This window comes from Drosophila kikkawai, chromosome 3L (assembly GCF_030179895.1).
Source record: "Drosophila kikkawai strain 14028-0561.14 chromosome 3L, DkikHiC1v2, whole genome shotgun sequence".
NCBI classification, from domain to species: Eukaryota; Metazoa; Arthropoda; class Insecta; order Diptera; family Drosophilidae; genus Drosophila; species Drosophila kikkawai.
Genome location: NC_091730.1, coordinates 30,559,221 through 30,703,399, shown reverse-complemented (window position 1 = coordinate 30,703,399; position 144,179 = coordinate 30,559,221). Strand labels below are relative to the sequence as shown.

At 38.2% G+C, this 144,179-nt stretch overlaps 4 protein-coding genes across 8 annotated transcripts in view; 1 reads left to right on the top strand and 3 right to left on the bottom strand.

The window, feature by feature from the left end:
• LOC121502751 (uncharacterized) overlaps nt 1-356 on the top strand; it is a 3,026-nt gene extending 2,670 nt beyond the window's left edge. The window contains exon 6 of the mRNA XM_041776460.1: nt 1-356. This exon is cut by the window's left edge and continues 4 nt beyond it. Within this exon, the coding sequence (XP_041632394.1) occupies nt 1-356 (356 nt within the window).
• A 33,669-nt stretch (nt 357-34,025) lies between these two features.
• scro (scarecrow) lies at nt 34,026-130,215 on the bottom strand. 5 transcript variants are annotated; one of them, XM_041776434.2, is made up of 7 exons: nt 130,005-130,215; nt 118,599-119,067; nt 111,922-112,133; nt 101,368-101,519; nt 96,767-96,862; nt 39,654-39,740; nt 34,026-34,726 (listed from the first exon to the last, which is right to left on the bottom strand). In XM_041776434.2, exons 2-7 carry the CDS (start codon nt 119,018-119,020, stop codon nt 34,298-34,300), a joined length of 1,398 nt encoding a protein of 465 aa, XP_041632368.1. In that variant the 5' UTR covers nt 119,021-119,067; nt 130,005-130,215; the 3' UTR covers nt 34,026-34,297. The 5 variants fall into 5 exon arrangements, with proteins under 5 accessions (XP_041632368.1, XP_041632369.1, XP_041632370.1 ...); XM_041776435.2 differs by lacking the exon at nt 130,005-130,215 and having other exon boundaries at nt 118,599-118,676; nt 118,820-118,899; XM_041776436.2 differs by lacking the exon at nt 118,599-119,067.
• Nucleotides 130,216-138,925: 8,710 nt separating this feature from the next.
• LOC121502752 (uncharacterized) lies at nt 138,926-140,718 on the bottom strand. The gene is made up of 2 exons (XM_041776461.1): nt 139,424-140,718; nt 138,926-139,316 (listed from the first exon to the last, which is right to left on the bottom strand). The coding sequence occupies exons 1-2, from the start codon at nt 140,716-140,718 to the stop codon at nt 138,926-138,928; spliced, it is 1,686 nt and encodes a 561-aa protein (XP_041632395.1).
• A 2,272-nt stretch (nt 140,719-142,990) lies between these two features.
• LOC138928429 (uncharacterized) overlaps nt 142,991-144,179 on the bottom strand; it is a 1,296-nt gene continuing 107 nt past the window's right edge. Inside the window, exon 1 of the mRNA XM_070285501.1 lies at nt 142,991-144,179. This exon is cut by the window's right edge and continues 107 nt beyond it. Coding sequence (XP_070141602.1) covers nt 142,991-144,179 — 1,189 coding nt within the window.

The window sequence follows — 144,179 nt, the reverse complement described above, 5'->3', positions numbered from 1 at the left end:
ACTGCTGGCTGAGGAGGAAGCACGGTCTGGTAAACTTCCACCTGACCCAGATTCTCAGCGGCCACGGCTGTTTCCCGAGCTATTTGCGGAGATTCGGCCACGAGGAAGAGGACACTTGCACGCACTGCCAAGGTCAGCCGCAGAAGACGGCAGAACACACGGTTTTTAACTGTGCGAGACTTGCCGGCGAGCGAGCAACACTGGAGGCCAGGCTGAGCTACACCATCGCAGTGGAAAACTTAGTTCCGCTGATGTTGATATCCGAAGCGAACTGGCAGGCCGTGTCGGACTTCGCAGCGAGGGCAATGACGATGCTCCGAGCAGAGGAGCGATGCAGGAACCTGGAGGCATCATAGGTCGGGATCAGCGCCCGAGCGAAGCATTGCTTCGCGGCCGTACCGCACGAGCAAACCATCCCGATATCTGTGTGACCCAACCCTTCTATCCCCCCGCAATTTTGTATCTATTTCACTTCAATAAACGAATTAAAAAAAAAAAAAAAGCTGACCAGCCCGCACGCTCTTCGCGGAGTCGCATCACCCACACAGGGTACCACCAAGCCGACTAACATTCGCACACATCGCGCAGTCGCATCGCTCACGACAAGGGATCATTAATTACACACCTATATCCAGGGTATCAGCAAAGAGTATAGAACTATATAGAGAGCGCATCTGGCATGCTTTGCTTGCTTTACGCTTGTCGGCGAGGGGAAACGGGGAATGATTTGCTGGTTCTATTTTTAGATTTCGTTTATTACGCACACAATGCATAAGTGTAAGTGAGTTTTGTGTGTATGTGTGCGTGAACGCGGCAACACATTTCGAGACGAAATTTCATTTTGGATTTGCTAGGGCGAGAATCAAAAGGCTTTAAAATTCATATTTGTTTTTGTGCATCATACTTTTAATCGGTCCTATGGTCGTGCCGGTTCACGCGTTAGTCGGAAATTTAGATGAGTGGATCAATCCCTGACAATGACGGTTTTATAGTATCGTGTTTTCTATTATTAATAATTCTTTTTTTTTATATTATTTTATTTATTACAATATTTAAAAGAGTTTTGAAACCTAAGAACTTTTTTAAACAAAAATATTTCGTTGCAATGGGCTTATAAAATCAAAACATTTAATATATATGTAATTATATTTTATTATCAGTTTATTCGACTGTTTTTAATTTAAAACATTAATCTAACACAATAATTAAAAACATAAAACGAAAACAAATGCATACAACATGTAATATTTTAACAACACACATACCCACAAATCGTGTTGTAGATTTGTTTTTATTTGTCAAACATATCCTGGTAACACTAAAATGGAATACAAAAGTTTCTTCTAAAGAAAAAAAAAAAACAAAAAAAGACAAAAAATCTTAAGTCTAACCAGGATTTGAACCCATGCACTTCAGGGTGGCAGTCGGATACCTTAGCCACTAGACCAACTGGCAAGCAGGCCTCGGGGTGCCCAGATTCGAAATGCGGGTTCTACCGCTGGAACCCGCCATACGACACTTTTTTTTGTATGAGATGTCCGCTCTATATAATTCTATACTCTTTGGTATCAGCGAGACGCCCCAACAATGCCGAACAAAACTTTCCTTTTTATAGGGTTTCACTGAAAAAATACGCATAAACCAAGATCTAACTGAATTATTCTCTGCCTTTCACTGGTTATAGTTGGGACACGAGGGGCCGGATTTATACATTTCTCAACGAACCCCGACACCGGCGAGCTAGGCCGAGCAACCCCAATAATCCTAATTCACATATTTCTTTCGATTTTTTATTTCATATCACCACGGACCAAAGAAAAACAACAACAAAGTTACTTCATCAAAAATACTTAACAACGATGAAGAACAAAGAAGTTGACTACAAGGACATGAGCACTTTGCACGGGTATAAGAAATTATATATAATATAAATATATGTCGACTGTTTAAGGTTCTAAGGCTGGGTGAAGCTCAGTCACGCCAGGATCTCTTTACAGAAAATTTATAAAGATTGGGACAAGGGCCTTCGACGAATGGTGGGCTGACGTGAGATGGAGAGTGTCAGCCACCGGGATACTGATTAAGAAACGAATTTCTTTCAGTATTTGCAAAAGAGCGAAATTGGATCTGGCTTACGGCACTCACCACAATGAGACGGAGAGAGGGATCGATTATGGGGACACTTATCTAGGGGGCAAAATCCTCTATCTAGAGCCTAGGTAAGATCGCAACCGACACTCACCGAAATGGTCGCCACCACGGATCGGATGTGCCTCCGTCAGCACTCGCTGCCATTCTAAATTATGTGGCCGGCTGAGCCTAGGCAAGGACAAGTATCGGATTTCCAAATACATATATTTTCCGCGTAGACCAGCTTTTGGGTTCATGTGTGTATGTAAAATGAAAGAGAAGTATTTATTTTAGCATTTTTTTTCGTGACTGGGTTTTATTTATTTCTCTCAGTGCAGTGTTTTGTTGGTTCGTGGCTTCAATATTTGTGTGACTTAGATTTTCCCATAAAAATATTAAGGCTTTTCTTTGACTTAGAGTTAACCGGTTAAATGAGGTTATGTTTTTGGGGTTAGGTTCGCTAGCCTACTCTGAGGTGATACCGCATCGAGGCCCGTCGAGATTTTCTGTGCACGTGGCCATTTTGGCCGGTTACAACTCGCTGGCCACTCGTTACAGTTTCCCGAATCCTCCTGGTTTCCTTTTCTCCGACGCCACTCGCCACTCTCTGTTTTCTCCAGGGTCACTCGACGGCTGAGTCTCCTGTGGGTAGCCTGTTGGCCCTCGTCCGGTGCTTAGAACCTCTCCTTGGTAACTCCTCGTGGTAGCTGCCCGGAGGGGCAAACGCCCTCTCCGCTTGCAAAATAGTCTCCTTCCGTGTGCTCGTCCTCGTCTTAGAAACTCTCCTCGGAAACTCTCGGGACGCGGGAGGAAGCGACCGCGATGGCCCCGATTCCTGACGACCAGCCTGAGCTCGAGGACACCGACGACATGGCCACCGTCGCCCCGGGAAATACTTACCCGGGCAAGGAGGAGGAGACGCCAGCACTGGCCGCAGCCGCCACACCCGCAACCGTCGCCACAGCCGACCTTCCGCCTCCGTTTGCGAGTTGGGCCGCGGAGATTGCGGAGATGGAGGGGATCACGGAGGAGGAGAAGCAAGGCAGAGAGCAACCGAGACCACGACCCGCTTCCAACGCACCGCAACCTACGTTTAACGAGGGCAGCGACAGCGCGCCATACCCACCGCCGGAAGAGGACTGGGTCCTTCCACTACGGCATTGGCGAGTCCAAGTGAAGGGGGGGACGCATCCCCAGTTCGCTCGTCGAGCACGTGCGCCCACAGGAGGGTACGCACCGCCGGATGGACCGAAAGTTCCTCTTCCTCGCTGGAGAGGAGGAATTCCGAGTGCATATCACAAGGAAGGACGAGATAATCATATCTCTGTAAAAGGAAAAAGGGGAGATGTGAGATGTGAGGAGTCAATCGACTCCCCACAAATAGCCCCTACACCAAGCGACTCAAACAAAATTATGTAAATAACAAATTAAAAATATAAGTTTAGGTAGGTATATTTAGGATAAAGATTTCCAGTCACCCACCCTTACTTCCATCATAATTGGTAGGCGTACGGATTGCCATCGCAATCGAATTCGCACGGACACACACGCACCAGCACAACCACCACGAAAAGTGGTCACATGACAAAGCGTTGCATAAGGGCGAGAAAGAGAGCACACGATCGTGCAGACAAGCAACCCCCGAAAATTGGCATGCGCCCAAGAAAAAGAGCGAAAGGAAGCGATGAGAGAAGCTTCCAGAAGCCAAAACCTGAGAAACCTTGAGAAACTTCGCAAAGAGAAGTTTAAATCAGTCTCGAAGTAGAATTTCGAAGACGAGGTCGAGTGACACGGAAGAAGATTTTCGGCAAATGGAGAAGGTCACTCCGAGGAGTGGCCACGCGGCAAGCCATCGAAGGACACACACGGCAAGTGACAGAAGGAGCACTGGATTTTGGCCAAGAGACGCCACATATGAGACCTGCCCCACCTTAAGGTGAAGAGTGGGACCCTGCCGTCGAGTGACGCTTGAGAAAAACGGAGAGCCGGCCGTCGAGTAACGCCGCAGACAAGGAGACCAGGAGGATTTGGGAAGCGGTCATGCCGGACACGAACCAGCAGCGTAGTACCCCCCTTTTTTTTTCGCGCACAATACATCTTAGGAAAATATAGAATATAATAGGAACAATTAGCGACATAGGAAATGGATCGACGACAGAATGGAAAATATTTTAATTGAATGCACTCGCGCCACTGATCGCGAGCGGAGGGTCACACTGGACCGAACGGAGGCTGACTTTCGAGCCCGATCTCTGCTGACTTTCGAGTCCAAACTCTGCTGACTTTCGAGTCCAAATCTATTCCGCTAACTTTGGAGTTCGAACCTCTGCTGACTTTCGAGTCCGAACTCTGCTGACCTTCGAGTCAGAATGTTTGCTGACTTTCGAGTCCGAACCTCTGCTGACGTTCGAGTCCGAACTCTACTAACTTTCGAGTCCGATCTTTGCTGACTTTCGAGTCCGAATCTTTGCTGACTTTCGAGTCCGAGCTTCTCCGAGTTGACTTTCGAGTCCAGCAAACTTCTCTGAGCTGACTTTCGAGTCCGACAACAAACTTCTCTGATCGGACTTTCGAGTCCGACAACAAACTTTTCTGAGCTGACTTTCGAGTCCGACAATAACGTCTCTGAGCAGACTTTTGAGTCCGACAACAACCTTGTTTTGTTGACGCATTCTCTCGTGGATGACATTCGAGTTCAGACACATCCCCTCGTGGATGACTTTCGCGTCCGAACGCATACGCTCGTGGATGACTTTCGAGTCCAAATAACTTATCTTCTGGCGGGACTATCGGTATCATCCCTACCGGACAGCCGCTCATAGGAAAAGGAGGACGAATCGGAACCAAGACGTACCCCAGGATCGAGACCCGGCATGAAATTATTGAGAATTGTACCTTAAGTCAATAACCATTAAGATACATTTTACGGCATAATCCTCTAGCGTTCTACTCTGGGACTGGATCGGAATCTTTTACAGCAACCACACCTGAACCAAAATTAATTCCTGAAACCGACCTTGGACGTCCCGCGTCCAACATGGCTTCCTCCCATATCGGCGCGGCATATAGTATGGTCGACGTCTGCTGTTCTGCCTAGAGCCGCGTGTGTTGGCCATCATCCTCGAGATGGCGCCGGTAGCCTTGGAGGCCTTGGCCGCTGCGTATTCCAGGTGGCTTTTTTAGTTGAGCTTGTGGTCGATCATGACCCCAAGGTACTTGACCGCCGGGCAGGACTCGATATCAGTTGACCAGACACGGAAGTTAACCTTCTCTACGGCCTTCCTGCTACTAATGAGCTCTGTCTCAGTCTTGTATTCGGCAAGCCAGAGCCCGTTGCCCGCTAGCCAGGACATTAGCATGTCGATCGCAAGGCTGCATTTTCTGGAAACATCAGCCAGGTGCTTCCCTACAGTGACCAAATCGATGTCGTCTACGAAGCCACTACAGAGCAGCTTTCGGGCAGAGTCAGCCTCAGTATACCGTCGTACATGACATTCCATGGGATTGGCCCAAGGACTGAGCCTTGGGGTACACCTCCTGTTACTTGGTGCTCCTGATTTCCGGCGTCTGATTTGTACAGAAGAACGCGGTCTTTAAAGTAATCGGCTATCAGCTATACTAGGTATCCCGGATATGCCGCCTCTATGAAGTCCTTGGAGGCCTAGGCTCCAGTTTGCAAAATTAAAGGTATTTTTGACGTCCAGGGTGCACACAAGGCAGTATTTCTTGGTGCCTCCCTGCCATCTTTCGCCTTCAATCACATTTGCTGCCAGCTGCGTTTCTTCCGAAACCTATACTGGTGGCTGGATAGGGCTCCGCGCTCTTTGATTTCAGTTTCCAGCTTGCTGCATATAATCCACTCGAATATTTTTCCAAGGGTGTTCAGCATGCAGAGCGGCCGTTATGAAGATGGATCGTCGTTAAATTTTTCCGGCTTCGGAATTAGTAGAAGCCTTTGCTGCTTCCAGGCTGTTGGAAAAGTTCGTTCGACGATGTAATTGTTGTACACCTCCGCGAACAACTTTGGGTGAGTCTTCACTATGGCATGCAGAGCCGCGTTTGAAGCACCATCTGGTCCAGGGCCTTGGAGGCTTTGCAGCTCGCTAGCGCGCTTAGGACCTCCTGTTCACCAATGGGGATTGGTTCCCCCGCAGTCACGTTGGGTAGCACTAAGGGCGGCTGAGCTGGGAACAGCGTGGCGACTATTGCCCCCAATTATTCCTGGGTGGTTGGTGTCGGCTGTCGGGTTAGCTTACCCATTACCATCTTGTATGCTGACCCAACTTCTCCTGATCTGCCGCGTCGCAGAGGTCCTGGAAGCACCTGTTTTTGCTCGTCCTGATGGTCACCTTGAGGGCCTTCTTTCTATCCCTGTAGCGGGACTCGTACATTTCTTGCATTGGGCGTAGAAGAGCACTTCTACGTTTAACCCAGTTTGCAGTTTGCCGGTCAGAAGGGCGCTGCTGGCTGTGCATCGTCTTGAAGACTATCGCTGCATGGTCGCTGTATGTGGGCAGGTCCGTGACTTCCCATTGGCTGTTCCGGGTGAGTTCCGGGCTGGCGAAGGTCAAGTCGATGAGTGACTCTCCGCCTGCCTAGCTGTAGATGGACAATGCATTGAAGTCCCTAGCGATTAATACCGGCGATCTTCCACGAGCGTTCTGGGCGATCTCCTGCACAATGTCTCTGAAGGCATCTATATGCAAGCTCGGGGCTAGGTAGCAGCTGTATATAGTGGTTGCTCTTGGCCCTGGTATAGCCAGCTCTCGACGCCCTCTGCGATAGGTGTCCGGGGGACTGCCCCAGCTCCATATAGCTGCACCGCCGTCCGCACTCTGTTGTTTACAAATTCAAATCACTGGCAGCAGTGAAATGATTTGCATATATTTATGCATTCGAATGAATAAAAATCCATTTACTGAGATATATATATATATAAATGTATATATAAATAAATAAAATAAATGAAAATAAATAAATAAAAAATGAAGATTTGTATATTGTTCCATTTACCTTTACAAAAAAAAAAAAAAGAAATATATACCCAGCAAGCATTTTATGAAAATTCTGATCGAATTCGAGTCATTTTCGACTCCTCTTGCTGATTAAAATAAGCATATATGCGCTCATTTTCTGATCATAAATGACGCTGTCTTCGGGAGAAGACCCCTAGGGGAGGACCCCTAGCCGCGACTCTTGTGGAAGAGTCGTTTCTTACTCCTCTTTCTGCCAAGAGCGGACTCTTTTTCGAGTCATATTTTAATCGAAATTTGCATGTTTGAAACATTTATAGTAATGAAGGACTCTTTTTTGAGTCATATTAGAATAGAGAATAATTAAAATATTACACAATATTTTGTTGTTTTATTTTTTAAAGGTATATATGTATGTATATTTACATATGATATAACAATATTCAAATTTACAAATAATATCAATAAATACAAAAGTATTCCACTCGCTTTCTATTTGTTGCACGATCTTTGGCACACATTAACTATTCTCACTGAGCTCACCAAGTTACTAAAACTGAGTTTTAAAATTCAGAACATTAGAGCAAACGATTGAATTTTTGTGAAAAGTACCGTTTAAAAAAGATTAACAACAAAAGGCAGACACCAGAATGCACGTAAAAGGGAGAGTGCGCGATTAGGCTCTCCAAGTTCTCTGACCGAATGTAAATACAAAGCAAATAATCTCATTTCAAAAATCTGGATGATCAATTTTCGATTGCTTTACAATTTTGCTTTGCTATTTTATAAATCGTATTTAAAGGTCACTGTTCAGGTCAGGAGCTTATGTTCCCGCCCCCCGCGACTCCGAAGCGCTCCCGCTTCTTCAAAGCTCCTCAGCTCGCTCTCTCGCTCCCGCTCTTCTAGCGGATGCTTCGGCTCTGGCCGATCGTCGCATCGCTGAGCGGCCGCTCCCGCTCTCCTAGTTTGATCTCCGACTCCAACTTGTACATTTTAATTCCTAATTAGAACTCGAATAAAGCGGATCATACGATTTTATATATATTGAAAAATACCACGCCCCCCCCCCCCCCCCCCCGGCCTACTTTCTTTGCGTTTGGTGGTGATTTTTTTCTCTTGCGCGATTTCGATATTTCTACTCCGGTGTTCTTTTCACTGACTGCGGCGCGGGAAGTGATTTTTTGTGCCTATCTGGAAACTGAAGGAAGTTTTCCCCCCTCGAGCCGAACATTTTGGTCCTTCGAGCCGGATTTTGGATTCCGGATTTTTTCTGCAACTCCGCTTTACCAGCAGTTCTCGGCGTTTCTCTGCTTCCAAGATAAGTACTCCGTATTCCGTCGCCCCCCTCGCTGCCGATCTTCAGCAGTAGTCCGAACAATTAATTTCGGTCACTCTGCTGCAAGATTAATTTTCCGTGTCGACTCCAAGTGCGAGTTTTCCTGACAACGGCAGTTGAGGAATTTTCCATTTCCTACAATTTGCAAATTTTCAATCCGTCTCCGTTTTGAACGTCGCCATATTCTTGTTATTCCGCTTTCCTCTATACATATGGGCATTTATCCGTACATCAATGTACAAAACGGTTCCTACATAAGAATACAAATTCATACATATGTCCATACATATCGGCTTACAGAAAGACATTGATTTTTATTTCGTTCAATAGAAAATAAAATTCCAATAATAAAAATTTAATAACAATCCAATACAGTCCGCTGCCTACGAATAGCTATCCAGTGCTATAATAAATCCATATACTTATATTATATTTTCTCCATATGAACATATACATATATATTACATATTATATTTTCTCCCCCATACAAAAACCATTACATACAACATTTTAAAAAAATATATAAAACAAGAAAATCAAAAAAATACAATAAATAAAGAATAAAATATTGCAAAAAAATTTGTAAACCAGTGTCCGTATTTTTTTGTGCATTTCATTTTTGCGCCTTGCATAGTTCCGCTGCCGCCGCGACATGTAATTGTTTACTTACATACATATACATACACAAGAGCTTTACATCCGCGGCAGCGTAACCCAACGAACATTGTGTTGGAAAAAAAAAGTGTCAGGTGATCCAATCCCACCATTCCGGTTTAATTATTTTTTCTTTACAATTAATATATATTTTTTTTAAATTAAATAATAATTAATCAATCAATTATTGTTAAAGTTTTTGCACTCGATTAAATATCCGCAATCGTCAAAAGTACGTAATATACATCCTTCCTGCATTTATTTTAAATACGAAAATAATAAAAAACTCTGCATTTCCATTCCGCAATTATTTATAAATATAAATAAATTTCGATTCTCGTCGCATTTGCTCCAATTAATATTGGCTCCACTACAAATAAATTTTCCATTCTCGTCGCATTTGCTCCAATTAATATTGGTTCCACTACATATATTTTCGATTCTCGTCGCTTCTACTTCAAGTAAATTTTCTCCACTGTATTTACTTGCAATTCTGAGATTGGTTAATTCCACCATCTACCATCTACCATTCGAATTCTACGGCATATTCTTGCAATCCATATTTGTTTCGATTTTACCGTCTCACATTGCTACTCCATCGATTTAGTTGACGGTACTGGGAGCAAATAATTCTACCATTCGAATTCTACAGCATATTCTTGCGAACATCCTTTATTTTGAGAATTCTGCTCAATCCAGCAGCTTCATTCACCTACTTAGTTGGTCACTCCTGCCTACTCCCAAAGGAATATAAATATGTCAGAAGGACAAAAGTCAATTCCCCAAGACGCAAGTCAGAAGAGGGAGATATCCAGAGCCAACGGCCCTCTAGATGTTGCTATGCTTGAGTTTATAGCAACTAGCAACCGTCTCATCCAATTTGAAAACCAGATTTTTGCGGCATCCACTTCCAAGCCCAATTCATTCACATTAAAGATCCGTCGAGATCAGATCCAGTCCTTATGGGAAAAGGTTGAACGGGAGTATGAGACCGTTTCCAGAGCAGCTCTTCAAGAGGGAAGTAGCGGAAATCTTCCGCTACTTCAAAATAAATACGAACACTATTATGCGGTGTACGAAAGATGTGCTTCCAAGCTGAGCGAAGACATTGACCGCGTGTCCGTCTCCAATTCACAGGCAAGAGCAGCTCCGCCACCAGAGACATTCTCGAGGGGCTGCGATCTTCCGCCATGCGACACAGAAATCTTTGACGGAGATTATCTGCTCTGGCCCACTTTTCGTGACCTGTTTACGGCCATTTATGTAAATAATTCAAGGTTAACTCCAGTGGAAAAACTTTTCCACTTAAACGCAAAAACTAGCGGCGAAGCTCACGCCATTGTTTCTAAATCTCCACTGACCAATGATGGCTTCCAATCCGCGTGGTCAGCGCTTCACGATCGTTTTGAAAACAAACGCGCGTTAGTAAACAATCAACTTAAGAAATTATTTAACATGGCGTCCATTGAACGCGAATCCTCGGCAGCCTTGAAGGACCTGCAAAATACAATCCAAAATTGTCTAACATCGCTGAGAATTTCCGGCCTTTCTACTGAGAATTGGGATTGCCTCCTTGTCTATTTGTGCTCCACAAAACTTCCGAAGCTGACGCTTTCATTATGGGAGCAATCCATCGAACAAAAAACTGAAATTCCTACGTGGCCGGAACTTGATTCATTCCTAACAGAGCGCTATAGAACTCTGGAAGCCATAGATTCTCTCCAGCCTACTGTGACACGTTTTCGTTCATCTAAACCGATAAGTTCCAACCCATCGCCACGAGTACTACAATCCTTTAGTACGAGGATTCTACATACGTCCAAAAGATGCGATTTGTGTTCTGCAGAGAACCATCCAGTGCGTTTGTGTCCACGCTTCCTTCAGATGACGATAGTCGATCGATCATCTTATATCCAGAAAAAGCAGTTGTGTTTAAATTGCTTTGCAAGCGGTCATCCACTCCGTAATTGCACAAGCGCCCACAATTGTCTTACTTGTCACGGTCGGCATCACACTTTGTTGCATCCAAGCGACTCATCTTCTAGTGTTCCGATTCCTCGTGATGACACCCGACAAATATCTCCACCTATCCAACGGATTTCGTCGTTCTCTACACGAGTGACCAATGCGGCCGACTCCTTCAACTACTGGGTTCCATACAACGACAACAAAAGCAGACGTTCCCGAGGTATTTCATCCTACCAATGCCGAGTCTGTCAAGGGAACCATCCTCTTCGGAAGTGCCACCGTTTTCTTCGGCTTGATGCGAAGAAACGGCTCCAGGCAGTCATCGACAGGAAATACTGCGTCAACTGCTTGGCCCACCACCATTCTGGAGGATCTTGCCGTAGTAACGACCGATGCCAGTCGTGTGGACAGGATCATCACACACTTCTACATGCCGACGACCGCTCAGCGACTCCAACACTTTCTCGAGCGAAGGACCTCTGATATTTTGCTGCGTATCCTCGCAAGGGGGGGAGAATGTTCAGGTCAGGAGCTTATGTTCCCGCCCCCCGCGACTCCGAAGCGCTCCCGCTTCTTCAAAGCTCCTCAGCTCGCTCTCTCGCTCCCGCTCTTCTAGCGGATGCTTCGGCTCTGGCCGATCGTCGCATCGCTGAGCGGCCGCTCCCGCTCTCCTAGTTTGATCTCCGACTCCAACTTGTACATTTTAATTCCTAATTAGAACTCGAATAAAGCGGATCATACGATTTTATATATATTGAAAAATACCACGCCCCCCCCCCCCCCCGGCCTACTTTCTTTGCGTTTGGTGGTGATTTTTTTCTCTTGCGCGATTTCGATATTTCTACTCCGGTGTTCTTTTCACTGACTGCGGCGCGGGAAGTGATTTTTTGTGCCTATCTGGAAACTGAAGGAAGTTTTCCCCCCTCGAGCCGAACAGTCACTTACGACTCTTTTTGGAGTCACTTTCGAGTCATTTATTAGTCGCGCATAAGACAAATCTTATTTTAATCATTTCAATGACTCGAAAAAGACTCCTCAAGATGATTACGATCTTCCAAGTGCTTGCTGGGTATATATATATATACATATATATATATCCGAATACATATACAGTAGAGTCCGGTTATAGCGACTTTCAAGGGACCGACGATTTTACGTCGTTATACCCGGAAGACGCACTAACCGGAAGGAGCAAAAACAATTTTTTTTTTGTTTATTTTTGGTTGATATGATAGGTTTTTAAAATAAAACAAATTAATTTTTTAAATCAAAACAAAACAAATTTAATTCAATAACCTAAACTTCATAATAAGTCGTATACAGACATAATGCATATTCTTGTTATACTTAATTTTAATAATCAGTGATTTTTGATTGTGTTGTTTTTGACTTATAAAAAGAGGCGCGCACAGCATTATTTAGAAATACTGTGAGTTAATGTTTCGTCATAAAAATTGGAATGGACAAATTTATTCAAAATTTCAGCGGCCTTGAGTGCCTCCAAAACGCTAGGCTGACACATATTCATTTTGGTCTTCCACGTTGTTGTCGCTGTCCTGTTTGTCATCTAATATGTTCTTAACAATAAGAACAAATTCATCGAGTTCTTCCTTCGAAATCGGTAGCTGATTTTTTAGATTTTTTAGACATCCTCGATGTCAATATCGTTTGAGAATGAGCTGCTGGGACCATCTCAATTTTCTCCGGCAAGCCCAGAATGCTTAAAGCAATTCGCAATTGTTAATGGCGAAAGTTTTTGCCATGCATCATTTATCATTAAAATGGCACGATGGACGGTAATTTTCGGGTAATTTTCATCTTTATTTTCATCCATATTGCTTTAAATTAAATTAAATTAAATTAAAAATTAAATTATTTCGCTGTATTTTTTTTCGTCACGTCGCAATATCCGGTTGAATTGTAAAAAAATTCGGCGGTATAAGCGGCTTATCGTTAAAAGCGAAGACGTTTTAAGCGGAGGCCCTTTCATATAAGTTTGTATGGGGACCAACCAAGCCATTGAGTTTTCGTCGTAATAACCGGACGCTATAAGCGAAGTCGTTATAGCCGGATTCTACTGTACAAGACACAGAAGCGGATTCGGAGTAGGTACTTTTGGCCAGGACTAGCAACAGATGTAGAAGAATTTGTAAAACAATGCGAAAATTGCCAAAAATATAAGGTGTCCCAACAGAATACCGCAGGAAAGATGCTAACAAGAATAGCAGAAGCACCATGGGAAACGATGTGCGTGGACTTCGTGGGGCCGATACCGCGAACGACCCATGGTAATACAATACTGGTAGTGATTGTAGACAAGTTCTCCAAATGGGTCGAGCTAGCGGCGATCCGACAGGCAACAGCGGACGCATTCTTAAGAATCTTCCGGGAGACGGTGATAGTACGAGTTGGCGCACCAAAAGTCCTGATATCCGATAACGGAGAACAGTTCGCGGAAAGGAAGACTAGAAACGCGATGGAAAAAATGGGGAATACGGCAGCAGTTTACCGCGCCGTATACGCCTCAGGAGAATCCGACGGAGCGGACAAACAGGACGATAAAAACTATGATAGCCCAGATGACGAGAGCGGAGCAGACAAAGTGGGACGAACACATCCCAGAGCTGATGCTGGCGTTCAACAGCAGCACGTCGGAATCAACACAGTACAGTCCAGCGCAGTTGGTTTTCGGCAAGGAGATAAGGCTGCCGAACATGACCTTCGATAAGGTAACCGAAGGATCAGGGGTGAAAGAGGAAAGCATAGCGGGAAGGTGGAGACGCATGGAATGCACCCGCAAGGAGGCAGCAGGAAATATGGGAAAAGCGGCAGAACAACAAAAACGGCATTATAACCTGCGGAAACGGGAATGGAAACCGAAAATCGGAGAGTTGGTTTGGTGTAAAACACACTACCTATCGAACGCCGCAAATAAATTCAATGCAAAATTAGCACCACGGTACGATGGGCCATGGAAAAAAACGGGGTTTATATCCCCGGTAACAGTAACCGTGAGAGATCCGAAGAACCGGAAAACAAAACGGGTGTATATCGGTGACACAAAGCCGCATATACGCCCCGAGACCACGCAGAGTGCAAAACAGGCCGCAGAGACGGACCAAAAGATCGATATGGCGCAAAAGCAGAGACAAATACCGATAACAAGCAGAGATCAGACTCTAACCCGACAGACCGAACATAACATTACCCAACACTATAACACTATAGGGCGTAGTCTAACACTAAACAAAGAAATAATCAGCTGACCAAAGACTAACGCAAAGCCATTTCGTATCGTTACAGCAAACAAGATGCACCGATTCCACTGGCTTGGAAATTTAAAGAAAACCACGAATGAGCAGCACGGGGCGTCCCGCGGACCCAGATGGTCGAACCGCACATGGCTCCGGGAACCATAAGAAAGCGTACGACGCCGGCCAGGATGGGCAGTGGAAGTACGCAGGCGCCAGGCGGAGGAGACGAGCGGCCTGCCGAACTGCCAATAACACCTGTTCGCCCAGTTAAAAGCAGAGTCGCGCGCATACCCAAGGAGCTAGGCAACACACCAGGATGCAGCGGTGGGCAAAACCAACAGCAGGGCGGATTGGCGACGGCACCCGCCAACCTGTGCCGAATCATGAGCCCGCACGTAGCAGGAAGGGACAGAGCGCCGGAAGGACACCAACAAGGAGGCCTGCACCACGGCAACCCGACCCAGGCGATTCCAGGGCAGCCGACGCAGAGAATCGACAGGGAAGGCGCGGGGACGCCGGCCAGACGGCAGGCCATGTCGCCAGACAGAGACGTGCTGGAGATTCGCTCCGAGGTGAAGAACAAGTACGGGTGGCTAGTACCGGTCGGAGGGCAGATCCCAGACGCGGTACTCGAGAAGATACGGCAGATGTTGGCGGACAAGCGGGCGACGAAGCAAAAGCGCTGGATTGAGAAGGACAGAGACACGATGTGGCGAGTTATTTCCAACAGGGGCAACCATGTTACGATTCGCCGCCACTGTCAAATGGGGAGGGAGTGTGACGCTCCGCGCACATCAAATATAAATAAATCAGGGCACGTAATCATTATAAGTGAAAAAATAAAAATCAACGATTAATGATTATCTATTGATTTTAATATATTTCGCTTGCCATTAATAATTATAATTTTATTTTACTTCATCGCTCAAAGAATAATAATTATTATTTTGAGCGAAAATATTTCGATCAAAAAATAATGATCATTTTTTGAGCGATATTTTTTCGCTCAGAATTTCGCTCAATGTGTAATAACTTCTTTCTCAGAGGGGTCTTCGAAAAATTTTTTACATGCTTCTATGAATCGAATCGTACGTTTTTGATCCATAGAAGCATGTACAAATTTTTTCAAAGACCCCGCTGAGAAAATAGATATTACACTTTGAGCGAAATTCTGAGCGAAAAAATATCGCTCAAAAAATGATCATTATTTTTTGATCGAACTTTTTTCGCTCAAAATAATAATTATTATTCTTTGAGCGAGTAAATAAAACTCAAAAATTAATAATTAAAATTGGTTTATTATATAAAAAATCTAGATTTCAGCAATCATTGGTTTTCTCGAAAGAGCATCCAAATTGTAGCCGTTTGGTATAATTCGTTTCTTTGTGCGACTTTTCTAAGTGAATGATTTTTTTGTTTAAAGAAAACATTGATAATCATTATTTACGGTCCCTGAAATAAATAAAGCAAATAGGTTAAGAATAAAAGAAACAGAAAGAAAATGAAGTATGTAGAAATAAGAAGTTAAGAAACAGAAAAAAACAAGAACGGAAATATGAAATATGTAAACCGAAATATTAAGTATGTAAACCAAAACAAGAAGTGAAATAAAGACCCAAAGAAAAATGGAAAACTAAAATATAGAAATACATGAATTAACCGAGCTCAAAGAAGAGAGCCAGATTTAAATTGAATGCACGCGCGCGCCACTGAGCGCACGCAAACGGCCACTTCGGCCCGAACAAAGGCTGGCCACACTATTCGGGCTATTCCTGTACATGACTCTGGCCACACTAAAGCCTCGCCAGGGGCTATATAAAGCGGGCTCCGGCACTGAAAAAGTCACTCAGCCGCCGATTGCGATTGTAATCACTACGCAGCCAAGTCACTTTTTCTTTGGAACCAGGTAACCCCAGGTTCCAAGCAATACATTGTAGTTAACCCGTAGTCTCCCCGCTAACCCGTACTCCCCCCTCTGCTGACTTTCGATTCCAAACTCTGCCGACTTGCGAGTCCGATCTCTGCCGACTTTCGAGTCCAATCTCTGCCGACTTGCGAGTCCGATCTCTGCCGACTTTCGAGTCCGATTCTCTCTGCTGACTTGCGAGTTCAAAATACTGCCGACTTTCGAGTCCGATTCTCTCTGCTGACTTGCGAGTTCAAAATACTGCCGACTTTCGAGTCCGATTCTCTCTGCTGACTTGCGAGTCCAAAATACTGCCGACTTTCGAGTCCAATTCTCTCTGCTGACTTGCGAGTCCAAAATACTGCCGACTTTCGAGTCCAATTCTCTCTGCTGACTTGCGAGTCCAAAATACTGCCGACTTTCGAGTCCGATTCTCTCTGCTGACTTGCGAGTCCAAAATACTGCCGACTTTCGAGTCCGATTCTCTCTGTTGACTTGCGAGTCCAAAATACTGTCGACTTTCGAGTCCGATTCTCTCTGCTGACTTGCGAGTCCAAAATACTGCCGACTTTCGAGTCCGATTCTCTCTGCTGACTTGCGAGTCCAAAATACTGCCGACTTTCGAGTCCAATACTCTCTGCTGACTTGCGAGTCCAAAATACTGCCGACTTTCGAGTTCGATTCTCTCTGTTGACTTGCGAGTCCAAAATACTGTCGACTTTCGAGTCCGATTCTCTCTGCTGACTTGCGAGTCCAAAATACTGCCGACTTTCGAGTCCGATTCTCTCTGCTGACTTGCGAGTCCAAAATACTGTCAACTTTCGAGTCCGATTCTCTCTGTTGACTTGCGAGTCCAAAATACTGTCGACTTTCGAGTCCGATTCTCTCTGCTGACTTGCGAGTCCAAAATACTGCCGACTTTCGAGTCCAATCTCTGCCGACTTGCGAGTCCGATCTCTGCCGACTTTCGAGTCCGATTCTCTCTGCTGACTTGCGAGTCCAAAATACTGCCGACTTTCGAGTCCGATTCTCTCTGCTGACTTGCAAGTCCAAAATACTGCCGACTTTCGAGTCCGATTCTCTCTGCTGACTTGCGAGTCCAAAATACTGCCGACTTTCGAGTCCAATTCTCTCTGCTGACTTGCGAGTCCAAAATACTGCCGACTTTCGAGTCCGATTCTCTCTGCTGACTTGCGAGTCCAAAATACTGCCGACTTTCGAGTCCGATTCTCTCTGCTGACTTGCGAGTCCAAAATACTGCCGACTTTCGAGTCCGATTCTCTCTGCTGACTTGCGAGTCCAAAATACTGCCGACTTTCGAGTCCGATTCTCTCTGTTGACTTGCGAGTCCAAAATACTGTCGACTTTCGAGTCCGATTCTCTCTGCTGACTTGCGAGTCCAAAATACTGCCGACTTTCGAGTCCGATTCTCTCTGCTGACTTGCGAGTCCAAAATACTGCCGACTTTCGAGTCCAATACTCTCTGCTGACTTGCGAGTCCAAAATACTGCCGACTTTCGAGTTCGATTCTCTCTGTTGACTTGCGAGTCCAAAATACTGTCGACTTTCGAGTCCGATTCTCTCTGCTGACTTGCGAGTCCAAAATACTGCCGACTTTCGAGTCCGATTCTCTCTGCTGACTTGCGAGTCCAAAATACTGTCGACTTTCGAGTCCGATTCTCTCTGCTGACTTGCGAGTCCAAAATACTGCCGACTTTCGAGTCCGATTCTCTCTGCTGACTTGCGAGTCCAAAATACTGCCGACTTTCGAGTCCGATTCTCTCTGCTGACTTGCGAGTCCAAAATACTGCCGACTTTCGAGTCCGATTCTCTCTGCTGACTTGCGAGTCCAAAATACTGCCGACTTTCGAGTCCGATTCTCTCTGTTGACTTGCGAGTCCAAAATACTGTCGACTTTCGAGTCCGATTCTCTCTGCTGACTTGCGAGTCCAAAATACTGCCGACTTTCGAGTCCGATTCTCTCTGCTGACTTGCGAGTCCAAAATACTGCCGACTTTCGAGTCCAATACTCTCTGCTGACTTGCGAGTCCAAAATACTGCCGACTTTCGAGTCCAATCTCTGCCGACTTGCGAGTCCGATCTCTGCCGACTTTCGAGTCCGATTCTCTCTGTTGACTTGCGAGTCCAAAATACTGTCGACTTTCGAGTCCGATTCTCTCTGCTGACTTGCGAGTCCAAAATACTGCCGACTTTCGAGTCCGATTCTCTCTGCTGACTTGCGAGTCCAAAATACTGCCGACTTTCGAGTCCAATCTCTGCCGACTTGCGAGTCCGATCTCTGTCAACTTTCGAGTCCGATTCTCTCTGTTGACTTGCGAGTCCAAAATACTGTCGACTTTCGAGTCCGATTCTCTCTGCTGACTTGCGAGTCCAAAATACTGCCGACTTTCGAGTCCAATCTCTGCCGACTTGCGAGTCCGATCTCTGCCGACTTTCGAGTCCGATTCTCTCTGCTGACTTGCGAGTCCAAAATACTGCCGACTTTCGAGTCCGATTCTCTCTGCTGACTTGCAAGTCCAAAATACTGCCGACTTTCGAGTCCGATTCTCTCTGCTGACTTGCGAGTCCAAAATACTGTCAACTTTCGAGTCCGATTCTCTCTGTTGACTTGCGAGTCCAAAATACTGTCGACTTTCGAGTCCGATTCTCTCTGCTGACTTGCGAGTCCAAAATACTGCCGACTTTCGAGTCCGATTCTCTCTGCTGACTTGCGAGTCCAAAATACTGCCGACTTTCGAGTCCAATACTCTCTGCTGACTTGCGAGTCCAAAATACTGCCGACTTTCGAGTTCGATTCTCTCTGTTGACTTGCGAGTCCAAAATACTGTCGACTTTCGAGTCCGATTCTCTCTGCTGACTTGCGAGTCCAAAATACTGCCGACTTTCGAGTCCGATTCTCTCTGCTGACTTGCGAGTCCAAAATACTGCCGACTTTCGAGTCCGATTCTCTCTGCTGACTTGCGAGTCCAAAATACTGTCAACTTTCGAGTCCGATTCTCTCTGTTGACTTGCGAGTCCAAAATACTGTCGACTTTCGAGTCCGATTCTCTCTGCTGACTTGCGAGTCCAAAATACTGCCGACTTTCGAGTCCAATCTCTGCCGACTTGCGAGTCCGATCTCTGCCGACTTTCGAGTCCGATTCTCTCTGCTGACTTGCGAGTCCAAAATACTGCCGACTTTCGAGTCCGATTCTCTCTGCTGACTTGCAAGTCCAAAATACTGCCGACTTTCGAGTCCGATTCTCTCTGCTGACTTGCGAGTCCAAAATACTGCCGACTTTCGAGTCCAATTCTCTCTGCTGACTTGCGAGTCCAAAATACTGCCGACTTTCGAGTCCGATTCTCTCTGCTGACTTGCGAGTCCAAAATACTGCCGACTTTCGAGTCCAATACTCTCTGCTGACTTGCGAGTCCAAAATACTGCCGACTTTCGAGTTCGATTCTCTCTGTTGACTTGCGAGTCCAAAATACTGTCGACTTTCGAGTTCGATTCTCTCTGTTGACTTGCGAGTCCAAAATACTGTCGACTTTCGAGTCCGATTCTCTCTGCTGACTTGCGAGTCCAAAATACTGCCGACTTTCGAGTTCGATTCTCTCTGTTGACTTGCGAGTCCAAAATACTGTCGACTTTCGAGTCCGATTCTCTCTGCTGACTTGCGAGTCCAAAATACTGCCGACTTTCGAGTCCGATTCTCTCTGCTGACTTGCGAGTCCAAAATACTGCCGACTTTCGAGTCCAATCTCTGCCGACTTGCGAGTCCGATCTCTGTCAACTTTCGAGTCCGATTCTCTCTGTTGACTTGCGAGTCCAAAATACTGTCGACTTTCGAGTCCGATTCTCTCTGCTGACTTGCGAGTCCAAAATACTGCCGACTTTCGAGTCCAATCTCTGCCGACTTGCGAGTCCGATCTCTGCCGACTTTCGAGTCCGATTCTCTCTGCTGACTTGCGAGTCCAAAATACTGCCGACTTTCGAGTCCGATTCTCTCTGCTGACTTGCAAGTCCAAAATACTGCCGACTTTCGAGTCCGATTCTCTCTGCTGACTTGCGAGTCCAAAATACTGCCGACTTTCGAGTCCAATTCTCTCTGCTGACTTGCGAGTCCAAAATACTGCCGACTTTCGAGTCCGATTCTCTCTGCTGACTTGCGAGTCCAAAATACTGCCGACTTTCGAGTTCGATTCTCTCTGTTGACTTGCGAGTCCAAAATACTGTCAACTTTCGAGTCCGATTCTCTCTGTTGACTTGCGAGTCCAAAATACTGTCGACTTTCGAGTCCGATTCTCTCTGCTGACTTGCGAGTCCAAAATACTGCCGACTTTCGAGTCCAATCTCTGCCGACTTGCGAGTCCGATCTCTGCCGACTTTCGAGTCCGATTCTCTCTGTTGACTTGCGAGTCCAAAATACTGCCGACTTTCGAGTCCGATTCTCTCTGCTGACTTGCGAGTCCAAAATACTGCCGACTTTCGAGTCCGATTCTCACTGCTGACTTGCGAGTCCAAAATACTGCCGACTTTCGAGTCCAATCTCTGCCGACTTGCGAGTCCGATCTCTGCCGACTTTCGAGTCCGATTCTCTCTGCTGACTTGCGAGTCCAAAATACTGCCGACTTTCGAGTCCAATACTCTCTGCTGACTTGCGAGTCCAAAAAACTGCCGACTTTCGAGTTCGATTCTCTCTGTTGACTTGCGAGTCCAAAATACTGTCGACTTTCGAGTCCGATTCTCTCTGCTGACTTGCGAGTCCAAAATACTGCCGACTTTCGAGTCCGATTCTCTCTGCTGACTTGCGAGTCCAAAATACTGCCAACTTTCGAGTCCGATTCTCTCTGTTGACTTGCGAGTCCAAAATACTGTCGACTTTCGAGTCCGATTCTCTCTGCTGACTTGCGAGTCCAAAATACTGCCGACTTTCGAGTCCGATTCTCTCTGCTGACTTGCGAGTCCAAAATACTGTCAACTTTCGAGTCCGATTCTCTCTGTTGACTTGCGAGTCCAAAATACTGTCGACTTTCGAGTCCGATTCTCTCTGCTGACTTGCGAGTCCAAACTACTGCCAACTTTCGAGTCCGATTCTCTCTGTTGACTTGCGAGTCCAAAATACTGCCGACTTTCGAGTCCGATTCTCTCTGCTGACTTGCGAGTCCAAAATACTGCCGACTTTCGAGTCCGATTCTCACTGCTGACTTGCGAGTCCAAAATACTGCCGACTTTCGAGTCCAATCTCTGCCGACTTGCGAGTCCGATCTCTGCCGACTTTCGAGTCCGATTCTCTCTGCTGACTTGCGAGTCCAAAATACTGCCGACTTTCGAGTCCAATACTCTCTGCTGACTTGCGAGTCCAAAAAACTGCCGACTTTCGAGTTCGATTCTCTCTGTTGACTTGCGAGTCCAAAATACTGTCGACTTTCGAGTCCGATTCTCTCTGCTGACTTGCGAGTCCAAAATACTGCCGACTTTCGAGTCCGATTCTCTCTGCTGACTTGCGAGTCCAAAATACTGCCAACTTTCGAGTCCGATTCTCTCTGTTGACTTGCGAGTCCAAAATACTGTCGACTTTCGAGTCCGATTCTCTCTGCTGACTTGCGAGTCCAAAATACTGCCGACTTTCGAGTCCGATTCTCACTGCTGACTTGCGAGTCCAAAATACTGCCGACTTTCGAGTCCAATCTCTGCCGACTTGCGAGTCCGATCTCTGCCGACTTTCGAGTCCGATTCTCTCTGCTGACTTGCGAGTCCAAAATACTGCCGACTTTCGAGTCCGATTCTCTCTGCTGACCTGCGAATCCAAAATACTGCCGACTTTCGAGTCCGATTCTCTCTGCTGACTTGCGAGTCCAAAATACTGCCGACTTTCGAGTCCAATTCTCTCTGCTGACTTGCGAGTCCAAAATACTGCCGTCTTTCGAGTCCAATTCTCTCTGCCGACTTGCGAGTCCAACATACTGCCGACTTCCGAGTCCAATTCTCTCCGCTGACTTGCGAGTCCAGAACACCGCTGACTTTCGGGTTCGATCCTCTCTCTCTCTCTCGTTCTCTTCTTCCCAGGCTCGCCCGACACCCGTCGAACAGACGTGAGAAGCCGCACCTTGACGCGAGAAGCCCAACCTCGACGCGAGAAGCCGCCATCGCTCAGCTGAACCGGAACGCACGGAGCTCACCGGCCACTACGACGAGAGAAGACCCACGTTCCCGAAGCATCCGCTCCTGACAAATATCCTGACTGTAACCGTTGCGTCTAATAAACCGTACTCTTACTATTTACCGTATACACCTCTCGAGTTCTCCCTGGGGGACAATCGGATCGGGGAATCTATTACAGCAACCACGCCGGAATAAAACAAATATTCCCTGAACGTACCCTGGACGTCCCGCTGAACTATCCGTGGACAGACAGACCGTCACAAAATTTTTGGTTCCATTTTCGTTGTATGAAATGACCAGTCTATATGTTGTATGGTTAGTGGTACAGCAATGTCGATTTCCTCCTCGAAAACCTATTGCGACAGCAGATCTTGTGCTACTCTGCACCCGCATCTGAAGCAGGAATTCTGTGTGGCCTTGGCTACTACGTCTGAGGCCCTGCATCTCGTTGAAGTATGCCCATAGCCCATGCTTTTATAGCACCTCCTCAGCTCGGTCTTTTTTCTAATGCGACATACGACCCATCCGATTCGAATTCTGCCCTTCTCGAGCAGTCTCCGCGCATGGTCATGGTCCGCATCCAGGGTGCAGCATTGCCTGGAATGTCGCAATCCTCTCCTGCCGCTTGTCATCTCGTCCAGGTCGCGGATCTCCTGCATAATCGCCACCGCTGCTTTGTCAGAAATGGCCGTCTTGCGTGCTGCTTGTAGCTGCTATGTGGATGGGTCCTGAGGCTTCTGCATACGTAGGAGTCCGCCATTGGCAGTACTTCGCAGGCCTTGGTCTTTATCTTTAAGTCCCTAAAGGGAAGGCTCCGTTTTAACCAGAATTTATCATGTCCGCGTATGAGCCTTCGCTGCACTTTATTAAAATGCCGTCGGCGCGCTGCTTCTTGGGCATAAAACCGTTTGGTGCTCGGGTCCCTTCGGGTTCGCTTCTCTCCGGTCTCGGCTGTGGATTCTTGGTGGTGCAAGCCGCTTTGGGGCTCGTGCCTATCAGCGTGGGGGTGGTCTGCTGGTTTACGCTCGAAGTAGAGCCCTTGCTGTGGCCCTCGGTACTGATGTCGACCTGCAGCTGTTTCATCGCCAGCATGGAGTCAATCGTCCCCTGGGTGACGTGACGGACCACCTATTTATGTTCGTCTTGGTGTCTGTGAACTTGAAGATCATCTCGTCGAGCATCTTTCCAAGTTTTTCCGCTAGTGCTTGTGCGCTTATGTCAACTCTTTGCTTCTCGTGGGCTCCTGACTGGTTCCTGTAAGGGCTCACAGCATCCCAGCTTCTTTTTGGAGTAGCTGTTTCCTCCTCTCTATCGCCGAAAACAAACATGCACATTTGGGGGTGCTGCCACCGGATGCTTCTCCGACATGTTTGCGGGAGGCGTTGCACCTTCTGGTTGTTGCCCTGGAATTTTCGCAGCACTTCCTTCTCTGCTCTCGATACCGCCAGCGCCTGGGTCCCGTCATCCCGGCCTGCTGGCAGCTTCTCCTGTTTCATTGCACATGCTCTAGATGGGGTCCCTCGGTGCGCGGGGATTTCCCCGTGCGGATGCCTGATGGGAGTTATACCCCTCCTTCTCGGTCCCCAGAGCCCCTTTTTAATTGGCGCCGCCTCAGCGTAGGGGTTGTAAAATGGCGAGTTCTCTAGCTTTGTGCTCTTAGCCCCACTAGAGCCAACTGCGGAATGTGAAATGACAATGCCTAAACCCTATTTTAAACCCAAATCCAAGCTCGATTTAAACCTTGAACTTAAGTGAAATCAAGTCTCGATCTAACTAAAATCTAGGATCAAATCTAAATAGATTTTAAATCCGAGTTAAAACCCAATTCAAATTTAAGTCAAATTTATTTTAAATATCAAAGTTTAAATCTAGATCTTAACCCAAGTTCAACTCCAATTAAACTCAAAATAAAAATTTAATTCAAGTCCACGGTTAACTTAACTTTAGATTCTGACTTTGAAGTTTAAATCTTGGTTTTACCCTAGATTCAAAAATTAATTTATATCTAAATCTAAATCAATTTAAGATTATTCTCAGTTGAACTGGATGCCAGTTTAAATCTAAATGAAATTCAAATTAAAATCAAGTTCCAACTTAACTCTAATTCAGCTTTAAATTTGGATCCCCGAGTTTAAACTTTAAAGTCTAGATTTGAACTCGTGTCCGGATTCAAACCCAAATTCCTAAATTCAAACCTTAATTCGATCTTAGGTTTAAATTTTAATTAAATTAGATTAAAGTTAGATCTCGACTTGTATCAGAATTTAAATTCAGATAGAAATACTTAAGGCTTAAATTTAAGTTTAAATTTTGTTTTTGGCGGGAGCTTGTCTGCTCGCGTTTACCACTACTATGCGTGTGCGAAAGCTCGCTGCGCATGCGTTGCACAACACTATGATCAGCTGATCGTGTGTTGCGCCGGGAAGGAAAAACGCGGGGGAAAAAGTGGCGTGTGGAAACTATTCCAAGCCGTGAGAGAGTTCGTGGGAAATAGAGCCGATCGCTCGACAGGAGAGAGTTCCACCCTTGCCCACGAGCTCCTATGGCGATTCCAAGTGTCTAGATTCAGCGAGCCCGGATAGCCAGTTGGGACCGATTCTTGTACCTTTGTATTGTCTCACTATGCGTGTGTGTGCGCGAGAGTGAGACGGGTGAGTGCGACAAGTGGAACCGCAATGATTGGGCAGCGAGTTTAACCCGGCCAAAAGGATCACGTGCATAGAAATCTCGGCGGACCTCGATGCGGTATCACCTCAGAGTAGGCTAGCGAACATAACCTTTAAACATAACCTCACTTAGAATCCGCTAACTGTAACACAAAGAAAAAGCCTGAATATCTTGGAATATAATAAAAATAATGAAAAAACATAACTATTATGGCTTTCTTTGATATTACCTGAAAAATACGATGTATCACGATATATCGATGTTTTGAAATATCAATATCGAAAGTATCGTTGTATTCAAATATCGATGTTTTTACAGCTCTAGCACCTACGTTGTATAAGGTCGATGATGATGATTTTGTTGCTATTCGTAATGTTGATGTGACTTCAGGGCATTTTAAAAAGTTTGCACCCAAGTATCGTGGCCCATTTGAGTAACCGTGTTTTCCCGAATGACCGTTATAAAATTACTGATATACAGCTCCCATATAAGGGAATCCTTGAGGCTTCTAGGCTAAAACCGTGGTTGCAGGTGTGTAATAAAACCATAGGAATGTGTGTATGATCGAGGACGATCAAACGTCAGGTTGCCCGAATATAAACACCTCATTTTTTATTGGGCGCCTTAGTGTGGCCAGCTATTGTAAAGCTATCGATAAGAGACCGATAGTAGACATAAGTTGGATTTAGTAAAAATGAAGAGACGGTCAATTTGGATCTTGGTAAAGAGGAAGAACAGAAAAAAGAAATTGTGTTAAATAAAAGCCATCCGTTAGAAACATTATTAATAAAAAACCTGGGAATTTACACATCTTAATTTTTATTTTAACATTTTTTTAATAATATTTTTTTTCTATTTTATACTCATACTAGCTATTGTTGGCCAAGTCAATCTTTTAGCTATTTTTTTGTTAACACCGTTTTGGTTTTTTATATTACAAATTCCCCCAAAATTTATAAGCTTTTCAAGCTATTTTTTTTTTGTGGATTTGTATTCTCGCAAAGGTTCTACAATTTTTTTTTTTCGTATTCCTGAACTCAAAATCGAAGCAGATAATTTCGAATAAGTGTCTAAGAATTTATAGCAATTTCCGCACCTAGTTTGTAGCTCGATCTAGCTCCTTTTTGCTATATTTGGTTATCCGCATTCTTTTTTCGTCGTACTTTCAGTGGTAACTCAGCTCCCTCAATTTCTGCCGCGTGTTTATAGCCATTTTTACCTTTTTTTTTTGCCATTTTTGCGATTTACTGCCTGTTTAGGAGTGGGGTGGCTGCTCAGTCCTCCGCAAAAGGATCAATAAAAGTTTATCCCACGAAGTAGAAAAACGCAGAAAATTCGGGGGTCGAAAAGTGACAACGGCGGAGTGCCCGTAGCATACATATATTTTCGCATTCAATTTGGAACTTAACTTAGCTTAGCCTAAGGGCCCGCTGCCGGTCGAGAAGCCCAGCTTAACGGCGCGAGAGCGGAAGAGCGGGAGAACCGTGAATTAGAGCGGCGTAGCCGTCCCTAGAGGCGAGCGACGATCGGGAACACGGGAGCGTGCGATCGGGAATACCGAGGAGCGGAGAGCGGGTGAGCGTTGCTAAGCTGGAAGCGCTTGAGCTTTTGGACGCTCGGTGGGCAGAGGGGGAACAGGGGGCCTCCTGGCGTGAACATTCTCCCCCCCTTGCAATCACTCGGGTTGCAATAAACCCGTGCAGCACTATGGTGTGGAGGAGCGTGAAGTCGCATCAGATCGCACCGTAGGACGCTGATGCCGGAGCGACGAGTGCGGCGAAGGACGAGTACCATGGAGAGGCGGATGATTGCCATGGAGAGGCGGATGATGATTAGGAGGCGTCGGAGGCCGTGAACAGGACGCATCGAAGCTGATCGGTACTGAGCGCTAGAAGACGTCGACCTTTCCGTAGCGGATGAACCAGGATGGCAGACTCGGCAACGGTAGGACTAAGAACCTCGAGTACGTCTGCCTTCCAGAGCGATCGCGGTGTGTGGAAGCCCTCGTAAGTGATCTGGATGAAAGAGGATGACATGGAGATGAGTAATGGTCAAAACATGAAGAAATGAAGTAGAACTACAAGTATGGGGGAGACCGATGCTGCGAGCGGAGTGGATGCTCTGGACGGTCATGCGGATGCAGGAGAGTGTGATGGTGCTGATTGCACGTCTTGCATCGGTCACCACTGCGGCAGGTTCCCTCGGAATGTTCGTGGGCCAAACAGTTAGAACAATAGCGGTGGTCGAGAACCGCACGAAGCCTCTTCTCAGCGCTGAGTTTGAGGAACTGTTGGCATTTCCGGAGCGGATGGTTCCCTTGGCAGACTCGGCATTGGTAGGAAAAAATACCTCGTGAACGTCTGCTCTTGCTGTCGTGGTACGGAACCCAGTAATTGGAGGAATCGGCAGAAGTGGTCACTCGTGTGGAGAACGAGGAAACCCTTTGGATGGGTGCAGGTCGAGGACTAGATGGAGCGGAGGGTCTTGGAACGCTAGTAGTTGGATTGTCGCGGTGCAGCAGAGAGTGATGCCGGCTGTGGCACTTAAAGCAGGAATGGGCACTAGTACAGTCCCGTTGCTGGTGCCCTCGCGAAAAACAATTTAAGCAGAGTTGCTTTTTTCGGATGAAGTCTGTCCGCTCATTGACATTCATGTCCAGGAAAAACGGGCATATACGGATAGGGTGGTCCTCTCTGGAACATAGATTACACCTTCTCGGTGTTGGAGCCACCCTAACTTCGCGTGAATCGAGCCTACGCACCGGTGGATTAGCATTTGATGACCTTGGCGGAAGATACCCAGAGCCGCTAGGCCTGACGTCGTCGATGGCCTCTAAAGTGCGATGGCGCTCAGTCAGAAATGCGTCCAACGCCTTCCAGGTCGGAATTTCGGCTTTATTGCGAATTGATTGCTCCCACAAGGAAAGCGTAATTTCGGGAAGCTTCGAGGAGACCATATACACAAGAAGGCAGTCCCACGCCTCGACTTCAATGGAGGATATTTGTAAGGCGGTCAAACAAGTTTGAACTGTGCCTTGCAGCTCTCTTAGAGCAACTCCGGATTCTTGAGGAACAGCCTGGATGTTAAAAAGAATCTTTAACTGACTGTTGACTAACAAGCGCTTATTTTCGAAGCGGTCGGAAAGGCTGCTCCATGCTGAGACGAAACCCTCGTTGGTCAGAGGGGCCTTTGAAACGATGGCATGAGCATCGCCGCTTGTCTTCGAAAGTAGGTGGAATAACCTCTCCACAGGCGTAAGTCGGGAATTATTAATGTAAATCGCCGTGAAGAGGTCCCGGAAGGTGGGCCACCGAAGATAATCGCCTGTGAAGACCTCGGTGTCCACTGGTGGCAATCGACAACCCATGGACGGGGGTGTGGGCGCAGGGGCGGAAGCCTGAATGGACTGGGAGGCGGCCTTGTCGATAATTTCCTGCAGCTGTACAAGACACCTCGAATATACGGAGTAGCACTCACTGTACTTGGATTCAAGCTCAGTGGCGGTGGCTGTACTGTCGGAGGACACGGAAACAAGATCGGAGCAGCTTTCATAGCTTTTCTCCACCTTGTCCCACAGGGCCCGAATTTGGTCCCGATGGATCCGGCACATGGCGGGGGAAAACCTCTCCGTGTCAGGAGCGCTCGGAATGTGGATGTTAGCTTCGAATTGGCTAACACGGGCTGTCGTCGAAATGAACTTTCGCAGGGCGATGTCTAGGGCATTTTGAGCCATTTTGGAAACCGACTGAGTGAGTCTTGGCGAAGGAACGGGACCAGAATCGACGGACTTGTCGCTTTTTGCCCTTGGGTTGGCAGTGGTTTTTTGTTGTTTCCAGTAGACAAACTCAATTTGGGACTCGGCGGATCAGCGGTTGTCGACTGACCTGAGCGAAGGATGCCTGATTCGAAGTGGAAAGCAGAGTCGGCAACCAGAACGTAGACCGTACTGTCCGTGATCGTGGTGGAGTAGGAAGCAGAGATGTCTATATATATTTCGTGGCTCGGAAGGGGAGTTTGTCTAAATTGGAAAATTAATTTATTAATTATAGTCCGTGATAACAAAAAAAATTAATTAATTATTAATGTCGGAAATAATTAATGTGAATTATTTACATATTTGCACGTAATTAATACGGAGCCGGAAAGGCGGAATTAAAATATAAACCTTGGCTTTGACTCGGGGAAAACTCACTGGGCTATGCCGTCGGCAAAGCAGTGCATAAGTGAGGCGCCTATGAGAGACGAAAGGAACAGAAACCGAAAAAACAACAACAACAGCACGGCTGATGCGGCGGTTAGTGCGGGGGTCCGAAAACAACCATAAATCGAAGTTTGGTTTAAGAAAAGCCGTCGGCAAAACACAGCCTAAGTGAAGAGCTCAGGAGAGAGACCAAAACGGAACTCGAGGAACAACAACAAGAACAACACGTCTGCTGCGGCGGTTGTGTGGATGTGGAGACAAAATCTTGGTTATTTTTGTTATTGTTTGATGGTTATTTAATTCCTGTATGTAAGGCAGAAAATTTAAATACGTATGTAATTGTATGAGCATGCAAATATGTATGGAAAAGTTGTCTTTATTTTGTACAGTGGAAACCCGATAACGGAACTGCTGAGGGCGTACAAAAAATATTGAAGGCAGAAAATATATTTTGTACAGTGGAAGCCCGATAACGGAACTGCTGAGGGCGTACAAAAAATATTGAAGGCAGAAAATATATTTTGTACAGTGGAAACCCGAGAACTGGACTGGAGTTGTGAGGGCGTACAAAAAATATTGGAGGCCGAAAATATATTTATATATTGGCATAAGTACAGTAGAGCGTCGAGAAGTGGACTGTATTATTTGAAGTTGAAGGAATTGTGTTCAAGAAAATATCGAGGCGGCGAGAAACACACAGTGACCGCATTATACATATGAGAATGAAATCTCGGGTAGGGGGCCGAATTCGGCAACACGAAATATTCACTGTAGAATTTTCACTGCCGCGGCGCTCGACTTGAAACACACGTTCACTTATTATATTATCTGTTTTAATATATTGGTCGGCTGAAGGTTGCGGATGTCAATTACCACTCTAAGTAAATGACCAACCAACTCGCGGAGTAATGCGCGCCGATTTACATATGTACGTATGTATGTGCGTATATCAAGACCGTTTTAGTCGTTGATGTACGGCCGAATATAGGGACGTATGTATGTACATATGCACGGAGAAATGTACAACGGGCCGAAGAAGTGGAAGAAAAAACGGAGATAATTATGCCGTTGCAGAACGAAATGCAGGCAAATGGAAGTGGAGAAAATTAGCTTTGGAAATGATTTTTAAGCTGTCTAATTGCCGTGGTGTCGGAAAACTCGGACGAGGAGTTGACAAAAAAATCGTCCGCAGGTTGAGCGAAATTTAAATTTCGGACAACTGTTGACGACCGGCAATTAGAGACGGGAGGGAACTTTTTACTTATCTTTTTCTGCGGCGGCACCACCAAAGCTGCTGGGAAAAAAGGATTCCAGGACGATATCCTTATCCGGCTCGAAGGACCATGTTTAGGAGTGGGGTGGCTGCTCAGTCCTCCGCAAAAGGATCAATAAAAGTTTATCCCACGAAGTAGAAAAACGCAGAAAATTCGGGGGTCGAAAAGTGACAACGGCGGAGTGCCCGTAGCATACATATATTTTCGCATTCAATTTGGAACTTAACTTAGCTTAGCCTAAGGGCCCGCTGCCGGTCGAGAAGCCCAGCTTAACGGCGCGAGAGCGGAAGAGCGGGAGAACCGTGAATTAGAGCGGCGTAGCCGTCCCTAGAGGCGAGCGACGATCGGGAACACGGGAGCGTGCGATCGGGAATACCGAGGAGCGGAGAGCGGGTGAGCGTTGCTAAGCTGGAAGCGCTTGAGCTTTTGGACGCTCGGTGGGCAGAGGGGAAACAGGGGGCCTCCTGGCGTGAACACTGCCTTTTTTGGCCGTTTTTTCCACACCGTTTAAAGGTTTTCGGTTTATTCCTTCAGTTTTTTTGCTTAGTATACCCATAGAGAGAGATAAAGAAGTAATATCTTCCCCAGCCAAATCTAACACATCTTCTCCGCAGCCCACTCGAGCCCATCCAGCACCAAAGTCCGCTATTCCGAGAATCAGAAACTCGGTTTCCACGTTCAAAGGAAGTGATCTTCGATCGACAAGTGCGTCGAGCACGCCACGAATTGTCATCTCTTAACCGTTGAGGAAAGCTTCTAGCGAGGATTCCCTTGCGATAAAGTCAGAGAATCGCTCCGTTCCCAAACCCGAATTTCTGAGGGTGACAAAAAAAATGGCATCCGCAGAACAGCAAACGGCCACAACCGCGTCGTTGCACAAATTCATAGCTGTCAGCGATTGCGTAAGCCTCTTTGAAGCGAAGATAAACTCTCCAGATCAAGCTTCTTCGTCCCTACACACGCTACAAGACCGCCAGCACCAAGTGCGAGCCTTATGGGACAACGTAAAGAAGGAGTACGAAACCTGCTCTGATCTAATCGCTTAAGAAGGATCCCTCAGCACGTTGCCTTTGCTGCAGTCATAATATGACTACTGCTACTCGGTGTACGAGTCTTGTGTAGCACTAGCGAAACAATTGACACCGCAACGCCTCAAGCCGTGCAACCGCTCTCCCAGCCATTAATTTCATCCGCTTACGCTTGTAGCTTACGATACGAAAGTCTTCGATGGGGACTTCGTCCGATGGCCCATTTTCTGGGACTTATTCAAGCCAGTATATGTCAACAACCCCAGGCTAACACCGGTCGAGAAGCTGTTTCATCTTCTCACGAAGACAAGAGGCGAGGCGAAAGCCATAGTCACATCCCCGCTTACAAATGACGGGTTCTCCTCGGCGTGGGAAGCGCTTCAAGACCGTTTCCAAAATAAACGACTTTTAGTCAACAGCCAACTCAAGCTACTGTTCAACTTGAGTTCAACCTCCCAATAGTCTGGTCATGCGTTAAAAGATCTACAGTCCACGATTCAGGGGTGTTTGACAGCGCTAGCACATTCCCAGAGTGCGGCACTTTCTCCACTTCCTCGCACCCTACACAGCAATCTTCGAGACCCTCCAGCTCTAATGCATCCGCAAGCACGTCAACGATGCAAAACTTTTTCTACTCCAGAATTCCTTGAAAGACTTGCCCGCTCTCAGTTGGACAGATCCTATCTTTTTCGATAGCTCTCGAATAGACATCCTGATAAAAGCAGATATCTTACCGTCCGTGATGATGGATGGTACCCGGAAAAATATTTGCGTCTCGCTTCTTGCTCAAGAGACCATATTCGGGTGGGTGCTGACGGGGCCGATTTCCAATGCTAATCCAAATCGGGTCGCATCCTTCAGGACTCAGGTGCGCCAAATCGGCGATGAATCGCTAGACCCCTCTCCCCAACGTTCGAACATCCCTTTCCGTTGCTTTCCACGGCTGAGCCCGAGACCACAGGCGAAGCCAAGTCGATACTAGATCGATGGCAATACCTCAAGGCTCAAAAGCAGCAGTTTAGAGCACGGTCGAACTCAACAAACGCGACAAAAGGCAATGTCCGACCAAGAACCTCCAAATTGGAGATCGAACGAATGGCGGTTCGGCAGAATCGTTTCTTCCTTCCCAGGAGCCGATGACCGCATCCGAGTTGGTGAGGTCCTCATTGGACAGGGTGCTGTCCATAAGTTTATACTCCTCCCTGCCTCCGTTCCCAGGGATTTGGGTTTATAACTTTCCAAGGTCCGAAGACCGGTCAACTAATTCTTCTAAGTTATTTTTTTCTTTTGTTTTTATAGCTCCTCGTCTTCTCACCGCCCAGTCATTGGATAGCAGACGTTCCCGAGGAATACAGTCCTACCGCTGGCGAGTCTGCCGGGGAATCCATCCTCTTCGGAAATGCAAGAGGTTCCAAAAGCTGAGCGCCAAGAAGCGTCTACGAGCAGTGCTTATTAACAAGTACTGCTCGAATTGCCTTGCAACACTCCGAAGGAACCTGCCGCAGCGAAGACGGCTGCAATAAGTGTGGGGGAACCCACCACACCCTGCTGCACATGCATGAGGAGCTGCCGTCATCATCGCCACGCCCTTCACGCAAGTCGCGCCAACCCACCAGTCGGCATACTCGCCATTCCAATGAGCTTATAATATTATACCAAATAAAATCAGTCCCGCGACGCAGTCGAAAAAGACACCAAGAAAATCACCACAAAAAAAGAGTAGGCCGGGGGCGTCGGGGTAATTTCAATATAATATAATAATGGACTTGGTCCGCTTTATTTGGCTTCAAGTTTAGAATTAATTTACAAGAGGGAGCGGGAGATCAAAAGCAGAGTGCGCGAGCGACCGAAGCATCAGCTTGGAGAGAGAGAGCGCAAGCGGAGGAGCTTTGGACTGGAAGAGGGAGAGAAAGAGAGAGCGCAGTGCCTCCCGAAATTAAGCGCCTTTCTGGCGTGAACACGTAGTTACGATTCATTTGGTCGATGAGGTTCAACGATGTGTAACATAAAGTTAATTTATTATTATATGGTCACTGAGGCAAAACATTTTCATAAATATTAATTGTCAAAAAAGCTTTAAACAATTTTATTTTATTAAGCATTTCCCCAAGCCGTTCTTACTGTGGACTTCTAGTTGCCTTTCTCATCTTGTGAAAGAATTTTGGGTCCTGAAGCCGATCTCATCTTGTGGAAGACTTTTCACGGCCTCCACAGATCTTTTTCTTCCCGACAGGCACAGACGTCCCGGAACGAGAAGATAAAAAGGCGCTCAAAATTCCCAAGTGGACCTTTTTTGTCATTGTTTATATACTTTATAGTCTATACCTTGTCTTTGTACAAGATCTTTTATTGTGTTTTGGCACACGTCCCGTCCTGAACATATCCAATTAACAAATTAAAATAAATATAAATAAGGGTGGTATAACTTTACCAATAAAAATTAGTGAATTAAAACCACCTATAGTATCTAAAATTTAAATCAATTAATATTATTTATTAATTCATTGGCCTATTTATGTACACTTATTTGTAACTGGTATTTTATTGAGCATTAAGGAGACATAATTTTTTAATATTTTTACTAATGTTGCAGCTATGTTTTATGTTTATTTCATTTAATGAAACTGATATCCAATATAACATTTCAATTTAATGACGGCTTTTTTAGAAGTCTTGACATTCTTAACCGAAGAGAGTACACCTTATATCTTAATCTAAATGAAGGGTATTCTTTTTGTATTTACCATGCTCGCCCTTGTAATGGTAAATATCCCCCACATTGCTGCTGATGACCATTAGAAATAAAATTATTTTGGTTTCTATATGCCATTGCTAAGCTGTTTGACATTAAAGTATTATTACATGGTTGCTGCAACATTGCAACATTGGAGCCTCCAACAGCTCCATAACTAGTAAGTAATGATGAAGACGTATCTGGTGAGTGAGAATTCGGGGCATCTCCAGTTATAAGATTGAGACCACTCGTAATATTGCCAGTTACTGAAGCTCCACTATTAGTGTTACCACTATTACTGCCACTGCTGTTGTTGCCTGCAGGTGTCGTACTAGTTCCGTGCGGTTGCGATTGAGTTGTATTACTACTTCCTGCGCAGGGCTTTCCATCCTTAACAAGGACCGGGACGGCAACCCGCCGCGGTGAGCTCGAAGACTGAAATAAAAAAATAAAAGTGACAGAAATTAATTAAATATGTTGACTCTTCCAGACCCAAAATAAAAAAGGACGATTTTATTGATTTAATTAGATTTTCTTCCTTTTTTTCAAGCCAGACTAACAATATTATAAGTATATACTTTGAAATCCCCCAAAGGAGGAGCGGGGAAAAGTTGGAAAAGTTAAGCAGAGTTGAATGTTCTACAAAGTACTACAAAGATTAAAGCGCTCTACTCAAAAATGTCATTTTGAAAATCGGTGTACACGATTATTCAAGGTCGGTTTGAAATTTGGAACATAACTACTTTAACTAATTCTAAAGGTACTCAAGTTATTTTTTAATTTTAAATTTAATTATATTTTTTATTTAACAAATTAACTTAATTTTTAGTCAAAAATCAGGGATTTGACGTTCAATTTTTCAGTACCTCGGGACACTTTTTCTTGAACTAAGGCATTAAAGTTTTTTGATATCGGATGTTTTATGCAGGACGTTGATGCACTATGTACAGAACATATCAAGTGGAACCTGCGACACCAAGCACGTGCTTGTTCATGTTAGCAGTTAGTATGCGCGAAGGAAATAAATAGAAAGGGATGCGAGGAAACTACTAATGGTTCTAAGTGGGTTAAGATAAAAGTTTTCAGTTTACTAAGGCAATCTACATTAGATGTTATGGTATACAAATCATTATAATTTGCACGGAGAACTCTAAAGGGGTTAATTCAGTTCAAAGGATGTTCTACAGTGGGGCACAACTAATGGTAAAAAGGATCTAGTGTTTATTCTCGGTACGTAAAAAATAAGCTGAAAAGCGTGAAAATTAAGCAAGTCAGCACCTTCCACGGCACCAGCGACTAAGTTATATAAGAATGTAATACCTAGCATGGTTTTACGATTAGATAGATAGATTAGTAAGAGTCTGCTAAAATAAGGCGGTAACGTCTGGTTTGCATTCCAGCTTAAACCTCGTAAAGCAAAAAGTAAGAAGTACTTTTGAACCGATTCTATGCGCTTACTTAGGCCTCCAAACGCAAGATCCATATTCTAAGATAGGACGAACAAGTGAAGTATATAAAGATTTTCTAACATAGGGGTCATTGAATTCCTTCGACCACCGTTTAATGAAACCAAGCACACACACATATCATCAACTATATAAACTCTTTCCAAAGAGCCATTTAAGATTAATAAGTTCACGCGGCACTGTGGAGTTATTTATAAACGATCTGCACAAAGTATTGACAAATAAAAAATAGGGAACCCAAATGACTCCCTTGCGGGACGCCAGATGTAACTCTAAGAACATTAGATAGTTTATTTTTAAAGAGGACGTTTTGCGTCCTGCCATTCATAATATTATAACATGAGATCCAATTAAGAAGATCAATCGGAAATCCCATTAAATCGAGTTTCCGAACAACAAGTGAATGGTTAACAGAGTTAAATACTTTACTGAAATCAGTATAGATTACATCTGTCTGATTTTATTTATTTCGGTACCCCTTTATAATAAAGAATGTAACCTGCAAAAGATTGGTTGTAATTGATCTTCGCTTAATAAAAGTATGTTGACATAAAGAAATAATTGACCTACACAGGTGCTGCAAATGAGGAGTAATTACATTTTCTAATAGTTTTGGGATGGCCGACAACTTAGAGATTCCTCTATAATTGTTGGCCCCCAAATTGCTACCTTTTTTGTGAAGAGGAATAACGAATGATTCTTTTCAAATAAGGGGAAAGTGGGAAAATTCTAAGGATAAGGTAAACAATTTCAGAAAGGGGATTACACAGGGCTCCGACACAATACCTAAGCACACAGCCAGGTATTCCGTAGAAGCCTGGGAAAAAAAACTGGCTTGACACGATGAAGATCTAAAAGAAGAGAGCTTTTGTTTAAGGTAGGACTAAAAATTTGGTTCGATTTGGGGATGATGTAAGAATAAGTCTGATTTGAGTCTATTAAGTTAAAGTAAGTAGTTTGACAAAACTAAGCAAATCGATCGGGAATTGCCTGATCATTTTTTGCTGTTGTGTTTTCAAAAGAGAGCGAGGAAGAATGAGTATTGTGTTTACTTTTAGTTTTAAGAAATTATAAAACTCTTTTGGGTCCTCAGAAAACTGAGCCTTCCAACGAGTCAAAAAATTATTGTAACATGGCGCGTTCTGCACGGTAAAAGTTGACCGAGCCTATAAATAGATAGGACTGTTTGATAACCGGTTTATACTTTGCATACAGATTAGATTTTTTATTTTTGAGGCGGGTCAACTCTTTGGTAAACCAAGGAGGCTTATTTGATGTAGACGGTCAGTATAACGGAACACATTCAATAAAAAAAAAGAATTCATAGCACTGTAAAAAATAATATGCCTGCCCAGTCCGCGATAATATAGTGTCTTACAAAGACTACGGTTGAATCCTCTCTGGGTGTCGCCAGCGGTTACACCTTTGATGTGAAGGGAGCAGGTAATGTCAGTTGCAACGCTACTGCCGAAAAAACGACGCAGGGGAAGTTAAGCCGCTCACGTGCCATAGTCGATACAGACTCGGACCTTGAGAGCGTGCAGCTCTCCAAAGAGAATGAAGAAAGCCGTTTCCACTCGCCGAAACCAAGCACCAGCTCCCAGCGCAGGAACGGCCAAAACGGTCAAGCGAGGGAATGAAGTCCAATGCGCTTACAAGGCTGCTCTCCTCATCCAGAATCGGCTCCAGGAAAAAGCCGCCGTATCCCCAGAGGAAAAGGTGAAGCTTAACTAGGCCAAGGAGAAGATCGTTGAGGGGTGGCTTCACTTAGCCAAACTTCCCCACATGAGATCGACGGGCAGATTCGCCAACAAGGTGGCGAACAAAAGGTTGCCAACAAAAGGCCACACAGCCGAAGGCTCCTGTATGGACGCACCGGTGAGCAAGCGGCAACGCGGGCCTATGGCCAACAAGACCGCAAAAGTCAGTGAGGTGACCAAACGACATTTGATCGTGGCACTTATTGACAGAAGCGATGAAGCCGGCAAGATGACTGAGGCGCGGTGAAAGATGGTGCATGCGCGGCTCGTTGAGTCATTGTATGCACGGAGAAGGAAGATCCCGAAGCTCCCGTGCCCACCTTCGATGGTGCTGGGTGGCTATATGGGTCAAAATCCCAAAGTGCATGAATGACCCGACGAGAAAGTGGCTGATGCAAGCGGTCTGCAAGTTGGAGGCGCTGTGGGAGGGAGCCAAGCTAGAGGTGGTGGACCGGGAGCTAATCCTATCCACTCCAAAGTCGAAGATACTCTTCCCCATCGCAATCCAAGCGGACCGGGCGCTGAAGCTGCTGCAGCGTCAGAACCCGGATATACCAACCGCGGACTAGAAGGTTTTGCACGTTGCGGCCCCATCACCCAAGGAGGGGTGCAAAGTGCAGTCCTCCAGATAAACAAGGAGGCAGAGGACATCCTTTATCCCAGATACGGGAAGATGGCGTGGGGTATGGGTAGCGTATAGCTGCGCCTTAAAAAGCGCCACCCCGGGGATAAGGATGCTCATACCCTGAAGGCAGATGTGATGGAGAAGGACCTAGGTCTGGAAACCATCGTGGATGCCGACCGGGAAATGACGCTGGATGAGTCCGACGAAGGAGAGGACGGTGACCTGACCGTAGTAGTCAACCTGGAGGTGAGCCCAGTACCCATGACACTCAGGGTTCCGCAGATCAACATCCATAAGAGCAAGGTCGCGTCGGCGGAACTCCTCATAGCCATGGAGCAAGGATCCGCCGACATAGCTGTGGTCCAGGAGCCATGGATCGCCTCAGGCAATGCCATCGCCGGAAACTACAATTTGTTCCATCCACCAACGGAAAGCAGGAATAGAACCGCTGTACTTGTACGGAAGGGTCAACACGCTAACCTTATGTCTCATTACAGCTCTGATGACCTGACTGTGGTGATGCAAGAGAGCGGAAAAAGCACCTTTTGGTAGCTTCCTGCTACATGGCATACGACAGGTCGGCCCCACCAGAAGAACTCAGGGAGATTCTAACTACATTTTATTTAGAGTGATTTCCTCTGGGCTCTAATCCGCCTTATATAGGGCCTGGCGTGATCCAGTGTGCCCGTTCGCCTATGCTGGATTTGCCCGTACTAGAGTGGCCAGCCTCCGTTCGGTCCAGTGTGGCCCTTTGCTCACGATCTGTGGCGCGCGCGCATATTCGATTCAAATCTTTTTCACCTTAATTTTCTTATGTCGCTAATTGTTTCTATTCTTTCTGTTAGTTCTTAGCTATTGTGGTCCATGTTGGAAGGCATTTGTTTCTTGTTGTCCATACCTATTAATCCCAATTCCTTGGGTGGTGAATAAGTGTTCTTGTTTAAAATATCAGCCAAATTAACCTACAAGCTGAACTAAATATTATGCAAAGGGAACTTTTTTATAGCCTCGGCAACTCTATTCTCCAGTATTTTACGACCAAAGCAGCAGACTATAATTAAAAATATTTCAAAATGCTTATTTTCAGCCGTTAACGCTTCTTCGATTTTATTAATTAAATTAGTGTTTCAATATTATCAATGATTTTGGCCAAAATATGATCAGCCCCTTATTAGCAAATCTCAGGCAAGCAAACCCATTGCGAACGGCCAGCTGAAAAAATATGACAAATAAAATGTACAACATTTCCTTAAATTAACAAGGGAAACTTGCTTATTCTAAAAGGAAATTCGAAAATGCTATCAAATTCACTTCCGAGTGGAAACAAACTGCATCATTTTCACTCCAAAAATGCCGAATGACAAGTCTTAGGAGAGGTTACACTTCAAAAGAAATAAGCATTTGTTATTGTTTTTCGTGAAATTGACTAAATACTATTTATATAAATGAAAACTAAAAATTAAAATTAATTATGAATTAATTATTTATTGACTTATTAGATATTAAATTACCTGATTGTGCTGATTTTGCTCTGCCATTGCTTTTTCTTTTGCCTGTCGTTTACATTTATACCGATGATTCTGGAACCAAATCTTAACCTAAAATTACAAGAAAGAAATGTTATCTAGTATGCATGAAATCAAATAATAATTGCAGTCCTTTAAAATAATTGAATTAAATAATAAAAAATTAATAGAAACGATATTTTTTTTAAGATGATTGTTTTAGTTTAACAAAGCTACGATCATAGAATGTATTGAATGATTATGGGGAGTTGAACAGAGCTCGTTTGGCATTCAATGTTCTATTGAATGTTCATTCTCCTGAAAAATTCTATTTTGAATTTGGATGTACACTGTACCGATAATTAAAAATCTAATCGACCAATCGGCTTGAAACTCGGAACATATATATCTTCCTTTAACGTACTTTTTTTAATTTTATTAAATTTTTTATTTAACAAAATAGCTTAATTTTTTAGTAAAAAAATCGTGGTCATAACTTTTATTTTTTATAAAAAATCGGGAAAAAATGTCGAAAATAAAATCGCCACGTGTGTACCTTTTAACTAATGCAGTATAGGTTTTTTATATCGGTTGATTTTGTGGACAGTTAGAATGTACACCGCAAACCAACTTTTTTTTCGAGACCCAAGAGATTCTGTATTACTAAAACTAAAAAAAAAATTTCAAATATTATCTTATTATGTGGTATTCAATTCATTAAACTAACTTCAGTCGTTTTGCGCATAAATTTTAAGTGGCCCGTTTTGCACCGAGTTAATCTTACTGTGTTTTGTTTCAGCGCAATTCACTGAGGTCGAGCTTGTATGGAACAGCGGCCATATACTTCTAGATGTGCTATCGCTATGAACTTTTCACCAAGAATCTAGAAAAATGTTTTAAGTATATCCACAAAAAATTGACCATATTGCTCGTCTATATCATATAGCTGCCATAGGAACAATCTGTTAAAAATCAATACTTAGTATGAACATTTTTTTTGTTTTTCAAGATATCTTAACCAATTTCACAGATTATATGTTTGGTACAGGTTTATGCATTACCAAATTTGGATAAAATCGCATCTCTATATCTTATAGCTCCCATACAACATTTATATAAAATTATTTTTTTCCAAGACCTAACTTTATTTTTTTAATTTTTGATCTCTTAATGAGAACGTTGGTGCCGAAAAGTAAAAAAAAATTATTCACTTATATATTGTGTATTTAATTTGTCCAGCAACAAATGTAAACAGCTTAACGGGGGGTAAGGTTAATTCGGTGCAAAACTGCCTACTTTTCAAAAAAATGTTGTGACGAAACGGCTAAAATTAGCGTATTAAATTAAATACCATATAATCACACAACATTTAAAGAATTTTTTTTTTAATTTTTGTATTACAAAATATTTACAAGCTTACGAGTAATAGCGAATCTCCTAAGTCCCCACAAAAGAGTTTGTGTTCGGTGTACATCCTATCCTAACTGTCCACAAAAACATCCGATATCAAAAAAATTTATTGCATTCACTAAAGGATAAGTGCCCCGAGGTACTCAGGTGACGTTTTTATTTTTAAAATTTTTTCCCGATTTTTTATCACAACCCGGATAATTGGCTAAAAAATTAGGGTAATTTATTTCATAATGGCAAATGTGCTACGGCAGGCTTCCGCAGCTGAAGTAAACATTTTTATAATCTTTAAATTTCAGTTAATGACGGCACATAAATTTAATTTGGGGTCAACCGGGGGGGAATACTTAAAACTTTACCTAAACAAACATATACGAACTAAAAATACGCACTTTTTTAACAAAGATTTACACGAAACACTGCACAAATTATATATATATTTATATGTACAAGTACAGTATGTATATACCCTTATATACCATATCCATTCCAATCGTTTTTGGTTTAACAGCTGTTTATAATATATTTTAGATTTTTAAATTTTGTCTGTGCACTCCACTGCTGGACAAATTGAAAATGCATGAATATGAGTACGCTTTTGTCAATCTATTTTCAGAAAGTCCCGTTAGAAATTCCAAGCAGACCGTATTGCATGGTAAAATTTGGACAATTAGCTGATAGTAAAACTGGGTTTCGACAGCAGAGACAACAAATAACCGAAGTTGAAAAAGTAAAAAGCAAATAAACGAGAAACTTGTAAATTTCAAAATATAAATATAATATTTTAAAACTACCATAATAAATATTCACCTAAGAGGGTTATGAACCCATCTCACATTTATATATATTTAAAAGTAGGTTTTAATTAAATGTTGAAGCATTAAAATGTTTCTTTTATAAGTAACCCAAAATTTAACCTGAAATAAGAACACGTAAACTTTAGGGGTTTTACGCGATGTGCGTCTGGATGTTTATTTATTCATAGGTAAATGGGTATTAAATACAAAAGAAACAAAACTAAAGCTAGGGAGAGCGGATTAGAAGCTCTATGGACTGGCAGTCCGGAGGGAGAGAAAGAGAGCGCTTACGGGATCGTTAGAGGCTGGTAGCGGGATCACACTGCCTCCAGAAATTAAGCGCCTTTCTGACGTGAACAGACAGTAATTTTAGTAAATAGTATTTTTATATTTTGGAATAACTGGAGGTATCGGGATCATAATGCCTCTTAAAACATTAAGCGAAATTTTGGGGAGAACAGTAATGATCAGGCAATTGCCGATCTATTTGCTCAATTTGTTTCAAACTACTTATTTAACCTTCACTGATTAAAGTCTTTGGAAGATTTATAGTCAAAATTTCTGCTATCATTTCGGCTCTGCATTTATCCTAACAAAACTTTCCTCCTTTTTACAACATCTCTAAATGGTGAAAAGATTAATAACTTAACGCCTACGCACTTAGATTATCCCAATACACGACGTTCGGGGTGTTTTTGTTTCCGCAACCGATATCCAAAATCAGTCTTCTTTTGACTATCGCCTCCTTATGGACCCTTGTCAACGCACACAAACGATCATGAGTTGCTGCTAATAATTTCCAGCAAATCTATGCTATAAGTATATCGTCAGTTACCTTCTCCACTCATGTTGTACAAACATGGCTCGTTGTCACAGGCAACGAATCCCATATTGATCAACACACCGTTTAGGTTCTCGTTTCTAGCCCTTCCTGACTGGTTCAAACCCTCAGCAGAAATACCTTGTAAAGATTCTTCTCATTGAAGTACCCTGTTTATGGCAATTGCTTATATGTGTAAGAAGGCTTAGATGCCTGGAAGAATAGTGCATAAAATAGCACTTGAAGTAGGTGGATTGTGTTTGGGAATGAGTAATCAAGCTTTTGAGTTAACGACTATTATTAGTGCAAAACTTAACGGTATTTATAGCTAAAACAAATATGCTTATGTTTACAGAAAAAATAATGTAGGTTGTAATTGTATATGCCGAAATAAGAGTATTGCCCAATCCCACTTCATCGCGTCAGCAGAATATACATATGCCCTTAACCTGGTAATTTATACTTTATTGGGGCCTCATATTACATTGCTGCGACTGACGAATTACAGATTACATATGTAATATTATTATTGTTATGAATATTGTCGCGACTTAACATACCCTTCCAGTTGATTCTTGTAGACCGTCGCACATATATCGCTGAGGAGATACCCGGTACATATATCCATTGGTGAATATGTACCTTACGCTCCGCCGCCAGTGCTTTCATAAAGCGCACACTCTTTAATTGGCAAACCGGACAAAAAGTTTATAATTAATTTACGCCAAACTGCTGGGTGCATCCGTTTGCCAAAATTCAAAATTATGTCTCAACTGAGCCAACATCGTGTGTTCAGCTATCTTTATTGCGCTTTACGTTAAAAACCTATTTTCATTTTATTGCTCACTGGTTCTTCAGTAAAACGATGTTCTGTCAAGTTTGATTGGCAACCGGGGTAGCATATTCTCTACCCAAAGCTTCACGTCACTCCGGTGCATAAGAGCTATACATCGTCTCTTTGGCAGTTCACGGAATCGGAACATTTTCCGAAACAAGAGCGCATATGAACCAGATTCCAGTGCTAATGATCTTAGGGCGCTCAGGAACTCTACGTGCCTTCCCTACGACCTGCTCCATCACTCTCGTACTTATCTGTGCTATCTTCGGAGCTGCCAGTATCAATGCATAAATCAAGGTTTTCTGCATCTTTGGGTCCATCCTCCTTGCACGCCTTCTCTATTTCCTCCAGTTCGGTCGTTACAGAATCAGTTTTGAGCGTAGGGGAGCGGTTTCGCAGATAACCCGAAATGTTAGGAGCTTCTACCAAAAAACTATCTCATGCCTGGACCAGAAGGAATCTCGACATCTCCAACAACGTCCGATTAGCCAGTTCCGCAACTCCATTTTGATCAGGAGTAAACGCAAAGGCATTCGTCAAACTGCTTTTTGACAAATTTTTGGCAGACATCACTACGCAGGCATTTCAAGGCCGTTCTGCCGTTCCACTAGATTCTCGAACCCGATAGCATCTTGTTCTTTACACGCAAAACGTAAACAAAAATCCTCCTGGATTTGTCGTCAATGAAATTCAGAATACACTTGAACTCCCAGAGACAGTGCTGGAAAAGGCATATCAGGTATCAGACCAAAAGCTCTTCAGCCCGATAACGGGCTGTTGAGAAAGGTTGGACATGGATTTTGCTGACTATACACGTTTTGCACATAATATTTTCTGTAAAAAAAAAATATGTTGTATCTCGCAAACTATCCCTTTCGATACCATCTTTTTCATGCTAGAAAAATTAATGTGTCCGTACCCAATAGGTATAAAAATCCATCAACAGCTGCCATTGAAAATAGCTCATTTTGCGAAGAAATTGCTTCACAAAAAAGGCTGAATCTTCTAGTTTTTCGAATTCCTGAAAATCCCTTTGGGGACATCTACACAACATCCCAAGCTATAAATAAATGCAAACAAAAAAAAATGGAAAAAAAAAGTTACTCAATGAGAAGACCCCCTTAAGTAGATGGTTGAAAGTAAACAAACAGAAATACTGGCATCCCCTGAACAAGGAATGGATTGCGAAGAACAGAAAATGGTCGAATTAATTTTTGCGCTATATCACATCTTTAATCATTTTTTATATTATTTTTTATATTATGGATCGTAAATAGGAGCTATAAATAAGGGTATAATATTCTTTTAAGTTCGATGATTTCTATTTACTTTTCAAATATAAAGTCTATTACTCTCAAATAGCTCTTATTTGCAGTTCATGGTTAAAGAAATCAAATATTAAAACGTTTTCTGAATATTCATAGGACTATAAAAAAGCCAAATTTAGACACCTTTATCCCAATTTTGCTGAACATAGGTTAGGTTTATTCGGACGGCCCTCGTGGTGCAATAGGCCAACATGGCCCTTAGTTATCCGGGGAAATTCTTGGATGGACCTAGAGACTATTTATGCGAGATTCGAGATCCTTAAAGATCAAAGTGTTTTTCGCAAAGGCAGTTCGACTGGCTTCCTCCTGGAGGCATCTTCTAGCGATGCTAAAACCGGAGAGCCTACGTATCTCATTCTTGCCCTTGTTAGGGCCGGACATTTGCAAGTGAGATGCTCCAAAGTTTCGGTTGCCTCGGATTCATCACGTTCCCGGCATTTGGCGTTGTCGGTAATACCCAGCTTGACTTCATGTGCAGCAGACAGGAAGTGACCTGTTAGAATACCCACTTACATTTTGCAGTCCTGCCGCGTAAGATGCAGCACGTAGGGAGTGAGTTTCGCGTTGCGCTCTTTGCACATGATTTTTGATATTCTGCAGGTTGTGGAATTACTCCTCCATCTGCTTTCTGCGTTTGCGTCAACCTGACTCTAGCTCGCTTTGGATCGTTTTTAGGGTGACAGGAAAATTTCTGCTCTTTCACTCGCCAGTCCGACGCCTTCCTTTGCAAGTTCGTCCGCAGTCTCGTTAACGTCTATGCCTTGGTAGCTGGGAACCCAGTAGATCATCACTAACTTAGTCGTGCTCAGGTGACTCTAGTGACTCCCTGCTTGCCAGTACATTTTTGGAACTGACCGCTGATGATTGCATGGATCTTATCGGCGCTTGACTGTCTACGAACAAATTGATCGCCTCAAGTGGACGGTTTATGCTCTGCGCAAGCTCTGCTGCTTTCCTGATGGCGAATACTTCCGCCTGAACAGTATATACCGGCTCCTACCTCTCCATCCATCTTGGAGCCGAGGTATTGAGCATGGTCCTGGCCTGACTTCCAGTCATTTGGTCCCATGAATACTGTTGTGTTTACATCCGGGCATGTTCTGCGTATCATGTAGTCAGATGTACTGCTTTGGTCTCGACCAATTGAATTGTGCCTGAATACTTGATGCAACCAGACGTGCTGCTAAGCATCTCCTTGGATGCCTATAGGGCTATAGTGGCCTTTTTCAACCTCTGTAATACATTGGCCTTCCACCTCAGCTTGCTGTCAAGTACAATGCCGATGTATTTGACTTGTGTTTTCGGGGTCAGCCTGGTTTTGTTAAGTTTTGGGGGGATCCATTGCGGCACCTTGTATCTCTTGGTGAAGAGAATGAGGTCCGTCTTACCTACCTTATCCGCCCACTCCCTGAGCGTTGTTTCCATGATCCAGCTGAGGGTCGATGGACAGACTCCCGTGAAAATTTTCCTTATCCTTATCCTCGCAAAGGAGTCTATAGCACAAAGTGGATTCTACTAGAGGATAAAGATATGGGGCAGTCTCTATATTGGAGCAGAAATTTCTCCACGAGTTTGTATTCCTCATTGATGAAATCACTTTTCACCTGATTGGCGATTTTGAAGAATTCTTTGAGAGTGAAAGGACTTTATTCCACCAGGGTGGCCTGGTCCTCTTTCTCGTGTCCGATGTAGCACGCATCTGGCAGATCTTTGGAGAGGGTCTCAAGGGACTTTTCTATGTCTTCCTATTACACTAGATATACCATGGCGTGCCATCATGGAACTACAAAATCAAAATTTAATCGAACTTGTGCGAGCATTAAAAACCACATAACCTGATGCAGAGCAAAGAAAATTGGGGCAGCTCCCCAAATTTAATCCAGACAAAGCAGGCGCCATCGCCTCACCTGGTTGTTCAACTGTGGAAATTATTATAAAAGAAAATACCTTAAAAGGTAGTGCTTTAAGTGCCTTTAAGTTCAGCATTGAAGGGTAGCGCTTCGCAATGGCTATCCCAAGTGTGATTCTGAAGTCACCTTTGATTCCGGAACGGAATGCTTACTGATGAAAGAAAAACTAAGTACTAAGTTTCCTGGTAAAAGATCGAATAATATTGTTATGTTCAGAAAAATAGGGATTAATGGAAGATGTAGTACTGTACCAGTTTTAAGTAATGTAAAGATTGATGATAATTGTATTGAGATTTTGTTCTATGTAATAGGTGACGAACACATGCAAAACAAAATCGTCATTGGGCGTTAAATACTAAAGCAGGGTTTTGATATTGTCATTTCATTGAACAAATTTACAATTTTAAGAGCCAAAATAATTAATTTGTGTACTGGTAGTGAGCCAGCTGATATTGATACTGAACTTGACGAAGAAAATAAAATAAACTAAATACATTGTTGGGAAAGTACTCAGATTGTTTTATAAAAGGAATTCCATGTACTAAGGTTAAAGTGAGCGAAATGAAAATTTGATTGATTGATCCATGAAAAACCGTTCAAAAAGAATGCCGTACCAATTAAGTCCATGCGAGCGAGATTTATTTCATGGGAAATTTGCGGAGCTGTTGAGGTGTAATATAATAAGACCAAGCTGTTCACGTTATGCAAGCCCTATACTGTTACATAAATAGAAAAAATGGTTCGGACGGACAAAACACAGTTGCTAATAAATGCCCTCTGCCACTTAAAGACGATCAAATAGATAGACTATGAGGAATTAATTATTTCACATGTCTAGATATGGCCAGTACATACTACCAAATTCCTTTGAATGCTATCGAGTACACAGCGTCTGTGACGCTAGATTGCCAGTATGCATTTTCGTCTATACCACTCGGGTTAAAAACGCGCTAGGGGATTTAGCGAATTCTTATGTTATCGTCGACATGGATAATATCATGATAACTGCCACAACACTGGGGGAAGCGTTTGAAAGATTAGAGATTGTTTCAAATGTTCTGACAGAGGCTGGATTTCATTCAATATTACAAAGTGTTCTTTCCTGAAAATATCGTTGCAATACTTAGGCTATAGAGTTAGTGTTGGTGAAATTCGCCCAAACCCTCAGAAAATTGTGGCGTTGACCGCCCTATGCCTCCACAATCACTTAGACAATTTATTAGATAAGCATCGAATTTCCGGCCGTTTATTAAGTGGTTTTCGCAGTTAATGAAACCGTTATATTTCTTAACTTCTGACAAAAATAAATATATTTGAAAAGCAGAACATGAACAGATACGGAGGCAGGTTATTTCTATACTGACCGATGAACCAATCCTTGTTATTTTCGACCCAAATTATCCAATTAAATTGCATACAGATGAAAGTTGCAGTGGCTACGGTGCAATTTTCTTACACAGAATTAATAACAAACCCCAGGTAGTAGAATATTAGCGGTTGTAAGCCCCATTCGACATCACTTGTTGGGCAGGAACTTTACTGTTTATACCGGCTTTAACTCATAAAATCAAGAAATAAGCAAGATTTGACTCCTAGAGCACAGCGATGATGCGCTTTTTTGCAGTAATTTACATTCGATATTCAGTATAGAGAAGGGAAAAAAATGACACGTATTGACTTTTTGTCGAGAAACCCTATCTCACCAGAGTTAACTTGGCCGATATTTCAAGTGATTGGCTAGTTACTAACGTCGAAAATCAAACATAGCCGAAATGGTAAACAAATTAATAGGCTTTTCTCTTGCTGAATATATTGCGAAAACCCGGACTAAGGGCAGAAATTCTTTACCGAAAAATACAGTGGAATGACAGAACCCTTTGTTTACCGGTGGTGCCGCGTTGTTTCAGAAGGGCCGTCATAAACCAAGTCCATGAGTCAATTATGCATTAGGTTTCGAAAAGACACTGGATAAAGTTTACAATTATAATCTGTTATATAACAAGAAAGGAAGCTAACTTCGGCACGCCGAAGTTTGTATACCCTTGCAGATTGGTTTTGATGTTTATATTATAGATTGAAATGCTGAAAACACTCACAAAACAGAGTTTCATTACATTTTACCTATACTTATTATGTTTACAGTTTGACAGTTACAGTTTTACATTCCCAGCTTTACATATTTTATACATTTACCGATCGCTTCTATGGCAGCTATAAGATATAGTTGTCCGATTTTTATGAAATGTATACCAAAATTCTAGATTCTAGAATCTAGAATAATAAAATAAGCTTATATCTCAGAGTACATGAAAATACGTTGAAAACCAACGAAGCAATATTTTTTTTCTATTACTTTGCCTATCGTTACTATGGCAGCTATAAGATATAGTGGTCCGATTTTTATAAAATTAAAACCGAAAATCGCAAATAATATATAATGGCCATATCTAAAAAATTATGCAAAAATGTTTGAAAACAGCGAAGTTATAATTATTTTTCTTAAAATTTATCGGACAGTTGTATGGCAGCTATATGATATAGTCGTCCGATCCGGCCCGTTCCGACATATATAGCAGTGAGAGTATATATAAGACTATATGTAAAGTTTCATTCAGATAGCTTTAAAACTGAGGGACTAGTTTGCGTAGAAACGGACAGACGGACAGACGGACGGACAGGCGGACATGGCTAGATCGACTCGGCTGTTGATGCTGATCAAGAATATATATACTTTATAGGGTCGGAAACGTCTCCATCACTGCGTTGCAAACTTCTGACTGAAATTATAATACCCTGCAAGGGTATAAAAATAAGTCGAGTTTTCTGTGGAGATCCTATAACTCCAGAACGCACGAACCGATTTCCACGGTTTTGCATTCGTTGGAAAGGTCTTGGAATTTGTGGTTTTTGCAGTAAAGAAAATTCAGGAAAAATTGCAACAGAAAAGCGGGAAAGTCATTTTTGCATAAAGCGCCAACACTGACACATAGCATGCCATAATTCTCAACTCAGTTTATTGAATGACAAACCGAAATTGTGTTCAATTTTGAGAAAAATAAGTTATTGAACATTGAAATTGAACTTATTGGGCATAGCGTGATTCTATTGGACAATCAAGTTGAGGCGTTTTTGGCGAGATAAACGGATTTAAATGAAATGTCACCATGCGTTGAGTGTTTTCATACTCAATAGTGTATAGTGTAGTAGTGGAATTTCCTAATTCCCCACAGTTTGGCATTTTAAAAAAAAAAAGTGAAACTCGTGTTCCCACACACCGTCAAAGCACATTCACCATCCGAACAGCTGTCGAATTGGCAGTTGCAAATTTGAAATGGAGCATTTACCAACTATTTTGGCTGTTGTACAACAGCAAAAGGTACAGATTGCGTCAGAATTTATCCCAATAAATTTAAATGAATTAAATGACAAGGAATTTTAGTTTTTCTAATGATTTTTCTCTAACAAAGAGCAAATTCCCCGATGATTGTCTTCAGGTGGTATAGGCATCCAAAATCTTTAAAATAAGGTAGAGGTAGGCAGTTTATATTAAATAGTAACAATTGGGGACGTATTGGGGCAAGAATATACAGAAAAAACGCCAACAACTATTTTGGGCATGCTTGTAGCTTTGGCGCCACGTTTTAAATTCCATATCTCATTTGTTCCTCGCCAATTTGTTTACATTTTCGTGGTGAATGGTCAAATTAAGAAGAAGAATCAGAGTTGCACCGAAAAACTATCGCCTAACTATCGCCAAACAAACCGTGGTTAGATTTTAATGTTGAACTAACGCCGGTCCATTTGGGAAAATTCGGAACGGCAAAACCTTATGGAGCGTTTGTTCAACGGATGTTGAATGTGCTTTAATGTTGTGTGGGAAGACCCTATTAGCCAGTTTATTAGAGCGCGAAACTCAAAGTGGTCTCGCAATGAGAATTTTATTATACCCTTGCAGGGTATTATAATTTCAGTCAGAAGTTTGCAACGCAGTGATGGAGACGTTTCCGACCCTATAAAGTATATATATTCTTGATCAGCATCAACAGCCGAGTCGATCTAGCCATGCCCGTCTGTCCGTCTGTCCGTCTGTCCGTCCGTCTGTCCGTTTCTACGCAAACTAGTCCCTCAGTTTTAAAGCTATCTGAATGAAACTTTGTATATAGTCTTCTATATACTCTCACTGCTATATATGTCGGAACGGGCCGGATCGGACGACTATATCATATAGCTGCGATACAAATGTTCGATAAATTTTTAGAAAAAAAATTATAACTTGCAGTTTTTCAACATTTTTGCATCATTTTTGAGATATGGCCAATATATATTATTTCCGATTTTCGGTTTTAATTTTATAAAAATCGGACCACTATATCTTATAGCTGCCATAGGAACGATCGGAAAATTAATTGAAAAAAATTATAACTTCGTTGTTTTTCAACGTATTTTCATCTACTTTGAGACATGAGCTTCTGGTATTATTTCAAAATTTTGGTAAAAATTTTATGAAAATCGGAAGACTATATCTTATAGCTGCCATAGGAACGATAGGGAAAGTAATAGAAAAAATTATAACTTCGTTGTTTTTCAACGTATTTTCATCTACTTTGAGACATGAGCTTTTAGTATTATTTCAGAATTTTGGTAACAATATTATGAAAATCGGACAACTATATCATATAGCTGCCATAGAAGCGATCCGTAGATGTATAGAAAATGTAAGGCTGGGAATGTATAACTGTAACTGTCAAACAGTAAATATAATAAGTATAGGTAAAATGTTATGAAACTCTTGTTTAGTGTCTGTTTTCGGCAATATAATTTATAGTATAAATATAAAAACCAATCTGCAAGGGTATACAAACTTCGGCACGCCGAAGTTAGCTTCCTTTCTTGTTTTTATTTCATTTTGCTGGTTATTGAACTGAAAAAATATTAGAAAATTAGGAAAAATAATATGTTTTCGGTGGCAAGGTTCTTGAACTGTAAAATTAATTGAAATAATTTCTGTTTGGTAATAATTATATGCATTATAGGTTAAAAGCATAAATTTGAAGGTTTCCGCATACTTTTATGCGTGAATACTTCGAAGAGGAATTCAGAAAGTTATAGCAATACGTCACGAATGTCGGCCGTTTTTATTGTTTACCTTTTTCGATCGGTGTGACCGTAGTCGTGTTACCAAAAAAATCCAAGAAAAATAACACATACAGTTGTCTCTTTCAAGGTCCTAATGAAGTAGCTGATAAATGAAAACTGCATTAGAGTGTCATAGGGCCATTATGTGAAATATTTGTTTAAGTTGTTTAAAAAATAATTAAAAATAAATAAAAATGGAGCAATAGAGAAATTGAGCTGTAGTCTTTTTACAGGAGTTCGAGTTCGAGTCAGTATGCACAATGGTGGCGCCCATAGGCCAAAAATCAAAAAAATTATTTCAACAAATATGTACGAAAAGTAGAAAAATCGTCTCTTAAATGTCCAAACTTCCTTGTGTCATACCAGATTTTTTTGAAAATCGAACAGGACTTTCTAAAAATAGAATTAAAGATGTGAAGACGTGTTCATTTGCAAAGCGCAGCTACGCGCATCGCGAATGTTTCACAACGAAACCGAACTTTGAAGTGGTCCGGTCGTTTATTACGTGTCTAAATTAATATTTTTTGTAATGGGTTTTGAAGTTCAAGGTATTTTCTATAAAATGAGACACAATTTTATATATTAATAATAATTATTGTTTTCATTATATTAATGTGAAATAATCATGTTTTTTGCCAATATTTTGAACGTATTTTTTATGTTTAGGTAAATTTATAGTTGTGACCCCACAAAAATCTACAGTTCATATGTATGCCAATGTGTTTGTCGAGCTTTTAAGGTGACAAATGTGAAAAAAAATTTTGCCGAAATTTGCCTATGTGCCTATAATCTTAAAAATACTAACACAGGTGAGGGTAAGGTTTTTAATATTTTTTTCTCGTATTTTTTTTTTTTTTTTTAAATAAAGGTTTAATATCTTATAAATATTGTGTGAAAGTTTTACATCGATTATTAAAAAATTGACAAAGTTATGGGTAGTTGAACGGAGGTCGTTTGGTGTTCGTTGTATGAGTATCCCAAAGTTTAACTCGCTCTCCTGAAAAATGCCATTTTGAAAATGGGTGTACACGATAACTTAAAAACAACTTAACCAATCGGTTTGAAATTTTGAATATAACTTTTTAAATTAACTACACAGATACTCACGTTAAGCTTTTTAAAATTTTTAATTTTAATATATATTTTTTTTAACAAGTTAACTTAATTTTTTAGGCAAAAATTCGGGTGTTGATTTATAATTTTGATCAAAAATAGGGAAAGAATTTTAAAAATAAAAACGTCATCTGGGTACCTTGGGGCACTTATTCTTTAACGAATGCAATAAATTATTTTGATATCGGATGTTTTTGTCGACAGTTCGGATGTACACCGAAAACAAACTTTTTTTTTTGTGGGACTTAAGTGATTCGCTATTAGTCGTAGGCCTGTAAATATTTTTTAATACACAAATTTAAAAAAAAATGGTTTATATGTTGAGTTATTATATGGTATTTAATTCATTAAGCTAAATTCAGCCGTTTCGTCACAACATTTTTTTGAAAAGTGGGCAGTTTTGCACCGAATTAACCTTACACCCCTTTAGCTGTGTACTTTTGTTGCTAGACAAATAAAATACACAATATATAAATTTATAATTTTTTTTTCAATTCTGGGCACTTATATTTCACCAACTTTGTCATTAAGAGATAAAAAAATTTAGTTTTTGACTTGGAAAAAAAGTTTTAATTAAAATTTTGTATGGGAGCTATAAGATATAGATATCCGATTTTAACCAAATTTAGTAAGAATGCATAAACTTGTACCAAACATATAATCTGTGAAATTGGTTAAGATATTTTGAAAAACAAAAAAGTTTTTCATACTAAATGTTGATTTTTAACATATTATTTCTATGGCAGCTATATGATGTAGACGTGCTATATAGGCAATTTTTTGTAGATATACTTAAAACATTTTTCTTGATTTTTGGTGTAAATTTCGTAACGATTAATCAACTAGAAGTATTTTTGGCCGCGTCTCCATACAAGCCCAACCACTGTGGTATGGCGTGTCGGCGAATGGATATACCATTCGTATAACAGCGTATGCATAATGCTAGTTCCTGAAAAGTTTGTGTTACACGGAATTGTGGTTTGCCTCTTGGTTCTTTTCTCTTGATTGGTTCTTTTCGTCCGTTGTGGCGCGACACACAGCCGCGTTGTCAGTTCCTTTTTTCACTGGAATCATTATAGCGAGGCGGCAGCGCCGCGTGTTTCGAAGGAGTTACATAGCTAGAACGATCAGGTAGCCTTCCGAGATCGTCGGCCTTGTTAAGTTTGAAACGCACTCCGTTCATCATGGAACCCGAAAGTGAATCGCCAAATATACTAGTGAGAATGATCAGAAGACTATTTTCATAGCTCTAAACTTGGGGAATTAGTTAGCGTAGAAACCGATAGACGGACGGACATACGGACATGGCTAGATTGACTCAACTGTTGATGCTGATCAAGAATATATATACTTTATAAAGTCGGAAATGACTCCCTTACCGCGTTGCAATCTTCTGACTTAAGGTATAATATCCTGCAAGGGTATACAAATCAAACCAGTCCCTATTCTAGAAAATTTCAGATAAGTTATCTAACGGAAAGCCTGCTAGCTAAAATCTAAATTTTACAAATAGCTTTTGTAACTAGGTAATACTTTTTGTAATAGCTTTTAACAAATTAAGCAAAATAATTCCTATACAAATAAGCTTATAAGTTCGCGTATATGCTTGCAGGAACACACGCACTACTTGCTTTTTTCAGCAAATTATTTAAGCTTATTTAAGTTTTCGTCAGGAAAATAATAAAACAAATTTTTTACGGTTTTTTTTTTTTTTAATTATCCTAAGCGCTTACAACACATTGGGTATTTCCTTGACGACTGAATTACTAAAAATATCGCCGATGTGTCGCGGTATTAAGCCGATATTTTTAAATGAAAACACCTGTTTGCATACAAATTTCTAAAAATATCGCCCTTCTCTCCAACGAGCAACCTCTTTAAACTTCACAATTTTCTTAAAAAAACAAACCTCCTACACCTTTTATAAAATAAAATCAATATAATATATAAGATAACATGAATTTAACCAAAAATCAAAGCTTATACGTTGAATAACAATATTTGTTAAAATCAGAGCTTGCAAATAACTGTCGACATTTTTTTTATTGTGCTCTCGTTGCGAGGACAACCGAACAAGTTCATACTCTCTCGCTCTCGCTCTGAGCAAGGGAGTTTTGCTTTTTTCATTTCTGTTTTCTGTTGAGCGCTTTTCGTTGAGCTCTTTTTACTTCTGTCGTTCAATGAGCAGTGCGTAAAGAGCGGGACGAGAAACGCTCGCACACAGAGAGCCAGCAAAAGACCAAGTGATCGAACAACTCAGTGCAAACGATCTTCACATTTACTTTCGTTGTTGTTGCAATTAATATATTTCGTCTGCAAAACGAACGCTTGTGAATGTATACCAACACATATGCAAAGAAATAATACAATACAATACAAGAATAGAAAAAAACGAGTTCGCTCTGAGCGCGAGCGAGCTCATTCCAAGAACCCATGAAACGGGTGCTTTCTGAGTCTTTTCGTAAAGAGTGAGAGAGGAAATTTATTTGCAGACAACTAGAAACTGTCGACAGTTATTTGCAAGCTCTGGTTAAAATAGAATAATAAGAATCAAACCTCATAGATTTTAACAGAAAACTTTGAATGAAATCTCTAAATTCAATCATCCTTAAGACTAAGTAGGTAAGGCTGCCCCCATCTGCAGTTCTAGTTTATAACTTTAAGCAAACAGAATGTAAATAAATAAATAAATAAATAAATAACAAGTTGTATATAAATATATATAAATATTTATGCACAGACAGAGAGAATAAACATTATTAAATAAGTTAGCACTGGCACATCTCAATAAATAACACTAAAAATAAATAAATAATTAGCTCTACGCAAAACGGATAAATAAATCTGATAAATATATATTTGTGACCAAATAAATAATTTAAATAAATAAAGATATAAAATATTGTAACGAATTTCTGCCGCGAAAAGGGGCGCAGGCAGAATTCACTACGGAAAGCCGAGCGGAAGCCAAGAATCCGGCTTCCCCGTTCAAGTCACATTCGAGAACACGATTATTTTCTTATATTTCGCCGTTTTTTTATTTTTTGCCAAAAATTGTGTATTTCTCCGGAAACGGTCGTAAGAAGAAGCGAGCTTTTCTTGTAATAAAGAGACTAGCCATCTTTAAACTTGAGAGCCCAAATCTTTTATAATTGCGTAGCTTCTCGCGTGGCCACCTGGCTTAAAGATCGAAAACTCTGCGTTTGGCGGCTTTTTTGATGGGTCGGGCTTTACCAGTATCAATGATACGCCGTGTTAAATCGGCATGCCCCAAGTCTTCACTGCGAGGAAAGTCTCGATGAAAGTAATTCTCCAGCAAGAACTCGTGGATGACGGTCCTTGCAGCAATTTTAAGTATGGCGTTGACTCTAGCGGTGGCCATGAACTGCTCTGCCGATAAACTTGGCAGTCGTTCTTGCAGGTCCCTATCGTTTAGCAAGGAGACGGCTGTCAACGATCAGGCGTGAGGACTGCTTCTGTAAACAGAGTAAGCTATGTAAATGTGGGCCGCCAACGGCACTACACGTATACGTAGCTTGGGCGGGTGGAGATTGGAGCCCGCGATGATTCGCTTTAAGGTTTAAGCAAACAATCGGCCCAATGCAGAGTCTACGAGGTGTGAGTTCGATTCCTCTCCTGCAGGCGGCGGCTGTACTGTCACTTTGAAGTCAGCAGCGGCGGCAGTTTGGATCGAACCATTTATGGAGGGAGGCGGTCCATAGACGTTAATTCTGGACGACAGCTTCGGGAGCAGCTGTGAACGGACGGTCTGCGCTTCCTCTGAAGAGGGTTCCGTTTCGGCAGCTTTTGGTTCCTAGAGGAACCCGAGCCTTCCGCGTCGTTTCTAAGCGATCCTCTTACGGAGGCGCCGACGGGGTCGTCGGTGTTCATGGCATCGACGGTCGTCACGGCACGCCATTTCGAGGTCATCAATCAGCGATCGCGGATTACTAATGATGATACGCACTTGGTATCCACTGCACTATTATGCTGTTGTACATAGCGCCTGCGTTGCGCTGTGGCGACTGCGCCATTGCTGGCCGACACTGTTCCCAGAGCTGTCGTCCAGCAAAGTCCTCTCGAAGGTCGCCCACATTTGCTCGATCTTCTACTCCAGCTTAAGGTTAAGCGACTGGTCCCAGGCCTCCACTTTCCGCTCCATCAGCCAAAACAAACGGTCGATGGCTTGATCTACGGCATTAGTTTTTGGGGCAGTAGTCTCTTCCGCTGGCTCGGTGACGGGTGTGGAGGTTGGCACATCGGGGTCGGGTGCCTTGTTTTGAATATTGAGTTTCGGGTCGGAAAAAACGTGGAATCTCCCAGGGTGGGAAACGTTATTCGCGCCGCGAAGATGCAGCTAGGGTCCTGTGAAACGTTCTGTTTTTTAAATCAATTACTGTTCCACTCGGAACGGACTTAAGTCCTTCTTGGTTAATGCCCAATTCCGGGTTTCTTCCGGTTCTCCTGACCGGCTTATGGACACCCTCGTGTTGGATGCTGTACACGGTCGCCTCTTTACTCTGTTTTTTCATCGGCAGCCACTCCCCTAGGAGTACTACCAAGGGCAGGTCTTCTCCACACAAACCTGTTTTCGGTCATTTCGGTCAAATTTTACTTGAATTATCAACGGTCAGTTGCTTAATTTTTTTTTTATTTGGTGCTAGAACTTGTTCAATAATCCGAATATCGATAAGAAATCGAAGAAATTTGTTTAATCAATATAAAAATCGAACAAATTTGTTGTAATCGATATAAAAATCTAACCAATTATCGATATTAACGCAACTTAAACGTTACTTGGACGTAATTTGGACGCAACTTTTCCCACCAGTAGGCCGCTATGCTAAGCCTATGTAAAAAAACTACGTATGCTGAGTTAACGCAATAACGAACCGTGGTGTAAAAGGCCTCTTTATTATTTGGTACTTATTTTAGGCTTTGCTTCTATTTATTATATATTCTACTTTACGAGACTAACAATAAGTGTATTAAATGTTATATAGCCTAACTAAGAGTAATGTAAACTGGAACAGTCTGCTGGAAACCCGAGTCATGTCCCTTGCTATAGGATTCGGGTGGGCAGACTGTTTTTCCTTGTAGGACGCTTTTTGAGTATCACAGTGTCTTCGGCGAAAGTGGATTATGTGAGCAGGTCGCTCTTTGGAATATCCGCTGTGAAAAGGACAACAATGGCGAGTTGTTTGATGAAAGATCCTGAAGGGCCTTGGCGCTAATTAGATTGCATTGGATGTTTTTTGTCACCGCAAAATCAATTGGAGTTGGTATTTTTCTGGGGTCTGCGCGGACACTATGTGGGGCTACCAGGAGAATCTAGTCCAATTTAGTGCTCACATTTACAAGTGAGTTATACAGTTGCGTGATCCCTATTACGGGGCTTGGCGTTGTACTCTCCTGCAGCTATGAATCGATCCCCAAGTGAGTTGTAGAAATCCATGCGTTGGCCTTTAGAAATTCTAAGCTGAGGTGGGCAGTAGACAACGACAATGCAAAGTTTGCCATAAGTATTTCAAACAAGTAAAAAGGTTCCTTTAAATTAAACTAATAACTTTTCATTCGGTGTAGCCGAATTTGTAATAATTCTGAATTTGAGAATCAAACCGATTTTGAGTTGCAACCACAAAAATATAATTTTAAATCAAGTGTGTAACCTTAATCTTATTTACTTTGCAATAATATTCCTGAAGCATCAGAAATTTAAACAAGAAATAAGATTTTCAATATACTGTATCACACTTTATTTGCAAATTATTTATTTCGTGTCTTGCGGATCTGAATCCGCCAGCCAAATGGCAAGCCAAAAATTTCTGTGCTATTTCGCTCGAAAGTTCACTTTTCAGAGGGAAAGATTTTTTCCATTATTACAATATTAACAAAAAGCGTAAAAATAGTACCCTTACTTTTCACTATACCTAATGGACCGAGCGGCAGTCCATAATTATATATTATTGTAATTATCTATTAAAAATCAAAACAACTTAAGCCAAAGATAAAACAAATTATTCCTTTGTCATGAATTCACCGGAATCCTTACTTATCCATTAATAGTTTTTTATTATTAATAAATTTTCTTGCATATATTTTATATTTGTATGTAGCCACTAATGCAGTGGGCAGCGCTGGAATTACGACAGGGGACGTATTAAGAATTAAGACAAACGAGTTTTCAAGAAGAGGAGTCGCCACATTAAATAAACATTTTGTTATAAGGTAACTGTCAAAAACTATACATCGGACCTATTTTAGAAATTTTTAGAATGGAGCTGTCTTTGAGCTTTATTTACACTGTTCAATCTTCATGTCCTATAGACCAATTTAGCTGATTTTTAGAGGAAAGCCTCACTATGTATAACGATTGGTTCCAAGCCCATTATTTTTACAATGGCGTAATATATCACAGGAGTTCACCAGAACACTCTTAAGCAAACGAAACAAAAAAGCCTTACAAAAATGTATTTTCAAAATCCCACTACAAAAAAATCTTCTCCGACAGCGCATAAATATAAAAGATATCTTGATCAGACGCATACTAGCAAATACATACTTAATAAAACACCACCACCAATTTTCCCAAAATGCACACAACCCTTACTATAAAATATACATATAACCATCGACAAGTTCTGTCCTTCAGCAAGAAAGAACGAAACTCCGAAATGACTTTATTTAAGGGGTTATATACAGTTGTGATGATAAAAAAATCGACTTTTTTTTTATTTCATATTCTTCAAGTATATACTGTTGAGAATATTCTCACAAAAATTCATAACGATCGGAGCATTAGAACAGAAGTTGTAGCTATTTATAGTGCACGACCTGCACATCGGCTTGAACAAACTTGAAACTTTAAACGCGATTATCTCAGAAGCGTTTTTTTTTCGAAGTTACCTTTGCGGTGGACACGATTACTAAAAAACTATTGATCCGATCAACACCGAATTTTGACCACTTATTTATTATAACAATAGCTAGTCCTCTAACGAAGAATTTTTAATTTTTTTTGAAAAAAATTTGTTTTAAAGCATAAAAATCGAAAATGTTATACCTCGAAAAAGTAAATTTTTTGTTAAAACTGTCGCCATTTTTTTTTAATCAAAAGTTTTACAAATCCATGGTCTAGAGGACTAGGCAATACAATATACTAACGAAAATTTGTTTAATTTTTGATTTCGGATGAACCGTTCTCGGGATATGATGTCCACCGCAAGTCACCATCGAAAAAAAGACGATCTTGGAATTCGGCCATAACATTTTTAGTAAAAAATTTTATAAAGTACCCAGAAATATGTACTAAACAACGTCGGCAAAACATTTTTAATAAATATTTTTTATGATGTCAAAAAAAAATCGGCAAAATTGCATTTTTTTGCGCGGTACAACTGTATATAACCCCTTAAAAATATGCAAAATAAACAATACAATTCTTGAAATATACAAAAATTATAAATATAAATATAAAAATTATAAAAAAAGGATCTCAGATGTTTGCTCGTTTGATCTGACAACGCCTTACAATTTTCACAGGTATAATTTTCGTTATGTCAGTACCGCGAAAACGACGAGGGAAAAAGTTATTCTTCTTCCATTTTTGGCAGCGTTGTTTATAACTGAAAATATAAATATATATAGGTAATTCCCCAGAAACAGCCAACGCAGTTCTCTAAACTGATTTTATTCAACATAGTTGCATTAGGAAATGATCCAATTGACACAATTTGAAAAAATCTACCATGTTGTAAAAAAAAATTCCAAAATATTCGACTGCGAATTCGAGCAAACACAAATTTTAATTAATTTGGTGAAAAATATCATAAAAAAGGTTATTTTAATAACAACTTCTTAAACAGGCTTTTGCTTTCTAACACTCAAAAATTGCAAAACTAGAAATAAATTGCTTATATGTTTTTCTTATTTACCTGAAAATACAAAACAACATAAAAAGTATGGTGGATTAAAATTCAATTTAAAAACTACTTAATACTTTTCGAGTGCAAATGCCTTACATTTTAATAATAACTTGTAAACGAGTAATTGCCTTTTTTCACCAAAAACTATTAGGCCTGTTCTAGTTTCCACTCGAAAGTGAATTTGATAAAATTTGCTGATTTCCCTTTAATATAATCAAATTTTCCCTTCGTGATTTAAGAAAATTTGGTTAAATGTCCTTTAAATTTCAAAATAATTGGTTGTGATCGGTCTGGTCAAGATTTTTTACCTAGCTGTGTTATAAGAAATTGTGATAGCGCATTATGTAGATGACTTTCTAGACATTTTCAGTTATCACCAGAGCTCGCAGGGTTGAGTCCCGATTTCCAAAAAGGTCTCAACATTAAGGTTACGTAACCGGTTAGCCGCGAATTGATTGTTTGCACAATTTCTTTATTTTTGACAACAAACATTTAAAAATGTAAATGATTAAATTAAATTAAATTAAATTAAATGATTAAAATAAATAACAAATGAAACAAAAAGAAAAAAAAAACATTTAACACAAACTTGAGTTTATTTCTTCATTAATTTGTGTTTAAATTGTTTGTAGAATATATTTTTAATTTTTCGTAAAAATACGAGTGCTTCATCCCACTCCCTCTCTCTCAGGAACTCTTTTCGACTCAGAAGCGAGCGAGTAGTTTCTTTGCCGCTTCGTTTCCTGAAAGCTTTGTCTTTGCGATCTCCCGTTACAGTTAACCGGAATCGCAATCAAAGCAAAGAAGCGAGAACATCTGCGAGAGAGACCCTTTTCAGACTATTTGGTTGTTCTCTCTCCGAAAGAATTTGAATGATCAAAACGGTTGACCGTTTTGTGCGAGCTCTGGTTATCACTTTAGCATTCTTTTTTCCCCGAAGTTTTGGAAAGAATCTTTTATCATTCCCCTTCATAAAAAATCGCAATCAAAGCAAAGAAGCGAGAACATCTGCGAGAGAGACCCTTTTCAGACTATTTGGTTGTTCTCTCTCCGAAAGAATTTGAATGATCAAAATGGTTGACCGTTTTGTGCGAGCTCTGGTTATCACTTTAGCATTCTTTTTTCCCCGAAGTTTTGGAAAGAATCTTTTATTATTCCCCTTCATAAAAAAGGCAGTAAATCTAATATTGAACACTAAAGAGGTATAGCAAAACCTAGTGCGATTCCGAACTTATTCCAATTTTTAATTACTACTCAGCTTTAGCTAGTTATCTTTACAGATTTCAGCGAAGCCTTTGGTTAAGTGTATCATCAGTTTCTGTTGAAGAAACTTTGACTTTTGGGATTTCTGGTTACGTTAATCAAGTGGATTTCTACTTATTTGTTGAATTGTACTCAAAGAGTTGCTTCAAGGGTTTATTCTCAAACCTTGATCACGTGACCTCTGGTGTTCCTCAAGGGAGCCACCTCGGTTCTCTTCTATTTGGCATTTTTATAAATGATCTGCCCCAAGTTATTCTCCACTTTAACGTCATGATGTACGCTGATGATGTTAAACTATGTTTGCCTCTTGCGAATCCCGACTCTCCAAAGCTTTTGCAAGCTGATTTGAACAACATTTTGTCTTTACAACTGTAAATGTAATTACATGTCGTTTTACCGCAGAAATTTTTTCCATGCCAACTATTCCATAACGACAAGTGTTTGTGAACGGATCCGTTCTGTAACGGATCTTGGATTTTTATTTACCCACAACTTTAGCTTCACCGATCACATCGGTGTAATTGTATGTAAACCTTAAGGGGTTTTTGCCTTTGTAAAACGATGGTCTAAGGAATTCGATGATCCCTACACTACAAAACTCTTATATATATCTTTGGTTTGGCCCATTCTCGAATATTGTTTGTGTGTATGGTCCCCTCGATATACAAAGTATTAAGACCTTATTGAATCACTACAGAACCAATTCCTTTTTTTTCGCTCTTCGCGGTTTAGACTGGGACCAAATTTCGTTCTAATGCCGATAGACTACGCCTTTCGGGCCTTTTTCAAGGATCGTCGGACTTGCCACGGCGTGATGTTTCTTCATAAACTAATTAACGGACATATTTTTTCCAGTCAGCTTTTGAGTCAAATACGTTTCTCAGTTCCTCAAGGCCATTACGATACTTTCGGCCTATTGCTTTTGATATTTCTAAAACAAATTTCATGGCACATTATCCTTTTCCCGTTTTATGTTCCCTTTACAACGACCTGTCCTTGTTGTTGTATTTTAATAAAAATAATATCTTAAGACACCTATCCTTGCGTATGGCAACCTGATGTGAATCGGAGCATGTCGTTAAAAAATACTCCCTCTCCGGTCAGAGGTAAGGATATAGATTTTTAATGACAGATATTTGCTATTCTTAATAATAAATAAATAAAAAGCCCTTGGACAAACGGTTGGCAAAGAATTCAAAAAAATTTAAAACCCCGGTTGTGCTTTATGATGATACAATGTGATCTTTAACTTATGAAGTACCGATAAAGGGGAGACAAACTTAAGCAAACTTTATTAGAGCAGTCAGACACAGGAAAGAAGTCACGTTTTAATAGAGGCAGTCAAATTGGCATTAATCAAGACACTATTGGCATTGACGCGCTGTTTACTGAGTTTGCTTATGCTGATATGACACAGGCGCATTAATTAGAGACTTCATTAAAGATTTGACAGCGCTATAGCGTTTTACACAAGTGCGAGCAAGACGACTATATGGCGCTCTAATGCATTAGAACAGTCATGCCCAGCCCATAGCTCTTGCCGCTCGCATTGCTTTTGTAATTGCTCTTAGGCATAGGCAAAGCAATCGCCATATACATGCACGACTCACTCCATAAGCAAAGCAGATTACACTAACAATTTTGCGCATTCTCTTCATTCTCCGCGTCTTCGTTGATCTCGGCAACAACACTTTCATAGGCTTCACCGTTATCTCGCTTGTCCGAATGTAAGTTGTTGTTGGTTCGTCGAAAAAATGTACATTGCGAAAAATCAGTTGTATTTTGCGTTGCAGGCAAGATGTTTGATATTGCAGAAACTAATTTCTATTTTTGTGAAAATTGCTTTGGTGAGCCCCAATGAATTGTTTGCTTTAACGAATTAGATGGATTGTTATTCATTCGAATACATATGTACATATATGCAACACATTTCACTGCTGCCACTGATTTGAATTGTAAACAAATATGAAATGTATGCTGAAACATTAAGAAATGTATTATAGCACATAACATTCTTATTTTTATCATTAACCCAATAGCGAATATGCCCATATTGTTAGGGTACCTAGCGCGAAAAGTAGCAAAAGACCAAATATTCTTGCTGGGCCGAAATGAAACGATCGCACACATGCACCCGTGTACGTGAATGCATGAACACGAATACATGTAAAGGCCTGACGCTAACAGCTGACAGCTAACATGGGACAGGTCGCTAACAGCTAAAATCTAACAGACGGTCTGTCGCTAACAGCAAACAGTTAACATGGGACCGCTCGCTAAGAAATTTTTGTGTCCATTTTCGTTGTATGAAATGACCAGTCTATCAGGCCTGTTCTAGTTTCCACTTCCGCAAAATTTATTCGGATTCGGATTTCCCTGACCTGTTCTAGTGTTCACTTCCGAACAATTTTTACGGATTCGTATTTCCCTCTATTAAGTCTCTGTTAATTTGCAGACGAAACGCACGGAAACTTTCCGTGTGCTATTTGGCCGGCGGATTCAAATCCGCAACATCAGAAATTAATTATTTTAAAATACAATGCGATTATGAAAATTACAAATGATAATTGTATTTTATTCCTTGAAGTTTTGGGAACATTATTGCATAATTGAATTAATTAATACTAACATACTTGATTTATAAATAATTATTTTGTGGGTGCACCTTAAAATCGGTTCGATTCTAACCTTCAACATTATTCCAAATCCGCCGCCGCTGTTTCGTATTTGAGAGGGACTATTTAAGGGTTGTCAGCGTACAAAAAAATAAGCGGTGGAATATGTTTCATGTTAATTTTAAACAATCGTTGTACTAATTGGTCTTTTATTATAAGAACTATTATTAACCTATGCTAAAAAAATAGTTTTGTTCAAAATATCTCCAATATTATTGTACAAACTGTGCGTGATGTAAAGGATATTTTTTTCCTTGACCTCAGCAACTCTTTTATTAGCTGCATTTTACAGCACTATTTGTAAAAAATTTCACAACACTGCCTAAGAACACCTGACTAACACCCGCAATTTAATTTACAAATAACGCCCAAAAGTTTATTAAATTGACAATTTCTATTAGGAGGAAGCATAAAAATCAAGCGCAGGTTGAGATTTTCATCTTATTTATGGAAAAAATGATATTGCCAGAGGCAACATAAAGGCTGAATTGGGACGGGCAAAACAGCTGACATCCGCATAAGTTTTTCAATACTTCTTATCGAACTTTTCCAGTACTACGCCGAAAACAGATGACTGAAATTTGAAATATTTCAAATTAACATTTTACGGCCAAGAATGCTTGTACCTTTAATTTTATGTGATGAACTAGTAACCCATAAACGTACTTAGGTTGGACGCCAGTGCGGGCCAAAATCTTATTAGCCCCGTGTTGACAAAACTCAGGCAAAATAAACGCGTTTGTCTATACCGGCCAGCTGATATTCCTTGGGAACAAAAGGCACAAAGGGGAAATTTTACAAAAGGTCCCTAAATCATCAAGGGAAATTCGCTTATGTTAACGGGAAATCCGCAAATGTTATCAAATTCACTTCCGAGTGGAAACTAGAACAGTAGCTAATTAATGAAAACTGCATTAGTGTATCATATGGCCATTAGTAAACTACGAAAATTTTGATAATAAAAGCCCTAAGTGAAGGAGTATGAGGTTCGCAAACCTGAGGATATTTTAATGAACTATTTCGTGAATAATGGCGTGTTCTGACCAGAGTGAAATAACAAGGACTTGTGCACTTGTCATGTCAGCTTCACTTCTTTCCTGACTGCCAATTCGTGTGGTTCACAAAATGAATCAAAGTGTCTTCTAATTTATCTGGTTGATCGTTGTCACAATACTTTATTGTATTGTATTTATATGATTAAATAATATTCTTTTTCCACATTAAACATTTTTTAGAAGAAAAAGATCAATATCTATTATTTCATTGTTGATCTCTAAACGGCCACAATTAAAGCTCAAATTTTAATTTATAGCGATGGAAATAAAATCGATTTTATAATCGACTAATCGATTATGATGATAACATTTTAAAATCGATTTAACCGAAAAAGTTTTATGAATATGTGAACTATTTAAAAAAGTACAGTAAAAAATTTAACATTTTTAATTTATTATATTTAATTATTGTGATTTTTTAGGAATCGGGAACTTTCCGAATTTGTATTTTGGATTTCCATGGCAGACCTACTTAAGCAACAAATGTTATTTATTTATGCGGCGGACCCTCTTTTTAACCCTCTAGGTCCCAAAAGTGCCTTGAGGCAATTATTACATTATTCAAAATTCCAAAAATAATAAAAGCCAACTCTACGTTATTGAAACGTTTAGCAGTTAAAAATATATGCTTAGTTATGTATACCATAGAACCGTTGAAAGCTCTCAGAAGCTTTTACGGTATTTTTATACCCTTGCACGGTATTATAATTTCAGTCAGAAGTTTGCAACGCAGTGAAGAAGACATTTCCGGCCCTATAAAGTACACCTGGCCCTCGCTTAACACGGCCTCTTTTAGCACGACTCGGTCTTACACGGTTTCAAATTTGCTCCCAGACCTCTTTTAACACGCTAAAAACCTCGCTTAACACGAGGCTTTTTAGGAACGTAACCCCCGTGTTAAGCGAGGGCCAAGTGTATATGTATTCTTGATTAGCATCAACAGTCGAGTCGATCTAGCCATGTCTGTCTGTCCGTCCGTCTATCCGTCTGTCCGTTTCTACGCAAACTAGTCCCTCAGTTTTAAACCTATCTGAATACTTTGTGTATACCCTACAGTACCACATTTCATCAATAGGCCTTTTCATCAACAATTCATCAACGCGCCGACTGCGACGCCGACAGAATTGACGCTCTGCCGACTGCTACTTGAACCCGAACTCCCTTCGGAGACCCGAACTCCCTTCGAGTCCGATTTGTCGGTGCATGTAAAAAAATACAACAACAATTTGCATGGGCTTCGTTTTTTGAAGTCCGAAACAAAGTAGGATACACAATTAAAGTAGATTCTCGAAGCTTCGACTCCATATATTCGGAGCAGCGATTTTCGGTTTCGTCTTCTCCTTATTCCCTTTGCATTAGAAGTTGAAGTGCTCTGCACTGCAGAAGTGTCGTGTGTTTCATTAATTAATAAATAAATTATTAAATAAATTCGTTACGGGCCTTATTGGAATACATAAAAAGGTGAGTAAAGTGATTGTTTTTAATTAAATAAAAGCCTATGCTTATTATTTTATTTATTATATATTATATTATTTTGTTCTTTTCGGACTGCAGTAATGGCGAACATATTGAAACGAGGATCTTTTGGGTAAATTCTATTTAATTGTATTAATATGTATTCCCTTGATTAATTATTATTTTTTATACCCTTGCAGGGTATTATAATTTCAGTCAAAAGTTTGCAACGCAGTGAAGGAGACGTTTCCGACCCTATAAAGTATATATATTCTTGATCAGCATCAATAGCCGAGTCGATCTAGCCATGTCCGTCTATCCGTCCGTCTGTCCGTTTCTACTCAAACTAGTCCCCCAGTTTTTTTTTTTTTTTCTTTTTTTTTTTTAATTTAATTTATTGGTAAATAAATTCCTAACGCTACAAGTTAAGAACTTATAAATTAGTGCGATAGTCACAACGGGTCAATTTTAAAATTTTCATATCTGTCTTAAAACTACACAAGATTGAAATACATGTATATTTATTTCTAACAATTTGTATGTCCTTATGATATAATTGAACATTTATTTTATTATGTCTAGTTTATGTTTTCATTTCTATAAAACTTTATTAAATTATTCTTAAATTGCGGTGTGCTTCTTATTGATTTTAAATTTTGAGGAAGTTCATTCCACAAGCGAATAGTGTGAATAAAAAAATGGCGTTCAGAAGACGAAAGATTATGTCGAAAATTAATTAAATTATTGGTTCTTGCTGATGTTCCAAATTTTAGTTTTTCAAACATATAACTGGGCTCTCTGGTATTTATTACCTTATGCAAAAGAATTAGATTTCTGGTATTGCTCCAAATTTTAAAGTTAAATCCGTATATGCTATTGGCCATTGCCGTAATGGGATCACCTCGTTTAATATTAAATATGTATCTTGCAATGTTGTTAAATGCAACGTTTAATTTGTGTTGGGAGGCAGCATCACAGTTCCCGAAAATTTCTATCCCATAACTTAGAGAAGGTATGAGATACGCCTTTGCAATCATAAGCCGCATATCAGACGATAGGTACTTTTGTGTCATGTAGAGTTGCCTAAGTAGGCCGTATATTTTCCCGGATACCCTTATGACATGTGCACTCCATGAAAGGTTATTAGTCATGGTAATACCTAGATTAACAACTTGCTCAACATACTCAATACAGCCATTATTAATACGAAGAGTAGGAAGATTTGGAATATTTGACGACCTTTTACAAACAATTAAACATTTACATTTTGACGGATTAAGGGAGAGTCCATTCATGTTTGCCCACTTACTAATATTTGACAATTCAAGGTTACATACATCTACACAGTAGTGGACCAAGAACAGAGCCTTGAGGTACACCTCGCGTCAAGATCATATCGTCAGATGGTCCAGTGTCAGTGATCACAGTTTACGATCTGCCATATAAATATGACGAGATCAAGTTAACAGCAGTGTCCGCGAATGAGAAGAACTTTGAAAGCTTCGTACATAAAATTTCGTGGTTATCCGTGTCAAAGGCTTTGCTAAGGTCCAAAAGAGTTAATAACATCTCATGTTTGTCATCAAGTTTTTGTCTAATGCTCTCAGTTATATCTATTATTGCAGTGGTACAGCTTCTAAATTGTCTAAAGCCAGATTAGTTATTGCACATTGGGGTGTTTTGTCTCAGAAACCAGTTGATCTGTTTGGCCAATAGTTGCTCCTTTGATTCTTTACTTTGGATAAAAATGGCAGTATGGATATCGGCCTATATTCGCCGTCAGTTTTTGGGACAGGAACAATTTTGGCTGATTTCCAGCAGGTAGGGAAACTAGACATAGTCAGAACGGAATTGTACACATATGTTATTTTGTCTAAAATCTTTGGCAATATAATTTTTATAAATTTGGGATGAACATTATCAAGCCCAACGGCACTCGATTTTACAGAAAGGACTGACTCTAGAACGTCACACGGCGAAACACACATAAAACTAAAGCTATTATCACAGATATTATTCACAGTCATGTCCAAATAAGGGTTAGTCAATGTTTCAGGTACGTTTGATTGCAGGAATTTTCTGTTGAGATCATTGGGGTCTATGTCTAATTTGCTATTGCGGTTTGTTTTTCCGATTCCCAACATTTTAAGTTCCCTCTATTTTTGTTTCATTGTCATTGTACTGGTAAATTTTTGAGCGAAATAATTGCTCTTTGCATTGGCAATCATCAAGTTAGCAGTCATTCTCAAAGACTTAAATTCGTTATAGTAACTTGCAATTTTATATCTTTTCCAGCACCTATAGGCAATATCGCGTCGATTGATCATTGCACCAATACTATTATTGAACCACAGATGATCTTTGGCTTTTAGAACCTTTTGCTTAAGTGGCACAAACCTTTCGTACATTGAGTCAATGCAGTACGTTAAATAATGCAGTTGAGAGTTAACGTCACTAAAATTGTAAATAGGGTTCCAATCATAAGCATCCAATTGATAACTTAGAAGTTAAGTTTTAAAGTTATCTGAATAAAACTTTGCATATAGTCTTCTATATACTCTCACTGCTATATATGTCGGAACGGGCCGGATCGGACGACTATATCATATAGCTACCATACAAATGTTCGATACATTTTTGGAAAAAAATTATAACTTGGCTGTTTTCAATATTATTCCACCATTTTTGAGATATATCCTTTTTTTATTATTTCAAAATTTTGGTATAAATTTTATGAAAATCTGACGACTATATCTTATAGCTGCCATAGGAACGATAGGGAAAGTAATATAAAAAATTATAACTTCGTTGTTTTTTAACGTATTTTCATCTACTCTGAGATTTTGGTATAAATTTCATAAAAATCGGACTACTATATCTTAGATATCTAGTTGCCTTAGAAGCGATCGGTAATGCCCATATGATACACTAATGCAGTTTTCATTAATTAGCTACTTCATTAGAACCTTGAAAGAGACTACTATATGTGTAATTTTGTGTAATTTGGCTTGGATTTTGCTTGGATTATTTTGGTAATACGACTACGGTCACACCGACCGTAAAAGGTAAACAAAAAAAAACGGCCGCCACTCGCGGCGTATTACTATGAATTTCTGAATTCCTCGTCGAAGTATTCTTGCATAAATAAATGCAGAATCCTTTAAATTTATGTTTTTAACCTATGATGCTTAAAATTTTTTTAATTATTACCAAACAAAAATTTTAATTCATTTTACACCGCAAGAACCTTGCCACCGCAAAACATATTATTTTTCCTAATTTTCTAATATTTTTTCAGTTCAAAAAACCAGCGAAATTATATAAAAACAAGAAAGGAAGCTTCGGTGTGCCGAAGTTTGTATACCCTTGCAGATTGGTTTTGATGTTTATATTATAAATTTAAATGCTGAAAACACTCACAAAACAAAGTTTCATTACTGTGACAGGATGTTTTATTAATTATTTCTTTATTATTTAATTCTTTTACACACACACGTCTTTACTATTTGTTCGCTGGAATGACAGTGATCTCGCTGCACGTAGGCAGCTCTCTTCAACCCCGAAAACCAGTAGCGACGCTCTCTGAGAGAGAGAGTGTAACCTGCTCTCTCAGAGAGCGTAACTCATCGAATCGTGTGCCCAGACCCCACTTAATGCAATTGGCCTGCTACAACTCGGCCGTCCTGACCTTGAGATAGCCCACTATCTCGGCTAAAAATATCTTAAATTTAGTCTTAGAATTAGTTAACAATTCATATAGTTTGTACAATTTCTTTTCTCATTTTGTTTAGTTTACAATTTTCTTCATTTTTTTTTTTTAACATTCTGTTTCAATTTTATTTATCTAGATTGACTATCATCTTTCATCCAATGCCGAATATTATTAGCGCTCCAAACTCCTTGATATGGATTTCGAGATAATTGAAACCCATCGATGTCTTTTAACAAAAATCTATCATTTCTCAAAACTTTTCCAATAATGTACGGTCCTTTGTTTTTGGGTATTAACTTCCTACTAACTCCTGCGGTACTATCAAAATTCTTTACCATTACATAGTCTCCTTCTCTGTATTCTGAATTCAGCTTTCTTTTCGAATTGTAATAGGTTTCGTTTCTTAACTGCGACTTTCTTTGATTTTCTTCTGCTTTCTGTCTAAGTTGTTCTAAATTTTTCCTATTTTCCTCAATGATTTCTTCTTCACTTTCTAAGTTTTCTATAATTTTTTCTTCACCTTCTAAATTTTCTTCAATTTCCTCTTCGGCTTCTAATTTTCTTCTTAGTTGTTCTAAATTTCTCCTGTTTTCCTCAATAATTTCATCATCATCCTCTAACGTTTCTCTAACTTTTTCTTCCTCTTTTAACTTTTCCTTAAATTCATCACTATCTTCTCCCCTCTGGGCTATTCCGAATAAAATTTCACTGGGAAACTGCTTAATGCTGCTATGCAGTGTATTATTCAACGAATACTCTACCTTCTCTACTACTACATCCCAATGTAGTCCTCTTTCTGGTTCTGAAAGTTTCGCAATCATCGGTCCTAAACTTCTATTTACTCGCTCCACTTGACCATTGGCTTGTGGTGATCCCGTAGCAATTTTTATGTGTTTTATATTCCTTTCCTCAACAAAATTTGCGAAATCCGTTGATGTGAAGCAACTTCCTCGATCTGATATAATACACCTATATCCTGAACCTTCTAAGTGCATAAATAATAGCTAACGTCTCTAACTCAAAGCTATGATATTTCGCCTCAGTTGGTGTGGATCTTTTCGAAAAATAAAATATTGGATGCAGTTTCTAATCTTCCTTCCTCTGAAGCAGTACAGCTCCAAAACCTAACGCACTCGCATCGCAATGAAGCTCAATATCATCCCTATGATCATATAAAGCCAGCACTGGGGCTGCTACTAATTTCTCCTTCAAAAGTGTAAAACAATCCAACTCTTCTTTCCCAAACTCAAACGTCTTATCTTTTCTCAACAAGTCATATAGAGGTTTTGCCAATATCGAAAAGTCCTTTATAAATCGTCGAAAATAAGAACACAACCCTAAAAAACTTTGTACAGCTTGCACTTTACTCGGAATTGGAAAATTATTTATTGCTTCCAATCCCTTCTCATCAGCTTTTATTCCTTCCTTTGAAATTAAGAAACCTAAATATTTTACCTTATCTTGTAGAAACTTGCATTTATCCATTCTTAGCTCTAATTTATTCTCCACTAATCTCCTAAATACTTCTACTAATATTTCTAAATGTTCTTTGATATCGTGACTTGCAATTAAAATATCATCCATGTATATTATAACCTTATTTTCTCGAATCATATCAGAAAAAATATCATTCACAAATCTTTGAAATACCTGAGGCGCTGTTTTCAAACCCATTGGCATACGTAAAAACTCAAACTGTCCTAATGGCGTTGTAAAAGATGTATACTTCACCGAATCTTTGTTCACGAACACATGAAAGTACCCATTCTTTAAATCCAATTTGGTAAATACCGATTTTCCAACCAATTTATCCAATAAGTCATCAATTAAAGGAATTGGATAATTATCTTTGACCATAATTTTGTTTAGCCTTCTGAAATCGATGCATAGTCTAAGCTCGCCACTCGTTTTCTTCACTAATACTATTGGAGAAGCATATTCAGACCTACTACTTTGAATAATTCCATTTTCTAAGTATTCATCCAACAGTTTCTGTAACGCTTCCTTTTCACTATACGACAGCCTCCTAGGTACACAACTAAATGGTTTTGAGTTCTCCAGAATTATATTAATTTCACATCTACTTTTCGGCAATTCAGGTCTCGGAACATGTATATAATTCGACTCTAATACTTTAATTAATTTCATTTTGTCTGTATAACTAACCTGTTCTCCAATATCATAAACCCTTTCTTCATTTTCATGCTCTAACATATTTATTTGCATCATTTCCTTTTCAAAATTTTCCTCCAACACTCCCATTGGTTCATCTAACTTTTTTGTACCTAAAAGTTGCTCATCTAAATTTTTTGTTACGCCTATCCTAACATCTTCCTCATTTTCATTCCACAATGAATCTTTATTCAAAACTGTACCTTCAAAATTCTCATTCCAAATTGTACCTAAACTTTGTTTACCTAAGCTTGTACCTAAACTGTTTCCAATTAATGTTGTACCTAAACTCTTTCCCTCTAATGTTGTACCTAAATTCTTTCCCTCTAATGTTGTACCTAAATTCTTTCCATGCAAAGTTGTACCTAAACTCTTTTCACCTAAAGTTGTACCTAAACTCTTTTCACCTAAAGTTGTACCTAAACTCTTTTCACCTAAAGTTGTACCTAAACTCTTTTCACCTAAAGTTGTACCTAAACTCTTTTCACCTAAAGTTGTACCTAAACTCTTTTCACCTAACTGTTCATCCAAATAACTATCTCTTAATCTTGTACCTAACTTTATGTCGCCTAATTTTCTTTTTCCATTTTCGAATTTCCTCTCCGAAATATTTTCAGTTTTACTAATTTCCATACAATTATTGGAAAACTTTTCCGCTTTTTTCTCGACATCGGTTTCAACACACTCTACAGTAACAATTTTTAATGTTTCTAAATCAATCTTTAAACCGCAAGCATCCATGAAATCTCTACCCAGCACAACATTACACACCATAGATTCATCAGCCACTACAATTAATTTAAAGCAAATCTTTATCTCTTTCCTTAATATAAAGCATAATATTTTTCCGTAACTTTTCAATAAGCTTCTGTTAATTCCAAAATAACTCTCTTTTTGAGGTTCTAATTTAATTCTTGCTGGTACATATGAAAGCTTAACAAATGAAACCTGGCTTCCCGAATCTATTTGGCACTCTGTAATAATCGGCTGGCGAGGATTTTCAACGCAAAAAATTTTCAACAATCTTACATAATTATTTTCTGCCTTCTTCTTATATCCGGGACATTCCGCAATCAGGTGATCCTCTGCGCCGCATCCGTAGCACGAGCCTGGCGATCTTTTTGGCTTAGTGCACTCCCTCTTCCAGTGCCCCTTCGCGTTGCAATTGAAGCAACGAGTCTCGCTGCTCGCTGGAACCGCCTTCGCTGCCGCCAATTTCGCCATGGTATGCCCCCTTGCTCGGAGCCTAATGTCTGCAAACGCCCTCAGCATCCTCTCCGGGCCATCAAAACATTGGAGCTTGGCCTGTGTACGCAAGCTTAGTACTGGAATGCCCTCTACGAGCCCATCCAGTAGTTCCTCCTCGTCCATTGCGACATCTCGAGCCAATCTGCATTTCTCGCCAAAGTATGTGGCAAACTGCTCATTTGGAGACCAACTACGTGCTTTGAACTTGCGCCGTAGTGCAGACTTGGACTCGATGCCTCCAAACGCCAACTTGAGTTGTTCCAGCAACTCATTAACAGGCTTCGCAAACCGCCCTGCATCAGCATGCATCCATTCCACAGAATTTCCCTTCAATTTGCTGATGAGCAAAACACGTCGCTGCATGTCTGACAGAGAATATAACGCTGATATATTCTCGTATTGCGCAATCCACGATCGCACAGACACTTTCCCAGTGAAATCCATTAAGATTTCCCTGGCCATGTTAAAGCCGGGTGACAACAAGCCGCTAGTTTCAAATCTGCCTCCGTTTTGCTGCACATCAATTTCACCATAATTGCCTCTGACGCCGCTTCTATCGCCGTCTCGCTCTTCGCGTCTGTTGCCGTTTCTATCTCCATCTCTGCCTTCACCTCTGCCGCCGCCTATATCGCCGTCTCTGTCTTCACCGCTGCCGCCGCTTCTATCGCCGCCTATCTCGCCGTCTCTGTCATCGCCACGCTGTGTGTTCTCGAAGCTTCTAACGCTCTGCTCCAAATTCTCGGAACTGCTGTTGCCGTCTCTGTTCTTCAGTTGCGCATTTTCGCCTCCTTCATTCTCCGTGTCTCCGTTGCCGATCTGGCGATTCAAATTTTCACGCTTCTTCTGTGCCTTTGCAATTTCGACACGCACATTTTCCAGAGTTTGAACTTCGCTCTGCATCTCCTTGCCGCTTTTCCCGTCCGAACCACGCGACTCTTCCACTTCTGGCCGCAAAATTTGTCGATTTATTCTTATCGCACTGGCGTTTTTGGTTTGCCGGGAAATTTTTTCCCAAATCCCACTTCTGAAGTTTGTGACAGGATGTTTTATTAATTATTTCTTTATTATTTAATTCTTTTACACACACACGTCTTTACTATTTGTTCGCTGGAATGACAGTGATCTCGCTGCACGTAGGCAGCTCTCTTCAACCCCGAAAACCAGTAGCGACGCTCTCTGAGAGAGAGAGTGTAACCTGCTCTCTCAGAGAGCGTAACTCATCGAATCGTGTGCCCAGACCCCACTTAATGCAATTGGCCTGCTACATTACATTTTACCTATACTTATTATGTTTACAGTTTGACAGTTACAGTTTTACATTCCCAGCTTTACATTTTCTCTACATTTACCGATCGTTTATATGGCAGCTATAAGATATAGTCGTCCGATTTTCATAAAATGTTTACCAAAATATAATAAATAAATTATAATGCAGGGTATTATAATTTCAGTCAAAAGTTTGCAACGCAGTGAAGGAGACGTTTTCGACCCTATAAAGAATATATATTCTTGATCAGCATCAACAGCCGAGTCATCAGCGGCATCAGCCAGTGCCGCTCGTAGTACTTCTTCTCGCAGTCCGGCATGCGCCAGAATTTCTGTCAGGATCGACTTTGTAGAACGCACCATGCGTTCCCAGGCTCCGCCCATGTGAGGTGATCCGGATGGAATAAAGCCAAACGACATTTCCGGATACTTCGATTCCACCTCCGATGTTGATATGCGCTCGATCTCTTTCACCAATACTCTGCTTGCACCGCGAAAATTAGTTCCGTTGTCTGACAGCATCTTAACAGGAACACCTCGGCGAGCAGTAAACAACTTAAGGGCCAGCAGGAATGAGTCTGTCGATAGAGATTGAACGATCTCTAAATGGACAGCACGAACTGTTAGGACAGGTGAACAATACTCCCCATCTTTTCTCCCTACGTCTTGCTACGGCGATTTCCATTGGTCCGAAATAGTCCACGTGTACGTGTAGTGTACGTGAAAGGCAGGGTGAACGGTGAAAGACGTTCCTTGGGTAAATTTCCCATTATTGGTGGAAGCGGCTGTGCGCGTCTGATGCAGCAAGCCGAACAGTTTTTCACGATGTCCTTCACAAGCGCTCTCAGTCCTGGTATCCAATATTGTTGCCGAATTTCGTTGACAACAATCTCTCCGTGCAGATGATGATATTTGCGATGATAGTATCCCACTATTAGATACGTTACTCTGTGGCGTGACGGGAGGATAATCGGATGCTTCACGTTCACCTCCACATCTTCAATGGCTTCGATCCGTCCATGCATTCGGAGCACTCCGGCTGCATCAAGATATGGTAAGAGCTTGAAAATTTTACTTTTCCGGTTAGTTACGCAGTCTCCTTTCTTTAGACAGCGTATTTCATCAGCAAACGCTTCTTCTTGGCATGCTCGTATAAAGACAGTATCCATTTCCACATAGCGTTTTAGTTTGAATAGTCTCACCAGTTCAGGCCCACGCGGTTCCTTGCATATATAGCGTAGGAAATCCAGTACTCGTTTTTGGGCAGCACGCAAACGCTCAAGCCTACTGAAACGCAACGGATCCGGCATAATCGAATCAATGGGTGACTTGTTCACCCGCGTTTCCTCATCATGGTACATTAGATCACACTCGCTGCTAATGTCAACTCCTGCTCGCGATGGCCACTGCGACTCGCCTTGCAATAAAAATTCCGGACCAGTAAACCATCTTGCTGAGCTGTTTTTTCGCATTTCTTGGTCCATTTGGTCCCTTCATCTGCCACATTCTGTTCCGAAGGTACCCAGCGCCAATCTTCAATCTCAGATCCTTCAAGAATCTCTCCAATGCGTAAGGCCACGAATTGAGGGTACTTACGTGCGTCGGATTTTATCCAGTACAGAACGTCTCGCGCATCAGTCCAAAATATGCGTTTCTCAATTTTTGTTGACAGCTCCGATTCCAAAAATTTCGCCAGGCGCAGACCCAAAACAGATGCCATCAATTCCATTCGAGGCACTGATATTGGTTTTAATGGAGCTACTCTATTTTTTGACGCCACCAAAGAGCATCGGATCTCGCCGCCATGTTCAACACGCAGGTATGCTACTGCAGCATAAGCATCCAGGCTGGCATCGACAAATACATGCAACTGCACCCCTTTGACGGAACTTGAACAGTACATGTAGCGTGGGATGCGGAGATCTCCTAGCTGGATCAGTAAAGACTTCCATGCCATCCAGTCATTCTCATCCGGTTCTTTAATGGCGTCATCACAGCTCACTCCTGATCTCCATATATTTTGCAGGATGATTATGGCGCGGATGTTGAAAAATCCAAGTATCCCAAGCGGATCAAAAATGGACATTACAATGCTCAACACTCGACGCTTTGTGTGAGTTGCCGACCTCTGCAACAACTCGGGCCGGATGACGAACGTTAGCATGTCCGATTCCGGTAGCCACCACATGTCTAAAACTTTCTCCTGAAGTTCTTGCTCCACGCCAAGATATTTCGGTGAAGCCTCCCGTGAGTTATTCAGGGATTGAAGGACGCTTTTCGAGTTTGAAAGCCAATTCCTCATTTCAAATCCACCTTTGGTGTGGATATCTTTCACATTTGTTGCCAGTTCAATCATCTGATCCTCCGTATCTACCGACTCCAGCCAGTCGTCAACAAACGTGTTTCGGAAGAACGCCTTTATCGCGCTGGGATGTTTCTCGCCGAACTGCTCCGCCTTGCGCCTCAATACGAAGTTGGCAAGCGACGGCGAACAAGAAGCGCCAAAGGTCATCACTTGCATTACATAATTATCCGGCGGACGATCAATTTCTCCATTTCTCCATAAGAACTTCAGCGAAGATTGATCAGAGGCGCTAACTTTAATCTGGTGGAACATCTCTCGTATGTCACCTGTTACAGCCACAGGTCGCTCGCGGAAGCGCAACAGTACTCCCATCAATGATACCAACAAATCCGGTCCTTTTAAAAGTGTATCGTTCAAAGACACGCCATCGACATTCTCGTATCTACACAATAATCCAGTTTCCCAGCGACTGTCATTGGAAATGTACTTCGTAGTTCGGTTCATAATCTTCAGCGACTGCTCATCTTCCTTCGATCGCAGTGGTTTTGAGGGAACGCTCACACCAATAGCTTCCAACGAAAAATGCGCCTTCACAGCCTCGTCGAGTGCTCGTGTAGCGCACGTACACTGGCAGACATGCAGCACACGTGGCAGCATGGCTTCCTCCAATCCATATCGGCCATAAACAGACCATCCCAATTGGCAACGAACCGCAATAAGATCGTCATATCAGCTTCTTGTACCTCCAGTGGCACACAGATCTTAATGTGATCCAATCCAATGATCATTTGGGCTCTGGCATTTAAGTACGTTGAGACAGGAACGGATCTTAGGTGATTGTGATCATAAAGCATTTGATCATCAATACTTTGCAGTGGCAGATCCAATTTGCTCACAGTGCGCACTCCTTTCAGCACATATTTCACATCCAGAAAACCGGCAGCGGAAACATTGATACAGACGAGCTTGGATTTGGCTTCAGTCTGCGTCATATCGCCGGTCCACTTCAAACAGAGCTCCTCTTCTGGTCCATCTAATCCCAGCTCATCAGCTAACTTGCGCTCCATTAGCGTACAGGATGATCCCTCGTCGATAAGGGCCAATACATCTACGGCTCTTGATCCATTTACCGGTATATATCGGAACAGTGCCTTCTCTGTTGACTTATCATGGAAGAAAACAGTTGACTCACTGGTTATATCGCTAGTTTTCTTCTCTGGTTCAATCTCGTCCTCGTTCACAACTCGCTCAAAGTGTAGAAGCTTATTGTGATGTAACTTGCATCCATTGACATTGCAAGTCTTCTTTACTTTACAGTTCCGATCAATATGCTTCCCAAAGCAACAGAAGCATAGTCGTTTTGCCTTGATTATGTCCAATCTAGACTTGATTGACATGGCCAAAAATACTTTGCATTTTACAAGTTCATGGTCACCGTCACATCCTGGGCACGATGATTCTTGTACATCCTGCAGATTCTGATTTTTCTTGTCATCGCCTTCCACCGTATTGTGGACTAATAGGCGTTCCTTCACGTGTCTGCCACCTTTTTCTTTCTCTATTGGTTGATAATCATACGGCGTCACCATCGTAGCGCACATAGCTACGCCAAATAGCCAATTATCAAAGGCGGGCAAATTTCCGCCGCCTGCTGCCAAACGATGTCTGCCCCAATCTAGCTTCAAATCGCTCGACAGCTTAGCTACCAAATCACTTAGCAGGGCTGAGTCGTTTAGGTAATCATGTAGACTCATCGACAACATGGTCGCGCAATAATTCTGCACCGCAAGTGCCAAACGAATTACGGACTCCAAATTGTTCGGTTTGATTGCTGGTTCCTCCTTTAGTTTACGCTGCAGACTAGCGTGCACTATTTCTGAACGTCCATATAGCATTTTCAACGTTCCAATCGCATATGGAACCATAGCTGGAACTATAAGTTTGCCTCGTACAGCATCTAAAGCTGATCCTCTAAGGCACTTCTGAAGTCGGATGAGATTCTCCTCGTTGCTGAATCCGCATCTTTCTGTTGACTGCTCATAGTTGCTTATGAATAACAGCCACTCCTCGGCCTTACCGGAGAAAACAGGTAATTCTCTCGATATGACTTGACGCGCAGCTATCTGAGTCGGCGTCAGCATAACTGCATTGTTCTCTGCCTGCTAGAACTGTGTGCTGGCAAACTGCGGCATATATCCACCTGCTCCACCGGCATTAACTCCAGAATTGTAGGGCTGGGAAAAGTTCGCCATGTTGGGGTTACATTGTGGCATGAAACCCACTCCACTGAATGGCGGGGCAAATCCCGCCGAACCGCCTTGGAATCCAAACATGGCTCCGTTATTCGCCATGAATCCAGCAGCATTTCCTGGCAGTACTGGTTGCTCTGCTCTGTTTGGTATGAATCCTGCCGCGCCCCTTGGTGGTGCGGCCTGTGCTCCATTATTTGCCATGAATCCAACCTCATTTCGTTGTGGAACCGGCCACGCGCCGTGTAGCGGTGCGGCTTGGGCTACGTTGTTCCCTTGGACTCGTGCATAGGGAACAGACGTCAAGATTGGACCACGTGCAGCCCTCTGTTGCATATAGGGTGCCGTTGTCCATGGTGTATGTCCATTCACTGTGTTCATTTGCTGCGCAGAAAACTGTGTAGCAGCATTTGGTTCCAACATGTCGTGACTCGCTTGGTTCACACTCATCGGCGTGCTCGCACTTTGCAGCGGCACACACCGATTCGACCCCATCACGGTCTGTGCAGTCGAGTTCCCATCGTAGAAGCCCGCAAATGGTCCTGTGAAGCTACAATTAGAGCTTCCAACAGAACCGTCCTCAATGCCCATAGCTTCGGCATTCTGATCGCCACTCTCGCGATCCATTACGTCATCCATGACGTCACTCTCCACAGGCCAGAAAATCGAAACCCTTGTGCGATTCACTGGCTACAAACGTCCGAATCTGGACTCCAATCGAAGCTATCCTGTATACTCCTCCTCACTCCTTCACACTCTTGGTAAGGAGCGCTTTCCAGACGCTGTGCACCCTTGGCACAGAATTCCGGATGGCAAAGTATTTCAGAATGTTGGGACGCCCCTGGGTCCCGGGTTTAACCACGTACAACAAGCGCCTGGTTGTAGTATACTGATAGCAACAGCGCTGAAATCTTTATTTAATCTTGTAAAAAATAAAGAAGTTTTACATTTTCTTCGATCTTACACTTGTGGTTTGCCGCTCTTCAATTCACAAAGTGACGCTTACACATATAGCGGTCTCATTCTCGCAAAAAGGCTGTTTTACAATACTAATTTAGTGTTGGTCAAAACAATTTCGGTATTATACAACGCTAAAGAACTTCAAATAACCCCCTTTTCAAATTGGGCAGAACTGCCTTCATACGGTCCAAGGTTTTAGTCATATAAAACTATATCCGAGCAAAAGTAAAATTTTTTCCAAAACAAACATTCACTTTTGATACATACATACTTAATCCACTAGAGGGTTAAGACTCTGTTAACTTGCGAGCGAAACGCTCAAAAACTTTCAGACTGCCATTGGGCAGGCGGATTCAAATCCCCAACATCAGAAATTAATTATTTTAAAATACAATGCGATTAAGAAAATTACAAATGTTAACTGTATTTTATTCCTTGAGGTTTTGGGAACAATATTGCATAATTGAGTCAGCTAATACTAACACCCTTGATTTATAAGTAATTATTTTGTGGGTGCACCTTAACCCTCTAGTGCCCAAGACCGCCTCTAGACGGGCAATGTTAAAAACACCGTTATTATATTATTTTCATTCCTTTTCACACGGTTTTCCGTTTTTTCTAATTCAGGAAAGTCCAAAAATTAAGTTCGTTGCGTTTGGAATACAATCTAGAGCTAGCGAAAGCTGCTGTATTCATTTGAAGTTGAAAATTTGTGCAACTCGGACAAAATAATTATTTTGTAGGAAATGCAACATATAAATACTTTTTTTTAAAATTGAAAAAAAAATTAGAAAAAAAAATTGTACTGTGTTGCTGACAGTCTCAATGACATTTATAATAAACATTTAAACAAAAAAAAATTTTTACCTAATTTTTTGTTGGCCTATCTTCCCAGAACCGCCTTCATGCGGTCCAAGGTTTTAGTCATATAAAACTCGATCCGAGCAAAAGTAAAATTTTTTCCAAAACAAACATTCACTTTTAATACATTCTCATTTCCAAAAAAAATTTTTTTTTTTGAAAAAAAAAATTTGGGCACTAGAGGGTTAAAATCGGTTCGATTCTAGCCTTCTACATTATTGCAAATCCGCCGCCGCTGTGTTGTATTTGAACGGGACGATTTAAGGGTTGTCAGCGTACAAGAAAAAGCGATGGAATATGTATCATGTTAATTTAAAACAATCGTTGTTCTAATTCGTCTATTATTAACTTATGCTAAAAAAATTGTTTTGTTCAAAATATCTCCAAAATTATTGTACAAACTGTTCGTGATGTGAAGGAGATTTTTTTTTTCCTTGACCTCCGCAACTCTTTTATGAGCTGCATTTTACATCACTACCTCAAAAAAATTTCACAGCGCTGCCTAAGAACAGCTAACTGAATACAACACGCAATTTAAATTTCAACCATTTAAGTAAAAATAACAGATGATTAAAATTTCAAATATATCAAATTAACTAGTAACCCATTGACGTACTTAGATTGGAGGCTAGAGGGGGCCAAAATCTTATCAACCCCCTATTAAGGGGTTATATACAGTTGTGATAGATGAAAAAAATCGATTTTTTTATTGCATATTCTTCAAGTATATACTGTTGATGCTGTTCATAACGATCGGTGCATTAGAACCGAAGTTGTAGCTATTTATAGCGCACGACCTGCACATCGGCCGAAATAAACTTGAAACTTTAAACGCGATAATCTCAGAATCTTTTTTTTCGAAATTACTTTTGCGGTGGACACACTAAAAAACTATTAATCCGATCAACACCAAATTTTGACAACTTATTTATTATAATAATAGCTAGTCCTCTAACGAAGAATTTTTAATTTTTTTTGAAAACTTCTTTTTTTAGAGCATAAAAATCAAAAATAAATTAGGGTAAGGTGGGGTGAAGCCGACAGTGCACAGTGGTTCCGTCAGAGGCCAAAAAGCAAAAAAACCGATTTGAAAATATTTGAATTAAATTTACACAGTTTGTCTCTAAAATGTTCAATCTACCAATTTGCAAACGGCTTTTCGCTGGAAACCCAACGGTACATTCTAAAAATATAATCAAAAGCATGAAAACGTGTTCATTTCAACAGCGCATCGGAGCTGTGGTGAAATATTTCGAAGCAAAAGCGCACTTTAAATCTGTCTGGTAACTGTTCAAGTTGATAAATTTATATTATTTAAAATGGATTTTGAAGCTCAAGGTATTTATTTTACTTTATGAAATTAATTTATACTAACTTGATATGAAATTACAAAATCTAACTTGATATGTGAAACTTATTTGTTTGTACCTGTTTTGTGTGTTTCAAATTTGTTTACCTAAAGTTTTAGTTGTGATCCCACACGATTCCAAATAAGGATTTTTTTTTTTAATATTTATCAGAGTTTTAAGATGTTAAATTCGTTAAAGTTAGGTGCGGAATGTTGCGGATGTAGTTGTAATCGTTAATATGCTAACACGACTTCTTATTTTTTTCAAGGTCAAATTTTGCCAGCGCCAATAATCCGGGTTGATAAAAAATCGGGAAAAAATGTTAAAAATAAAAACGTCATCTGAGTACCTCGGGGCACTTATCCTTTAGTGAATACAATATATTTTTTTTAAAATCGGATGTTTTTGTAGACAGTTAGGATAGGATGTACACCGAAAATAAACTTTTTTTGTGGGGGCTCAGGAGATTCGCTATTACTCGTAAGCATGTAAATATTTTTTATTACAAAAATTAAAAAAAAAAATTGTTCAAATGTTGTGTTATTATATGGTATTTAATTCATTAAGCTAATTTTAGCCGTTTCGTCACAACATTTTTTTGAAAAGTAGTGAGTTTTACACCCAATTAACCTTACCCCCCCTTAAGCTGCGTACGTTTGTTGCTGGACAAATTAAACACACAAAATATAAGTGAATTTTTTTTTTTTTTACTTTTGGGCACTTATATTTCACCAACGTTCTCATTAAGAGAACAAAAACTTAAAAATTAAAGTTGGGTCTTGGAAAAAAAAAAAAATTTAATAAACATTTTGTATGGGAGCTATACGATATAGAGATCTGATTTTAACCAAAGTTGGTAGGAATATTTAAACCTGTACCAAACATATAATCTGTAAAATTGGTTAAGATATTTTGAAAAACAAAAAAGTTTTTCATACTAAATGTTGATTTTTAACAGATTGTTTCTATGGCAGCTATATGATATAGTCGAGCAATATGGCCAGTTTTTTGTGGATATACTCAAAGCATTTTTCTAGATTTTTGGTGAAAGTTTCATAGCGATAGCACATCTAGAAGTAGTTATGGCCGCAGCTCCATACAAGCCGAACCACAGTGCAGTGTGGGTAAACCCGACCTACCTCTGTTTTCGAAAATCGGAAGCACTACGCAAACTAATATTAGTGTTGTCGTGTAGAGCATCGAAAACAATGAAAATGGTGGTATGACAGCATTTTATTAGTCAACATTGAGATGGTTAAACGACAACAAGTTTGTTTTCACAATTTTGACTTTAATTTTTGTGCATAATTAACTGCAGGATATTTCTTTTTGTCAAAGTTATCACATGAAAAGGTAAGTGGATTTAGATTCTTTGAATCCTACAAAGTGCATATAAGTTTGGTTCATTTTTTTTCATAATTTCTTTTTTAATTGCGTTTTTATGAAAAATTACGTGGTGGGGCAAATCCGACCTCTAAATAGTGGGGTAAATCCTGCCGCAAAAAAAGCCAAAAAAACAACAATCACACCAAAACCATCAACATCGCAGCCAACCAGACGTTCAACTCGAACCAAAAAACGCCAGCAAGCTATTTGAGCAGCGAATCAGATAATACTGATTAATTATTTTGCTATTTTCATTTTTTAAATTCTTTTATCTTTTATTACCATTATATAACACAACATTGATTGATTTATCATTGCAAAACCTATATTTAGGTTATATGTATCTGTACTAAATCAACCAAAAACATAGGCGGTCGGGTTTACCCCATCATTTTTGAACATAGCAAAAATGAACTTTTTCGTAAAACGCTTGTAGCTCAAAAATTTTCAAAGGTATGAATAAAATGCTATGCATAGAAAGTTGCGCAAAAGTCGAACCTTTAATTTGGTATATATAACGACTTGATCCGATGTAAAATAAGCATTTTATAGCCAAAACCATTTACTAGGTCGGCTTTACCCCACCTTACCCTACTGATATTGCTGATATTAATAAGTGTCATTTTCATTTATATTTATATTTTATTATTAATTATTAATATCAGTAATTTATATCAGCAATTGTATCTATAAGTGTCATTTTCATTTGTATTTATATTTTAATTCCAAAGAGTTTGATGCATTAGAGGTCTACTAGTAGAGAAATTCTTTAAACACATACATGTGTATGTATACATATGTACATATTTATATGTATTTGTACTCTTACTCATATCGACCAATAAGAGGGCGTTGTAATAACAATGACTACCACTTAACACATAATTGTCATTAGGTTAAGCAATTACTTTTGCGGTCTGCACAAAAGGTTCAAGATGCGACGTGTTATAACAATAAAAACATTTGAATTGTATTGTCACCCTTCGTTATATGCTGAGAAAATTTGTTCAATGCCTACCCACATAAACGTAACTGCTGATTACCCCTGAATAAAGAAAACAAAATATATGTATTCACAAAAGTTCCTGTTTTTGAAAGATAAAAATGCATTAAAGAACAATGAAAAATATAATACATTTTAAACTCACCCTTAAAAAGTATAGAAAAGAGGTCTTTGTTTGATCATGCTCTTCACTATTTAAAGGCATAAGCATTGTGTTAACAAAAAAAGTAGTAGGGCACCTAAATTATAACACTATGTATGCGTTTATAAGAGCCGGTAATCCATTACACAGAATATTTTTAGGATTTGATTAGGATCCATATACCCTCTTAAAGATGCATTTTAAGGGGGGACATCTGAGTAACTGGCAAAAAAAAGCCCATTTTCTAGAATTTTTTTTGGTCAAATGAAAAAGCCAATCGAAAAATTTTAAAGTACGTTTGATAATGTTAGATGTGAACTACAAAATAAATTTTTTTTTAATAAATCGAAAACAAAATGGCGGCTGTGCAGCATGTCTTCGTAGGCCCTATTTTTTTGAAAGGGGTCCATGGCCGAAAACCTAACGTCCTTAATTTTTGATCTAGAACAAAAAATCAAATTTTGTTAGTTTCTGTATCTCAACCGCTTTCGACACACGTAGGATTTTTTCGATATTTTGATTTTTAGCAAAATGGTGAGAGATTAAATAAAATGTTCAATTTTCATGAAAAAAAAAACGTCACAAAATTGTTAATAAAAAAAAAGTAAGCAAAAAAAAAAAATCCTACGTGTGTCGATAGCCATAGGCATTTTGGATATACTGTCAAAATTTCAGATCGATCGGTTAAGATTTGTTCAAGTTATATTTTCGGCCAACTCAAAAAAAGTGGTTTTGAGAAAAACGCGTTTAAAGTTTTAAGATCGTATATATTTGCATGAGAGGCATCGCCGCAGAATGGAAATTTTCGACACTTAGACACATTTGCCGGACTCTATCTTTTGATACGTTATTTTTACGACCCTTAAGTATTTTTTAAGCAAAAAAAAAATTTTTCGATTTTTAAAAAAAGTTACTCAGATGTCCCCCCTTAATACATTTTAAAAAATGATTAAATATATTTTACGTAACAATAAAAGCAATATAAATAACATTTTTTTTATTAAATAAAACGTTAATAAATATTGGCAAACCATTAAGAACCTTTTTTGTATATAAGGTATTTAAGTTACAACGTATTAGTAGTAGTAAACTAAACTTTTTTTCCAAACAAATCTTCCAGTTTTTTTATATTTTGGTCTAGTAGAAAAAAACTCTCATGTTCAGAAATCTCTTTTCATGAATAGTAATCGTTGTTTATTTAAGGGGGTCTTCTCATTCAAAACCCGTTTTTTGGACCCTTTTTAAAAAAATTCTTATTTGAAAACGCAAAGAATAATTGAAAACTTTTTTTATTTATTGTATTCAAAAATGTTCAAAGTAACTAAAAAAGTTGTTCTTGCCTCGATACGAGGGTTGTTCAAAGAGTAATGAGACTTCAAACTTGGTGGTCGAAAAAAAAGGTGTCGTCCTGGCGGCCATGATTCAGGGTCTCCAGAGCGTCCGAAATGAAAAATAAAAACGGGGTTATAATCAGAATAGATGTCATTTTCGGCTGACGGAACAGATTTTTAAAAAAAAATTTTAGAACAAAATGGCGGCCATTCAAAAAAAAATTCGATTTCGGGCGTTTTTTTTTTGTAGTTTAGTGTAAAAAAAAAATATAAAAAAAAATTTAAAAAAAAATCTGTTCCGTCAGCCGAAAATGGTAACAATTCTGCGTCGATTCCACTTTGTTTCATGAAAATCGGTTCAGTTGAGCTGGAGATATCATGGCCGCCAGTTCGAAAAACGTGGTTTCGAGATAAACGCGTTTGAAGTTTGAAAAAAGCTCATTTTGCATAGATCTTGCTTCACAAAAAAGGCTGTATCTTCTAAAGTATTTCGAATTTCTAAAAATCCTTTTGGGGACATATACACACCATCTAGAGCTGGAAAACAATGTTTGGGACCATCGATGTTTTCGATGTTTTTGAAGAAACCATCGATGAAACATCGATGCTTTCAAATAAAACATAAAAATATCAATTAAGTAGTTTTTTTATTTGAGATCATAATTCTTATTTAAAAACATTAACTGATTAACAATCAGGCCTGCTCCGGTAATCGTAAAATTTTTTCGATTTCGTTTTGGGCGAAAACGAACCGTTTTCGTTTTTAGCTGCTCCGGTTTTCGGCAAATTTCTGCTATCGGATGTTTCGTTTTCTCATCGTTTCTCACTGCTCAAGCAGCTAACTTGTGTTGTTGGTAATAAGCAAACAACGTAAAGTACTGCCTATTATATTTACAATTGCCATTTTTCTAAGCCAGAAAAGGCAAAAAATGGTAGAATTAAGCAAATCCAGGCACCTAAGATGGTGCCACACTTTTCACAGTTTTAATTCCGGTGGTCTCAAATAATTATTTGGTAAATTTGGACTATTTAAGTAGTAAAATTAAATAGCATCAATTATAAACAACTATTTTGGCGGTCCTTTAAAGTTATTAATGTATTCATTTATATTTTATAAGTATTTTTAACTGGCTGTTTCGTTCCACCAACAGTATGGCAACCTTAGCGATAACTTTTTGTGGTGAACTTATCGACCTATCGCCAAACCGAGAAAACTGGTTGAACACGGCAAAAATTTTGTTGTCAAATCTAAGGTGGGGTCAGAAATAAATTTTGTATAAAATAACTACCTGCCAGAATGATCTTATGGTGTTGTGGAATAAACATACAATAAAAATACAATAAACAACAATAGACCACTGAGTAAACTATTTTTTTTCCTTTTGTATATAAGATCTGATTTCATATAAAAACAGCCATTTATTTTTCATTCCGGTCAGAAAAAGGTGCCCGTTTTTCAAATCGAAAAAATCTTTCGTTTTCGATTACCGGAGCACCAATTTCTCGTTTTCAAAAACGAAAACGAAAAAATCTTGCCGTTTTCGATTACCGGAGCAGGCCTGTATATACATATTTCACTTGTTCGTCCTATCTTAGAATGTGGATCTTGTGTTTGGAGCCCTTAGTATGGCGTTCATAGTAAACGCATAGAATTGATTCAAAAAAACTTTTTACTTTTCGCTAGAGGTTACAGTCGTATACTATTAGATCCCTACAAATTAACTTACCCTTTTTATCTAATCGTAGAACCAAGTATCATGGTCCCAGCTTTATGCTTAAAAAGGATCGGAACCAACCAAACGTACATTAATGCAGCTGAAGAGGAGAGTGACGAATTGTAAAAGTTCAAATATAAATGACAAATAAATTGTCTATATATATAAAAAAAAATCGTTTAACTACTCTTGCGTTATTGTTTAGCTTTCATAAAAATGTTTTGGCAGTTTTTTAGCTTTTTTTGAAGGTTTGGTTAGCTATTTTATGCCCTTAAAATATGGCAACACTGTTTACCATCATAGCGTCTACTACATCAATAAATAATATTCTTAATAGTCTATTCGTTTGTTTTGCTTTTGAATTTGAAAACTTTTGCTGACTTCCCTTATTCGGCTTTTCTTTAAGTCATTCGGTCACACAGGTTCCCGAGCGAAATATTTAGCTATTTTGGTTATATTTTTTTGAAGGTTTGGTTAGCTATTTTATGCCCTTAAAATATGACAACACTGTTTACCATCATAGCGTCTACTACATCAATAAATAATATTCTTAATAGTCTATTCGTTTGTTTTGCTTTTGAATTTGAAAACTTTTGCTGACTTCCCTTATTCGGCTTTTCTTTAAGTCATTCGATCACACAGGTTCCCGAGCGAAATATTTAGCTATTTTGCTCGGAACTTTTCGGAAGAAAATTTATCATGTGTTAGTACTAACCTTAACCGAGGAGGAAGTTTTTTTTACAATCTTTTATTTTATTGTTTTCAATTTTATCATATCATTATACCCTTGAGGGTATTTTAATTTTAGTCAGAAGTTTGCAACAGCCAAGTCGAATTTAGGCATGCCAGTCTGTCATTACGTCCGTCTGTCTGTTTCTACGCAAACTAGTCACTCAGTTTTGAAGTTATCTAAACTTTGAAGATAGTCTTCTGACTATTCTCACTGCTATATATGTACATATGTAAGTCGAAACGGGCCGGATCGGACGACTATATCATATAGCTGCCACAGAAATTATTGACAAATTTTTGGAGAAAAAAATTACAACCGCTGTTTTTCAATATCTTTGATTTTCATCTTCTTTGAGATATGGTAATTTTGTGTTTTTATTTAGAATTTCGGTTTTAAAGCCTAGTACTCTGACGACGAAAATCCGCTGTAACACGTGTTATAGCGGCCAAACTCCATATAAAAAAAAAACGGTGTGAAAAAAGGAAGAAGGAGAAATTTGTGCCTCGTCGTTTTTGCTAGTACTCTGACGACGAAAATGATACCTGCGAAAATTGAATGGCGTTGCCAGATCAAGAGAGCTCAACACATGATATCGGGGTGTCACAATAATTTATTTGATTTATTTATTTTGATAGGGGCTGTCAAGGCGAAGTCCATAATGTGGAATTTAACCCACAAAGGACATTTTAATGACATATTTATTAAGGCGGAACATATGAGTAACTGGCAAAAAAAGCCCATTTTCTAGAATTTTTTTTGGCCAAATGAAAATGCCAATCGAAAAATTTTAAAGTAGATTTGATAATGTTATATGTGAAGTACAAAATACATTTTTTTGGAATAAATCGAAAACAAAATGGCGGCTGTGCAACATTTCTTCGTAGGCCCTTTTTTGTTAAAGGGGGGGCCGAAAACCTAACGTCCTTAATTTTTGATCTAGAACAAAAAATTAAAATTTGTTACTTTCTGTATCTCAACCGCTATCGACACACGTGGGGTTTTTTTTTCGATATTTTGATTTTTATCAAAATAGTGAGTGATTAAATAAAATTTTCAATTTTCATGAAAAAAAAACGTCACAAAATTGTTGATAAAAAAAACAAGCAATAAAAAAAAATCCTACATATTTTGAATATACTGTTAAAATTTCAGATCGATCGGTTTAGATTTGTTCGAGTTATGTTTTCGGCCAACTCAAAAAAAGTGGTTTTAAGAAAAACGCGTTTAAAGTTTTAAAATCGTATATATTTACATGAGAGGCATCGCCGCAGAATAGAAAATTTCGACACTTAGACACATTTGCCGGACTCTATCTTTTGGTATGTTATTTTTAAGACCCTAAAGAATTTTTTAAGCAAAAAAAAATTAGATTTTTAAAAAAAGTTACTCAGATGTCCCCCCTTAATATTTCAAATATTTTTTTTGAATAGCAATACAAACAGCTGTCCAGTGAGATAAAAAAAAGCCTTAAACGCCATAAAAGGTATATTTTCATAGCGTTTCATGGCTTTTCCTAAATTTTTTTGGTCACACTGGTTACCGAGCCAAATAAAGAGCGATTCCGCCATAACACATCTTACAGCGGATTTTCGTCGTCAGAGTACTAGGTTTAAGTTTATGAAAATCGGGCGACTATATCATAAAGCTGCCATACAAACGATCAATAGATGTAGGGAACAATGTAAACCTGCGAATTTTAAACAGTAACTGTAACACTGTAATATAATAAGTAAAGGTAAATGTAAATGTAATAATAATGCAATGTAATGTAATTTATAAATATACAACATATATATATAATATATCCTGTTATTTTTTTATTAATTTGACTAGAATGAACCTATTCTTAATGATCCAATGCAAATTTCAGGGTATCGCAATTTCGGCGTTCCGAAGTTAGCTTCATTTCTTGTTATTATATAATTTAGCTTGATTACTATATTAACATTCCCCTAGTCCCCTAGAGTCCCCTAGGCACAAAAAAAAACCGCAATAGGTGTGCAACATCTAGGCGGATCCCAACCACCAGCAGCCTCCCTCGGCACAGCGGCACTAAGATCCAGTTCTAAAAAAAGATCCTGTAACCAAATGTGTCAGTGTGGCAGAAATCCGAAATTGTTAAAGCAGATAATCAGTCTGCCTTGCTAAAACCCCTAATAGCAGTACCACCAACGAAACAGATATTTGTTTTTCGTGGCTCTTCCCTGACCAAACATCGGATGAAGTAATCGCCTTTATCCAAGGCAAACAAGAAGCTGAAAAGACAAAAATTTAGGCCAATTCTGGCCAAAGTAAGTTTTTTCAAGGAGTTACAAGCTAAGAAAAAGATAAAGCGGGCAGTGGGAGTTAGTCTTTTTTTAGTCAAGCCCAAAAAGTCCTCTGCTTTCGCAAGACGGACTTCGAACGGCTGAATAATTTTATAATTGATTATAATTGTTGCGATCTATACATATGCAGTGACATGACTGGTGCAGTTGATATTTTTTACAGTTCTGTGAATTCATTTTTATCTGAATGTGGTCCGTTATACAATCCGTCAACATCGAATAAGCCTCCTTGGTTTACTAAAGAGTGAGTCGCCTTAAAATAACATGAAAGGCACATAGAAAGAAAAAACTAACAATAAGCTTATGGAGAGAAGCAGTGCCTGCCGCTACTGCTCTGCATATCAGGGGCGCTGAGGTCAACCCCTACCAACACTCGAAACCATAATCAACGCACAACTGATTACAGGAAAGCCTGCACAACGCCTGGTTTCATCAGGAAATCTGCTACAAGGATTCGGGCACAGTTCAATTGGTCGACCATGAGCAGTACATCTGACTACATGATACGCAGAACGTGCCCGTATGTAAACACAACAGCATTCATGAGACCGAATGACTGGAAATCTGGTCAGAGCCGTGATCAACACCTCAATATATACACCAATGGCTCCTAGATAGATGTAGGAGTAAAGAGTACTGTGCAAACCCTGAAATAAGGCAGGCTAAGCTACCAAGCAACTGCAGAATATTCCAGACGGAAGTATTCGTCTTCAGGAAAGCGGCAGAGCATGCGCAGAGCATAAACCCTCCACATGAGGCAGGCAATCATCAGCGGTCAGATCCAAAGAAGTACTGCCAACAAGGGAGTCATTAGACAGCCTAAACACGACAAAGTCAGTGAGGATCTACTTGATTCTCAGCCACCATAGACGGTAACGAGAACGCGGACGAACTTGCAAAGGAAGGCGGTGGACTGGCGAGTAAAATACCAGAAATCGTTCCTGTCTCCCAAAGGACGCTTCAAAGCGAGCTAGAGAGACGGGCTGACAAAAGCGGAAAAAGCAGGTGGAGGATAAATTCCTAACAGGTCAATGCACATGCAGCATAGTAAGTTCTACAGAATGGAGCAGAAAAAGGTTCCAAAGATCATAGCTGCCTACTCGGAACACAAAAATGTACGAGGCTTAGTAAAGCGGGGCAGTCAATTTTGCCTGAAAACAGGTCGAAAATTGTGAGAATTGCTGATACTGCTCTTCTATCCTCTAACGAAGCTAAATACACTAATCGGCATTTAGCGGAATAAGAAGGAGCGGGATCGTGGAAATGAAGATAGTAAAGGGCGTAAAATAGAAACTTTTTTTAGGAAACGCTCAAGTCGGTGTGAGTGAAGGATTACATATAAAAGGCATACTCCACCATTCTCGCAACTTATTGCGAGAACATCAGTTTCCAACTCTATACAAATCCTCCTGAAGCTTAGCACTATCTAGAGCTAAATTCACTGACTTGAATATTTTTAAATCATCAGCAAATATAAGAAATTTAGAATTCTTAAAGCATTGCCCTATATCATTAATGAAAAGGATGAAAAGAAATGGGCACTCCCCTGAGGAAGGCCAGAAGTCGCAATATACGGATTCGACATTACATTACTCTATACCTGCGGCCATTAAGATAGGAACATATCCCAGTCAACATTGATGAGTGAAAGCCCATTTTTTTTAGCTTAGCTAATAGCACCTTCACTTTGTCAAATGCTTTGGCAAAATCCTCTTGGTTGTGACTCAAGAAGGCATTAATGCAAAAATGATAGAAAACAGCAAGGTTTGTGGTAGTCGACCCCCAGGCATAAAACCATACTAGTTGGGGCTAATGGTATTACCAACAAGAAAGGCGAGCTGTTTAGCCACAATTCGCTCAAACATCTTCGGGACATTGCTATGCTTTGAAATTGGTCTGTAGTTAGAGACTATGGTTTTAGCACCCGACTTAAAGATGGGGGTAACTAGTGCCAGCTTCCATATCTGAATAAATACACCACTAAAGAGAGATTTATTAAAAATAATTTGAAGTGGCTCAGCAAGAGCGCCAATAAAGTTTTTTAAAATAAAAGGGGAGAGGCCGTCACAATCGATTTCTCCGAGTCATTAAAAGTTATCATAGCAAGTGTACAAATTAACATGCGAAAGGACCACCCAATTAATATTTGCGATATCATTCTAAAGCTAGCATTAATATATGTATATGGAATATGTTAGTGAATTATTTGGAGAGAATTTGTACGTAAATATTGATAATAATAAAGGCTTGTTGTGAACATCACAATCCGAAAGACGATTAATACTAGACGCTAAGTTCAAGTCCTGACTCACGAAAACTAAGTCTAGAAGCCTATTGATTTTTTTAAATACATGATTAAATTGGACCAATCCCAAACTGAAGAGATCATCAATCACCAAGATTTCATGCGGCAGATGCAGGTTACTGGGAACCATTACTGGAGAGTCCACACCACGCACTCACACCAACGAGGACAGGTTAAAGTCGCCCAAGACACAGATGAACTGTGAGTCCTCCAGATCATTGCTAATGCAGGTGATATTATCCACATAGGCCTTATAAAAACAACGAGAAAAATAGTTTCCGAAGGTCCGCAAGAGACACGAAAAGTTGATCAAAAATAGAGTCCGAATTCCAAAGCTGGATAGATGTGCAACTCAGACTTCGCGGAACCGTAAAAAGGCCGCCTCCGGCTCTAGAGCACTGTGTTTTCGCAGCATCTTGATCCTTGCAGAATACTTGGTATAGATTTGGGTCGAAGAATTCATTGAAATCCATATTAAGCCAAGTTTCGCCTAATATAATAACGTCATACTCACACTGCGATGATGCCAAATAAACAGCGCCCGTCTTCGTTCACATGCCGGATATATTTTGGAAAAATATTTTCTGGCTGGAGCTTTCGCAATACGTTGAAGAGAGGGGCGGCGCAGGTTCATGATAAGCAGGCAGCGCAGCCAAAACAACAGCGTTAGGATTAAATAATCCATCGATCACTGGGCGTTTTTTGCCAAAAGAGTTGGGGTTGAAAATTTTGAAGGTCCGGCCAGCTCGATAATAGTGTCTTCCTTATTAATCCTCTCTCTACGGACAAATCTTTTGACCTTAACTGAGCACGGCCACAATTGATTGATCAATACTTCATCATAGTTTTGTTCCGGGACGCCAATCTTAAAGTTGACGAATTTTAAGGTAGCAACGTCTTTTTTACCAGTTTAACGCAAGAAACTGCCTTAGCATCCGAGATTAATTTGGAAACAGCATCGGGTTCCGTAGTGGCATTAAACTAGCCAACATGCAAATATTTAATGCTCTGCAAAACTTGGAGATTATCAGACACAGATGCAACTCCAACGATGGTTTTATTCTTATTGTTGTTGATTTATTTATTTATTTTTTTTTTTTTTGAACTGTGATAAAGTTATCTCTCACAGCATTCGAGGGTCGCGGGGCATGGCCCTGGACCAACGAAAGAGATAGCAGCAGAATATGATTTAGAAGCTACCCTTACCTCAGCAGATTGCGGTTGGCGCGGCCTAACAGTGACATTGCTTATTTGTTGTTGTACATCACGGTTGGTAGGAAAAGCTTCAGAGAACTTTAAATTTAGATTCTGGTACAAGCACTCCAGAGACTTTATTTTGGAATCAGTTCATCAATTTTTGAGTGGGAATCGATGGCAACAACACAGTCATCCCATTGCCACAAGATATTGGGGTTTAGCAAAAGTTTGATTGCCTCTTTGGGCAGGTCAACGCAGGCCTATCATAGTGCCTGAAGTTTGTGCTATAAAGTATATATATTGTTGATCAGCATCAACAGCCGAGTTGATCTAGCCATATCCGTCTGTCCCACTGTTTTCGACCGTTAGTTTCTAAGTGACCTAGTCCCTCAGTTTTAAAGCTATCTGAATGAATGAATATGTCAGTAGGGGCCGGATAGGACGACTATATCATATAGCTCCCATACAAATGTTCGATCAATTTTTAGAAAAAAAAATATAACATGGCTGTTAATCAACATTTTTGCATGATTTTTAAGATATGGCTAAATTATATTATTTCACATTTTCGGTTTTAATTTTGTGATAATCGGATGACTATATCTTATAGCTGCCAAAGGAACGATCGGGAAATTAATCGAAAAAATTAGAACTTCGTTGTTTTTCAACGTGTTTTCATCTTCTTTGAGATATACGATTTTTGTATTATTTCAGAATTTTGGTATAAATATTATGAAAATCGGACAACTATATCATATAGCTGCCAGAGAAGCGATCGGTAAATGTAGAGAAACTGTAAAACGGCAAAATGTTAGGTAAAATGTTATGAAACTCTGTTTTGTGTGTGATTTCAGCATTTGTTTTTTGCTATGTATGAATATACAACTTTTAAATATTTTCTTTTTGTTTTAATTATTTAAGAAGAATGGCAGATTGCAATTGGATCATTAAGAATCGAAATGATCCAATTACAATCTGCAAGGGTATACAAACTTCGGCGTGCCGAAGTTAGCTTCATTTCTTGTTTTTTATTGTATTTATTTAATTTAAAAAGTGATTAAACATAACTCAACAATTTCAATGAGATACGTTCAGTTATTATGTTGATGATGTTTTGTCTCCAAATAACTTACCTGTGTTGGTGTCAAATGAATTAGACTCGCCAAGTGCTCTCGTTCAGGGGCGGATAAATACCTTTGCTGCTTAAACCTCCTTTCCAGTTCATATACCTACAATAACACAATGGATAAAGTCCACTTAGTGACCATAATTATTTTTAAAACAAGATAGAAAATAACTTCGGCTCGCCGAAGTTTGTATACCCTTGCAGTTTGCAATTTAATTATTGAAATCGATTCCTTTTGATTAAATTAAAAGACAAACTTACAGGAGATATATTCAAATATGTACAATATAAAGGTTATCAAAAAAGTCTTGCGGTATTTTTATTGAATTTTCAATTGTTCATAAAATTGGTTATAATAATGCGATTTAAGTCAAATATGCCCCGTTTTGTTCGATGACGAATTCTCAACGAGATGAGACGAGACTTCATAATGCTCCTCTTATAGAAGCTCGCTTCTCTATTGGAAAAAAAAAAACTCGGTGAGCCATGTTTCACACGACTCTTATATATACAAAATTTCCGATCGTTTCTATGGCAGCTATTTAATATAGTCATCCGATCCGGCCAGTTCCGACTTATATATCAGTGAGAGTAGTCAGAAGACTATATGCTAAGTTTCATTCAGATGTAGAGAAAATGTAAAGCTGGGAATATTAAACTGTATAGTATAGGTAAAATGTAATGAAACTCTGATTTGTGTGTGTTATCAGCATTATAAATTATAATATAAATATTAAAACCAAATTATTATGTTCTATGTATAAATATGCAACTTTTATATATCTTCTTTTATTTTTTTCTAATTATTAAACCAGAAGGGCTCGATTCTTAATGATCCAATTGCAATCTGCAAGGATATACAAACTTCGGCGTGCCAAAGTTAGCTTCCTTTCTTGTTAGCCAATTGAATTAGGTAATTGTAAATACATACATATAAACATACATGTAATTATGTATTTATATAAATTATTTTTATATTATTTATATTATTTTAATAATTAAAATATATGATATTCATACAGATTTACATATTATTATGTAAATTATCCATTTTCAGTATTTGATATGAAAATAAAATTTAGTTAAATGATTTTCTAGAATTCAAATTTGTTTTGATTACATACATACATATTATTATGTAAATTATCCATTTTCAGTATTTGATATGAAAATAAAATTTAGTTAAATGATTTTCTAGAATTCAAATTTGTTTTGATTCTAATGCGAACTCGAATATGTTGAAAACATTTTTAGAATATGCTAATATTTTTCAAATTTGATCAATTGGAACATTTCTTAATGTGAATATATTAAAAACAAAAACTTTAGAGAACTTTAAATTTGTTGGCCGCGGTTGTTGTTTCTGGAGAATTACGCATATTGAATATGTGTGTATAGGCCTATTGGGGATACCACAATAAACAAAATGCGCCAGGAAGTCTAGCTCTAAGCCAATATTTGTTACGAACATTCTTTATGTTATTATTATGACATAAATATATAACTATGTTTAGAATTTAAATATTGTATTACATAAAAAAAGAAAAAATAAATATGAAGGTATTCAAGCAATAGAAAATGTAGGGGAGAATGGGAATAGGTGAACCACGGGGATAGATGAACCACTACAATAAATTTGGAAAGCAAATAAACTTTACAAAACAAAAGATAGTATTTTTGCATAATACTTAATATTCCAAGGAATGTGGGCTCTTTTAGATTTCTATATACAGCAGACCCTTACGTCGAATTGTTCAGACATAATAATGTTAATTAAAAAAAAGTGGTTCATCTATCCCCACTTTCCCCTAAACAAACTAAAATCAACACAAACAAACAAATTGATATGCACTTGTATACAAATACAATTTATATTTGAGATCAGCTGTGTTTGCTGCCGCTACCATCGCAATATATAATATAAAAATTAAGTTTTTTCGTGCTTGCGCTTGGGCACACATACTCGCTTGCGTGTTCTATTCTATTATATTTTTAGATTTTTACGCCCTCAACTTTGTGAGAGCGGGAGAACGCGATTGTCGTTGCCAACAAAAATGAAGCCTCATATTGAAAATTGAGTGGTGTAATTTTTTTTTTTTTTTGTTGTGGTTTAAGTACAATAAAATTTGATTAAAAAAAATTTTGGTTTTTTAATTTTCCGATAGTATAGAAAATATATAGTATAGTTATATATAATTTACAATTAAGCATACACCGTACAAATAAATAAATATATATAATTATAGTTAAAAACAACTTTCAAAGTTTCAATTAGATAACTTTAAAACAGAGAGACTTGTTTGCGCAAAAACGACATACAGACATGGCTAGATCGACTCGACTGTTGATTCTGATAAAGAAAATGTATATATTATAGGGAATAAATTTAAAAACTGTGTTGTGAACTTCTGACTTAAATTATAATACTCAGCATAAAAATGATAACTTCGATGTTTTTCAACGTATTTTCATTCATTCATTTCATTTTCAATTATTTAATAATTATACCCTTGCAGGGTATTATAATTTCAGTCAGAAGTTTGCAACGCAGTGAAGGAGACGTTTCCGACCCTATAAGGTATATATATTCTTGATCAGCATCAACAGCCGAGTCGATCTAGCCATGTCCGTCTGTCCGTCTGTCCGTTTCTACGCAAACTAGTCCCTCAGTTTTAAAGCTATCTGAATGAAACTTTGCATATAGTCTTCTATATGCTCTCACTGCTATATATGTCGGAACGGGCCGGATCGGACGACTATATCATATAGCTGCCATACAAATGTTCGATATATTTTTAGAAAAATAATTATAACTTGGCTGTTTTTCAACATTTTTGCACCATTTTTGAGATATGGCCATTTTATATTATTTCAGAATTTTGGTAAAAATTTTATAAAAATCGGGCGACTATATGATATAGCTGCCATAGGAACGATCGAGAAATAAATAGGAAAAAAATTATAGCTTCGTTGTTTTTCAACGTATGTTTATCTACTCTGAGATATAAGCTTTTTTTATCATTCAAGAATTTTGGTATAAATTTCATAAAAATCGGACAACTATATCATATAGCTGCCATAGAAGCGATCGGTAAAAATATAGAATATGTAAAGCTGGGAATGTAAAACTGTAACTGTCAAACTGTAAACATAATAAGTATAGGTAAAATATAATGAAATTCTGTTTTGTGAGTGTTTTCAGCATTATAATTATTAATATAAATATCAAAACCAATCTGCAAGGGTATACAAACTTCGGTGTGCCGAAGTTAGCTTCCTTTCTTGTTTTAATTTTAATTTTATGAAAATCTGACGACTTTATCTGATAGCTGCTATATGAACGAGCGGTAGATGTAGAAATATAATATAAAGCTGGGAATGTAAAACTGTAACTACATAACTTTTAATATATAATAATATAAATGTACTGAATAAATGTAATAAATGTACTGAAAGTTAATATTACTTTTATTTGCAGGATAATTGTTTATAATTTTTATTATATTAGATAATTCAAATCTAAAATGAATTTAGTTTAGCGATTTTAAAATACAGTTTTTTGAAATGTTATTAAATCCAAATTATTATATGCAATGTGTAAATAGAAATCTATTATTATAATTTTAGTCACAAGCTTGCAACACAGAGAAGGTGCCGGTTTCGACCCTATAAAGTATATATTCTTGATCAGCAGCAACAGCCGAGTCGATCTAGCCATGCCCGTCTGTGCGTTTCGAAGCAAATTAGTCCTCCAGTTTTGAAGCTATCTGAATAAAACTTCGCAAATAGTCTTCTGCCTATTCTCACTACTATAAATTTCGGAACGAAAATGGAAAGTAAATATTACTTTCTTTAATAATTATAATGATTTAATAATGATTTTATTTATTCAATACAAATTTTTAGCAATTTCACAAAACCGTTTTATCAAACAAATATGTATATATCTTTTATGTCGATCCAAACTTCAGCGTGCCGAAGTTCGCTCGCATTATTGTTCGCTCATTCATTTGACGAAAATTAAAAACTGCAGGGAGATAAACCACCGGTGTGCCGAAGTTGGATTCCTTTTGTTTATTTTTGATTAAATATGTGTATGTGTATATGTTTATGTGTATATGTGTATGTATATATGTGTATGTGTGTATTTTATACATAAAAATATATTTGTTGCATTTATATATGTATGTACAAACATATGGGTAATATTATTATCTGTGCACATGCGTACCAACCGGCAGTAACCAACGTACTGCATGTGTAAACAGCCATTTGCCCAATGTAAACACAGGCTCATGAAAATATTTCGTATTTATTCAAGACCTAAAGTCTTCAAGTGGTGGGTAAATATAAAATTCATTTCTCATTATAACATTCTCAATATTTAAGTTTACTCGGCTTATTCAAATGGAAAAATGTTGTATATATTTAAATATATATAAGAAGGCAGAACAACAACTAGCTTCGGTTACCCAAATTTCTATAGCCTTCCTACTTGCAATTAAATTGCCGCAAACTTCTGCTGATATTAATCGTTCTCAACGACTTAAAAAAGGTGTACCACCTAAAAGTTTTTATATAATTACTTTCTAAAAGCAAAATACCAACCTGGGCTTGGGTGAATAGAACTCGGCGTTTTCTTCTCTGTGCCAATGGAAATTGTAGAGGTTTTGTATCGCTCACGCTGCAGGCAGCTAATCCACTCATATTTCCCATATGAGTCATTGACCCACTAGCCGAAGTACCCATGAGGCGGGAAACTGAAATATAATTTACACATAAAAAATTGTAATAGCCAATACATCAATAGGACATCATTTTATTATTATTAAATTTTTTTATTGAGTGCTAAGAACTTCGCCTTAAGTTGATTGTTATATCGACGCATTTCCGCGAAAGTCTCGTAAGTCGCTTTTTTTCGAAATTGAAATTTTAATGCAAAATTTTTAGGCACCTAATGACTCACTACCCTGTGAAGTATTATAATTGAAAGCCTTATAGTTCCGATAAAAATTAAGTTTCAATTTTATCATTTGTTCAGTGCTTCCTAAGAGATCAAATCAAAAAAAAACTTCTCTTGTAAAATTGGATTTTTCAATATACGATACATTTGCGGAAATGCGTCGATATCAATCGACATTTAATAAACAAGATACCATAAAGTCGTTTTTTCAAAATGAAAGTTTTTTTGATACTCTGAATCAAATCGCTTTTTTAGATCACAAGCACTATATATGTATGTATATAGTATTACAAGTTGAAAAGCTTTTCTGGTTTTCCAAATATTTTATCGGAAGACTTATCCATTTATAAGACTATGCCATGGATAAGTCTTATAAACCGAAATCACCCGCCGAAAAAGTCCAATCGAGCTAAAGATTTTTGCAAAGAAAAAAGATTCTTCGCTCAGAGATTAAAGAGCTGCACCAATATTTTAAAAAAACTACAGGAAAGCAAGCGCAAATAACGCCGAACTAAAACACCAGATTAATAAGCTGCAGTACGCCCTAAAGAAGATCCACACCGGAACGAAAAGCTATAGAACCACTTGACCGACGCCATTGAGAGATGAAAACCTACCGTAAGATCTACGGTGCAGCAATGGTTCGTATGGACGTATCTCCGTTGTGACGTTTATGGGCATCACAACAACCATCGTGAAAAGTCAGGACTTGGGGGAGCGGCAAAATGAGCTATGGGAATGATCCAAAGTTTTCTGATTACTTGATCAGATCGTGATAGAGGACCAGCATTTACTTCAAATGCTTGCGATTAGTTCGTGAGATATGCTATTTAGCTGGTTGAGTTAAACCTCTAAGGCTATTTTATAAAATCTATATATATAAAAGAAAGTCGTGTTAGTTCCACCACTTATAACTCAAGAACGGCAGAACAGATTTGGGTGAAAATTGATAGGGAGGTAGCTTAGAGCCAGGAAACGGATATAAGATACTTTTTATCCCTTAACCATGTCTGATATTGCGAATAAATATGTTTTAATAAATTGAGCTGCATCTCCAAAAAGTAAATATAAGTTACATGCCATTTATGTGTCAGTCACAAACGAAATAAAACCTCCCAAAAAATCGAATTTGGGTTGTTGTTTCAAATAGGACTGTGGAAGAGAGACGGTTCTGTTGAGTCAGCTCATTTGTAAGAACAGTGAAGTGAACTCGGTATGGTTGAAAATTTGTGAATGCCGCGGGCAAGACGATCGTATCTTTTCCGACAAAGCCGTAATGAAAGAAGAATACGAAATACTGCAAATGAAAGGACTGAAGAAGAACAAGGAATTTCACATGAACATCGCCGCGATAGTGTGGTTCGACTTCGTGCTTCTCAATCACGAGAGGAAAGTGAAGCTGCCCGTGAAACAGCTCGGTTGACAATGCGGAATCGCCGAGCGAACAGCAGAGGTCAACAAATAATAACATAATCTGCGACGCAGAACCAGATATTTATCAGGTGCTGATTTGAATCGAGCACGGTTTCGATACGATTGCAGCAATGATTACAGCTTGCATCCTACCGTTTGCATTGGGCAAATGGACGTTGTTTGTGAGTATTGTGGTGCATTCGAGTTTTCCGGAGAAACTGCTGGATTGCCGTTGCACAGTGGTGGCGCCCATAGGCCAAAAATCAAAAAAATTATTTCAACAAATATGTACGAAAAGTAGAAAAATCGTCTCTTAAATGTCCAAACTTCCTTGTGTCATACCAGATTTTTTTGAAAATCGAACAGGACTTTCTAAAAATAGAATTAAAGATGTGAAGACGTGTTCATTTGCAAGCGCAGCTACGCGCATCGCGAATGTTTCACAACGAAACCGAACTTTGAAGTGGTCCGGTCGTTTATTACGTGTCTAAATTAATATTTTTTGTAATGGGTTTTGAAGTTCAAGGTATTTTCTATAAAATGAGACACAATTTTATATATTAATAATAATTATTGTTTTCATTATATTAATGTGAAATAATCATGTTTTTTGCCAATATTTTGAACGTATTTTTTATGTTTAGGTAAATTTATAGTTGTGACCCCACAAAAATCTACAGTTCATATGTATGCCAATGTGTTTGTCGAGCTTTTAAGGTGACAAATGTGAAAAAAAATTTTGCCGAAATTTGCCTATGTGCCTATAATCTTAAAAATACTAACACAGTTGAGGGTAAGGTTTTTAATATTTTTTTCTCGTATTTTTTTTTTTTTTTTTAAATAAAGGTTTAATATCTTATAAATTTTGTGTGAAAGTTTTACATCGATTATTAAAAAATTGACAAAGTTATGGGTAGTTGAACGGAGGTCGTTTGGTGTTCGTTGTATGAGTATCCCAAAGTTTAACTCGCTCTCCTGAAAAATGCCATTTTGAAAATGGGTGTACACGATAACTTAAAAACAACTTAACCAATCGGTTTGAAATTTTGAATATAACTTTTTAAATTAACTACACAGATACTCACGTTAAGCTTTTTAAAATTTTTAATTTTAATATATATTTTTTTTAACAAGTTAACTTAATTTTTTAGGCAAAAATTCGGGTGTTGATTTATAATTTTGATCAAAAATAGGGAAAGAATTTTAAAAATAAAAACGTCATCTGGGTACCTTGGGGCACTTATTCTTTAACGAATGCAATAAATTATTTTGATATCGGATGTTTTTGTCGACAGTTCGGATGTACACCGAAAACAAACTTTTTTTTTTGTGGGACTTAAGTGATTCGCTATTAGTCGTAGGCCTGTAAATATTTTTTAATACACAAATTTAAAAAAAAATGGTTTATATGTTGAGTTATTATATGGTATTTAATTCATTAAGCTAAATTCAGCCGTTTCGTCACAACATTTTTTTGAAAAGTGGGCAGTTTTGCACCGAATTAACCTTACACCCCTTTAGCTGTGTACTTTTGTTGCTAGACAAATAAAATACACAATATATAAATTTATAATTTTTTTTTCAATTCTGGGCACTTATATTTCACCAACTTTGTCATTAAGAGATAAAAAAATTTAGTTTTTGACTTGGAAAAAAAGTTTTAATTAAAATTTTGTATGGGAGCTATAAGATATAGATATCCGATTTTAACCAAATTTAGTAAGAATGCATAAACTTGTACCAAACATATAATCTGTGAAATTGGTTAAGATATTTTGAAAAACAAAAAAGGTTTTTAATACTAAATGTTGATTTTTAACATATTGTTTCTATGGCAGCTATATGATGTAGACGTGCTATATAGGCAATTTTTTGTAGATATACTTAAAACATTTTTCTTGATTTTTGGTGTAAATTTCGTAACGATTAATCAACTAGAAGTATTTTTGGCCGCGTCTCCATACAAGCCCAACCACTGTGCGTTGTTGACTCCGCCACATGAGCCATGAGCAAACACTCAATAATACAATAGTTGTTTCCAAATGACGTCATTTGGTTCAAATATTATCGATGAACGAGGATTTAATTTAAATTATTTATTTTTGTATTTACATAGAATGTAGTTAAAGAATAACTTACTTTATCTATTGATATGTATTATTTATATATAGAAGAAAGTCGTGTTAATTACTCTACTTATAACTCAAGAACGGTAAAACACATTTGGATAAAAATTGGTAGGGAGATAGCTTCGAGCCAGGAGACGGACAAAAGATAATTTTTATTACGTTCGACAGCGTTCCCGTATGACTTGACATAAAACGTGGCCAGGCGTACCATAAAATATGGTCATTGATGCCAAAGCCTGATGATAATCCGAAATTTCTTCAAATTTATTTTATGGGTTATTGTATTGAGCGCGTGACGACTGGGTGCCAGTATAATTTAATTTAAGAAGCAGCATAGGAAAGAGCAATTGTGATTTTACTGGAAATTTGTTTATAAGATTAGAATCAACTAATTCGATTGGTAAAATGAGTTTCGCCACGATTACAAAATGACAACTATCAAATCGTCATAAAAGCCGATAAAGTACCATTAAATGAACACGCTGGTAAATTCAATGCAATGCAATAAACTGCTAGACAATTTTTGCACTGTTCTTTGGGATAAAAATGAATTGCTTCAGAGTATTTTTCCGGACATACAGAATTATTACTTCAATAATAACTGGCTTAGGCATCGGGCGATTTTGGCAGCCAAAAATGTTGACGTTGACGAAATTAATTTCCAGATACAACAGTTGTTACCAGGAAATCTGATTTCTTTTAAATCAATCGATTCTGTTGTTGATGAAAATGAAAGTGTAATATTTCCAACTGAATTTTTAAATTCACTAGATATACCTGAAATGCCACCACAAAATATTCGATAATCCATAATCCGCCTCAATTAAGCAACGGTACGCGTTTGGTCATCAAAAAGATACATAAGTCTCAAGATCAAATGTCCATTTGTGGTTTAAATTTGGAAAATCCATGTTTTTCTCAATGTTCACGTCTAGGAAAACCGCCGAATCTATTTGTGTTAGCTAAAGACAGGTTAACCAAAATTATTGTGCACCAAGTAGTACTAAATCAAATTGAAATTATAAGTATTTATAATTCAAATAATAAATATTACTGTTAAAGATGTAAGACTATCTGGCTTACCTACCTCATTCATAAGTTTAAGTGTCACATGTTATTTACTAAGAACTTTGTAATATATTCATTTGTTAGCTACAGCAAAAAAATAAAAACCAAAATTCTAAAATAAAACAAAATCCTGAAATCTAAGAGTAGATGTAAACATGTTAAAACCGATGTTCTATGTCAAAATAATACAAAAGGGCCATTTTTTATTATTTTACAATATCGGTATTAACATGCCTTATGCAGGGTTTGCATTTACTACTCCAAAGCAGCAAAATTCATCAAAATACTGATATGCTAATGCTACAGAAGACCGGCAAAGCCTATGCATAGCATATTATATCATATGATATTCGTATTTGATAAAACGTTATATGGGCAATTCTCCGATGTCAAATGTGACATTTTTAGCAAAAAAAAAAAGGCTAAAACGTTATTTTAATTTAAATTCAGGAACTATATTTCCAGCTTAACACTATAATTGGGACTAAGTTCTACTTAGCCAATTGTTCGTTTTCAAAATAATTACACAAATTTTTGGCATTTGTGCACAATACAGACAAAAGTCACTTCGAGTGATGTTAGAAAAAAAAAATGATGGCATAATCTGGATATCCTCTTGACGACTGACTTACAGCTGTGAAGGGAACGACTCAAAAATGTGAGCTGTTAAATTTGTAAACAAAATCTCGTCGAAATACAAGGTGTACATTTTGAATACGCCTTATAGTCCATAATTATTTTAAACTAATGGACCTTTAATTTAGCAATAAAAGGCTTTAATATAATCAAACTATGGATTTTCAGTCATTCAGCGTTTATAAGCAGTTTGTATGTTAATAGCTGCTTTCAGTGGCCGATATTTTCAGTAATTCTGTCATAGAAGAAGTTTAAGAAGTTGTTATCATGATACAAATATCAAAGGTAGTCCCGTCGGAAAAATAAGCACCAGTTCGGCCTATCAAAGTGTAAGTGAGACGAATGACAGGAAAAAAATTGTAAATAAATACTTACTAGCTGACAAAATAAGCCGCTAAACACGATTGAATTAGATCCGACGGGACTACCTTTTAAAATTGTATCACGGTTGTTATCAAAACAAAACCTCTTCGGGGTATTACAATTTAAGGCAGAATCTACTGCATGGATTAACATTTAAGCCGAGTTGATTTAGCCATGTCAGTCTGTCCTTTTCTGTGCACACTAGTCCCTCAGTTTTGAAGCTATCTGAATGAAACTTTGCAGATAGTCGTTTGACCAGGGTTTGCATTTACTACATACTTCGCAACAGCGAGATTCGTAAAAATATTGCTATGCTATCGCTACCGCTCTCACTTTGACGAGAGCCATAGCAAAAGGGAGATAGAGCCTGTGAAATGCTCGCATTTCTGTTGCTTGACAAACTACGTATGTACATATGTATGTATGTATAGCAATAGCTGTAGCAAAAAATTAATTTCTGTGAATAGCTGTAGTAAAAAATGTAGATTGAGATGAAAGAAGAGCAAATGGAATTTCATCAAACCCCACTGATTCAAATAAATACAAAAATTTTTTATTAGTTCTTGTGTTTTTTTTTTTAGTTCTATTAATTGATGAATTGGCTTTATTTACGCAGTTTTACTCAGGCCGTTTGCTCCCGTGGAAATAGCAGACTTTGAAAGCTTAGTATGCAAGATTGGTGCCACCAATGAAGAATTGGATTATGACACTTTACTTGGGTATCTTTGAAAAAATGGATATTGGCCAACTAAAGTGGTCGGCTTAACCATAGTAAAGCGATAGCAACAGCTAAACGAAATACTACGGTAGTAGCACCTTGCAAAGGGTCCAAAACCGGGCGCTGCGCACGATCACAAATGCACCTTGGTTTGCTAGAAATGCAGACATCGCTAGCGACCTCCACATGCTAACAGTGAGGGAGCAGATCAACAGACACACCCACACCAACCACCTAGCGGCATCATTGGCCATCCCCATGACCAGACGAAGGCTGAAGAGACGGCATCCATCCATTTCCTAATTTCCTAATTTCCCTAATGTTTTTGTTTAGCATATGTACATATATTTACATTTATTTATCATTTATATTATATTATAACTTTAAAAAAAAAAAAAAGTAAAATTGTTTAAAAAAAAATGTAAAATTGTTTAATTTTTTTTGTAATATAAACTTATAGTTATTGCCTAGGTTTATAGTTGAACTTTTGCTCGAAGTCAATAAATTGAACAAAAATGTAGGAATTCGCACTGTAGTCACTTTCGGAGCGAACTGTTATTAGTGTATTACCTACATATGTACAGTGCACAAATAAAGTTTAAGTACAAATTATACTTCTCTGTTCTTTGGTCAAAATTAGCAATAAGACTTATTCAAATTGATTTTTTTTTTTTTTTTTTTTGATTTCATTAACTAAACTTTTAAGACTTTAAATATAATAAAACAACATTTGTAACTTCAACGCAATTTTAATAATTCTAAGAAACGAAAGAAATGGTTATAAAGAATGCCAAAAAAGTTTACGTACGTTCGCCATGAAATCCAAGGAAATTTTATGGCGAATCTAGCGGTGATCGTGGATTCTTCAGTTAGTCTAATTCTGATGCTGTTGTTTTTTATGTATTTTAAGTTGAATTATTTTGGTATAGCTGTCGTGAAGGAAAAAGATGGGTCGAGAAAGTGAAATTCTACTTGAAATGCGAAAAATAATTTTTAAAAATTATTTAGAAGGAAAAGGAGCACGTGTTATTGGCAGGATAGTTCAGAGGCCTCCATCAAGTGTCCGAACTATAATTAACTCCAACGGAAACTCTGGAACTCTGGAGAAAAAGGCCAGATCGGGCCGTCCAAAAATATTGTCTGATAGGGACGATCGCAAAATCCTGGGCTCAGTAAAAGCCAATCCGAAAAATTCTGCACCTAAAATACAGTTCGCCCTCAAACGGTACGAAATGTGCTCCACAAGACCGGGTACAAGGCAAGAACACCTCGCAGGAAGCCTTTGATTTTTATTGTAAAACGTAAGAAGAGGCTGGATTTTGCAAACAAATATTTAATCGAGCAGGAATCATTTTGGGATAATGTCATCTGGAGTGATGAGTCAAAATTCAACATTTTTGGTTCGGATGGGTCTCAAAAAGTATCGAGAAATCCCAATAAAGAAATGGATAAAAAAATGTAACCCCAACCGTTAAGCATGGAGGCGGTAACATGATGGTTTGGGGCTGCATGGCGAAAGCTAGAGTTGGAAAACTAGTCTTTATAAATACTACAATGGACAAGCATGCATACCTAAAAATTTTGAAATTTTATCTTAAGGACAGAGCAACCCAGCTCCAGTTAAACGAGCCTATATTTCTCTTTCAACAGGACAAAGACCCCAAAACACACCTCATATTTGCTTAAAGAGTGGCTGCTTTATAAATGCAAGCAATTGCATACACCTCCACAGTCTTCAGACCTCAATACCATTGAGCACATTTGGAATTTGCAGGATAAAAGGATCAGGAAGCACCAAATATCTTCAGACGATTATGTTAAGCAAGTTATACAATCCGAGTGGGAGAAAATTACACAAAATGACCCCAAAGTGGTGGTAAATAGTATGCAACGACGTATTCAACCAGTCAGTACAGCAAAAGGATGTCAAACTAACCAATTCAGGAGACAGGAGTTAATTTTCTCCTAAGCGTACTTAAACTTTTTTGACCTAAACCACGAAGTATTTTTATAATTTTGATATTTAAGATTTAGTTGTAATATTAAATAAGCAACTGAAAAGCTTTTTATTTTATTTAATATATAATCTAACCAATGGAAATTAAAAAAAAATTTTATCTTGTTTTTTTAGTAGATTTTTACATGCATTTAGTTGCAGAACTAGAATGTACATACTTAAACTTTATTTGTCCACTGTATGTATATGTACCTATATGTTATGTTATAACAATTTATAAAAATATTTTAGTCGTATTGTTTTGTATTTTGTATTCATTAATTTGTGTTCTCTATTTTTTAATTTAAAAATCTACATATGTACATACATATATGTATAATATGTATGGACGGATACGCTACATATATATATATATATATACATACAAATGTATGTAGATACTGATGTACAAATGTATTAAATTATTTCTTCACAGCTAACAGTTTGAAAGCCAAAGGGTCGTAAACGTAAAAATCAACAATCATCTTTCCATTTCTTAAATACACAATGACAATCAAATAAATTCAAAATCAATTATCTTCTCAAATACCTTTTTACCTGGAATCGGGGGTACGGTTTGTGGTATTTTACCTCAATCACAGCGGTCCTCACCTTACTCTTGCATATTATTATACACATGTACTTACATACATATGAATTTATATATAAATATATATATGTAGATACATATATATATATATATATAATATATATATAAATATATATATGTAGATACATATATACATATATATATATATATATATATATATATATATATATATATATATATATATATATATATGTATGTATTATTACATTTATACATATGTACATGTGAAATTGTAAAAAAAGGTTAAAAAAAAATTAAGTTATTCGTTTCCTAACATTTCAATTGGTTGTCTTTAAGGTGGTAAGTTAAACTGTGTAAATTATGTGGACTTGAGGGTAAATTAACCACTCTGCCCATAGTCCTTGATCAAGACCAGAATTTCCCGGATAGTTCACCAACGCTTTGATCCAAGTATTTCTGAAGTAAGTCGACACTACCATCGAATCGCTGCAGAATTACTATCCAATCGGGACCAGCGGTGGGCATATTCTCAGCTATCGCCGGCCTGTCTTCGTCCCCGATTTTAAATTAATTTAATATTGGGCCCTTTCGATTGGTTTACTAAAACAAATGGTGCATCTGAGCGCTTTCACAGGAATAATTGCAACAGAAAAGGTGATAAGTTGAAAATTATGCGGACTTGAGGTTAAATTAAGGGTCCATTCTGGTTAGTTGGGCCAAAAATAGACAATTTTCAAGAATTTTTTGTGAAAAAAGGAAAAGACATAGAAAGTTCAAACTTATCACATATATTTATCATAGTTTAAAGATGATTTTGCAAAAATTTCATCATTTTTAGAGCATGTCCTGAAGCAGGACACAGGGCGACGTAAGCCAATGCCCAAAAAAGGAACCCCTCTGACGACCGTCCTGCAGGACGTAAAAATCGATCATCGGTAAGATCAAAATATAAAGCTGCTAATGTAAAACTATAATAAATATAATATGTATTGGCAAAAGAAATAAAAATTAATTTGACTTTTTAAGCATATACATACATATGTATATTTATCATTGATATTATAAATAACCGAAAATATATTTTTATTATACCATTTAAAAGTTTTTTAAATCTTATCAAAACCAAATAATTATATTTTATGTATAAATATAAATTTTGTATAGTATATCTGTTTTTCTATTAATTTGACCAAAATGGATCGATTTTTAATGATCTAAATGCTAATTGCAAGGTCATACATTCATCGGCGTGCCGAAGTTTAGCTTCTTTTCATGTTTTTTATTTGTTTTTATATTAATTCGTACTTGCAAATCTTGGATCGTTGGCTGTGGATCCGTACCATGATGCTGAGCTTCTCATGTCAGTATAATGACCAGCAAGAGATAAATTGTCGGTTGGGCCGCAATAGCTTTGTACTCCTGGGCTGTGATACAATGATCCCATAGCGTAAGGGTTGGCCATAGTTGAAGTACTCAGAGTGCCAGGAGAGTTTATACTGCTACCACTGGAATTGGAACTGGAAATATGTTTATATTTATTACCAATTAAATAAATTATATTCTATTTATTAAATTGTTAAAGCTATTTACTTTTCCTCATTTTTAATCAATTTATAAATATTCAGGCCTGCTCCGGTAATCGTAAAATTTTTTCGATTTCGTTTTGGGCCAAAACGAACCGTTTTCGTCTTTAGCTGCTCCGGTTTTCGGCAAATTTCTGCTATCGGAATGTTTCGTTTTCTCATCGTTTCTCACTGCTCAAGCAGCTAACTTGTGTTGTTGGTAATAAGCAAACAACGTAAAGTACTGCCTATTATGTTTACAATTGCCCTTTTTCTAAGCCAGAAAAAGGCAAAAAATGGTCGAGTTAAGCAAATCTAGGCACCTAAGATGCTGCCACACTTTTCACAGTTTTAATTCCGGTGGTCTCAAATAATTATTTGGATAATTTGAACTATTTAAGTAGTAAAATTAAATAGCATTATTTATAAACAACCATTTTGGCGGTCCTTTAATTTAATTTTTATTTATTTAAAGTTATTAATGTATTCATTTATATTTTATAAGTATTTTTAACTGGATGTTTCGTTCCGCCAACAATATGGCAACCTTGGCGATAACTTTTTGCGGTGAACTTATCGACCTATCGCCAAACCGAGAAAACTGGTTGAACACGGCAAAAATTTTGTTGTCAAATCTAAGGTGGGGTCAGAAATAAATTTTTTATAAAATAACTACCTGCCAGAATGATCTTATGGTGTTGTGGAATAAACATCAATAGACCACTGAGTAAATTTTTTTTTTCCTTTTGTAAATAAGATCTGATTTCATATAAAAAAGGCATTCAGGCCTGCTCCGGTAATCGAAAACGGCAAGATTTTTTCGTTTTCGTTTTTGAAAACGAGAAATTGGTGCTCCGGTAATCGAAAACGAAAGATTTTTTCGATTTGAAAAACGGGCACCTTTTTCTGGCCGGAATGAAAAGTAAATGGCTTTTTTTATATGAAATCAGATCCTATTTACAAAAGGAAAAAAATAGTTTACTCAGTGGTCTATTGATGTTTATTCCACACCACCACAAGATCATTCTGGCAGGTAGTTATTTTATAAAAAATTTATTTCTGACCCCACCTCATATTTGACAACAAAATTTTTGCCGTGTTCAACCAGTTTTCTCGTTTTGGCGATAGGTCGATAGGTTCACCGCAAAAAGTTATCGCCAAGGTTGCCATATTGTTGGTGGAACGAAACAGCCAGTTAAATATACTTATAAAATATTAATGAATACATTAATAACTTTAAAGGACCGCCGAAATGGTTGTTTATAATTAATGCTATTTAATGTGATTACTTAAATGGTCCAAATTAACCAAATAATTATTTGAGACTACCGGAATTAAAACTGTGAAAAGTGTGGCAGCATCTCAGGTGCCTAGATTTGCTTAACTCTACCATTTTTTGCCTTTTTCTGGCTTATAAAAAGGGCAATTGTAAATATAATAGGCAGTACTTTACGTTGTTTGCTTATTACCAACAACACAAGTTAGTTGCTTGAGCAGTGAGAAACGATGAGAAAACGAAACATCCGAGAGCAGAAATTTGCCGAAAACCGGAGCAGCTAAAAACGAAAACGGTTTGTTTTCACCCAAAACGAAATCGAAAAAATTTTACGATTACCGGAGCAGGCCTGAATATTCTAAAACAATTTTCGAAATATTCGAACGCTATTTTTCAATATTTTGGTAAACATTTTTCATAGGTCATCTTTTCTTTTAACAAAAACATCTAAAACAAAGGCATTATGCTTTCACTTTTGCTTTTTAACATCACTCAAATGCAAATTTCTTATATGTTTTTTAATTTATTTAAAAAGTATAAAGCAACAAAAAAGTACGGTGTAAAAATGTCTCGTGAGACAAGTCGCGTGCGACAGCAATTAAAATTAGTGTTTTAAAGTAAAACCAAATATATAACAAGAAAGGAAGCTAACTTCGGCACGCCGAAGTTTGTATACCCTTGCAGATTCGTTTTCATATTTATATTATAAATTATAATGCCGAAACCAGACACTAAACAGAGTTTCATAACATTTTACCTATACTTATTATGTTTACAGTTTGACAGTTACAGTTGTACATTCCCAGCTTTACATTTTCTCTACATCTACGGATCGCTTCTATGGCAGCTATATGATATAGTTGTCCGATTTTCATAATATTGTTACCAAAATTCTGAAATAATACTAAAAGCTCATGTCTCAAAGTAGATGGAAATACATTGAAAAACAACGAAGTTATAATTTTTTCTATTACTTTCCCTATCGTTCCTATGGCAGCTATAAGATATAGTGGACCGATTTTCATAAAATTTTTACCAAAACTCTGGAAAAAATATAAAATGGCTATATCTCAAAAATGATGGAATAATATTGAAAAACAGCCAAGTTATAATTTTTTTTCTGAAAATGTATCGAACATTTGTATGGCAGCTATATGATATAGTCGTCCGATCCGGCCCGTTCCGACATATATAGCAGTGAGAGTATATAGAAGACTATATGCAAAGTTTCATTCAGATAGCTTTAAAACTGAGGGACTAGTTTGCGTAGAAACAGACAGACAGACAGACGGACAGACAGACAGACGGACAGACGGACAGACGGACATGGCTAGATCGACTCGGCTGTTGATGCTGATCAAGAATATATATACTTTATAGGGTCGGAAACGTCTTCTTCACTGCGTTGCAAACTTCTGACTGAAATTATAATACCCTGCAAGGGTATAATAAAGATCAATCTATGCATGATACAATAAATTTGATTGCTTTGAAATATTTCATCACGTTTCGCTGAAATCAGTGCTTAAACTTGTTTGTTGAAAAAGTGAATTCTTTACTGTCGGCGCCAAATGAATTATATTTATACCCTTGCTGGGTATTCAAATTATTATAATAATAAACTCCCTCAGTTTTAATGCTATCTAACTTAATCTTACCATATAGTCTTCTGAATACCCTCACTGCTATATATGGCTATATCATAATTTAAAAAAATAAGTTTATAACTTCATTGTTTTTCAACATATTTTCATCTTCTTTAAGATATAATAGTTATTTATTATTTTAGAATTTCGTTTTTGAAAATCGAATGACTATATCATAAAGCTGCATTAGGAACGATCGAGAAATTAATAAAACAAAATTTTTAGCTTCGTTCTTTTTCAACGTATTTTCATCTACTCTGAGATATAAGATATTTTTATTTTTCAGAAATTCCGGTATTCATTTAATGGCTTCCTTTCTTGTTTTGTAATCAGTTTTATGGTTCGAAAGCATCATAGAACATTACAAAGAAAGTTTAAATCCGAGAAATTTTCCGGGGTAAAATCTGGAAGCGGCCTGTCGAATAACTTTAGTGAGGATTTTTCAGTTAGGTTAAAACTGGAACAGCTCTCGTCTTGAGTGGTAAATTATAGTACATTATTTGTTATTTATTTTTTTATTCATAATATAATAATATTGACTCGAGACAATTCATTTGTATGCAGCTGAGCATTGATTACGGACGGAATTTTTTTTTATTTTAAATTGATAGACTTTCGCTCAAAGTGATATATCTTCTTTAGACGAACCTAAAAAACACTTTGAGCAAACAAAAATAACGCTCAAAAATAACGCTCAAAAAATAATAAATATTTAATTTTTTAGTTTTATTTATCAAAATAATAATAATAATTTTTGCGTAATTAAATAAGTCTAAAATTATAACTATAGATATACTGTGTTATATTATAATTATAAATATATAAATATATTAAAATCAATAGATAATCTTTAAACATTAAATCTTTAAACTGTCTCGTTCACCTACAACTTTTTTAATCATCCGTTATTTTTGCTTTGCTCCATCTGTCCTCTTCAAGAATAATTCTTAAACATAGAGAAACAAAATTTTATCGGTTTGGTAGTGCGGAGCGTGTTGCGTTTATTTTTAAAAGTTAATGTTGTAATATTACTTAGACTTTTAGTTGTGAAGCTATTCGAAGTTAATAAAGAAACCTATATTGAAACCTATATTTATATTTTTATAGCCGCTGCTTAATGGGGTGTTATTTAAGGAGCTTTTTTTTTAATTGAATTTTTTTTTTTTTGTTTGCTAAATTTATTATATATGTGTTGTTGAGCCGGCTTGAGGTCAGAAGTAAGAAAATATATTAAAGACATTTGTTTTGTTTTTGTCCGATATATATTTTGGCTGATTCACTTCTATCGTCTTCAGGACAAATTGTTTTACACGTTCTCACTGTTCGAAAAGGTCGCCTAAAAACCACAACTAAATTTATTATATTCTTATAACATTTAAAATTGTTATCTCCACTAGAAGTATTTTTGGCCACTAGCTTCATACAAACACGACCACCATGCGTAAATCTTATTTTTCGATATTTAAATTTTAAAGTAAAAAATGTAGAAAACGTATAACTCACTCGGGCCTCTTCTAGAATCCACTTCCGCAAAATCTACACGGACTACCTGTTCTAATTTTGCATTTCCAAAAAATCCCCAAGGAATCGCATTTTCTTCTGTTAAGTCTTTGTTAACTTCAGAGCGAGACCACACGGAAACTTTCCGCATGCCATTTGGCTGGCGGATTCAGATCCACAAATCCAGCTGAAATTATTAGGGCCTGTTCCGACTCATATTCTCTAATTTTAATAAAATGAATCCCATTAAAATTTCCATTTATTTAAACATATGGGCATTTCCAGAATGTGGTACTGTTTACATTTTTGTCTTAAGATTTTTGTATCAACAATAAACGCTTACTAAATGAAAAGAGATAAATTTTTGTAATTTCTTCCACTTACTACTTTTCTGTACAGTGCCATCCCAAAACTTCTCTTTTTGTCATTACTTAAAATGCAGTCGGTCTAAACGTTTGTTAATTTTTTTTTTTAAGTATTTGAATATTGTACCGTTCGCCATCGTTAGTAGGACATAGTAAACAAAAATTCTTTTATTTATTTTATGCTCATATTTTACTTAGATGTCGAAAAATATGCAGATTAAGCCCAGTACCAGAAATATTTAGAGGAGGCTGCACAGAATAAAAATGCGGTGTGCAAAATATAAGAAATTGACGAAAGAGCAATTTTGATCTCGCCAAAAAATTAAGGCAAAAAACCTAATGGAAAAATTGTACCGTTCGCGCTGTTAAAATCAGAAACAAAATGTATTTTTTATTTCCCTGTAAGTTACACCATGGCAACGGCAAAAGGCTTAGAACAAATGAGGCTAGTTCTTAAAACGTATGTTCCCTGCAGCATTCACGTATTTGGACACTTCGGATCGAAATCTTGTTGTATCCATTGAATATGACCATTTTATTAGTTGGGCGTTTTTATATAAAAAAGAATATCGATTTGTTTTTTTTTCGTGCCGATTAGTACCATTAAAAAAACTATACAGGTACCTGATTTAGACGAGCCAAAGTTTGAATAACCTTGCAGTTCGAAATTATATGATTAAGAATCGATTCATTTTAATTAAATAAAAAAACAGGAGATTTATAAAATATATATATTTATACATATTTTGGTTTACATTTACAATTTTATATTCACGGCTTTACATTTTTACCTACATCTACCGATCGTTCCCATGGCAGCTATATGATAAAGTCATCAGATTTTCATAAAATTAAATAAGATGAAAATAAGTTGAAAAGCAGCTACGATATAATTTTTATTCTGAAAATTTGCCGATCGTTTCTATGGCAACTATATGATATTGTCGTCCGATCCGGCTTGTACTGACTTATATAGCAGTGAGAGTAGACAGAAGACATCTGCAAAGTTAATTTATATAGCTTAAAAACTGAGGGACTAGTTTGCTTAGAAACAGGCAAACTAGATCGACTCGGCTATTAATGCAAAATAAGAATATATTATATATATGGTCGGTAAAGGAGACATTACTGCGTTGCAAACCTCTGACTAATAGTATAATACCCTGCAAAGGTATAACAAGAGTGAAATCTAAGTTCGGGAATCCGAAGTTTGTATATGCAGTTCATATTTATTATCGGAAGCTTCTTATGCTAATATTTTTTGTTTAACAAAACTTTGTGAAAAATTAGCAATTGTTGAATGAATTCAATTTTTAATTATTAGCAAAATTTTTATATACAATTTTGAAACAATGTGCACATTTTTTATATCTCTTATAAATCTTCCTTTATAGGGTCAATGACTACCATTATAATATCCTGCAGGGTTATAATTATTTGCAAATATTTAACTAGTTTTTAATTTGGTAGAAGTCTTTAGTTTATGCACAAAATAATATTTCTTTCCCATACAAAATTAGGGCTTCAGAACCGGAAATATGTTGTACAATCAAACGGCTGTGCATGTCCCTTATTCTATATTAGTCATTTTAAATATTTTAGTATTTAAGTTTCAGTAGTTTGTTATATTTACCGAAACGGCGATGGAGGGTTTCCGTTTAGTTCCAGCTTGCGATATGACTCTTCAATTGGACTTAAAATATCAGTCACACTAAAAGGTGTTGAATGATTGCTATTTATAAAAGAGCTTTGATGCTGAGAATGGATATTTTGGAGATGGTGTATGTTTGATAGATTGTGATGGTGATGATGGGCAACCGCTGCAGCGGCTGCTGTGGATACCGAATTTAGTACCGAGGTTTCGTTTGTATGCAGCTTGGTATCCAGTTGAAGTTGCTGGCCAATGGATGAGGGCATAAGTATGTCCTTAGGAGATAAACTCATAACAAAGTCAGCTTCATTTAATACTGTTACCAAATTTATTTCTGTATTAACTTGTTCCTGACAGTTTTTTTTTTCGATAAGTGATGTATTATTTAGGCCGTGGGATGACATGCGAATATATTTGTCCCAGCTTTGTAAGTCCAAATAAAGTACTTCCGCTAAAATTGAATGAAACATTCATTACAAATAAACTTTGGAGAAGTCAAGTTTTTTAAGTATAAATTATTTGTTGTGAATCTAAAAAATATTAAGCCTAATGAAAGCCAGCTATGACAAGCCAAAGTGTACCGTCAAAGTTCTTTCAATTTGAATTGAATTTACTATTTTTGTGGGTTGAATTACAGTAAAGTACAGTCCATGTATTTTGTTCTTGGATTTTTGCCTGTACGACCCTGTTTTAACAGCCAATTACAGTAACCCTTACGTTCCAAATGATGTGTGTATTTTGCTGTTGGCTTTAGAGACTGTAATTTACTGTCAGCTGCAGTCACTGTTCGTTTTACGTAGCTCAGAGAAAGATAGGGAGGGAGAAAGATATATATATTATTTTGATCTCTCTCTCTCTCTCTTTCTGGAATTGTATGTACTATTCACATTTCCGACATTAGTGTTTGATTTGCCTAAGTAGCCCAGTTGGTAAGCGGAAGGTCTGTAAATTCTGGGACATGGGTTCGAATCCCGGCCAGCGATCAAGTAAAGCTATGTCAAGTTGCTTTTAAGGGGTTATATACAGTTGTGATGATAAAAAAATCGACTTTTTTTATTGCATATTCTTCAAGTATATACTGTTGAGAATACTCTCACAAAAATTCATAACGATCGGAGCATTAGAACCGAAGTTGTAGCTATTTATAGTGCACGACCTGCACATCGGCTTGAACAAACTTGAAACTTTAAATGCGATTATCTCAGAATCGTTTTTTTTTCGAAGTTACCTTTGCGGTGGACACGATTACTAAAAAACTATTAATCCGATCAACACCAAAATTTGACCACTTATTTATTATACCAATAGCTAGTCCTCTAACGAAGAATTTTTAATTTTTTTTTAAACTTTTTTTTTTAGAGAATTAAAATCGAAAATCTTATACCTTGAAAAAGTAAATTTTTTGTTAAAACCATCGCAATTTTTTTTTTTAATCAACATTTTTACAAATCCATGGTCTAGAGGACTAGGCAATACAATATACTAACGAAATTTTTTTAATTTTTGATTTCGGATGAACCGTTCTCGGGATATGATGTCCACCGCAAGTCACTATCGAAAAAAAGACGATCTTGGAATTCGGCCATAACATTTTTAATATTTAATATTTTTTTATGAAAAAATTTTATAAAGTACCCAGAAACATGTACTAAACAACGTCGGAAAACCATTTTTAATAAATATTTTTTATGATGTCAAAAAAAAATCGACAAAATTGCATTTTTTTGCGCGGTACAACTGTATATAACCCCTTAATAAGATTTATATACTAATTTAAACTATTTAACCCTAGACGGTCATGCTTCGTCGATTCGACGACGTAAAATCTCAAAAGATCAAAAAATGAAAAAAAGGTTGTTTTTTATTTTTTGTTTTTAAGTATATTCTTAATATGAGAATGAATTATTATTTCTTATTTTGAACTGTTATAAATATTTTAAAATTGGCGTCGTCGATTCGACGAAGCATAACCTTAACGTAGGAAAAATAAGCATGACCGTCTAGGGTTAATAAATATTTGTTTCACTATATATACAGATTTAAATAATAAATTCTTTCAAGACAAATAAAAAAAGAAGCCAAATGTTAATTTAATTAATAATGTTTGGTATTAGAATGTATTAACTAAGGTCGGTCTAGTTAGGATTACTTTTTTATTTTTAGTTTATTTTAATAATAATTTCTGGATTTACTTGGGTGGTAATTAAAGGTATTTAATGGTACTGTATAATGTAATCGTGGGTCAATCTGCAGTTTTTTAAAGTGAAACTGTAAAATACTGCACACAATTTTCGTAGGTTGGAGCCTTTTTTCGGCAGAATCGTGGTTGGATTTACTGTAGAGAAGTCAAATAACGTAACGTCGTTACGTCGTTATACTGTAGCTAACAGTAAATTCAACCCATGATTTTGGGTTGGGGCACTTTGACAGTGATATTAGTTGAATTTACTGCAGGAATTTTTTCTGTGTAGAAGAGTAAGCCAAGATTTTGGTCAAATAAAGATCCGTTCTGTTGTTATATACAACAACTCCGAACTGTTGCTGAAATTCTTACAATTTTCATACAAATTGACCGATTGACTAGATCAAACAAAGCAAATAAGCAAAACCGTTTTAAACCATAAATATCCGACAGAGACTAAAAAACGGCAGTTTCGTCGAGGCTTGTACAGTTAAAACGCTAGTGAAGGAGTCGTGCTCGATCCTCAATAGTATATACAGCTGTGTTCACTGAAATAGCAGTGCGACAGAAAAACAACTTCAAAACGTTTTTTTGTACATATTCCTTTTTGCCAGCTGATATATTGCACATTGTTTTTGTAAAATGGAACATAAAGATAAGAATCGAGAAAAAATTCCGTTAGATTTGCTCTATTTTTATGTTTTATTGATATTTTTTCACATATGCAGCTCGTTTTGGCCGATCACTGAAATAGCAGTTTTTAATTTTCTTTCGCAAAAAGTGCCGAAATTTCTTTTAATTTTGTAAAAAATGAGTTTAATTACGGTCATTATTATAGTTTATACTATAATACACCTTTACAACGCAAAAAAAATTATTTTTGTGGGCGCAGGACCTCACTGCTCCATGAGAGAAAGGTATCAGATAACTTAGCCTAGAAAGAAGGCAAAACATGTAAAGAGTCTCTAAATCTTTCAAATTGTTCTTTTAAAATAGTTTATAAATCATAAAATATGAACGGAACCCAAAAAAAACCGAGGTATGATTCGCAAAAACCACAGTTGTACAGGCTCGACGCGTACTTCGCTTCAGCAAAGCTCGTCCTTTTGCATCCTCTAGGGATATATGAGCGGGAATTGGCATGGGAATCAGTCATGGGACCATTCGCCGGGGACTTATTGAATAAATTCTAGATTCGCGAAGACCATGGAAAATGTCACTGCTTGGTTAAAGGCATATCAAGGCCAGATTGGAGTTCGCCAATAGCCACTTGAACTGCCACTATTCAAATGGCGTTATATCCGTTGGACAAATGACTCCAAATTGGTTTTATTTGGTGGAATAGGACAAGATAATATGTCCGTCGACCTCCAAATACATAGTACCCCCAAAACCATACGCTGAAGACAGTAAAATACGGTGGCCTAAAAGTCATGGTATCGGTATACTTTTCATACAACGTTGTAGGTCCTGTATATATGATCTGCGGGATCAAAGACCATTATGTTTATGTCTAAATATTAAAAACTGTCTAGCAGCCGTATCCTGAGGAAAATATGCCATTAATTTGGACATTTCAGCAGTACAGTGACCCTAATCATACCAGCAAGGTAGCCAAAGAGTGGGTTCTTAATGAAAAAGTGGATGCAATGCCATGTCCTGCACAGTCCCCGGATATAAATCCGATCGAAAACTTATGGGGGACATCAAGGGCTACGTATTAAAGAAGTTTCCGACTTCTAAGATGTAGCTTTGGCAATTTGTGCAGGAGGAATGAGGCCATATTCCCCTCAAGCGTTGCTAAGACTTGGTGGACTCCTTGCCACCCATGTATGAGGCTATAATAGCTTCTAAAGGCTATTTAACAAAATATTAGATCATAGTCAATTAGAATTTAAGAAGAAATAGGTTTCTTATACGATATTTTTAAATTTATGAAGAATTTTAGTTTTTCACTGCTATTTCAATGATCGGCATAATATAGACCTTTTTTGTTGTTATTAGCTATATCTTCTAAAGGGTTTATGTTACCTAAATTAAATGATTGTGGTATTGTTAATAATTAAATACACTAAGCCTTTATGAAAAAAAATTTGATGAAAATAGTGTTTGTAATAGTATTTTCCAATCTTAAACGTGCAGGTCGTGTGGCACTGCTATTTCCGTGAACACAGCTGTATATTATTGATCAGCATCAACAGCCGAGTCGATCTCGCAATGGGTAGGAAAGGTCTCCTTCACTGCGTTGCAAACTTCTGATTGAAATTATAATAACCTGCAAGGGTATAAAAACGGAGCTAAGAGAGAAAGAAGAATGTTATGAGCAAAATATGTTGCGAACGTTCTAAATGGGAAATTCAAAAAAAAAAAACTATTGCTCGCATTGAACGCTATTTTATTTCATTTTATGATATTTAGCAGGGTTTGCACTTACTACTCCATAGCAGCAAAATTCATAAAAATATTGCTATGCTATTGCTACCGCTCTCGCTTTGACGAGAGCCGTAGCAGAGCCGTAGCAGAGCCGTAGCAGAAGATCGGCAAAGCCTATGCTCTGCTATGCTCGTAGTTTTTTCGCTTCAAAAACTACGCTATAGCTATAGCAAAAAAACTCAAAAGCAGTGCTCTGCTGCGCTGCAGCAGAAAACAAAAACAAAACATAGGAGGGCAGAAAGAGAGAGAAACAGGGGCACGCGTTATACATTCACAGCTTTACCTTTTTGTCTACATCTACGGATCGCTTCTATGGCAGCTATATGATATAGTTGTCCGATTTTCATAATATTGTTACCAAAATTCTGAAATAATACTAAAAGCTCATGTCTCAAAGTAGATGAAAATACGTTGAAAAACAACGAAGTTATAATTTTTATACCCTTGCAGGGTATTATAATTTAAGTCAGAAGTTTGCAACGCAGTGAAGGAGACGTTTCCGACCCTATAAAGTATATATATTATTGATTAGCATCACCAGCCGAGTCGATCTAGCCATGTCAGTCTGTCCGTCTGTCCGTCCGTCTGTCCGTCTGTCCGTTTCTACACAAACTAGTCCCTCAGTTTTAAAGCTATCTGAATGAAACTTTACATATAGTCTTCTATATACTCTCACTGCTATATATGTCGGAACGGACCGGATCGGACGACTATATCATATAGCTGCCATGGCAGCTATAAGATATAGTGGTCCGATTTTCATAAAATGTATACCAAAATTCTGAAATAATACCAGAAGCTCATGTCTCAAAGTAGATTAAAATACGATGAAAAAGAACGAAGTTATAATTTTTTCTATTACCTTCCCTATCGTTCCTATGGCAGCTATAAGATATAGTCGTCCGATTTTCATAAAATTTTTACCAAAATTCAAAAATAATATATAATGGCCATGTCTTAAAAATTGTGCAAAAATGTTGAAAAACATCCAAGTTATAATTTTTTTTCTAAAAATTTATCAAACATTTGTATGGCAGCTATATGATATAGTCGTCCGATCCGGCCAGTTCCGACATATATAGCAGTGAGAGTATATAGAAGAATATATGCGAAGTTTCATTCAGATAGCTTTAAAACTGAGGGACTAGTTTGCGTGGAAACGGACAGACGAACGGACGGACGGACGGACGGACAGACGGACAGACGGACATGGCTAGATCGACTCGGCTGTTGATGCTGATCAAGAATATATATACTTTATAGGGTCGGAAACGTCTCCTTCACTGCGTTGCAAACTTCTGACTGAAATTATAATACCCTACAAGGGTATAATAAGTTATTCGTTTCCTAATATTTCTATTGGAAACCAGAATATGTCTTTAAGGTGATAAGTTGAAATGTGCAAATTATGTGGATCGTGCATTTGAGGATAAATTCACCACTCTGTCTATAGTCCAAACTGCCTACAGTATGATGTGCATACAATCGCTTGGCTTTTTAATATGATCCCACTGCGAACTACAGTGATGATTAAAATGTAGATATTGGACCTGTGGCGACTATTTGCCGATATTGCAATGCGTTAAAATTCAAAAGAGAAACGGCTGGATTGTGCTGCGTAAGTGGAAAAGTCAAACTGGATACATTACTTACACCACCACAGTCACTGAAACCGTTGTTCGATGGAAGTGATCCAGATTCCAGCAATTTTCTTTATTTTCTTCGGCTTCATGCCGACTTGCAAGGTAAAAGATACAAAAGACATAACCAATCACTTATACAAACACAATGAATTGCATCACATAACAACAACATATACACCACTCACTATACCATCACACGATTCTTCAACAAATGATTCTGTGTAATTACTGATACACGGACAAATATATCATTTGCATGGTTCAATGGTGACAACACCAGATGAACCGCATGAATTTCTGCAAATATATTTCATTTCGTCAATGGTGGATCAGCTGAATGTGCGGTGCAATATTTAGGGAACACAACAGTTAAAGAGACGAATTTTTGAACAGTTGCAAGCATATTTTCTTGATGATATTGTTGGCAGGCATTCGTTGATAGTAATTCCCCGTGGAACGCCTGCAGATGTACATATTGAATGCTTTCCTAAAGCATCACCTCTATCGAATAACGTAAAAGCATTATCGCTGACCACTTATATGAGAGTTCAACTTTAAAATGATTAAAGTGCTGCACAATTATTCAAAGAATTGTTAGCTGTTGGAAATGGAAAAGTCCCAGTTGATGCAACATCTGGAGAAACTACTCTTACCAACGACTTTTGCCGATTTGTAGTTCTTATTGTTTTATATGAATTATAAGAATTATACTTGGTTAAGGGGGTCTTCTCATTCAAAAACATTTTTTTTTTTAAATCTGTTCCGTCAGCCGAAAATGGTGACAATTCTGCGTCGATTCCACTTTGTTTCATGAAAATCGGTTCAGTTGAACTGGAGATATCATGGCCGCCAGTTCGAAAAACGTGGTTTCGAGATAAACGCGTTTGAAGTTTGAAAAAAGCTTATTTTGCATAGATCTTGCTTCACAAAAAAGGTTGTATCTTCTAAAGTATTTCGAATCCTTTTGGGGACATACACACCATCCCAAGCTATAAATAAATGCAAAAAAAAAAAAAAAAATCGAAAAAAAAAAGTTGCCCAATGAGAAGACCCCCTTAAGTCAACGATCAATTCTTGCCGCAAAGAATACTGATGTACAAGCCGCTGAATTTCATTATACAATCAAAAAATACAAATACGTTGATTCCATGAAAAATCCCGATGATGTAGTAAATTCTACAATGGAGTTTTTGAACTCTCTGGAGTTACCAGAACTTCCATCACATAACTTGCAACTTAAAGTTGGTACAGTTATTATGATATGGCGTGATTTGAATCCACCGTGACTTTGCAACGGTACTCGACTTTCTGTAAAAAGACTTATGCCGATTTTGATTGAGGCAACCATTATTAAAGAAAAGCACGCAGGTGAAAATGTATGTATTCCTCGAATACCAATGATTCCGACTGATCTTCCGTTTGACGTCAAACGATTGCAATTTCCAGTTCGTCTTGCGTTCGCAATGACAATTAACAAGTCGCAAGGCCAATCGCTTAGTGTTTGCGGGATAAATTCAGAAAATCATTCACATCGGTAGTTATACGTTGCGTGCTCACGAGTTGGGAAGCCATCCACTTTGTTTGTGTTAACGTCGGACCAAAAAAACAAAAAATGTGGTTTACCAAAGAGCACTTCAATTAAACGGATAATTTACCGAAGGTGGCGAAACGGAGTTCGCCGGGCTTACTAGTGATTGTATAAAAAAATACAATTCAAACTAATAAGCTAAAAAGTTAAAGTATTAAATATACATTACATATTATTAACTTATAAATATCTTCTAAGCTTGTTATGGTGTTTGCAGTTAGTTTACATTTTTTTTTTTTTTGGGTTAAGATAGAAAAAATACTTTTTACTATTACAAATATTTACAGATTTACAGTTTTACATTGACAGCTTAAATTTGTATCTACATTTACCGATCTATGGTAACTATATCTCAAAGTCGACGGATTTTCATAAAACTAAAACTAAAATTCTGAAATAATTCAAAATGGCCATGTCTCATAGTAGATGAAAATATGTTGCAAAACAGCAAAGTTATATTTTCTTCTCCCAAAAAATATTTCTATGGTAGCTATGTATATGTTATAGTCGTCCGATCCTGCCCGTTTCGACACATATAGTTGTAAGAATGGCTAGAGACTATCTGCAGTTTTATTCAGATAACGTTAAAACCGTGGAAATAATGTGTTTAGAAACGGACAGTCAGACGGATAGATCGACTCGGCTGTTGATGCTGATCAAAAATATATGTACTTTATAGGGTCAGAAACGACTCCTTTACTGTGTTTCAAACTTCTGACTACAATTATAATAGCCGGCGAGGGTATTAAAAGCTAAGGCCTGTTATAGTTTCCACTTCCGCAAAAACTACTCGAATTCGGATTTACCTGACCTGTTCTAGTGTTTACTTCCACTGGACTACAACTCCACACTGAAGCCAATATGGACGTATGGCTCCCAGCTTTGGGGAAACGCGTGCAGCACCAATCTAGACATCATACAGCGCGTCCAATCAAAAATCCTGCGAACTATCACCGGGGCACCATGGTATATTCGCAACGAAAACATACACAGGGATCTCGGCATTCCTGCCGTTAAGAACGAAATAGAAAAACAAAAAGCGTCCTACAAGGAAAAACTCTCTGCCCATCCAAATCCTCTAGCAAGGGACTTAATACGGGTTTCCAGTAGAAGCCGTCTACTACGTAACGACCTTTCAACCCAGCCATAATTAGTCAGGGCCATTTACTCTGTACCAGTCTGCATGACTGCTAGTAAGGTAGTATTGTAAGATTTGATTCAATAAATAAAGCAAAGCCTAAAAAGAAAAAAAAAACTTCCAAAAAAATTCCTAAGGATTCGTATTTTCCTCTGTTACGTCTCTGTTAACTTCCCAGCGAAACATTCGGAAACTTTCCGACTGCCACTTGGCTGGCGGATTCAGATCCGCAAAACCAGAAATGAATTATTTTAAAATACAATGCGTCAAATGTTAATTGTATTTTATTCTTTGAGGTTTTAGGCACTTTATTACATAACTGAATTACCTATACCTAATATACTTGATTTTGTAATAATTATTTTGTGGTTGCACCTTAAAATCGGTTCGATTCTAACCCTCAACATTATTGCAAATCCGCCGCCCCTGAATCGTATTTGAAAGGGACCATTTAAGGGCTGTCAGCGTTCAAAACAAAAAGGCATATTAATTTCAAACAATACATTTTTATGTTGTTTTACAATTAAAAGATCGGCTATTTTAAAAAAGTTTTCCCCATATTTAGAGCAAATCGTCCTTAATAGAAGAAATGTAGTCTACATTTAAGAAGCCATTTTTTTGACGAATTTTTTAATCTACGTGCGAAATGCATTTCATTTTTAGGATTTTAGGTAAAAATGTTATGAGTGTAAGTGAGGGAAATTGTAATTTTACTTTGCTGCTGCATCTGTAAATGAGCAATAATAATAATAAACAAGAAAGAAAGCTAACTTCAGCACGCCGAAGTTTGTATACCCTTGCAGATTGCAATTGGATCAATAAGAATCGAGCCATTCTGTTTAAATAATGAAAAAACAAGAAAACATACAAGTTTTATATTTATACATAGCCTATAATAATTTGGTTTTGGTATTACTATTATAAATTTAAAACAGAGTTTCATTACATTTTACCTAAACATAATAAGTTTACAATTTGACAGTTACAGTTTTATATTCCCAGCTTTATGGCAGCTATATGATATAGTTGTCCGATTTTTATAAAATTTTTACTAAAATTCTGAAATAATAACAAAAGCTTATATCTCAGAGTAGATGAAAATACGATAAAAAAACAACCGAGTTATAATTTTTTTCACTTAATTTCTCGATCGTTCCTATGGTAGCTATAAGATACAGTTGTCCGAATTTAAAAAAATTAAAACCGAAATTTTCTAAAAATTTAACGAACATTTGTATGGCAGCTAGTATATGATATAGTCGTCCGATCCAACATATATAGCAGTGAGAGTATACAGAAGACAACATATATGCAAAGTTTCGTTCAGATAGCTTCAAAACTGAGGGACTAGTTTGCGTAGAAACGGACAGACGGACATGGTTATCATGATCAAGAATATATATACTTTATAGGGTCGGAAAGGTCTCCTTCACTGCGTTGCGAACTTCTGACTGAAATTATAATCCCCTGCAAGGGTTGAAAAAGTAACCTTAAAAAATTGTGTTTATGGTGGCTTTTCTTAATTTTACCGTGCCTGCCTTAAATTCATATACACTTTTTTTTAAATTCTAAAACCCTTTTCTTAGTTTTCGGGCGATTTTTATTGAGATTTTTCTAAAATTTAGAAAAAAAATTTGAGTGTGTACAAAAGCAAATGTAAAAGTAAATGTGCCGAAATATGTTATTACTTAATAACATTTATTGTTATTACTTTAATATATTACTTAATAACATTTTCATTACATTTTCCTTTACGAATTTTCAGTTACAGCTTTTTCTAAAACTAAAACAAAAATTCTGAATTAATACAAAACGACCGTACCTCAAAATTATGATTTTATCTACAAATTTTCCAATTGATTTTATGGCAGTGAGAGTAGGCTGAAACTACATATCTGAAAAGTTTCATTCAGCGTAAAAACTGAGGTACTAGCTGCGTAGAAACGGACAGAAGGGTATGACTAGATCGACTTGGCTGTTGATCGTGTTAAGAATATATAAATATACACTAAAGGAAATGTCTCCTTTACTGCGTTGCAAACTTCTGACTTTAATTATAATACTCTGCAAGGATATAAAACTGAACTTATTGAAAGAAACCTAATATTTATTCAAATGGTTAAAACACACATCATCATACACCAAATCATTATTTGTCTGGCAAACGGAGGTCCACTTTATTTATGTACAATATAAACTTGTGTCATTAAAAAAATGGTTTTGAACTAATTAAATGTTCACTGTGGTGCTTAATAATATTTGACATAATATGCAATTGGTAAATACGGAGTTAAACTCAGGGTACGCATTATAAAAATAAAAAAGGCAGTAGGTTTTTATTCTAAAAAAAATACATTTCCCAGGTTTAGTTTATGTTTAAGTTGTATATCTTAATGTCACTCACTCAATGTGATATTCGTTAAAATAGTCTTGAAGTTATCTCGAAATGACTGTTTTAATACTTGATTTTGAAGACAAAATATTTATTGGCAAATCATTTAACATCTGATTCTTATTTCTTCAACACAATAAGTATGTATGTAAATTTCAACACATATAAGCCTGCGATAGAGAATTTATTATGAATATCCACTCGACACGATTCCGTCAAATGAAATAAGAGGTCTGAACAGTACTGACGAGTACTCCTCAGATGGCTTCTGGATAGCCCTCGAATAAGTTTTTCCTATTAATGATGACTTTGTGCTGTGTTTGGTACTGGCTACACACTTAGTTGAACAAAACAAACATGAAATATTGCTTATTCATTTTACTTCAGCCAGCCAATGCCAGCTCGAGAAATGTAGAGGGCTGGGCTGAAAACCAGGTCGGCACATGGTTACACTTCGGTACAACGCTACAGTTCGCTGTAGCTCAGCTCATTCGTTTTACGATGTTTGTTTGTCTCTTTCTCACCCTCGTTTTGGGCATCTTTTAATGTAGCTGGCAAAGGGAGACAACTATATTCAGTTTCTCGTCAAATTTTCAGGTACGTGGTGAATTGTTAAACCCTCCTGAGTGAACCACCAATGGGAAGACCGATTCTATTGCAACCCTCGTATCGCTCTTAGGCAAAGATTTCAAAATAGTTCCATCTTTTAAATGTCCTGAAGTGCTTTCACAGCGTTCATAACAAATAAACTGCTAGCTAAGCTGCTATTTTCACACAATATAACAAAGCAAATTCGTACTTTATAGAATTTAGAATTAAATTGCTTCAATAATAATTTCTTGTTTATTAACGTTTATATGATCTGTCCAAGTCTGATTTAAGAATATGATTTTTTTCTTTCAATCTGACAAAAAAAAGAACATGTGATTTCCACATAATATCAATAGTGTAGCTGAAGTTTAAATCCACAGGTTACAGCTTTTCAATTATTGTTGAATACATACATATGTATATACATATATGTACATATAACTTATAAACACTTAGAATTTTCCTGATTTCCCTAAGTTTTTATCTGAATTGCTCACTCCTATGACAGCTATGTGATATAATAATTTTAGTATTATTAGTTTATTTTTTGAAGAAGACGGTTTCCGTATTACAGCTTAATTGTGTCGCAAAACCAGAAACATTGTTTTTTTTTGTTCTTTATTTTGGAAATATACTGTTTGAAAGATGGGCGGGGCCATTAGCATAACAAGTACGCTTGTATGATGTCTTGGCTATTTATTTGTAACGTTTGATTTTAATCAGTAATCAAATAAAGTAATAAGAAATGCTTAAAATAAGAAAAGTTTATTTAACATGAGCAAAACGAAACAAAAAGGATTAAGAAACTTTGCTATACTGGTATTTCTAAGCTTGTGGCTTAGAAGTTGCTCCAGCTATGTATAGTCATCCGATTTGGAGGAAATTAAAACCAAAAAGTTCTGATTGTTACCTACGGTACTAGGTATAAAAATGTTGTTATAATATTTTTTTTTTTTTTTATAAATTTTAGAAGGATAACAAAATAAAGATTTATTGAATCTAGTAGCGGCTTTGTAAATTTGTCTTTTCCATTTTGTGTTCTGCGCACAACCCAAAACGTCGCCTTCTGACTTGTTGTTGATTATAGTCGGTTTTATTAAATTTTTAGGCTGACGAATCAGATTTCGCAACATAAATATAATCGATATTACTTTTTTTGTTCTCATTCTAATTTTTGGTGAACGATTTAAATATTTTTTAAGCTTTTAGCCACTTCTTAATTTAGATGATTTTCGAAGTTATAGCTGTATAAAGTGAGAAAGGCGCCTACAATATTTCTATCCTTTCCGGTTTTTATTCGTTTCTCTCAATGCATCAATTCGCGAAACACGGAACCATTACAACAACATGTTCTAACAAGTTAAGTGGATCACCTCCGAGATACGAAATTAATTTGAAAGTCAAGAGTTTTGCTCCCGACCACGATTGGCCCGACGGCTTAATTCAAAAATTCAGAATCAAAGATTATTAGAGATTAGAGATTTCATCTCCGAATATCATATCGAAACGAGAGTTTCCAAAGGTAGCGTACTTGAAAAGACACACATCACATCTACAAACAACTATTTCTACAACAACCTTAACATTTTTTTAATTATGCTGCCATTCTAAGTCGATGCAAATGCTACGCAATACAAATCAGCTAATCTAGTGACACCTTATGTATCATACCTTGGATATGGCTCACTTGGTGTAAGCACATCGAATTTTAAGCAACTGGATTTTAAAGCTAGTAATCTACATTAGCTTACAAACGCTTTTACTTTTTACAAAAGAGTCCCTAAAACAATTTGAACTTGAGAGCTGGCGACTATGGCTTTGGGAATGTGCGTGCGTTAGCTCAATAAAATAAATTAAGAACTATTACTGTCACAAATAAAAAAATTATAATTAATATATTAAATAAAATCTTGTTTTTAAGTAGTCTCCAAATTAATAAGAATTTTCAATGTTCTTCAGACTCGAGGTCAATTCAGTTTCGATTTATAAAAATTAATGGCAAAAGTTAGTTTTAGGGTCGATGCGCTTAAAATAGCACATTTTGACATGTTCAACTATTACTAAAACTCTTACAAAACAAAAAATGTTTGCTTTGAAGATAACGATTTTTTTAATTTTAGCATTAGAAATCCATGCAATCATCAGATGATAAAGTTTAGTCTTTTTAATTGGATCGGATGACTTGTTGGAGCAGCCAAAAACTATCATTACCATAATAATTGTAAAATATATAAAAAATAAGAATGCTATACTCAAAGCGTTTATTTGTAAACTACGAAGTCAAATTAACGCGAAACGACTGAATTGATTTACGTAATAAATTATTTTTGTTATAATAATACAAAAGTCTGAATACAATAAAATTAAAATAAAAACAAGAAAGGAAGCTAAGTTCAGTACGCCGGAGTTTAAATACCCTTTTAGTTTTCAATTAGATCATTATGTATGTATATAAATATATAAAAAAAATATATATATATAAAATATAAAAAATAAAAACAAAACTATAAAATAAATATATTTATACATAGCATACATATAATTAAATATTTAGGTTTAATACATTTTCAAACACATTTTTAATTTGTATACATAACAATATTTTAGTTTGAAATATTTAATAAAATTTAAATTACAAATATATGTATATTCTGAACAAAAGCATATCACAACAAAAGAACAAAGTAAAATCAACTTTTACCTATATTTACAAGACAAATATTTACAGATTTACAGTTACAGTTATACATTTACAGCTTTACATTTTTCTCTACCAAACATTTTTATGGTAACTATGTATATGATATAGTCGTCCAATTTTCATAAAATTTAAACGAAATTTTGAAACAATTCATAATGGCCATGTTTCAAAGTAGGTGAAAATATGTTGAAAGAGAGTGTGGTTTCCGTTACAGCTTTCATTCGATTTAAAAAAAAATTAAAATTGTAATTCTGAAATAATGCAGTATGGCCATGTCTCAAAGTAGATGAAAATATGTTGAAAGATAGCGGTTATAATTTTTTTAATTAAAAGCTTCATATTGTTCCTATGGCAACTTTATTATATAGTCGTCCGATCCGTCAATCCGTTCCGACATATGAATATAGTAGTGAGAATAGTCAGAAGACTATCTGCAAAGTTTCATTCAGATAGCTTCAAAATTAAGGGACTTTGCTTTAAATTTTATTTAACGATAATATTGGCAGACAACTTTTTTAAACCAAAAACAAGAATATACATTCTGATCCCTAAATATCTCAAAGCTTAAAGATATTTGAGTAAATTTAAAGTTCAGTTATTTTTTCTTCAAAACAATTGTTCCGGGGTCTTAAAGATCTACAGGCCTGTTCTAGTTTCCATTCGGATGTGAATTTGATAACATTTGCGGATTTCCTTTTAACATAAGCGAATTACCCTAGGCGTTTTAAGGAGATTTTAGCTGGCCGCTCTGAACAAATGGATTTGCTTTGTCTGAGACTTGCTAATAAGGGGCTGATCAAATTTGGCATGCTGTAGTCTCCAACTCATGGATAGTAATGGAGCACTAACTTAATTAATCAAATTTAAGGAAGTAGCATTTACCGCTGAAAATAAGCATTTTGAAATATATTTATTTGCAATTAGCTGTTCTCATGGCAAAATTCTCTAGAGTAGAGTTTGTTGTAGAAAAAGTTACCTGGCATAACATTTAGTTCAGGTTGTATATTGAAATGGCTGGTATTTTAAAAAAGAACACTTTTGCATATACCTTCAACTAATTGTGAAACAACCTAAAAATGAATTGTTTGAAATTAATCTTAGGATAATGTCGATCTTTTTTGGTACCCTGCACCCTTTAAAATGTATTTTTTAGCTTCGACTTTCCGCTCGCAAACTGAAACATGTACGGCGGATTTGCAATATTGCAGAAGGTTAGAATCGAAACGATTCAGAGTTGCAGCCATAAAATAATTATTTATAAATAAAATAGGCTACCCTTAACTAATACAGCTATGCAGTAATGTTCCTAAAAAATCAGAAAATGACCCAATGGCAGTCCCCGCGGAAGTAAAACTAGGTCAGGGAAATCCGAATAAATTTTGCGGACGTGGAAACTATAACCTGCTATTCTTGTCATTTAAAATTTTAAATTTGAAACAAATCTTAATTGGTCTCTGAGATAATGTCTTGAGGGTTTATTTTAAAAAAATTAAAAACGACAATATATATATATATATAAACAAAAATCAGTATTGGAGTCACAGCACCTCAGAAGTACCCAGTAACCTTATTTTATGAACTTTTAGGTTTTAATATCTCAAAAATCATAAATAGGAAATTTCCTGAAGCCGGATTCGAGGAATTCGTAGGAAATAGGAAAACAATCAAAATGAAACTTTTGAGATCGTTAAAAGCATGATCAAATTATTCAAGGTAGTCCCGTCGGAAAAATAAGCCCTAGTTCGGCTTATCAAAGTGTGTGTGAGTCGGTGTGCCTGAAAGGTTGAATGAAATGACTCAATGAATAAGCCCGAGCTGTCAAAATAAGCCCTAAAATCCGAACGATTTGGACCCGACGGGACTACCTTGTATAATTCTATCATGATTGTGAGCGTGACAAAATTGTTGTGGTTTAAGCAGTTTTCACTTAAATTATGGAAAAGAAAGCCAAAGGTATGTAGAATATTTGTATTAAAGTAGACTTTGTTCATGTTTGATAATGTGCTCTTTGTGTGAGTTTATTTGTGTTGTTCAAAAGTAGAAAAAAGCTAACCTGCTAACCCGTCTGTTCTGGATTATAACAAATTTTGTGCCAACTTGTGCCAAAATATATCTATGTGTCATTAAAGTGCAAAGCAACTGTTCGATGTCTATATAGAAAACAATTGGAGAGCATCTGCCGTAACACGTTGGATTTATGATGAACTGAAAGAATTCGCCTTCAGCACGGAGCAATAGTGATAGTGATTCACATTCTAACTCTGAAAATCCGATTTCAATAGAACTTGATATAGAAGACGACTGTTAGGAAAATTTAAAAATGAAAAATACTTATTTATAGTCATTTTGAATGCATTGTTATTTTTTACTTATTAATATAAAGCTTAAGTGTTAAAAAAATGAATTTAAAACATTTTCTGATTTTAATAAGAGGAAATTTAATAAGAGGAAACCTATCATATATGGGCGGCGTGGTCAGATCGGTCTGAAACTTACATATATTTTTATGTGTATTGACACATGTACCAACTTTAAAAGAGTCTATCTTTAAAACTTTAATTTTTGTCGAAATATCGGCTCGCTGGCCCAATGTGCTTTGGTGGGAAAACTTTGCAACTCGCGTTTTCCAGCACCAGCGTGGCCTGTGGAAACTTTTCCAATACGTGACAGTGTGAGGCGTTCGCTGGAAATAAAGGCGCACTCTGGACGGGAGAGAGTCCCCCCTTGCTCTCGAATTCCAGTGGCGATCCCAAGTGACCTAGATTCGGGGAGCCCGGATAGCCTTACACAAAGTGTGTCACTATGCCGTAATGTCACTTTACAGGGTCTTTCGAGTTTTGGAGAATTCCTGCGGAATTCCCTAGAAAGTTCCTTGGGAATTCTTGAAGAATTCCACAAGAACATTCCGGTAATTCCGCCGGTAATTTGCCAGGAATTGTATAATTCTATCATGGTTAAAAGGGGAATCGGAGATAACAAAACAAATGTGTTATAAACAATATTTTACCAAATGGAGCACCTACACTCATAAAAATATTTTTCTAGATTTAAGAAAAATCGCCATAAAAAAATCGACCTTAAACTAAGAAAAGTTTTCTGAAATTACCAAAAGGTTTTCATGAATTTAAGGCAAGGCACCGTAAAACCAAGAAAATCCGCCATAAATACACTTTTTTAGGATTAATTTACATATTTTGCTCAAATTTAGGGCAAAATTTTGAGATTTGCTTCGTTCAATTTCATTCTTTAATTACGGGCGAATTTTCTTAAATTACGGGAGAATTTTCTTTGTATGGCTGGTCAACTTTTCGTAAAACTATGGCGTATTCTTTTGGCAAATTCCGCACGTGTGCGCATACAATTCCCAACTGGTTCAAACGTCTTTGGCATCAGGTGACGGTGGCCGGCCAACACTTAGTAAGAGCAAGTCTCTTTTGCAACACCAAAAGTGTTAGCATTTGGCCGCCTTTGTTAATAAACAATAATAATATTGTTTTTGTTGTAATATAACAACAAAAAATATTATTATTAATATTTATTAACAATATTTTTTACAACAAAAATAATATTATTGCCTATTTACAAATGCAGCAGCAACAACAACATACAATTGCAGCTTACCTTCAATTTTTCTACATTCAAGAAAAATGTTACTAAATGTAAGAAATATTCACCTTCAATTTGAGGAAAATTGTTCCCATATTTAGGACAAATCTCCTTATAAACAAGAAAATGTTTCTTCATTTAAGAAAAATCGCCCTAGAAAGATTCTTTCCTCAAATGTAGGGCCAATTTACTCAAATCTAGAGCGACTCGCCTTTGGAACCTTTTTTATGGCGAATTTCTAAATACACGGGCGAAAAGCGGCTTTTTAAGGGCGATTTTAGGCAAACATTTTTATGAGTGTATGGAATATATGCCGCAACTCCTTAATAAGATTTATATACTAATTTAAACTATTTAACCCTAGACGGTCATGCTTCGTCGATTCGACGACGTAAAATCTCAAAAGATCAAAATAACAGACGGACGGACAGACGGACATGGCTAGATCGACTCGGCTGCTGATGCTGATCAAGAATATATATACTTTATAGGATCGCAAATTTCTCCTTCACTGCGTTGCAAACTTCTGACTGAAATATAAATATAAATAATATAATATATATATAGATATATATATATATATATATAAATACCCTGCAAGGGTATAAAAACGCAAAGGAGTTGTAATTCGATCATGATACTTACACCGTATATTCTACAAATAATGTATTTTTTAAACGAAAAAAAAAGTTTCACAAAAGTCCTTACCGTTTTTTTGTCCAGTGAGCCACTTTTCTTGGGCAAAAGTTTAACGTCAATTCAAGAGATATTGCCTTGAATCATAGCTCATAACTATAGGAAAAATTAAGAAAAAATTACGTATGAATTAATAAAACTTTAGTTAATTCAAGTTTATGTAACTTTACCTAAATGTTAAAAACTTCATCAAAAGCGAATCAGTTGTTTACGAACAATCCGAAAAGTTTTCCATATAAATGCATGTAAAAGTTGTTTTATTGATTCTTTCTTTATTCTAAAAAGTTGCTTGATATTGTACATATATAATTAAGATAACCATATTTAAATTATTTTATTTTATATTTATGTGTGACAACATTGTGCACGCCAAAAGCATTGGTGTCGCTGCTCGAACTGTCGATGACGTGGTTAATAAATTCAAACCTGACTTATTCTTACATCATCCCCAAATCGAACAAAAATGTAGAGTCCTACCTTAAATAGTGCATAGCTATGGTGCCGACGCCTTGTGCAATCCCCTTCTTAAACTGTTTACCTTATTCTTAGAAACCTCCCACCTCCCTATATTTTAAAGAAATCATATGCTATTCCTTTCCACAAAAAAGGTCGCAACTCCCAATCCCAATCCCAAAAAATTTTGTTCTCAGTGTTATGTACTCCGTCCCGCAAGGCACAGTGGATCCGCTTGTATGGAAAAGTGGCCAAAAATACTAACAATGGCCTTAGCGTGCTAGAATTTTAAACGAAGACAAAGAACATATAACACAAAAAATTTAACAAATCGAATGGCTATATCCTTTCACTCCCAAAAGAACAATCAATCCAAATAAAAAACAAATATTTTTTTTTCAATGTATGTAATTGAATAAGAATTTATTTTGTATACAATGCAGCTAATATATTAAGAAAAAACAAGAAAAGAAACTAACTTAATAATAAAAATACATTGAAAAACAACAAATGTTGGGACGCCCCTGGGTCCCGGGTTTTACCACGTACAACAAGCGCCTGGTTGTATTATACTGATAGCAACAGCGCTGAAATCTTTATTTAATCTTGTTAAAAAATAAAGAAGTTTTACATTTTTTCTGATCTTACACTTGTGGTTTGCCGCTCTTCAATTCACAAAGTGACGCTTACATATATAGCGGTCTCATTCTCGCAAAAAAGGGTATTTTACAATACTAATTTAGTGTTGGTCAGAACAACTTCGGTGTTATTCAACGCTAAACAAATTCAAATTACCGCCCTTTTCAAATTGGGCATCTAGCGCGGGCAGCGAACCTTCGCCAGCATCGCAACATTCCCCACCTCGTAATTCTTCTGCGTGGCTACGCTAAGTATTACCATCCATGACGATGTCCAATTTGGCCAACTTAACCGCAGGGCGAGTTACGAATCCTTCAGTTGTTCGCACTACAGCGCTCCTTACTTGCCCATCCTTTCCGCAATGAACCTCAGCAACGATTCCTTTCGGCCAGGAGTTCCGCTTGCTCGTCTCATCAGCGGCATCAGCCAGTGCCGCTCGTAGTACTTCTTCTCGCAGTCCGGCATGCGCCAGAATTTCTGTCAGGATCGACTTTGTAGAACGCACCATGCGTTCCCAGGCTCCGCCCATGTGAGGTGATCCGGGTGGAATAAAGGCAAACGACATTTCCGGATACTTCGATTCCACCTCCGTTGTCTGACAGCATCTTAACAGGAACACCTCGGCGAGCAGTAAACAACTTTAGGGCCAGCAGGAATGAGTCTGTCGATAGAGATGAAATGATCTCTAAATGGACAGCACGAACTGTTAGACAGGTGAACAATACTCCCCATCTTTTCTCCCTACGTCTTCCTACGGCGATTTCCATTGGTCCGAAATAGTCCACGTGTACGTGTAGTGTACGTGAAAGGCAGACTGAACGGTGAAAGACGTTCCTTGGGTAAATTTCCCATTATTGGTGGAAGCGGCTGCGCGCGTCTGATGCAGCAAGCCGAACAGTTTTTCACGATGTCCTTTACAAGCACTCTCAGTCCTGGTATCCAATATTGTTGCCGAATTTCGTTGACAACAATCTCTCCGTGCAGATGATGATATTTGCGATGATAGTATCCCACTATTAGATACGTTACTCTGTGGCGTGACGGGAGGATAATCGGATGCTTCACGTTCACCTCCACATCTTCAATGGCTTCGATCCGTCCTTGCATTCGAAGCACTCCGGCTGCATCAAGGTATGGTGAGAGCTTGAAAATTGTACTTTTCCGGTTAGTTACGCAGTCTCCTTTCTTTAGACAGCGTATTTCATCAGCAAACGCTTCTTCTTGGCATGCTCGTATAAAGACAGTATCCATTTCCACATAGCGTTTTACTTTGAATAGTCTCACCAGTTCAGGCCCACGCGGTTCCTTGCATATATAGCGTAGGAAATCCAGTACTCGTTTTTGGGCAGCACGCAAACGCTCAAGCCTACTGAAACGCAACGGATCCGGCATAATCGAATCAATGGGTGACTTGTTCACCCGCGTTTCCTCGTCATGGTACATTAGTTCACACTCGCTGCTAATGTCAACTCCTGCTCGCGATGGCCACTGCGACTCGCCTTGCAATAAAAATTCCGGACCAGTAAACCATCTTGCTGAGCTGTTTATTTCGCATTTCTTGGTCCATTTGGTTCCTTCATCTGCCACATTCTGTTCCGAAGGTACCCAGCGCCAATCTTCAATCTCAGATCCTTCAAGAATCTCTCCAATGCGTAAGGCCACGAATTGAGGGTACTTACGGGCGTCGGATTTTATCCAGTACAGAACGTCTCGCGCATCAGTCCAAAATATGCGCTTCTCAATTTTTGTTGACAGCTCCGATTCCAGAAATTTGGCCAGGCGCAGACCCAAAACAGCTGCCATCAATTCCATTCGAGGCACTGATATTGGTTTTAATGGAGCTACTCTATTTCTTGACGCCACCAAAGAGCATCGGATCTCGCCGCCATGTTTAACACGCAGGTATGCTACTGCAGCATAAGCATCCAGGCTGGCATCGACAAATACATGCAACTGCACCCCTTTGACGGAACTTGAACAGTACATATAGCGTGGGATGCGGAGATCTCCTAGTTTGATCAGTAAAGCCTTCCATGCCATCCAGTCATTCTCATCCGGTTCTTTAATGGCGTCATCCCAGCTCACTCCTGATCTCCATATATTTATACCCTTGCAGGGTATATTTCAGTCAGAAGTTTGCAATGCAGTGAAGGAGACGTTTCCGACCCTATAAAGTATATATATTCTTGATCAGCATCAACAGCCGAGTCGATCTAGCCATGTCCGTCTGTCCGTCTGTCCGTCTGTCTGTCTGTCCGTCTGTCTGTCTGTCTGTCTGTCTGTCTGTTTCTACGCAAACTAGTCCCTCAGTTTTAAAGCTATCTGAATGAAACTTTGCATATAGTCTTCTATATGCTCTCACTGCTATATATGTCGGAACGGGCCGGATCGGACGACTATATCATATAGCTGCCATACAAATATTCGATATATTTTTAGAAAAAAAATTATAACTTTGCTGTTTTTCAACATTTTTGCATCATTTTTTAGATATGGCCATTCTATATTATTTCAGAATTTTGGTAAAAATTTTATGAAAATCGGACGACTATATGATATAGCTGCCATAGGAATGATCGAGAAATAAATAGAAAAAAAATTATAGCTTCGTTGTTTTTCAACGTATGTTTATCTACTCTGAGATAAAAGCTTTTTTTATTATTCTAAAATTTTGGTATAAATTTTATAAAAATCTGACAACTATATCATATAGCTGCCATTGAAGCGATCGGTAAATGTATAAAATATATAAAGCTGGAAATGTAAAACTGTAACTGTCAAACTGTAAACATAATAAGTATAGGTAAAATGTAATAAAACTCTGTTTTGTGAGTGTTTTCAGCATTTAAATCTATAATATAAACATCGAACCAATCTGCAAGGGTATACAAACTTCGGCGTGCCGAAGTTAGCTTCCTTTCTTGTTTGCAGGATGATTTTGGCACGGATGTTGAAAAATCCAAGTATCCCAAGCGGATAAAAAATGGACTTACAATACTCAACACTCGACGCTTTGTGTGAGTTGCCGACCTCTGCAACAACTGGGGCCGGATGACGAACGTTAGCATGTCCGATTCCTGTAGCCACCACATGCCTAAAACTTTCTCCTGAAGTTCTTGCTCCACGCCAAGATATTTCGGTGAAGGCTCCCGTGAGTTAGTCAGGGATTGAAGGACGCTTTTCGAGTTTGAAAGCCAATTCCTCATTTCAAATCCACCTTTGGTGTGGATATCTTTCACATTTGTTGCCAGTTCAATCATCTGATCTTCCGTATCTACCGACTCCAGCCAGTCGTCAACAAACGTGTTTCAGAAGAACGCCTTTATCGCGCTGGGATGTTTCTCGCCGAACTGCTCCGCATTGCGCCTCAATACGAAGTTGGCAAGCGACGGCGAACAAGAAGCGCCAAAGGTCATCACTTGCATTACATATGTATCCGGCGGACGATCAATTTCTCCATTTCTACATAAGATCTTCTGCGAAGATTGATCAGAGACGCTAACTTTAATCTGGTGAAACATCTCTCGTATGTCACCTGTTACAGCCACAGGTCGCTCGCGGAAGCGCAGCAGTACTCCCATTAATGATACCAACAAATCCGGTCCTTTTAAAAGTGTATCGTTCAAAGACACGCCATCGACCTGTGCTGCGGCGTCCCACACCAAACGTTTCTTTCTTTTGTTGGGGTTTTCCACTACAAAGACAGGCAGATACCAAGAACATTTGATATGAGTCAGCTCTCGTTTTTGCAGTTTTCGAATGTAACCCTTCTTCTCGTAGTTCCGCATGGTATCAGTCAGAAACTCATTCAGCTCCGGATCCTTAAGCATTTTTGACTCGAGACATTTGAGACGTCTAAGAGCCATGTGATAGGAATCAGGCAGCTCAACATTCTCGTATCTCCACAATAATCCAGTTTCCCAGCGACTATCATTGGAAATGTACTTCGTAGTTCGGTTCATAATCTTCAGCGACTGCTCATCTTCCTTCGATCGCAGTGGTTTTGAGGGAACGCTCACACCAATAGCTTCCAACGAAAAATGCGCCTTCACAGCCTCGTCGAGTGCTCGTGTAGCGCACGTACACTGGCAGACATGCAGCACACGTGGCAGCATGGCTTCCTCCAATCCATATCGGCCATAAACAGACCATCCCAATTGGCAACGAACCGCAATAAGATCGTCATATCAGCTTCTTGTACCTCCAGTGGCACACAGATCTTAATGTGATCCAATCCAATGATCATTTGGGCTCTGGCATTTGAGTACGTTGAGACAGGAACGGATCTAAGGTGATTGTGATCATCAAGCATTTAATCATCAATACTTTGCAGTGGCAGATCCAATTTGCTCACAGTGCGCACTTCTTTCAGCACATATTTCACATCCAGAAAACCGGCAGCGGAAACATTGATACAGACGAGCTTGGATTTGGCTTCAGTCTGCGTCATATCGCCGGTCCACTTCAAACAGAGCTCCTCTTCTGGTCCATCTAATCCCAGCTCATCAGCTAACTTGCGCTCCATTAGCGTACAGGATGATCCCTCATCGATAAGGGCCAATACATCTACGGCTCTTGATCCATTGTGCAAAGTTACCGGTATATATCGGAACAGTGCCTTCTCTGTTGACTTATCATGGAAGAAAACAGTTGACTCACTGGTTATATCGCTAGTTTTCTTCTCTGGTTCAATCTCGTCCTCGTTCACAACTCGCTCAAAGTGTAGAAGCTTATTGTGATGTAACTTGCATCCATTGACATTGCAAGTCTTCTTTACTTTACAGTTCCGAGCAATATGCTTCCCAAAGCAACAGAAGCATAGTCGTTTTGCCTTGATTATGTCCAATCTAGACTTGATTGACATGGCCAAAAATACTTTGCATTTTACAAGTTCATGGTCACCGTCACATCCTGGGCACGATGATTCTTGTACATCCTGCAGATTCTGATTTTTCTTGTCATCGCCTTCCACCGTATTGTGGACTAATAGGCGTTCCTTCACGTGTCTGCCACCTTTTTCTTTCTCTGTTGGTTGATAATCATACGGCGTCACCATCGTAGCGCACATAGCTACGCCAAATAGCCAATTATCAAAGGCGGGCAAATTTTCGCCGCCTGCTGCCAAACGATTTCTGCCCCAATCTAGCTTCAAATCGCTCGACAGCTTAGCTACCAAATCACTTAGCAGGGCTGAGTCGTTTAGGTAATCATGTAGACTCATCGACAACATGGTCGCGCAATAATTCTGCACCGCAAGTGCCAAACGAATTACGGACTCCAAATTGTTCGGTTTGATTGCTGGTTCCTCCTTTAGTTTACGCTGCAGACTAGCGTGCACTATTTCTGAACGTCCATATAGCATTTTCAACGTTCCAATCGCATATGGAACCATAGCTGGAACTATAAGTTTGCCTCGTACAGCATCTAAAGCTGATCCTCTAAGGCACTTCTGAAGTCGGATGAGATTCTCCTCGTTGCTGAATCCGCATCTTTCTGTTGAC

Bases quoted from the DNA above. Each gene is read 5' to 3' on its own strand.
- LOC121502752 (XM_041776461.1), bottom strand. From the start codon at position 140,718: ATGGCATGGAAGGCTTTACTGATCAAACTAGGAGATCTCCGCATCCCA. The intron at 139,317-139,423 runs GTAGGGAGAAAA...CTGGCCCTAAAG, and splicing joins GGAAATCGCCGTAGGAAGAC to TTGTTTACTGCTCGCCGAGG.
- scro (XM_041776434.2), bottom strand. From the start codon at position 119,020: ATGTCATCCCACGGCCTAAATAATACATCACTTATCGAAAAAAAAAAC. The intron at 112,134-118,598 runs GTAAATATAACA...ACATATTTCCAG, and splicing joins AACCCTCCATCGCCGTTTCG to TTCCAATTCCAGTGGTAGCA. The intron at 96,863-101,367 runs GTTGGTATTTTG...GTGTTATTGTAG, and splicing joins TTCTATTCACCCAAGCCCAG to GTATATGAACTGGAAAGGAG.